At 37.4% G+C, this 144,179-nt stretch overlaps 1 protein-coding gene across 4 annotated transcripts; it reads right to left on the bottom strand.

Moving 5' to 3' along the window:
• Positions 1 to 29,632: 29,632 nt before the first annotated feature.
• NRIP1 (nuclear receptor interacting protein 1) lies at positions 29,633 to 133,931 on the bottom strand. 4 transcript variants are annotated; one of them, XM_025380318.1, is made up of 4 exons: positions 132,849 to 132,980; positions 112,018 to 112,099; positions 83,049 to 83,171; positions 29,633 to 36,936 (listed from the first exon to the last, which is right to left on the bottom strand). In XM_025380318.1, exon 4 carries the CDS (start codon positions 36,604 to 36,606, stop codon positions 33,139 to 33,141), a length of 3,468 nt encoding a protein of 1,155 aa, XP_025236103.1. In that variant the 5' UTR covers positions 36,607 to 36,936; positions 83,049 to 83,171; positions 112,018 to 112,099; positions 132,849 to 132,980; the 3' UTR covers positions 29,633 to 33,138. The 4 variants fall into 4 exon arrangements, with proteins under 4 accessions (XP_025236103.1, XP_025236105.1, XP_025236104.1 ...); XM_025380320.1 differs by lacking the exons at positions 83,049 to 83,171; positions 132,849 to 132,980 and adding an exon at positions 133,841 to 133,931; XM_025380319.1 differs by lacking the exon at positions 83,049 to 83,171 and having other exon boundaries at positions 132,849 to 133,038.
• Positions 133,932 to 144,179: the final 10,248 nt, after the last annotated feature.

Here is a 144,179-nt window from a genome sequence, read left to right as displayed (position 1 = left end):
AACAAAACCCTCCTTCCTCACCATTTTCCCTCCTCTGTAGTTGAGAATCACTTCTCTAGAGTACCATTTCAAGATTTAGCGTAAGTTTCTGACAGTGCTGTGATAGACGGCCATTTTCATCATTGTTATTTATTATTTCATGTTAGTTTAGTGGTTTACTACAATTAGCCTAGGGTCAAGGAAATACATCCAATTCATTTAATATGATTCTTAATCAACTATATTCCTAAGTTCTTAGGTTTCTTTTAATCTATGAACCTATGTTCCTACTGTTGCCTGAAATAGTCACAAGAGGAAAAATGTACTGAGTATAGACAATAAAAATTTTAATGTGGCCAAATATAGCATATATTTAACATTGTAAAGCATATCTCAAATATTTGCAGCATTTCATGGCAACAAAAGCGGCTATAGAATAAGTGGGTCAGAATTACCATCAGGGAAGTAGTACCCAAAATACCTTCGGATTATTATAGGCCAGGCCAAGGCAAAAAAAAAAGCTCAATTAGATTTGTGAGGCATTCCTTCCAGGCTGCTAAAGTATCGCCAGTCAAACAGCATTTACAAGAAACCCAGGTCTGAGATAACCAAGTGAGTGCCCTAAATAAGACTTCAAATGTTCTGAGAACAAGCTTCACTGTATTTATGCTCGCAGAAATTTCATATCTGTTCTTGCTCAGGCCTAGAATTTTAGTCAACTAGCAGCAAAAGAAGATGAACTTGAAATTTCACTTCGAGAAGTATTAGGCTTTATGGAATATAAAAGTAATTTAGGAGCATAGAAAACCATGAATAATAAACAAACTCTGATAGAAAATAAATAAAGGAACTCAAGGAATTGCCTTCCAATATCCTTGACAACCAGATAAGCAATCAATGAGTTTTAAAACTCCCATATACACATTTGGTGCTCACAGATACCTGAATAATAAAGAAGACAATCATGCAGAGTGACAAAGTACAGATAAACACACTTCAGCTTTGCAAGCACAAAACAAGTTAAAACCAGTTAAAACCAGTTATTCTACTCCGGAGGTTTCATGAGTAGAACTTTACACATGTACTAGAAGCCACAGTGAACTGCGTGAAATTTTGTTGGGCCCGGGGAGTGGGAAACTGGCTTAATAACACCAGAGTCATCTCAGCTTGTGACCCCTGGCAAACCATGCTCCTGAGAAGACAGCAGACGGAAAAGGTTGGAAAATGTTGCTTTACCAAAGGTTAGAAATACAGGCATATAGAGCGTGTGCATGCAAGCTATGTGACTTATGTTGGCTTTTACATACCAAAGCTGCTTCCAAAGTCGGTGGGAGAGGCTGGTCCCATCAGCTGGATGAGCATAGCAAAAATTAAGATGGTTTGATATCCACGTCTCCAGTTGCTTAAGTTGTTTACTCTGTTCCATCTGAATCACATCGCATCTTATTTTCAACTGAAACATGGAAACCTTTCTGACCTAATGCTTCTTTTCCAAATGATATTTATTTTCTTGTGGCATTCATCTTTTTGTACTAATTATTCTTGGGTGCAGCATATTTTGTAACCACCTAAGCACACACTTATCCAAAGCTGAACATTATAAATAGTTGTAATCACATACATCAAAAAGTTCAAAGTGAGAGTGGGCTACAAAATAAGTAGGAGTTAGAAAGAGAGAGTAGGAGATCGGGTAAAATGATAAAATAATGAGGAAAAGAAAGAATTTCTATGTATCGGGTAGGAGAGGGAAGCTATTTCCTAGGGCTGTGGGGGAAGTAAATTTCCCACACTGAAGATGGAGTAGATTGAAAAACCGATCCAGATCGCTCTTCACTCCTTCACTGAGCTTCTGAAACTGTAGGCATTGAATGCTGTGTTAAAGATACATGTGCATCTTATTCCTCATAAGTAAATTACATTGTTTTACTACTACAGTGTGTGCCCAAAAGGCAAGCAATAATTTTTAGTGGCTGAGAAGAAATTAGTTTCACAAACAAGGGGCACTTTGAAAAAACAAATGTAATCTAAAAGACAGTGTTGCTGTGGGCTTTACTTAGATTTAAATTCCAGAACACGCTCAAAACTGCAGAACCAGTACTCAAATTTGGTACCCCTTCTGCTCATCCTTACTAAAGTCACCCTTCACACACAAATCTTTCCACCCTCCTTCTCCAGGCATTTTAAATAGCTGCAGGATTAGAAATTGCAAAACAGATGCCTCTGGCCAAAAGCACCAAGTTTTGCTGATAAATTTTCCTGAAATCACACAAATGGAAAAAACGGAAGACAGAAGTGTACATTTCATATTCAGCCGCTAAAGTCTCAAATCTCAGGTTACAAGTAAATTATTTTGTGACTAAATCCTAATCTCGTCAATTGAAAGAACCAAAAACCTGGCTCAATAATCCACCACAATCTTACCTTGAAAATGTAATTCTCTTATTTGAATGTCTTCTTCCAGTACTAATTCGATTTCTTTTCCTGAAAATTCTGCCACATGGTGCTACTTTCAGACATTTAATAGATTTCATTTCTAATTGCTCTCACGTGTAAATGGTATCTTTAAATAATATGTGCAGGAGTTAATACGTTTTCACAACTCTCCTTATGAAGCGAAGCTATTCATTTTTAGACAGTTTGAATGTTTTGGTGTTAATTTGATAAATAACAGCTATTGGACAACGGAAGAGAATAACCACTCACAGGCAATCTTCTCTTTGTACTTGATTTAAAAATATTAATATTTCATTCATGGTGTCTTCTCATATTAAATTTCTCGGGGTCACTGGACCTCAGATACTAAAAGGACAAAGAAAAGGGACAGATGAGAACAGCTCCGAAGCGATAGTGAAAACATATGGTGTCCATCTTGCAAGCATAAGGCTCCCTGGTATTGCTGCCACTCTCCCTGTGTTCGGGAAAGCTGGAAGAAGCCAGTAGGCAATCTGGTGTCTCGTCAGAAGAGTGCCAGAAACAGGTGTTGCTGACCTAACCCCTTTCCTTCTACCACAGATTCTCTCGGTAAATCCTACACTTGTTACCATAGCATTGCTTTCAAACACGCTTATCAGATCAAAACCAAGTGTTCCAAAATAACAGTTTATATGGAGTCAAAATGCGGGAAATTGCTGTGATTTTTTTTTCTTTTTTTCTTTTTTTTCAGTTTTTACAATCGGGTAATTTTAACATTACAATAAAATGCACACATTTTAAGTGTTCCCTGCGTGAGTGTTGATGGTTGTATACGCCGATGTAGCACCACCCAAAATCAAGATATAAAACGTTTTGGTCACTCCAGAAGTTTTCCTCCTTCTCCTTTCCAGTCAAACCACACTGTACTGATTTCCTTTGCCATAGACAATTTTGTCTGTCTTTGAACATAACATATTGTATATATTCTTTACATCTGGCTTTTTTGGTCAATATATATTTTTAAGACTCATTCTTATTGTTGCATGTATCACTAGCTCATTCCTTTTCATTACCGAGTAATATTTAATTGTATAAATATACCACAATTTGTTTACTCATTTTCCAGGAAATGGATATTTAGGTGTTTCCAGATGTTCTTGGAACAGTCTTATATAAGACTTTGTGTAGACATATGTTATCATATCACCTGGATAAATACCTAGGAGTGGAATTCCTGAGACATAATATGTTCAACGTTTAAGAACATGGCAAACCATTCCCCACAACCGTTGTAACATTTTACTCTACTGACTTGTTAGTATTTACCTTTCTCCATATCCTCGTCAATATTTGGTGCTGTCAGTCTTAGCCATTCCGGTGAGTGTGAAATGCTATCTCATTTTGATTCTAAATTGCATCTCTCTGATGACTTACGATGTTGAATATCTTTTCACGTGTTCATTAGCCTCATCCTATATAGGATGTCTTATTCCCAAATTTTCTTTTGCTAAGTATCTGTTCCAGACTTTGGCCCATTTTTTACTGAGCTGCTTATCTTTTTATTGTTGGCTCGTACAAGTTATTTATATATTCTGGATATGAGTTATTCATGAAAAATAAGTGATGAGAATTTTCACAGTCTGTCAATTGCCTTAATGAGCAGAAATATTAAATTTTGATGAAAATCAAATATTCTTTGACAGGTGAAATGTTTTTAATTCTAATACATTTTTGCATATCCCAGGATTACAAAGATATTATCTGTTTTCTTCAAAAAGCTTTTTGATTATAATGTTTATATTTAAGTTTATAAACTATCTCTACATAATTTTTGTGTTTTGGGTGAGGTAGGATCAGAGATCATTTTTTGTTTTCTACTGGATATCCAATCTTTCTTGCATCATTTTTTTTGTTTGTTTGTTTGCTTGTTTGTTTTGTTTTTCTGAGACGGAATCTCACTCTATCGCCCAGGCTGGAGTGCAGTGGCGAGATCACTTCTCACTGCAAAATCCCTGCCTCTCAGGTTTAAGCGATTCTCCAGCCTCAGCCTCCCAAGTAGCTGGGACTACAGGCCTATGCCACTGCATCCGGCTAACTTTTGTATTTTTAGTAGAGATGAGGTTTCACCATGTTAGCCAGGCTGGCCTTGAACTCCTGACCTCAGGTGATCTGCCCGCCTCAGCCTCCCAAAGTGCTGGAATTATAGGCGTGAGCCACCGTGCCCGGCCACATCATTTGTTTTAAAAAAATATTTTCTTTAGTAATCTAATTTGCCACTCTGGTCAGATATCAATGTATGTTTGTATGTATGTATCATATACGTGTGTATATACACATATATCTGTATATATATGTGTATATATCTGTATATATGCCAATTTCTGGATTTTGTATTCGACTCCATCAATCTGTTATTATGCCAACATCACATTCACTTGATTACTGTGACATCGTATTAAGTCCTGAAATCAAATACTGTAAATCCATCAACTTTGTTCTTCTTTATCAATATTCTTTTGGTTAGTCTAGGTTATTTGCATTTTCTAACTCACTTCAAAAGAACCTGTTTCTAGGTATTTAGGGGTTTTGATGCTATTGTAGACAATGTTTGAAATAGCATTTTATAGTAGTTTATTGTTAGTAATTAGAAATACAATTGATATTTGAATATTTGCCCTGTGTCCAGAGACTTTGCTAAATTCACTTATTAGTTCTAGTAGGTATTTGTTTGTATGTGGATTACATGGAGTTTTCTTTTTCTTTTTCTTTTTTCTTTTCTTTTTTTTTTTTTTTTTGAGACGGAGTCTCTCTCTGTCGCCCAGGTTGGGGTGCAGTGGCGCGATCTCGGCTCACTGCAAGTTCCGCCTCCCGGGTTCCCGCCATTCTCCTGCCTCAGCCTCCCGAGTAGCTGGGACTACAGGCGCCGCCACCACGCCTGGCTAATCTTTTGTATTTTGTTTAGTAGAGACGGGGTTTCACTGTGTTAGCCCAGATGGTCTCGATCTCCTGACCTCGTGATCCACCCGCCTCGGCCTCCCAAAGTGCTGGGATTACAGGTGTCATCTACCGCGCTTGGCCCGCATGGAATTTTTACACACAAGTATGTCATCTGTGAATAATGATGGTTTCACTTCTTTTTAATTTTAGTGTTTCATTTCTTTTTCTGGCCTCATTGCACTAACTAGAAGTCACAGTACAATGTTGAATACAAGCAACGACAGCTATTCAAATATTTATCCTTATCCATATATTTCCCTTTCTGGTGCTTTAATCACTTTCCTGTAGATCCTGGCTTCCACATGGTATAGCTCCTTCTTAGTCCAAAGAACTTCTTTTAGTATTTGCTGTAGTATAAATCTGCCACAGACAAATTTAATCATTTTTCTTTTAGAAACAATTTTATCTTCATATTTGTAGGATGTCTTTATAGGATATAGAATTGTAGACTGACAATATTTTCTTTTAGCACTTTAAAGATATTGTTCTATTATTTTCTAGCCTTCACTGTTTCTGATACTAAGACAGCCATTATTCTTATCATTGTTCACTTACATGTAGTTATCGCTTTTATTTGTCTATTTATAAGATACTATTTTTTATTTTGGGTTTACAGTAGTTTGACTACGATGTACGTAGGTGAAGATTTTTTTATATACTACACCACTTGGGGTTGATTGCACTTCTTTGGTGTCTTTCACTTATTTTGAAAATTTTCATCTATTATCTCTTCAAATATTTCTTCTACCTCATTCTTTCTCTCCTTTCATGGGACTCCAACAACGCATATGGTAGATCATTTGATTTGGGCCCATAGGTCTTGGATACGCTCTTCCATTGTTTTCATTGTTTTAAAACATCTCTCTCTGTGTTTCCTTTTGGACAATTTCTACTTAAAGTCTTTAAGTTTACCAGTTTCTTTCTCGCTCAGTTCGGTTGTCAATAAGCCCATTGAATGAATTCTTCATTTCCCATGTTATGTATTTCATTTCTAGCATTTCCATCTAACTTTTAAAACACGTCCATTTCATTGATAAAATTGCCAATCTACTTACATATATTATCTACCCTTTCCACATGCTGATCACAATTATTTTAAAATTCCTGTCTGATAATTCCAACACCTGGAACATCTCTGCATTTGTTTCTATTGACGGTGTGCTCTCTTTAACACGGATTATATTTTCTTCTTTCATCACTTGTCATAACTTTTTATTTTATGGTGCATAAAGGAATAGTAATGACAAAAGAAAAACCATATTTTCTCATAGAAAAGTTAGGCCCTTTCTTCTGTCTGGTTGTAAGTTTGTTGAACTGAATCAATCTAACCTATAGTAAAGCTGCGTTTGGACATTTTCACAGGTTTAGTTAGATTTAATTTATTACTGGCTTTACATTATGTGACAATAAGATCAGGAATTTCTCTTCAGTGGTGCTTTGGAATTCTAGCGCCAGTGATACTCTGGAGATTTCTTTGTTCTTTTCATCCAGCCTCCAGATTTCTGAACCATGGGGCATCTCTTTAGTTTTTATTTATAGCCTTGCTACTAGATTTTTGGTCACTGGAGAGTTTTCTTTGCCTTCATGCCAGATTTTCTGAATTTTAACCTTGGACCTATTAATGACTGATGGTCTAACTTGAGTGAACTCACTGAACTTTTTCATCTCATTACTAAAGTAGAATAAGAATCACTACTTCCATGTGTATTAAGGAGTGACCTGACATTCAACAGCCAACATGCATATAGGAGAAGCATGTGTGTTCTAGTTGAACTGAATGTGAAAGTCAAATTTGTTAAGAAAATAAAATATTCTTTTTAGCCCAATCTCTCTCTATCATTAATATTTTGAATTCAGTACTGTTGAACCAAATGCCAAGTCAGCAACTAATTATATTTTTCTTCTATAGGTCTAACATTTTAAAAATAAGACAGTATTAAATCAGCCTGAGTTATTAGAAAGGATAGTGGGAACATGTGATCAGATTAAAAATTATATAGATTCCTGAAATAATTTTATTATTTGCAATTTTCTAGTGACCTCCAGAACTTCATAACCTGTGATATTTTAATGCAGAAACATACTGAAAGACAGACAGCATGTAAATTCACAACCTCTGTGTTATAGGCTGCACAAAAGGTAGATGAGAAAAGAAAGAAAAAGAAGAGAGAATACCATAAAGTTAATATTCAGCATTACTTTATCAGTCATCTGCAATGGATTAACATTCATTAATCCAGTATTGTAGCTAAGCAGAGTAGCACAGAGTTTCTGTACTCTCTCTGTAACAGTGTTTTAAAAAAAGAAGTTTGCATTGTTGAAATTAACCCATATCCACTGCCAAAAGTACATGATCCAGTGGCTAACATGTAATGATGCTATTTCTAAAAAATGTGTTGCAATTAAATGTCACAGTCTTGCATATATTTCAGACAACTCAGCGCTGAAGTCAAGTCAGGTCACTGATAGAAAGTTATTGGTCAATGATCCCATTAAGCATGTGAAGGGATGCTCTATATTCAAAATGACTTCATCTTCTCTAAGGATAAAACCACCACCTGATCCCAAAGGGTGTATCCTTGTCCTCATGAGAACTCCATTAAAAATTAATATCTCCACCAATTACAGTAAGCTGGAAGGAGATTCTACTTTTATTGTGGTGAAACTTTTTATAATGAGAACATTGCTAGGAAAAAATATCTCAACAAAGAAGAGTATAAGGTCAAAGAAAGAATTGAAAGCACTTTCCCTTCACCTTATCGTCTCACAATAAGACCTAAGAAAATATTTGTGGGCCAAGATTGCTTGTGATATACACTTTACTCTGACCATATTTGTAAAGCCTCATACTGAAGGCTAAATAAATTCGTGAATTGAAATGTTTCTCCTTAACTTGGAGCAAATATTTTTCAGTTTTGTAAGTTCTTCTCATAAGGATGATTTTTGAAAATTAATAGACTACACATACATTTATATCTTCCCTCTCACTCCAAATCACACAAAGTAAAATATTCTATGCCTATTAAAAGTAGAATCAATGAACCACAAATTTTGTGAATTTCAGAGAGACAGACAGCGTATACAATCATGCCTTTGGCAAAATAAAACTGAATGAAACTATAGGCTAGAATACACCTAGAAGAAGCCTGTTGTTGAAGTGGGAGGTTTGAAAGTAACCAAGTCCAGTATTAGCAGTTTTAAAAATTAAAAGTAAAACCCTCAAACGTTTAAAGAGTAATTACTTGGAAGGCTCCTTTTGGAATAGCAGACTAGTTGATTTCTTTCTTTTCTGTCTTTTGTGCTATGTGGGCTTTAACAACTGGCTAGAGAAGAATATTGAGGTTGGAAAAGACTTACAGTGCTAGGTAGCTACTCACTTCCAGGAGTGATGAGAACTTCCACATTTGAAAGATAAGGCTTCCATTCCAAATGTTTCCCCCATTTGTTGGGGATAGATTCTGGTAATGCAAAGAACAAGTAAGTGGTGACTCTCAAATGCAAAGCTATAGGCAGCCAAGATGTGCTAAACATTTCAAGAAAGTCAGTAATACAGAAGCTAGGCATTAACAAAAAGAGGAATGACCACCCCATCCTTAGAAAGAGTTAATAAAGTTAACAAAACGACTTAGAATAAATATGAACAATTGAAAGACTTGAAAGAACATTTCCATAATGTAGAAGTATCTCCTACAAAATTTAATTTTAAGATTCTATCTTCTTAGAATTAAAAAAAAAGAAAATGTCAATAGGTAGGCAATAATAGCAGCAATACATACTTTATGGTGAATTAGTGAGTTGAAAGATTGAGCTGAAACATTTTCACATGGAAGAGAACACATGGACAAAAGAAAGGCAATTATAGGTATAGAGTTAAATGACATGAAGTGTATTATCATGATATTCCCAACGCTAGATTATAGGAATTCCAGACTGAAAGAAATGAGAAAATGCAAGGATATATATAATCAAATAAATATCAACCCCCCAAAAATCCTCAGGTCTGAAGAAAGCATAGATCTTCAAATTAAAAGTGCTAAGCCAGATTTTAAAAGAGCCAAAGCTACATGCATCATTGTGAAATTTCAGAATTTCAAGGATAAATAAACTCAGAGAAAAACAACTTGAAAAAAAAATCGAACTCTGAAAAGTCAGCCTACCATCAGCATAACTTCTCATAGAGACAACTCAATACTAGAAGAGACAATATCTTCCAAATTAAAGGGGGTGATGATTTTAAACCTACAATCCCATACCCAGCCAAACTAGCATTTGAGTGAAAGAGAATCTAAATACATATTCAGACAAGAAAAGCCTCCAGCTAAGCAATCTCTGAAAGAATTACTTGAGGATACGCACCAAAAAATAAGTAATGAATCCAGAAAAGGACATCACGTAGTCCTAAATATACAAAAGTGTAATAAGCAAATTCAAACCAAAACGTAAATAATTGTTGATGTGCATCACAAAACCAAAACATAATAAACACTTGGAACAAAAATTCCAGATAAACTCAGTATGAAATATGGTAGAATTAATGAAGAAAAAAATCAAAGGTGAGATAAGATTTTTACTTTTTGGGAAATAGAAGCAGATAATTATTAATCCTAAATATCAACAGAAAAATACAAGTTTTTAAAAATGTGTTAACAATGTAGGAGTAAGTATTAGAAGTGTAAGATCTATAGCTTCTAAACCACAGTATTAAAAAATGGATCTTAGAAAAACATCCAAATTTTAAAGGATCATGCTTCCAGACTTTTGTGCCTTCGTGGTGGTTGCCAAATGCATTTATTTTCTGCCAAGAATGCACTACCTTTGCTGAAGTGTTTTCTAGCTATTTGCCTATTAGTATATTATTTTACAATATGTGCTATATCTTGCCACAATGCCAAGAATTCTCCGACAATCTACAATTCTCTGAAGTTAAAGAAGATTATTAGATTTATCCATTACAGGCTGTCACATGTCTTCAACTTTCTTCAAGCTAAATTCAATCACTGGCTCCACTGCAGTGCACAAAAAGCTCTAAAAAGCTCAAATTCAAATTCAAGCCATAACTGGAAGTTTGGGCCCTAGCACAGTTGTCCAGATTTTCCGAATGTCCAGCTTGTGCATTCTGGTATAAATTCCAGACTAAAAACATTCCACTGGATGAGGACTGTGTCATAATATGCAGAAACTAGTTTTCTCTTAAGTCCATTTAGACACAAAAACAACAAGTTCAGAAGAGGAAAATCACAAGTGGTTTCATTAGCATCAAATCATAAAACACAGCCATTTACAAAACTAGCTTCTGTCTCTTCCATTGGTCTTAAGAAGTATCCTGGGACAAGAGTGGTCTTGAAAAAAAAAACTAACCCTCTGGGGTACCCAGAGATATTGTTCATTTAAGTACATTGTGTCTGGAGTTGTTTTTTTTTAACTCATTGACATAATTTAAATTAATTTTTTAAAGCTCTATGCTACTTCCCAGATATATGCTGTTGAAGTTATCATCACACCATTATTGATATTTTAATCAATTTAACTGTTAGCTAACTGAATATTCACAGGCATTATTAATACATACAACATGAGTGGCAAAACTTGTTTTTCCAGTGTTGCCTCATTTGTCACCAAATCCATGTGGAGTGTAAAACAAAAGCTCCCCTGTTGATTTAATGTAATAAAGTTAAGAAATAGGTGGTGTCTTCCTGGGACTTGTTGACGAAATTGACCCAACACTCAGTTCTAGCATTTCCTCTCCGAGAAGAACTTTACTTCATAAAACAGAGAAACAGAGCTTGCATGAACGAACAAATACTCAGTTAGATCCAACAGTATGGAGAAACCTCCTGGAATAGAAGGTTCTTTATATATGGAATCCAGGCCTTGAGAAAAAGGAGGTAAGGTTGGAAACTGAGTTGTTGATACTTCTAGCAAGACCCTTTTAATGTGCCCGAATATTTACTAACAACAGTAAACGAGAACAAGAGCATATAGGTAGTGGTGCTGCCTAATATAATGGGGTGACATGAGGACTTGGGTGTGGGCCTTCTCTCAGAGAACCCCAGGGACTAGGAGGTTCAGCATTGTATCTCAGACAATAGCAATCTTTGAGACTCCTTGCTGTACAGAGAAGGAAAGCAGAAACTCTAGAGTAAGGCCTACTAATTTGTGGTGTAAGCCAACAGTACGCAATAAATGTATCCTTTATCAGAGCCCTCTGATGGAAAGATGAGAGTGTTTGAGGGAAAAAAAAAATGAATACATTTGGGAATTTATATTTGGTAGGGTCTTGTTTTGTCTCAAACACTGGATCTATCATGTGCACAGGGACACACGTGCTTACTCACACACATACAGACACAAGAATGCCTCATTAATGACTACCTGCATGCAAATCTATATTGCACAAATCCTGGTAATTACTTAAAAATAGCAATTACTTAGATTTCACTATGTGCCAGATACCATTCTAAGTGATGTAGGTATATTAACTCAATCTTTACAACCACCTTATCATGATCCTCATTTGTTTTTTGTTTTTTTTTTGTTTTTGGTTTTTTTTTTTGAGACAGAGTCTCGCTCTGTTGCCCAGGCTGCAGGGCAGTGGCGGGATCTCCACTCCCTGCAACCTCTGCCTCCCAGGTTGAAGCAATTTTCCTGACTCAGCCTCCCAAATAGCTGGGACTACAGGTGCATGCTGCCACACCTGGCTAATTTTGTTTGTATTTTAGGAGAGACAGGGTTTCACCGTGTTGCCCAGTCTGATCTTGAACTCCTGAGCTCAGGCAATCCGCTCGCCTTGGCCTCCCAGAGTGCTAGAATTACAGGCCTGAGCCACCACTCCTGGCCCATGATTCCCATTTTTCAGGCCACAAAACTAAGATTTAAAGTGGTTAAGTCACTTATTCAAGTTCATACAACCAGTAAGTAGAAAATCAAGCTTTATACTCAGAAGGCAGCCTCCAGGGTCTATACTCATGCCCACTATACTCTAAAAATCTCTCAGTATGAGAAACTTCTTCTAACCTAGATTGTGAAGTGACAGAAACATACTTCATAGTTTTTTCCTCTTGGTCGTGGACCAGAATTAAGACAGGGCTTTTCCCATAATGGGCACCATTTCAGTGCCACAGTAACAGCCAGAGTGTGGATTTCTACCTTCCTTCTTAGAATGAGGACACTTCTGCAATAATGGGACATGTCTGGATGAGATGCATATTAGTTTTGCTAGGTTGCACCATTGAAACAGGTTCTGAAAACAAGGAGAGTCAGAGCCAAGATCTGTTTAAATTTCTATATATCCATCTGATTTAATCTTTAAAACTGTATCTGTCCTGATGGAAAATTAGCTAATTAACTTAAGAGACTCCTCCCATCCCCTCTTCTCTTCTCAACCAACTGTAACACTGTGGTTAAGTATGAAGCACAGAAGGTTAAAAAATCCTGGATTCCTTCCCCAGCTCTGCTACTGCATGACCCAGGTCAAATCATTTAACCATTCGTGCCTTGACTTCATCATCTGTACATTACAGACTTCTTCCAGATCAAAAACTCTGATACTCTAGCTCACTGCATTCTGTGTGGACATTTCTATAAATTCCATGAATATTCTAACAGAATAAGAAAAACTTCACGAGAATAGGGACCATAATCATCTTAAACACCATTACACATAGAAAACTTAGCATTTAATATGTGATCTTTAAATATTTGTTGAAATTCAGAAATGTAAAAATATTCCACAAATGTAAACACACAAAAACAAAAACTAAATGTCTTAGAAAGAAGCCCTACATTTGGATCAGTAAATGGGGGAATAGCCAGACATATTTAATGTATAATTTAGACATTTTTTATAATGAGCCCCTTCTTTCAGAGATTTAACTTTTAAAAGCTTGCAAAAACCATTTCTCCTCCTGCAGTTTTAAATGTAATTCATTATAAGCTGAAGGTTGCCAAAAAATGTATCTAATGCACATAAGAAAAGTGCTATTACAGCATCATTGTCCTCACTCGTACTGCCCAACCTGCCATAATATAATGGAAAACCAAAATGCTATCTAGACTTATGCATTATCCTGTCAGTAAGCACCTTTGTCTCACTGGTACCTGTACTTCGTAGCACCTCACCCAATTTGATAGGCCGGCATTAAACTTGGGCACACACATACATATCCACATTTAATAGTATCTTTATCTTGGGAATTCAAAATAACCAATTATGGAATGCTGTGGAATCTTGAAAGTTGTTCTGCAAAATGTCTAGGTCAAATCTAAACGACTACAACCTACTTTTTGGCAAATTTTTAATTTTCTATTTCATTTTATTTTTTAATTTGGAAAGGAGAGCTTTATTTCCTATAAAGTGTTGCAGCCTACAGGGTGGCCATCCTTGGCAGATATTTTGAAACTGAAATTATTAACTTGAGTTTATTATTAGCTTGGCCATAATGGCCAGGGTCTCCATTAAGTTGTACCTAAGGGGAAAAGATAGTGAAGAGGCAAAATTAAGAGGTTGCTATCGTCATGGTCTCATGAAACTTGCAATCTACTCTTTGAGCCAAAAATAATACAGAGAGAGGTAGAACAAGAGAAAAGTGGTTATGCAGTGCTTGTTTCATTGAAGCTCAAGGAAAAGAAATAATTTAAATGAGCTGGATAGGTTAAAAAAAAGGTATCATAAAGAGGTGGTTCTTGAGTTTTTCCTTGGATAGGACAAGCCAAATAAGAAAGACATAAGGTTGAGAGTGGGAGTGGTATTGGGGTAGGTGAAAGGCAGAACCTCAACTCCACCATAAATGGATAAATGGTGATAGAATGTAAATCCATCAGTTACACAGTAAAGAAAAATTATGGTAAAGTTTTATACCAGCCCTTAAGGAAACTAAGCTACAGAAAAGATACAGAGAAGACAAATCATATGTCACCTAATATGTCCTAAAACACTCTACAGCTTTTACGGGCACAGTTGAAGACCATCGATCTAATCCAATGTTTTCATTTTAATCATGAGAAAACTGAGTCCCAAAGATGTTAGCTGATTCCTCTAAGGTCACATGGTAGCTTTAATGGCCAAGACAGGACTGGAATCTAGATCATTCTATTATATCACTGCATTTCCTGAGTTTCATTTTAGCATGAATATCTCCATTGCCACATACTTATCACAAAATAACAAGATCCCATTATTCTCATCCTGACCGTACTGTGTCCATGTCTGGCTGAGTTGCTAATAAATAACAAAAATTGTTTCAAGATTTGAATAGGCCCTAGTAGAGAATAGTGCTTAGAGATGTAACAGCAAACTCACAGGGGGTAGGGGTAGGGGACTGGACAAGAAAAAGTCAGTGTTTACACAATTGAGTATAGCTTTCACTGTTGACTGGACAGCTGTTCAGTCTAGAGCTTCTTAACCCAGAAAATTACTCAATTATCAAAAGGGCACATTGATTCACCAGCAGTACATTGCTAAGACTTTCTAATATTTAAAAGTCATAAAGGTTACCATACTTCAAAAGATATTATTGAATGGTACTGTTGCTTCACAGAAATTGATCTTTCACTATTTATTCAACTGTTCATTCAGTTGAACTCAGTGAAGAGAACTTCACTGCACTGTAAATATTTAAATGGCTCTTGTCGGAGACAAAGTGAATCAGCCTAAGTAGGCTGGGAGCAACATTGGCTCAATCTGAGAACAAATATTCTGAATAAAGAGCCCAACTTTGCTTTCAGGATGCCAGTCTCAAGCAACTCTATTCTCAAGAACACCTTCCAAGTTCACATTGTCTGTGCTTGAGACACGTGGATGTCCCATTTTAGACTTAAATAAAAGTGCTAAGAAAGTGGTGAGAGGAGTGTAGAGGAAAATAATAAACTCCTAATTCTTCCTAAATCTGAAGCATTAGGAAATAAAGTGACGAACCAGTTTCCCTTTCTGACCTCAAGCAAATGATTGACTTTGGAGCCCACAATGACCTGCTTAGAGCTATTTAGAGTGTCAAGGGCCACCTAGTTTCATGTCATTGAACAGGTAACAAAGCGCAGGAAAGGAGAGGCTTGGGTACTGGGGGATAAAGTTTATATCAAATTACATCCTGAAATCTCAGCCTTTTCCAAACAAATGTAAATACTTAGCTGCATCTGAATCATTCATTTTGAAAACCCAACAGACCTTTTCCTGGGCAAGCAGGACAGATTAAAGCAACAATACCAGATGCTTTGCTCAACTGATTTTCTAGATCGAGCTGACAAAACTGTTCTTGTAGAAATCTAGTCTTGCCTCCTTTCCTTACAGGACTGAAATGCCTCTGTAGGTTACGGAGCAAAACAAACCCAGCGGAAGGGCCAGAGAAATCCTACTAGAGGTGACATACCTAGAGCTGAAAGGTCTGAGTTAGGACCACATATGGATTGGTTTTATTGATGGTACGATAATTTCAGGTTTAGTTTAGCTCATCATCTGCCCATGACCAACTTTACCTGTGACTGGCTCATCACCATGCTGCCACCAACCCACCTGGCCTTCGTGTGTTACACAAATGGAGCGGAAGGTCCTAGGTTTTCTTTAGCTGTATTCACTTACTCATTTATCAAATCATTGAATCTCTTACTCTTGCATCCCCCATTTATTCACCCAACAAGCCTTAATGAGTAGAACAGGCAGGCATGACGCTATAATGGAGATGAGAAAGACAAAACACTATGCACAGCTAGGTGGTACCTGCCTCGCCAGAGATGGAGAAGGAGACTGGGGGCAGACTGGACTAACTGTAACTTTGCTTAGGAGAGCTGGAAGCCTCCACTGGATCACTGCCCTTGAGAAGTGGTAGAGGAACAAGACAGGAATTAATCCGGAGGAAGGGGCATTCCATACAGAAGGAATGGTAGCTATAAAAGCAAGTGAGCACTGAAGGTCTTGCTATGCTTGGGGAAGGGTAGAAAGTTCTGTATGCCTGGAGAGTAGGCCGAGATGAAAGGAAAGGCACAAGGAGTGGCCAGGGGGTTGAAAGAATTAAGACTAGTGAGATAAGTCACCGTCTAAGGGTGATATGTTTTCACCCCCATCACTCCTCTGAAACTGCTTTCGCCAAGATTACCAATAAACCTTATTACAACAGAATACATGGGTAATATTCAGCCCTCATTTTACTTATCATCTAGGCTAGTATTGTACCAAAGGATGGGAGATGAGAGTAGTTCATGTCAGGGGCAGGCAATAGGGAGTACATTGTCCCCAAACGATTTAAAGACAATAATAAAAACTGACAAAAATTGATCGGCTTTCTATTATCACAGTGCACCCGCAATTCCAAAAAATGTTAGTATAAAAAACTCCTCCTGAAACTCTCGGGTTGATCTTAGTTCTAACCAATTGCTATGCTTACTGTTACATTTTAGTAATATTGTTATATGCACATATTATGTCACATTGTATAGGTATGTATGCCAACTTCAAATAAGCACACTTGTATTACTTATCCTTTAATAAATATCACATATACCTGAAAGCTATTCTCAGGAGTTTGCAGTTACATAGTCTACTCCGGACACACATGGACTTAGCACGCGTCATTTCAAAAGCACACTTCATTTCAAAAGTAAATTCATAACGATTCAGAGTCATTCAAGCTTGCTTTGAGCACAGTTAGTGTTTCCATCTCTGTACTACACGCCCTGCTGTAAACATGCTATGTTTAATCAGAGGATTCAGAATAAACAATGACAGCACAGAGATTGTAAAGACAAAGAAACAACAAGTGAGTTATTTTAATTCTGTCACTGTGTTACCACTAGGAGTTTTTATTCGTGTTTAAAATTGAAAACAGTGAAAGAGTGCAAACTGTGAGATGTTCATTATTGAGTTGGTTGCTAGGCACAAATTTTAATTCATATGTGAAATAATGTACTGAATCTGAATAATATCCTTAAAATTGAAATTCATTCTTCTTAAGTTGTACTCGTTTTAAAATTAAAGAACAAATTAAGAAAACAAAGATGGTTGCATGATGATAGTTGAAAACAGTTTCACCATAAGGTGGAGGGAGTCCCTCTGAGTGTCAGCCACACCAGGTGCACCACAGATCAAGGCTGCGTACCAGTCTTGTGCTCACTCCATCCTTCTCCGAACACTCTTTTCCTTTGGTTTTCATGAAACATGCTCTCTCAACTTTTTTCCTAGCTAGTAGTCTCTCCAGCAGTGTCCGCATCTCCTCATCCCTGAAAACATCATATTTCTCAGTGTTCTGTGCTAGCTGGGTCGTCATCTCTTCTTAACCTATAAGGCTTCTGAACGATCTCTTTGGCTCCATGGTTTCAATAACCAACTGTGTGCTGACAACTCTCAAATCTATTCCTCAGCTCAAGTCTCTCTCCTGAAATAAGCTGTTTGTCTAACTCTCCACTGAGCATCTTCTTTTGAACATAACTTAGACATCTCCAATCCAATTGTCTGAAGCTGAGTTCATTAACTTCACCTCCTCCTTGATCAGTCTGGAAAACCAGGAGCCATCCTTTCCTTTCTCACCCCTTGCCCTCTCAATCACCCAGGCTGACAAATATCTCTCCTAAATATCCCTTATCATCCACTTATCGGCTTCTTTGTTGTCACAGCCATTACACTAGCTGCACCACCGCTGTTCTGCATAGCTCCAATAGCCAAGTTCTACGTTGTAGACAGAGCTCTTTCTGAAGAGTGAATTGGATCACATCACCAGCCTGCTTAGCACCGTTTAACAACTTCCATAGTCTTTATTTACAAGACAGAGGTAAAGAGGTCTCCTTTTACCTTTACAGCCTTATCTCTGAGCCACTCTAACCTTACTTCAGTTACTTTAATGTGTTTCAGGTGGCTGGGCGCAGTGGCTCATGCTTGTAATCCCAGCACTTTGGAAGACCAAGGCGGGCAGATTACCTGAAGTCAGGAGTTCAAGACCAGCCTGGCCAACATGGCAAAATCCCGTCTCTCCTAAAAATGCAAAAATTAGCTGGGCATGGTGGTGCTCACCTGTAGTCCAAGCCACTCAGGAGGCTGAGGCCAAAGAATCGCTTGAATCCAGGAGGTGGAAGTTGCAGTGAGCCAAGATCGCACCACTGCACTCCAGCCTGGGCGACAGAGCGAGACTCCGTCTCAAAAATAAATAAATAAATAGTATGTTTCAGATTCTCTCTTGTCTCCAAACCATTGCTTATGCTATTTCCATGTCTGATGTTCCAGGGAAAATATTATTTCCTCTAGAAAGCCCGACTGCCTCTCAGGTTTGAGTTGGGTGCTTTCCTACTGCACCCTGTCGGAGCACAAATTGGTAATCACAGTTTTCTGTCCCCCTTATGAGTCTTTAAACGAATTACACTTTAAATTCTAAAAGCAGCTATCAGATCTGTCTTGGTCCTCATCGTATTCCTAGGACCTTGCTGTAGAGTGGGTGCTAATAAATATTTTCGTTAAGTGAATGAATGTATGTATGAATTGCCTTGGCTCTAACTAGAATTTGTCTACATCATGGATCACGGATGCTTTGTCTATGGTTTATAATATCAATTGTTCCATTTTGACTTATTTCATTCCTAGAAAACTTGTCCCATGCTTTGTTATTTACAATCACATCAATGATTTATTTCAGAATATATTGTAATACAAAAAATGATACATGCTAAATAAACTCTGGCAGGTATGTGTTTTTCCCCACCATTAGGAAGGAAATGGAGGTGTAAATACATTTAAAATTCACCATGTGGTGATGGAATGCAGGACTTTTGGCCAACCTTAAAACTGTCCTTTCAATTTTTAATCCACACACCAACAGAGGGGTTAATTTTAAGTCTCTCTTTGTTCAGAGCTTCAGGGGAGAGAGTGTAGAGTGAATGAAGAGATACATGAAAACCACCAAAGTCAGGGCACTTCATAAAGAAAAATATGATGCTGTCATTGCTGAAGAGACCCAACTGAAGTCTAATGAGGAGGATGAGAAAGAAAGGGGGCTTGTCCTATTCTTCAGCCAGCACAACCTTCCCTTCATGTTTACATCAACAGCAGTGGCGCCTCCTGGTCTGATGTTTACATAAAGCTGAGAGTCAACTGGATACTCTGGCTCCATGCTGGCCCAAGGCAGAGCTGACCACAGCAGGTAACAGGCACCTGGATGGGGCTCCCCATGGGCCATCAGGGGTTCTCATCAGCTTCTCTTAGCCGGCAGATTTTGAACAGTGGGTATGTTCCAAATGTGTCAGGGCATATTTTTCAGACATCACTGCAGATTCATTCGTTATGTCTTGCCTGTTTTTAGACCTTGACAATAAAGGGACAGTTTAAACCAAGGAAGGGAAAGAGAAGCTCGTGCACACTGATATTTTATGACATGCTAGGATCCACAGTGAGATTAACCTATTTCTTTGAGATCTTTGGGGTCCTCTTATCTGTGACTCCTCATTATTTTCCTTTCCACGACGGCAATTACATCTTCAAAGGGGGAAGATTCACACCACACCTTCGTGTTTATGTGCTCCGAATTCCTATGTATTTCAAAGTGTATACCTCAAGGTAAACTTTGAAAAAACACAGGCCTCTGTACTCTGCTCCAGTTGTTTGTGTGTGCGTGTATGTGTGTGTGCATGTGTGTGTGTGTGTCTCAACTTAGAATATGAACACCTCAAGCACAAGAGTCTTCTCTTTGCTTTATTATTCTCCACAGGAAACACTCGATACTAAAATTTTCACACGCACATAAAAAAGACAAAGATCTGTAACATATTTTGTGCACATTTAGTGAAGTCTGTACTTGCCCTAGGAAGATATTTAGATATGTGAGGAACAGAATTTAGAGAATTAAAATGGACTTTTTCGTATTTCATTATTTTCTATATAGTAGCAAGTGATGTATTACATTCCTAGGGCTTCTATAACAAATCACCACAAACTTGGTGGCTTAAAACAACAGAAATTTATTCTCTCACTGTTCTGGAGACCAGAAGTACAAAATCAGTTACATGGGACCAAAATCAAGATGTCTGCAGGGACACATTCCTTCCAGATGCTCTCAGAGAGAATCTGTTCCCTGCTTCTTCCAGCTTCTGGTGGCTGACAACATGTCTTGGCTTGTGGCCCCATCACTCCAATGTCTGCCTTTGTGGTCACATTGCTTTTTTCTCTGCTGTCTGTGTCAAGTCTCCCTGCTGCCTCTCTGTCATAAAGACTTGTAATTGCATTTGGTACCTGTCTGAATAATCCATGGTAATCTTCCCATTTGAAAATCTTAACCTTAATCATATCTACAAACTATATTTTACTATCTAAGGTAACAGTCACAAGTTCCAGGTATTAAGAGAGGGACATCCATTTAAGGACTATATTCAGCCTACCACAGGTGGTGAAGGCATTGTCTTAATAAAAACAAATTTCCTCTGGGGTGCAAGCAAGCCAAGAGAAATGGAAGATAAGAGGAAAAGGCTGTGATGGAAAGAACGGCCCTCAGTAAATATTTCATGCCGACCCTATAATTCAGAAATCAATGCAAAAGTAAGTTCCTGACTCTGGAAGAGGATTGTGTTTCAAAATTTTGTGAGTCGGTTGTTTAAAGTTGGGATCTTACATCACTTTTCTACAGAAATAATAATACTTAAGACAATTTTGATTCTAGTGAGCCACTAAAGCTAATTAAACGTAACTGAGGTATAGAAATCGTTTACTTTTGTCTTCTAAGAATCTATTCTATGGAAATAATCAGAATGCAAAAACTCAAAATGTGTTGCGAAGATGTTTTTAGCCACATTATGTACCATAGCATAAAAAAAGATAGAAGGGAGAACTTAAATATGCAACAACATGGAAAGGTTTATGCAAATTATAGAATATCCACATGATGGAATGTTATGCAACCATATTAAGTTGATGTAACATTGTTAAAGACATGAGAAAGTGTGCATACAACATTGGAGTGAAATATTGACAATATTTTTTGCTCGTGAATCTGTAATTTGGACAGAGCTCAGTAGGGACAGCTTTTCTCTTCTCCACTTGGCATCAACTGCAGCAGCTCAGGGGCTGGAATCATGGGAAGGCTCACTCACTCACACGTCCAGCAGTGGATGCTGCTGGTCAAAACACCCACACACAGGCTCTCAGTGTGACCTTGTCTTCCTCACAACATAGTGGCTGGGTTCCAAGAATGAAAGCCAGACAAAAACCGTATCACCTTTCATGACCTGACCATTAAAGTCAGGCAATGCCACTTTTGTCACCTTCCATTCACCAAGGCAGTCCCAAGGCCTGGCCAGTTCTAGATGGAGGTAAAATATGACTCCACCCCTTATACAGAGGCAAGGTTCTGACACTAGAAATATTGTCTGGTCATTTTTTTGGAAAACAGAGGCTGTCACACAAGGACACAAGCTGCATACAAAGCAAAATCCTGATAATGTTAAACACCAATTCATAATTACCAGCACATTAGAAGGAAGTAGTAATATTACTTTATGTAAATAGAAATAACTAATTTTCTTTCTATCTTGGTGGTAGAACTATAGGTCATTTTTATTCTCCATGTGCTTTTTTGAATTCATCATAAATTTTAGGATCAAATATATTTGCTGTGAGTGAAAATACAAACAGACTTATTAGAACAGAGAGCATGTGAACAGCACTTAATACAACACCCCTCCAGGTCATATATCATGTAATCCTAGCAATAATCTGGTGGGCAAAGGGGACAAATCTCATTTTTAGGCCAAGAATCTGAGACTCACAAGCTTACAGCTAGTTTGTGGTGGATCTGGACCTCGAATACCAGGCTTTTGACTCCAAAGTCTTACTTCCGAGTGTATTCTCATTCCATGGTTTCTCCTTTAAATGGGCTGGAAATTGCAGCTAATGTGTGTCATCCTTCAGGGGAGAATCTCTGCCACCTCCATGCTCTTCATTGCCATAGTTGTAAATGATCCCTCTTCCCTCTCCATAGCATCTGTTTGCCCTAGAGGTAGGTCTTGGGAAAAGGGAGAATGAAAACCTTGGAGAAGCTTCTGAAAAGGTTCAGGAAACAGAGAATGGGGAAAGGCAGAAGTTTGAGATGAGGGCTTAGGAGAATTCTCTTGCAGTGAGAAACGTAAGCAGGAGTATAGGGACAATTTTGGCTCCTGTGCAGTGTGGGCTCAAATAGCCCAGGGAGGGATTGAAGCACGCCTTGATCCTTGACCACACTGATGCTGAGATAAGATAGATGAGAAAAAAGAAAGCAGGGACAACTTTCCGAAGGACGGCCGTTTCTACAAGGAAGAGGAGAAGTTTCATAGGATAGAGTAGTAAAGGAGTGACTATCCAGTGCTAGGAGCTGTTCATAAATAAATGAAAGATTTTCATAATGTGAGTGCTGGTAAATCAGAAATTGCCACTAAATCTGGGGGGGAAAAAGGCTATTTAGCTGAAGAATTCGATGGAAATTGAATGAATTGAAACAACCTCAAATTTTCTTTTGAGTTGAAATTTGCTTTAGAATGTATTTAGGTTTAAATGGAATATCTCATTTTTTTAAAAGAAAAAACTTAGTCATATAAACAAGCTGAAATAAGAAAAATCAGTAAATGTATATGGGTATAGAGTTATCTGATACTCTAAGCAAGCATCCTTCTGTTGTTATACTGAGCCTAGATGAAAGAACTCATCCTCATTCATTTTGAGTGCTACAGAGTCAGCAGTACCAAACTCCATCAATCCCTTATTAGACCTCGTCTTCAGACTGCTGCTATCTTCCTTCCAGTATGCAGATAGAGCTTATTTTACAAACTAAGCCTTTTTCTTTAGATTGGTAAATATTGTTAGAGCCCTTAAGCCCTTAATTTTCACTTCTAGCCTATTGTCCATAGTCTGAAGAGGGAAAGCAAACATTAAGATATAATCAAATTTAATTTAGTGATCGAAAGATCAGCATTCTATGCCCCAGAAAATCAAGGATTAAAAGAAGACATTTACTGAATGCTCATCAACGTTTCTGATTCTTGAAACGTTGATGGGTGGGTATAGGAAATGAGGTTTTTGAGGGGGGCAAATACAATGTAATAGTTAAAAAATAAAATGTTGATTACATTAATTTCTGGCATCAGAATAAAAGCAAATCATAACTATCCGCACAACTTCCCAGCTACTGGGGAGGCTGACGCAGGAGAAGTGCTTGAACCCAGGAGGCAGAGGTTGCAGTGAGCTGAGATCGCACCACTGCACTCCAGCCTGGGGGACAGAGCAAGACTCTGTCTCAAAAAAAAAAAAAAAAAAAAAAAAAAAAGGCATGTACTAGGCACTCACTGAATGTAAGATTAAGAGGATACACTTTCTTGCCTTCAGAAGGAATACAAAATTACAAAGTATGGTGTTAACCATTGTAATAAGTACAATAAGCATTTGGTATTGCAAAGGGCTGAGAAACACACTCTATCCTACAATAGTGAATTAGGAGGGCAGGGCTTCTTTGAGGAAGTAAATGTGTTAGGTTTCAAAGATGAATAGGAGTTTACCAGGTTCAAAATGAGCAAAGGAAGGAGGTATTTTAGGCAGAGAATGTTACGTGACTGAAGGCACTGATGCCAAGAAAGCAGGAGCACTCAGGAAATAGTGATACAAAGTAGATACACAAGAGATAAGCTTTTGCTTTCACATCAATTTAATAGACCTTTATTAAGCACCTACTGAATCACCAAAAACCTGGTGGTTTGGTCTTCATAGATAAGTTGCCACCCTCAAAGCCCTCTAATAAAGGAACACTCATGCTACGTGCCAAGTTCACAAGTGACACCGGTTTCTTGCATTTCCATACCCCCACAGACCCAGATTTCCTTGGGGATCTGAAATAGCTTAATGCTAATTCCAGCTTCTATGCTGGTGAGGGTCTTATCATCAAGGAATTAGTTGAACCATACTCGGCAGGAGAGTATATGGTCTGCTATGATTGATTCTGGATAGTTCAGGAGAATGCAATCCTATGAAACATGATATATTCATTGGCTGATTTTCAGGACAGAGCATGAATTCTGATCCCGGGCTTACCACAGTACTATCTTCAGCTTCCCTGCTAAAAGCAAAGCTTCTGAGATACTCTTGCTATTGTTTGAGGAAGGTATGGTTCAGCAGATAATTAGGGTTTTACTGGCAAAATCTGCAAAGTTCCCATTCTCGTTTCAAGAACCAGTTTCTCTTATCACGACTTTCCCAGTAGAGATCATATTTCTGCAGGAGATTTGAGAAGGCAGAAGGGAGAATGTCTGACCTGGCCCAGATAGATCATGAGCCCTAGGCTAGAGGTGACTAGGGAGGCTGGGACTTGCCTCAGGGACGTGGTTGCACCCCTACGTTATACATTACTTAGTTTCCTTCCAGACAGGGAGGGGAGCCTTTCATTTTTTTGTTTGAGATCACCTTTCATTCACTCCCTCATTCGGCATACATTTGTTGAGTAACTGCTATGTATCAAGATATGAACCAGGTGGCTCATGCCTGTAATTCTAGCACTTTGGGAGGCCAAGATGGGCAGACCACTTGAGGTCAGAGCCCGGCACGGTGGCGCAGGCCTGTAATCCCAGCTACTGGAGGGGCTGAGGCAGGAGAAGTGCTTGAAGCCAGGAGGCAGAGGTTGCAGTGAGCTGAGATCGCACCACTGCACTCCAGCCTGGGGACAGAGCAAGACTCTATCTCAAAACAAAACAAAACAAAACAAAAAACAAAAAAGATATGCACTAGGTACTCGCTGAATGTCAGATTAAGAAGATACACTTTATTGTCTTCAGAAGGAATACACAGTTACAAAGTATGATGTTAACCATTGTAACAAGTGCAATAAGCATTTGGTATTGCAAAGGGCTGAGAAACACACTCTGTCATACAATAGTGAATTAGGGAGGGAGGGCTTCTTTGAGGAAGTAAATGTGTTAAGTTTGAAAGATGAATAGGAGTTTACCAGGTTCAGAATGAGCAAAGGAAGGAAGTATTTTAGGCAGAGAATGTTACGTGACTGAAGGCACTGATGCCAAGAAAGCAGGAGCACTCAGGAAATAGTGAGTTCTTATTTGGGAATGTTTGAATATGGAATGATTGGTGATGATGCACAGAATGGTGTTAGAGGGTAGGAGAACGAGTTGAAAAGGTGAAAATGCAGGCAGAGCCAGAAGTCAAAGGAACCTGGAGGATACAGAATTAATCCCATGGACCCACACTGGACATCAGTAGTCATATCACTTTTGTTTGGCTAACACATGGATTTTGCTCATTTTAAAAATATTTGAATTAGAATAGCTTTACCTCCTCCATTTAAAGTAGATGCACCCCTTCCTACAGTATTCCACCAGAAGCCTTACATTCTTTACTACTCCCCCAGGCCCCTAAAGTCGCATGAGTGTGCAATTTCATGAGCAATATAAAGAATTCAGAGGATTTTAGGCAGATTTAACAGATTTGTATTTTAGAATGATTGCTCTAGCAATAGTGGCTATTACAGTTGGGAAGGGGAGGCAGGCAGGCCAAGTAGATGCTAGAGCAATAACCGAGGTGAGGTACGATAACACTCTGGGTTAAGGTAAAAGATATGGGTTGTAAGCTACAGATTAGGAAAGTCTTCAAAAAGTGGCTACCATAAGAAGAGTCTGCTGAGGACCAACATTTTTAGAAATAGGCAACTTTCCAACAAAGGGATAGAAGAACAAATTGGGGAGAATGGCTGTATACTGAATTCAAGATTGGGGCATGTTGAAGTTTAGCTAATAGGTTGACAAGCTGGATATCCATGAGTGGTAAGAAACAGAAGACAACTAGATAATTAGAAGGAACTTGGAATAACGTGTGAGGTGTTTGAAGACATAGGGATGGCTGTTTCTGCTGAAGATGCAATGAAGGAAGAGACAGCTGTAAGGCAGAATATGGGCAGTTATGGGAAAACGAATCTGTTATGAGACCAGATGAAATTAGCATTAAGAAGAGAACTAGGAGACACTGGGTTGTGAAAACCAAAGAGAAAAAATGGGTCAATGGCTTGCCCAGGCCAGAAATGCAAGTAGCAGGAGTTGCTGCTTCTGACCCAGGCCTGCCTGTTTTCTGAGTAATCTTTGATTGCTACCCTCCTGGTATGTATCATCCGTAATAGTCAAAGTGGGCCAGACCTTCACCCTTAAGCATCTCAGTCTCCCCAGAACAGGCCTTTCCAGAGTGAACTACAAGCAGGAAATCTCCCCTTCAGAGGGCTGTCTATTCTTTGGCAGGTAGGCCTGGCTTTAGTATTAAGGCCACAAAATTCTCTGGGATGCAAGCAATTCCAAAGGGATCTAAAATGCCATCCCTGCTGCTCACTTTGGAAAGATTATCATGATTATCTTTATTAGCACAGAACTATGTAAAGTGAGATAGATTTTATTCTGGAGGTGAAAGTGTAAGAGCGGGTAGTCATGCTTTACCCCACCAAGCTCTAAATTCATCTACCCTCTGGTCATGTGTAAGTCCCCAGAGTTTAGCCATGTGTAAGTCTCCATTTTTGACTTCACTTAGGAGATAAAAATCTCTGTCGATGTTGTTGGGGGTGCGGAATGGAAGAAGTTGTTTCCGCCCCCCCCCCCCCCCATATTGCCAACTGCCCTTAGAAAAGCAGGAAAAGAGCAAAGAGCTCTATGGATAAAAGCCCAGATTTTTATGCACACAGGGAAAGGCCACCGCAGCTTTAAAGAAACACTTTCTATGTTGAAGTGGGGTTGGAAATGTAATGGAAGTAGGCAGCAAACCCAAAGGCATGGTCTTATGAGAAAAAGTATTTATTTGTCATAGGAAAGCAATCAGGGAAAAGGGAGAGAAAGGCCTTCACCAGAGATCTAAAGCTTATTGATCAGTGTGTGTTACGGTATTGAACCCAATGGTATTATTCCAGTACTTCAGTCTCTCCCACAGACTGGATTGAGCCCTTACTTTTATCCACATTAGGGTATCAGCACTCTAAGTGCCTTTTTAATGGATATTTTTCCCCCAAAAGTAAGGTAATTGAAAGGAGAAAGCCATGATTTAGAAGTTGGGGAAGTGGTTAAGGTTTGTATTACAAGTTTGGTTTTTGCAAGTGACTACAAACTCATGAAGGGGAGAGACACGGGATCTCTCCCAGTATTCTCTCAAGTTTTACCTAAGCATTTCTATATATTCAAAGACGCCACTGTGAATCAAACAAGAACATAACAAAACTCAGAAGACACGGGCAGAGAGGCAAAAGGGCTACGTACGATGTAAAATGTAACGAGGCTAGCTGGTACATCCAACCCGGTGCTAAAAGTCTTTTAAGGACTTGAAGCTTGCTTGTGGAAAGATTAGCTATTAATTGTTTGCCAGAGGCAACCCTTCGGCCTTTAGAGAAAATTGCACTTTTCCAATTATAAGAAAATTACCCCATGGTTCTATCCTTGAATTATTTTATCAATTAGCTAAGGGAAAATACAATCTCAGACAACGCACTGTACTGCACTGCGGCTGTTGTGTGGCATAGTTCACGTAGCTTTCCAAAAATGCGGGCTATGACAACTATAAAATGTTGGGTCATTTTCTTCTCCAGATGTGATCTCAGAGGTGAATGTTTATCAGCTAAAGCGAGGAAAATGAGTATTTTAAAAGGATTGCAGCTTTTCTTAAGGTTTGGAACACATACCAGTGAAGTTTGGTAAAGACAACAGAGGGAAAGCAGAAGGTTGTCTAGGACTTTGTGTCAACATGAAGGCTGTACGAAGACTTTTGAATGTCTCAAAAATTTTCTTCTGACTGCAAAGGTATACTGTTTCAAAATTTGGTTTACTGATTAAAAGCTTTATATGCTTACTTTTAGACACTCGTAAGAGGGCATCAAAAGTGCAACAGCACCTCCAAAGGACTGGAATTTATGGGACTTTATTTCCTACTCTTCTGCCTCCAACTCAAGTACATAAATTTTGGTTTTTAGAGTGAGAGTCAGTATTTATGAAGATGGAATCTGAAAAATGTTGTAAATATTGTTGTACCAACCACTTACAGAGAATTGGAGTATTAAATGATGCTAAATGACGCCATAGCTTCCTCTACCAACCCTTATAAGGTGAGGTGGTACTAGATACAAGTTTTATGGAATAAACAAAACAATTACCAGTATGCTTAATAATGAACATTTAAAACCTATTTCCTACAGCCAAACAGGTCATAGTTTAGTGAGACCAGTGGCAGGAAAATAAATTTCAAAATTACTTTTGTTGATGATTTTCCACACTAACAAGCTTGAAATAGAACCTTGCATAGTATGAGTGATTTTAATCTGAATTGAGTTTTAAAGACCCTCCATATTGAAGTCACGGGCACTATTTTATAATCAAGAATAGGAATAGCTAACTGGTGCTTCTCTTCATAAAAATCCCTCCTGGGTCACTGAGGCACTTGTCAGAGTTTTTTTGCCATATAAATAAAAGACATGGTTGTGCATCTCTCATTCTGGTATCAGCATCTATACAAATAGCAAGATGCAATTTTTTCAACATGTTAATGATGTACAACAGCAGGAAGTATTTTTACTTGAACGTTTTTAGACATTTATAAACTTATTAAGAGAGAAGCTGCATGGATTATAATAGACCTATCTGGGTCCCAGGAAACAGAACTCCTCTTTGGGAAAATGTCTTTCTCATAAATTATCATTATTTGTAAAAATAAAAATTCCTAAGCTGTAAGTTTACCGAAGTTTTTTTTTTTTTTTTTCCTTTGGAATCCACTGGTCTCTAATACTTATTACATATGTATGTTGCTTATCAATTACTTATTACCTATACACATATAGCATTTATTTAAACATGTATATACGTGTACATACATAAATTTCTGGAAAATTATTAAACTTTTGCTTTTATTTAAAATAAACCACACCCATTGAAAACTGTATAAAAGCCTTCTGATAAAGTCTTATCCTAAAATGAAGTGTGTATGTATATACACAGTCAACATTAATTTTGAATACTGTGCAAACTATTTTCTAGTTTAAAAATTTACAGTGATCAACTAGTTACACACTGAATCATGGCAGGGAGCGTATAGGCTGATTGTCACTTTGAGTTCTGCCTTAATTACCCTGTTTCTAGTGCACTAACTTGCTAGCCACCTTCTTTTTTGTCCCCTTTATTTTTCTGAGAAGGGCAAAACATCCTTGAAGATCACTGTTATATTCATAGCAATCTGTTCTACGTTTATGGAAAACCTAAAAACCAGAGAAAGTCCACAAAATAACAGTCATTTCAAACTGGAGACAATGCATTTTTTTCTCATTTATTCAAATTCACTGCAGGAAGTAAACACTAAAAGATTAAAAAACAAAACAAAAAAATTCACACTGCAGTATGTACAGTTTCATGACATCATATGAAGAAATTAAATTTCTAATAAAAATGACAAATTATATTACTGAGCAGATCGCATCAAACTTGGTTGTGTAAACACCAGAATTCTTACTATGAATGGATTAATGTGCCTGTATTCCGGTACTGCTAATACCGGGATACTCTTGGAATAATGTTTGCAATGGGATTAAAAAATTCATGAAAGTAGTTGTGTGAATTCTTTATGTTTAAAAGTGGTTGACGATTAAAAAAACTGTTTAAGACCCTTGGATTCAAAGCACATTCTTTCACAAAGCTTAAACCACAGACGTCATGTCCAGAAATGGAATACTGTCATGTTGGGATGAACATCTGATCTGATTTGTTAAGACATTTTGCCAAATGCACAGATGCACAGGGTCCCCCATGCACTTTTCATGCAGCAGGTAATCACAACTTAAATAAAAGGTTTATTCTATACATTTGTCCAGACTTGCAACTGTATACATACATGCACAACTTTTAAACCTGTCTGATTATATTTACACTTATACATGGAATATACAGGAACCAAAGAGATTAAAAGGCTTTTCTGTTGCATTAGAACAATACAAAATATGTATTTTTCATTAAGGAAATCACTATTTACATCACCTTTAAAAACCGATTTTAACATCTTCATGTAACAAGTCAATATATATATATACATATTTTATATATATATATATAAAATATATACTCTCACCAGTTTACTCTTCTGTAAGATGCAGCAGAGAATAAACAGGTAATGAATGCTACCTTACTGATGTCAATGAGAGCTGTAGTACCCTTTCACAAATGACTTTATTAGAAGAAATTGTCTAGATATCTAAAATAGTCCTTGAAAATGTGTGTATGTGCATCCTTGTATCTATATATGCATAAACAAAGTGAATCTGTGGATGTATACCCTTTCTCACTGTTCTTTAAAATCACCCTAAATTCAAATTGGGGACATTCTCTAGTAAATCAGAACAGCATTCTTTGTGGTCATGTTTAAGTATTACATATTCTCATTCCTTTGTTAACAACAACGAAAACAACCAACCAACCAAAAAGCAAAACAAAACCCATAAGAAAAAAAAAAAAAAAAAAAAAGCAATGCTGGCCCTTGACAGTCTTTTCCCTGACCTAAATTTCACTCTCTTGTAAAAAGGCCATTTCCCCCTACCCAAGGGAGAATACCAACATATTTTTTCTGACATACCTCTAAGGCTCCAAATCTTTCACAACAATCAAGCAAAACGACTTGTTTAAAAGCTTATTTATATAGTGTTGACAATAAGATTGTCATAGTATGGACATGGAGTAGAATATATTCAACTGGCCAGTGGAATTTTATGTCAGAATAAGCCTATGCCTTCACTTCTCCATATGTTGCATAATACCCACTCCTATTACTGTATAATATTTCCAGTAGCTATTTACAAATCATTCTGAGGAAAAATAACCATTTAGGGTTTTAGATCATATTAGGAAATCACACCTATTTTTAAGATAAAAATCTTAGAAACCACTTCAAGAAGAACAACTTTAAATCAATATCCTTCTAACTAGTAGTGATCATAGAATAATTTTTGATAGGTCATTTGCTAACCAGGTTCACAATTAAAAACAAAATGTCTGGTGAATGAATTGTGGATTGTACAAACTGAACATAAAAACAGACCTGTTTCACAATTGAAACCCCATGTGGCTTCAAGAATATATTAAGTTCTTCTAAGACTGTATCAACATTTATTTTTCATCACTATTTTAAAATAAAAGATCCAATGGAGTGATTGTGTACAATTCTGTCATGTATATGTGCCCGTTGTACTTTTTATTTAGCCAATCTGAATTTAGTGCCTTTCTTGGGTTTAAACTAAATGTTGTAGCCTTTGTTGGCATTGTTCTTAGGACAATGGTTTTAATAAAGGTTAAGGATGTATTCGGGAGAAGTTTCCAAACCATCCTGGAATCACCTGAGTTTGGTAAGTGGCCCTGTTTTTCCATCCCTAAGGCTAACTAAGTAGATGTTACTCATTAGAACACATAAATAATCACAGATTTTCCTGAGATGTTGAGCCAGATATGAAAGTTATCCCCTCTACCCAATTTTTTTTGTCATAAAAAGTGTTCTGAACCCGATTTCCAAAGACATAACGGTAATATATGAACTACAATATTGCAAATTTTGAGCTGATGTGTGACTGTATTGGGGAAAATAGAGGCATCAAATAGTTTTTTTGTTTTGTTTTGTTTTGTTTTACAGTCTCATGTTCTGAGGAAAGTCATAAGCCATGGTTCTCAAACACAAGAAACACCTAGGGAACGTGTTAAGATGCAGATGGAAGATTCCAGGTCCACTTAGCAGAGATTCTTGTTCTGTAGATCTGAGATGCTGCCTATGAATCTGCATTTAAAACAAGTGCTCCAGATGGAGATGGTTCTAACGCAAGTGGTCACAGTTCAGCTTTAAGGAATCCTGGTCATAAGACTCGCAGGTACCACAGGAATGGTGAGAATTAGCTTTTATAAGAGATGGTGAAAACGGTCCAAAGAAAAGCCATTTTGCTTCTGTTAAAAACAATTTCTTAAATATTCAACTTTTCAGGAAACCACCTAAAGATAAATGTTAACTTTTCTAATTCTGTAAAAGGAGGAGTATTAATTTAGTAAAGTAGTTAAAATACAAAAAATGGAAATCTGCCTTTTTTTTAAAGGATCTATCAAACTTCCCTCAATTGTAATCAATTTTTACTAAGTAGTACAAGGTTTAAAGAAATCTATATTGAAAAGGATCAGCGTGGGACAGACACACTGGGAACCACAAAACCTCTTCCAAGAGTTAAAAATACACACTTTTTTTTTCTTTTTTAGCAAAAGTGAAAAAATGTAAGCATATATTTTTCTAATTTATTTTTGAATTGGATAATAAGCTGTGAATCAGCACTAGGTTTTTTCTTAATTGGATAATTATCCTTTAAAGAGTTGTTTAACAGTTTGGACTTTAAAAAATGTGTTATGTAGGCTGACTTCTGAAGAGCAAAATAAAAGTACCCTAATAAAGGCAGCAAAATGCATTAATCCACTATGAATGGAGTTTTACATTTTAATTTATGCCTATTATTTATGTTTATAAAAGAATTTCATTCATAGGCTACTCACGGTTGTTATCTGATGCATACAGAAGTGTTAAACAACCAATTGCTAGTTCAGTAGTTTCCTCATGACATCTAATGTTAAGCAAAAATTAGTATGCATATTTAAACATCACCAGTAACCAATACTTTTCAAAATGAAAAAAGTTTCAATTATACCATGCTTTTCTCAAATCATGCTCTTATTTATACAGATCTCAAGTTCATACTCATTATGTTTTAAAAAGATCCCAAACTGGATGGCAGGTACATTTTATTCTGATTCTTTTTTTATTGTTAGCACGTTTCCCAGAAGTCCATAAACTTCTCCGTTTGCACTGTGTGGGCGAGAAGCATTATTTCCCATATGGCTATTGTAAGGGCTTCTTAAATTAAAGAAAGAAGCTCTCGTTTCTGCAGTAGGAAGTAACTCTTCTTTGATTGTGACCTGTGAGACACTTTCAGCAGATGAAGGCTCCCTCCAAATGTCCTTGTCTTGTGTTTCTCGACTGGTAACAGAATTGCCTCCTTTCTGCAGCATATAATATAGTATTGGGTTGGTTTTGGTCAGTCTTGGAGAGTCTTTTTCGTACTCATTCTTCTCCACATCAGTGATGACCCACTTAATGGGTCCTTTCTCACTGGGCATGGAACACCCATTCAAAAGCCCAGATTCTGGTCTAGACCCTGCACAGCCCAAGTGCTCAGGGAAAGTAGGACTCACAGGAGTTTTTACTACTCCTGGGTATGAAAATGTCCTGTTATCCATGCAACTGCTGGGCTGAGTGGGACTGTACATCAGTCCATTTAAAGGAGAAATGCTAAATTCAGGTTTGCTGTTGGTCACATTATTTTTGTGTCCTTTCTTTTTACTGTCAGCAACAGAGTTACTTCTGTGCGGGGACAAATCTCGCACACAGTTTTCTGAGAGAAGCAGCTGTTTCAGAACATTGAAGCTTTTGCTCTCTCTGGCCCAACTCCTGTGTTCACTTTCGCTGGCTGAGCCATGACCAGCAGGATATTTAAACTCAAGATCATTTCTGCTAAATTTCAGCTCTTCCTGGTTAAGCAAGGACCCATACAGTATTTCTGGGGCACTGTGATTGTTTGCAGCATCGACCACGTTGTTTTTCATCTTTTTAAATGGATTTTCTAATGGCTCAGTATAAAGCTTCCTTTTCTTAGGGACCATGCACGGATTCTTTGATTCTAGAAGTGCCATTTCATTACTTCTGTGACTCTTGTCTGAATCATCTGCCAGGTAACTATCTGGATTTTGTCTTAGCAATCGACTTAAGAGACCATTCTTTGAGAAAGAAAAATCCTGAGGTGAAACAGGCTCCGATTTAAAGTCTTCGGACACTGGTAAGGCAGGTGCGCTTCTCTGCACAGCAGGAGCCATACCCAAGAATGGAGCACTCTTGGCATCATGGCTCAAGTGCACATTTGTATTAGGAATTTGTAAGTCATCACAAGGCTCAGATTTTATTTTCACCATCAATATTTGTTCACTTAAAGCTCTCTCTGAGTGTTCCTGAGTACTTTCATCTCTTAAGGGAGTTTTCTCTTTCTTTTCATTTTTGCCTTTGTTGGGGTTTCCCAGGAGCAACTGGAGGACGGTACGTCTTTCAAGCAGATTTTCTATTTCAGAACCGGAAAGCCCCGGTTCAGGACCTGTTGGTTGACTACTAAATGCTTGACTTTCTTCAGCTGCATTCGTTTTATTTGAGAGCAAAGGGCTATTTAATCTATCAATCACACCTATCGGTTTATCTGTGTTTACAGTTAATAGCTGTTTGCTGGGTCTCTGCTCTTCCACTGACATGGAAGACTGCAGTCCACATTGTGCTAAATTTTGTAACAGCTTACTGGCACTGAAAGTTGCAGAGTTTTGTGCACCTTCGTTTTGGGCTGGTTTCTCTCCTGGCGTGTCTTTGCTTTTTGTAAGGTCCACTGAGTGGTTAGATGCAGTCTTTTCAGACTGAGTACTGCAGGCATACGGTGGGGAATTCCATTTGATGACCAGAGAGTGTTGAGAGAGATTGATGGGAGACTCTGCTTTGGCTGACGTAAGTAATGGTGGAGTGCTCACTGGCGTAGTCCGATTTGTACTGGGGCTTTCTATCACAGAAGTCCTTGCATAATTTTGTGTACTGAACTTGGTCACATCATTGTGTACTCCCTGAGGGCTGGTGTTTTTTTCTACATTTTCTTCATTCTTATGGCCAAGTAGCAATTGAAGAAGTGTTACTTTCTGGTGTGAGTTTAGCTTAGAATTCTTTGAGGTATCTTGATCTTCTTTGATATCTACGTCTGGGACTTTTGGATCCCAAGTGTTTAGCAAGGATTGAGTAAAGTTATCCAGGGAAACAGGTTGGTCAGATTCTGATTTTTCAGTTCGGTGTTTGCAAGACAAGTCTATGGGAACACAGTTGGAGTAAGAACTTTCATCACCACTGCTGTCATCTGTAAAACTAGGATTGTTATCTGAATATTCATCAATAGTTGTAGGTGTACTACTTTCCTCAAAAATGCTTCCTCTCTCACTGTGACTGTGTCCATTCATTGGCTTAGGTATAGTCTGGCTTTTAAGAAGATGTAAAAGCAAACTATTGTTAGCAGCTTGTTTGATATTGTTTCTTTCCAGTGAGTTCTTATAACCTGCATTTTTAGGGGAAGAAGGAATGATACCCATTGGATTTTGAAATGTTGTAGCACTACTTTTGCTAGCCATCAGTTTGCTTGATGATGTTCTAGCCTGACCATTAAGATGGCTTGACATGGCTTTTGAGAGCTGGAAACTGCCAACATCCTTCTGGCCATTTTCTTGCAATCTGGCCATAGCAGCAAGTCTTTCACTTGCTGCTTGATTTGCATTTTGTGTTTTTAAAGCATGTTCTCGAGAATACTGCTGCAAATGGGCTTCGCTTGACAGAAGTAATGCTAACTGGCTACAAGCAACACTAGGTTTCGGTGAGGTGGCAGGACTAGCCCTTTTTTCTACCATGCTTGCAACAGCCTGTAATCTTGCAGCACATGACAACGGTTCACTCATGACCTTTGTTCCACTTTGTCCAACGTGATGAGGAGATTCTGCAAACCTATCTCTGATGAGGTTTTTAGTCACATCAGGAAGATTTGTATCAGGCTTTTGATCTTTAACTTTACTTTTCTTCAACAAAGTTTTTAAGTGACTTGATGCAACACCATAGCACCTTAAATCCTTCTCCACTTTTAAAGAATCGTGACTGAGGGCATATCCTTGCTCCTTGAGGCTCTGCCTAATTTGTTGTGACAGAGCAACAGTCTGCAGCCTAGAGCTGAATGACTGAAGCAAAGAGGCCAGTAATGTGCTATCCTGTTTGCCTTTAGGCACACTGTCAACCATGCCAGCTAGCAAAGCTTCCTTCTTTACGTTTAAATTTACGATAGAATCAGACAGCCTCTTCCGCTTTGCTGCATTCCAGTCCTCAGAAGACTGCAACAGTCTGGCTTTTTTGAGGTGCAGCATGCCAGATCCCTGATATGTATGTGTATTGAGAACTGGACCATTACTTTGACAGGTGGGAAATGCACTGCCAGAAATGTTAAAGTTCTGATCCTCTTCATTATTCCCAGCAGACTTTTTGTCGACGGCAGTACCTGATCCCCCTGCTGCCTGATGCATTAGTAATCCTTCTAGGTAAGTTAAAACAATAGAATCCTGGTGCACATCAGAGCCAAGCTCTTCTCCATGAGTCATGTTCAATAGAAGTGTTCACAAGGGCTTGGTTTCTATTCACTTTAAAGAATGGTTTTCTGTGGTGAGTGAGACGTAACTTTAATAAGTGAGTATCAGTTTTTCACCTTCCATAGCAATCAGAGAGAGACGTACTGTTACATTCTGTCCAGGATTTCTTCTGGCAATGACAAGATAAATGAGTCTGACCACAGAGCTGATCAACTTCTATGCAAGAAGGAGGAGAATTCCTTAAAACACAGGTCTGTAGCAGTACGCAGATAGAATCCTTAGTGAATATATTCCTTTTCCTTCTTCATCGTTTGTTCCCCATTGAATGCAAATATCAGTGTTCTAAAAAAAATAAAAATAAGAATAGTTAAGGAGGCAGAACTAGAATCATGTTATACCTACAAGCAAAATAATATAGCATTTCTAAGTGTATATGTATATTACATATAAATAATAGACATATATATGGACTACAGTCACGTTAGTAATTTGTTTTACTGCCATTCCTATTCCATTGAAAATGTCTACTGGAAATCCTGTGGGTTAATCCATACTGTTAAAATGATCAAATCATTAGAGAAGAGAACATACTTTAATGTTATATAACCATCTTCCAAAGCCCGCCAAGTCTCTGAATTTTCATAAGCACCTTTCTGCAAAGTAATGTGAATGTTAAGTGTCCTGTATAGCTTTATAGCTCTATAGGGGAACTAGAACCTGCTTCCTTACATTACCGGGCACTTAGGAAGAAACAAAAGTAGATGTGCAGAAAAAGGAAAAGAGATGCAGACTCTGATGAGTCTGATGTGGGGCTGAGGCCAACAGAACAGATTCATTTCTGACATCATCCCCCAAACACCAGACATTCCATAAGTAATTTTTAGAATTTCTGTTTTCAAAAAAATGAAACCACTAACAAGTTGAAGATTATTTTGTGAGTCTGTTCAAAGTGTGACCATCTTAGTCATATTCATAAACATTAAAATACAGTCATATGGAGGAGAGTGATTCTTTAGATGCTTGTTTGGGGCTATCAAGGGTTTCATGTAGTTTGTTAGTAAATCCTTCCTCATGTGCTCTATGGAGAAGTCTTAATGTCAGGTCCATTCCTTACAGATACAGAGGACAGGGAAGGCATAAACATATTAAGAAGTACAATGGAAAATGCCAAAGACATTTTAGTCACAGTTTGAAAACATTCCAATGGTATTTATTATCTAAGAAGATACCAAACGATTTCCTATCACTAACACATACACAACAGAAGAAGCAAGAACTCATTGCATTTCTGCAAACTTGATAGATAAGTGTCAATATTGACCTAAGGAATGGGGCCAGTACACCTTTGGAAGAGAAGCTAGAATAAATTCCAAGAATTTTGTTTTTCAAGATGCCAGAACATTTTGTTCAAGTTATTAGACCTGAAGCTATCAACAAATACCTTGGTCCCTATGGAACTGAAAAGATAAATTTTAATTGAAAGATTACCCTGTAGCTTTTTGAGTACAATGCTTAACTCTAAATCAAACTTTAGGAAAGAATTATCTGATTGTATCAAATTGTTGAATGTATTGATTAAAAGGATATGAAATGATAGCCAAAGAAAAAGATATAGAAAGGAGGCAGCAACAATTAATTTCAATTTGTGTAAGGAGTAGGATGAGAAGAGACCTTCTTGAGATTCCAGTGCCACCATTTTAAAAAGCTTTGCCATAATATACTTAAGATGGATATTTTAAGAGGTTAATAATGATATAGAGATGAAATGGTGATGACAACTGCCACCAAATATCCATTCTCCCGTTTTCCTTTCCTAATAAAACCCTGACTTGCTTTTCAGGGAGTAGGGAGGTATCCCAGCTAAACAGCACTTTTTTTTTCCCCATTGGTATATATCTTACAATTGATGGCATGTTGCTTAACTGGAGGCTTATTTTTCTTTCTTAGTGGTATAAAACGTAAGGACACATTTTACAACGATAACATCTTGGAGTTGAGGAAACAGTTTTCTAATTCTCTTCAAAAACTTAGTAAGGCCGGGTACAGTGGCTCATACCTGTAATCCCAGCAATTCAGGAGGCCGAGGCGGGTGGATTGCCTGAGGTCAGGAGTTTGAGACCAGCCTGACCAATGTGGTGAAACCCCGTCTCTGGAAAAATACAAAAATTAGCTGGGTATGGTGGCATGCGCCTGTAGTCCCAGCTACTCAGGAAGCTGGGGCAGGAAAATTGCTTGAACCTGGTAGGTAGATGTTGCAGTGAGCCGAGATTGCGCCACTGCACTCCAGCCTGGGTGACAGAATGATACTCCATCTCAAAACAAACAAACAAAAAACAAAAATAACAACTGCTAATATACAATTATTTCTCAGCTAGTTAAGACATTTAACAACCATTTAATGGGATATGCAAATCTACTGTATTTCTCTCCATACCACTACCAACCTTTCTGTTCTTGGGTAGAGTCAAGAAAGTCAAAATCATATCAGCCATTTGAAAACTGGTTTGTAAATAGCCATAAAATATACTTTATTTAAGAATAAGAATGAAGTAAGGAGCACCTTTGAGTTCATATTACTCCTGTTATTGCTATTCTACTTTTTACTGTGTATAATATAATTTGCAAAGTATTATTCATTGCTTTAAAAAGACTGAATTTACACATTTCTGAGTTTACAAAGCAGATTTGGAAGTTGATTTAAAAAAGAATTACCATAGTTTCTTTGCAAAGGAGCTCTAACACTGTATTTTACCATTTATTTACCTCTCTACCATTTATTTCCTATCTTCACAGAGAAGGTAGATGACAGATATTAGTAATAATCATCTCTTAATAATCCTTTTTTGGCAATCAGCTTTCTCAGGTTGAAAATAATCATTTCTTAAATATGAAAATTTTTAACTTCAAGAACAAAAATGACATACACAAATAATTTTATTAAGCTCCTTGGGTCTGAGTACTGTGCTAATCATAATTAGTACAGTGCAACACAGTCAACAGATAACTGAATCTTGGGATACATGAAGTTATTCAATGACCAAATTCCCAGTAGGAAGGAAAGATTTTGACATTCAAACACACACATTTCTCTCACTCTCAAAAAATATATAGATGAGATACTAAAATAATTCAAGCCACAAATTTGAAACCACATACTGTAGCTCATCACTTAAAGGAATGACGAGGCAAAGGTCATCCTAAATATTCAATTGTTTATTTAATTTAGATCAATACAACACATTCTTACTGAACTCCCAATCTGCTTCGAGATCTGATCTGTCTTAGGATTGGTGAATTATGTTCAGTTTTAAAAAGAGATGTGATAGATAGCATCTAGAGAACCAGGCAAGGTGAACGTCCACCTTTAGGTTTCTAGAATATCCCTAATAATAAAAATCTCTTCTCCCCATGCTATTTCTTTTCACATTTTCACATGACTGTTGTATCACCAAGCACAAAAAAATTAAAAAATTGAATGTGATTTGAAAAATCTTCTAAAGATTGTTTTAAGAGTTTTAAATGAAAATTATAAAATGAACATTTTTAGTTTAGAACATGTGGTTACCATAGTATGGATAAAAGTCACTATGTGTATGCACTAAGCCATCACACCTTCTTCTAGAAAAGTGGACCAGTAACACATTTAGAATAGATTTAAAGGGAAGATGAATAATTGCTTCCAAAATATTCTACGTCAAGGTGGTTATTTTTCATCAATTTCTTTGAAAAAAAAAATCCTATAAAACGTACCAATTACATGAAGCAGTGGAGAAAAAGGATTTTCTCATGGAGACCTGTTTTTCAAATGAGATAAACCTGCAAATCAAAGACTGTGGTCACTTGGAGAGGCTGCCTCAGGTGACACAGCAGCAACATCTACCACTTGTTCTAGCAGAAAATAAAGTGCCTATCCTAGGAAAGCAGGAATTCTTATACCCTTAAGGCCTGAATGCACTTCACTCCTTCTATTGAAAGCTCTTCAGGGACCAGAGTGAGCCAAATTTTTTTAGATATCTTCCTTTTCTATCTCTTAAACAACTAGAGAAGGAGAAATCACTAACAATCCTTCTCACCTTTCCCAAGTCTTGCCTTTTCCTTCTATAGTATAGAATGTAATTGAGAAATATAGGAAAAAAAGAAAATGAGGCACGATACTTGGAAATAGTACAGCTTGTTGGGACCTATGGATTTAGGGTATAAGGTAAAATATGACCACTACCTAATAAATGGAGGTTTTAAGGTTAAAATGTTATTTGAAGTTATTCAATATTAGCTTAACTCATTTTCTTTTAGTGGAAGACAATCACATTATTCATGAAATTCCAACACATAGTTCTCTTGCCTGGTTTTATATAAACATAACTTAAGAGTGTTGCCAGGTATATACTTGAGTATATTTAGTTACAAATACCTAAATGTCAACACACATTTAATAATTAGGTTTCCTTAAAGCAGTGGCCCCCAACCTTTTTGGCACCAGGGACTGGTTTCGTGGAAGATAATTTTTCCATGAACTAGTGGGGTGGAGGTGGTTTCGAGATGAAACTGTTCCACCTGAGATCATCAGGCATTAGATTCTCATCAACGGTGGGCAATCCAGATCCCTCGCATGTGCAGTTCACAACGGGGTTCGCACCTCTATGAGAACCTAATGCTGCCACCGATGTGACAGGAGGCGGAGCTCAGGCGGTAATGCTTGCTGGCCTGCTGGCCGCCTGCTGTGTGGCCCAGTTCCTAACAGGCTTGGCCTGGGGGTTGGGAACCCCTGCTTCAGAGAATTGCAATTAATGTATATTTCTGAAACTGGAATAGTTTATAAAATATTGAATCCACTGGTTTGTCATTTTCCTAATTTCGATGGTAATTTCATTAGCACTTGTGCATGTGTCTATTTAAAGATATTAAACATTTTCATCACAGTAAGGGAGACTTGCCTTGTATGGTATATACTTGTTAAATAACTTCTAAGTAAAGAAAACAGAACTTTTCTAGAATTTGGCTTATGGTGGATGAGAAGAACCAAAGGAATTAAAAATACTAAAGGGACAGAAAAAGAAAAAAATGGGAAAAAATACTAAGAACAAATAAAGGCATCATAAATTCTGCAACTCTCATGAGGTTTCAGGAGGAAAAACTTAGTTTAGAAACTAAGTAGATTATATTACTAGCCTGTCTTTAAACATTAGGTTAGTAGATATGACAGGCAAGGTGAAGAAAGATTTCTTTTATGAACACTAAAAATGCATATATACAATGACAAAAAAGGAAAACCTATATAATAATAAAATAAAAGCTAACTGAGTGATGTTTGTTTCAACTTGGCTGTCATTTTTATAGAGTGGTTCCATAAAATTTTGGGGAAAAAATGGTTAATTTTAACAAAAAATTTAGTACAACATTTAGGATACCAAGAAGTGCTAAATTTTGATTTCAGTATTATCATCTTAAGTGAAAATCAGCTCACATAATTTTTTTTTGAGACAAGGTCTTGCTCTATTGCCCAGGCTGGAGTGCGGTGGTGAGATTACAGCTCACTGCAGCCGCAGCCTCCTGGACTCAAGTGATTCTCCTACCTCAGTCTCCCAAGCAGCTGGGACTACAGGTGTGTGCCACCATGCAGAGTTGATTATTTTTCCCCCCGGTGGAGATGGGGGTTTCACTATGTTGCCAAGGCTCATCTGGAAGTCTTAGCCTCAAGTGATCCTCCTGCCTTGGCCTCTCAAAGTGTTGGGATTACAGGTGTGAACCACCACAGCTGGTTCTTTTACAATTTTAGTGAATTCATTTTAACCCTCAGTATACCAAGAAAAAGTCATCATCATTTATCATCTGGGTCCAACAGATATTTTATTAATATTTAAGTTAATTCATGAATAATTTACACAATAAGAATAAAGAAATGACATAAAACAACTTCATTAGATTTTTTTTTTATAAGAATTTAAACGTACACTGTAACTCAATTCTTCATTCCCTGTTTTCCTGGTTTTGAAGGAATATACACCTGAAAAAGGCAAGATGCTTTGAAACTGACAGCTCATCAACTGTCACGGACGAACCTGGAAATATTTACAAATATTGATTCCAGATTTCAAGTATGTGTTTAAAAGGACTCTTGGGTCTTCTTTTTGTACTTGAAGAATTCAAAAGGTGTTACTTTTGATAACTTTAATAGCTCATAATGATGTTGAAAAGATGACAGAAATTTCTGCTTCGTAATTGCCCAACATATTTCATTTTTAGAGTAACAGCAATTACAATGATCGATCCAATGAATTACTTCATTTCTATATCATCTCTTTCTTTACAATCTCCTTTATCAAACACCTGTCTTAAGTATTTGTCCACTTATGAACAGTTTCAAATAAATTTGAGTGTTTCAAAAATCATAAAAGATGAAAGAATACTATCACACACCCTTTGAGGAAAACAGAGCCATTGAAGTTTTTGTCACAAAACAGAGTGTTGAGAATAGTGAGCAATGAAATCTTTCCAAATGAATAACTAACTGGATGAAAATACTATACTTACTTTTTGTCCTGAGAACTATTTTTTTGAACTATACTGTTACTCATTGATCCCTGTGTTTGAGAAAATTCACCTAGGGGCTAGGCGCAGCGGCTCATGCCTGTAATTTCAGCACTTTCAGAGGCTGAGGCAGGATGAATGCTTAAGCCTAGGAGTTCGAGACCAGCCTGGACAACATGGCGAGACTCCATCTTTACAAAAACATTAAAAAAAAAATAGCTAAGTGTGATATTATGAAACTGTAATTTCAGCTGCTTGGGAGGCTGAGGTGGGAGGATCACCTGAGTCTGGGGAAGTCGAGGCTGCAGTAAGCCATGATAGCACCAGTGCACTTTAGCCTAGGTGACAGAGTGAGACCCTGTGGAAAGAAAGAACAGGAAGGACGGATGGACGGAAGGAAGGAAACATTCATCTAGGATGTAGCTAAAGACAACAGTCAGTGGAATTGCTTATATAATCAATAGCACCATAATGATTCACGTGTAAAGTATTACCATCAGTTTTGTTCCATTCATCTTCTGGTTTATCTAAGTGAAATATCTTCGTATGTCAACTTTCTTCTCTTTGACATTATAGACAGAAAAATACTGAATCATCAATTTTTAATAAAACCTTAAAAGGGAAAGATAGTGTCTCCAGATTTTTTATTTTTTATTTTTTACATTCTTGAAAGATAATGTAGCATAATGGGCTCTAAGAAAACTGAAGATGGGGCTGAGTATAGTGGCTAGCCTGTAATTTTAGCACTTTGGAAGGCTGAAGGGGGAGGATCACTTGAGCCCAGGAGTTTGAGGCTACAGTGAGCTATGACTGAGTTACTGTACACCGCACTCTAGCCTGCATGACAGAACAAGACACTGCTTCTTAAAAAAATAAAAAATAAAAAAAAAATCAACAAGAAAGAGAAAGAAAGAAAGAGAGAGAGAGAAAGAAAGAAAGGAAGGAGGGAGGGAGAGAGGGAGATGGGGATGGGGAGGGGGGAGGGAGGGGGAGGGGGGAGGGAGGGAGAGGGGAGGGGGAAGAGGATAGAATGATGGTATAACAGTGATGACTTGTTTTAGCATTGCATCATCCTTCTAGGCACTTTCATTATTTTTACTTTTTATTATTTTAGCATTTTTTTCTTTTTTTAAAGGACAGTTGGGAATAAAAAATGAATTAATTGCCAAAATGGTAAAATGCCAGAATACTTAAAGATACAGAAAAAATAAGATCACTAAGATCCATATGTACTTTTGGCTTCTAAAAGGTTCCAATGGACACGTATGGTAATAGCAAGATACTACGCTTGAGTCATTAAGGACACATTCACTAAAACTTAAAAATATATGATATCGTCCTTCCTACCAGTTACAAATACATTTTTTAAAAAAGCATTTGAAAACTAAAATTGAGTTCAAAGAACCCTGATAGTATACCAAAGGTTAATGTAGTCTTTTACAACAATAAAATTCATGTCCAACTACTTAACAATGTTAAAATTATAAACAGAATCTTCCTTTTATTAATTTAAAATTGTTTCTAAGCATAAAAATCCTTTAAAGTTTATAAAGTTAAAATTTTACTGGTCTACATCATGTGGTGGAAAAAATTATTATGGTGAAAATTATTTTAAAAGTAATAAAATCAAACTAAACTAAGAAAAAATTCCATGGAATCTTGACCATATGCATAGATTAATTTGAGGAAAGTTTCAACACAGACTAGTTTAATGAAATATCTAATAAAATGCTTGAATTACACAATATACTTTAAAAAGAGCTACATTTACTTTTTTATAAGTAGCTGAAAAGTACAGAACTAAGTTGACAGGTAATTTTTTTAGAGCTTTTTAAATAAAAGGCAGTAGTAAATAATGTGCATACTAACAGTTCACAAATGGGTGCTATATTGACTCTAAAATAGTTAAACTATTTTCATTGCAATATGTTTTACATTTTCTATTAGGGAAACTTTGTTGAAATTCTAAACACGTTAAAATGATGAAATCCAAGTGATAAGATTTTACTTAGATAAATGAAGAATGCATCTAGCAGAATTCTTACATGTAGGACTATTTTTGGTTGAGAATAGAGAAATAATGACAACGGTCTTTCTCCAGCTGTTTTTAAGGATTCAGTATCTTCCTTGCAATTAAATACTCCATCAAAAACACATTTAAATGATTAAACATCTATAAGCTCACTTGGTATGCCATTTAAAGTATATCTAAGGACTACCTCATGACTTTCAATTGTTTCCATGAGATCTCCCCCAGTTTGTTCTGCAATATCAAGTAATACCTATTTGAGTACTGAATTTAAAGGGATTTCTAACATGCAGCTTTGACAATTAGGACACTTGGCTTTGCCTGGTTCCTCAAAATGCATAAGTAATCAAAGGGCTACTTAATTATGTCATTCAAGAATAACTCCTAATGGACAATAATATTATCTATATTCCACTGTGGATAATTTCAGGGGTATTTTTTATACAAATGGTAAGAAAAACATTAATATGTTTCATTAAATATTAGAAGAAAAATATCTAAGTACATACTAAGAAGATTCCAAAGTCCTAAGTATTGCCCCTTTTATTTAAAAAAAATACAGATCCAGGTATTCAGAGAACTTTTGTTGTTCTCCAAAGCGGGGCTTTGAAAGGAAGTTTTAAGAGCTGAATGAGAAACAATATGCCAAAAGCAATTTACCAACGGGCTGTAACTGCAAACATTTCATCCGAAGGGATGAAAGCAGCTTTCCAAATCAAGGACCAATGAAAAGTTAAAATACGTAAAACCCAACACTTAATTTCATATAAAAAGAAAGGAAAAGTAACATTTTCGGCATGGCTCCTGAAATTTCATTTAAGAAGACAACAGTGAATCCTCTCTTATAAACTAAAAGCTAAAAAGTCGTTGGAAGAAAACATTTAAAAGGGAATACAGGAAACATTCAAGTGTTGACATTTCACAGCAAGGAATAATAAGACAACAAAAGAATATGCCTGAAGTTTCATTTCTTAAAATATATTTCTAATTACTTGAAAAACTTGAATCAAAATTAATATATGTCTTTTAAGGGAAGTTGAATTCCAAGATGATAACTTTCTTTGAAGTATTATCTTTATGAAAAGGTAGCTGTGTGGTCGTACAGTTTAACAGGTGCCAAAAATAATTATCTAAATACACTTTGCTCAACTGACGGCCTCAACATCTGAAATGAGAACTGAGGAGTTTCTTACTCTCTCCCGGGGGTTCCCATTTTAGGTGCAGATACTCCTCAGAGACAGGTGGCATGGAAGCCAGAGACACTGGCAAGGAAAACAGCTGCCCAGGCTGCTCTCCACTGCAACCTGAAGGACTTCATGTTTTGGCCCAAGGCCAAATTTGCTAACTTCTAGGTCCATCGGCTTTAACTCGCTGGTCAGCTGCTTCCATAGGAGCAAAAGAGTGTCATTCACATTCTCAACTAAAAAAGACTCATTAGGAGACACTCCTGCTTGACTAACTCAAGCATTCAATGCAAGGACACATGTATCCGAGGACCTCCCTAAATCTCACATTTTATTCCTATGATTCCAAGTAATTCGTCAAATTATAGCTGATGAAAATAACAAGCACTTTAACGAGAAAGATGATATGCTGTTATAAAGTTGTGGAAATAGCCCTGACCAATATGTTTTATTGTCTCTTTAATAAATTCTGGGGGAAGGAAATGGTTTTGAAATAGCCGTACACCCAACCCACCCAATGCCCCAAGTTATCTATGTTCATAGCTTTCTTCTGTAGGGTCACAGAATTGCAAACAGATGTTTATTTAAAAGCCAAATATGAGCTCATATTCAAACTGGAACTTTTGCTTATCTCATAACGGCTATATACTGCATAAAATGCAGGATAATCACAAAGATTTAGGATCTTTGATGACACAGACACATACCCCATAATTGATACAGCAAAATAAAGAAGGGCTTCATCGTTCTGAATTCTCCTCAGAAGGCCTAGGTATACAAATCGGATTCAATAAATTTGCTATTCATTTTACATTGCCTCTACAGTTATTCTGAAAAACATTTAATTTTTAAACAAAATTAAGTTAAGATGAAAAAGTTGGAGATTTTAAGTTAAAAATCAAAGATCTAGACAAAGGAGCTAGAGAAAGAGCTAAACTGCCAAAAAATTTCTATTTCAAAAATGCAATACATTTCTGGATGCTGTGCTGCAGTCTGTCTTGAAAATACTGAAACTGGAAAATCGTTAGATAAAGTTAATTTTACCTACAATTTTTAAAGCTCCAGAAAATTATTATATGACAGACAGTACATACCTATTTATGATTAGTACTAATGTCTATTCACTACCTTCTACTGTTATCAAAGAAACAATAGTTTCTCTTAATGAACACAAAATAATCATTAACAAATTACTTTGGCAGCACATAAGTATAAGAAAAGAGTGTAAATACAAAATTAACAGAGTGTTTGCTTCTCCTCACTTTTCTCAATCGCTCTTTGGAGTAACTGGTGCTTTCTATCAGTTTTCAAGAGCATAATATTTTCCAATCTCTATCAAAATAAGAAATGTAATGGAAAATGGATCTTTCTTCTTCTGGAATTGCTTGAGTGTTTATAGTATATATACAGGGATATCCTTTGAGATGGAAGCATCAATCCTATTAAACTCAACTATGGCTTCCCCATCCCTAAAATAGATTTGACATACAGACACAAGCACAAGGTCAAGGTCACAGATCAGCAAGAAAGATTACCAACAGAACTGATGTAACCAGCTGGCTTTTGATCAAAGCTCCTAGGGTTTTTAGTACATTTAGACACACTGCGCTTACTCACAGGGTACACTCTGTTTTAAAAATGTTCCCCATCTTTGAAGTCAAGATCTTCATGCACTTCTTATTATAAAGTATGTTCTGTTAAATATATTGTATTGGATCAAGAATAAGAGAAGAAATCAGTACGTGTGTTACAGAATTGTGAATTTTTTTAGTAGAGACAGGGTTTCACCATCTTGGCCGGGCTTGTCTTGAACTCCTGACCTCGTGATTCACCCACCTTGGCCTCCCAAAGTGCTGGGATTACAGGTGTGAGCCACTCCACCCGGCCCAGAACTGTGAATTTTTATGTGCTTGTATGCATGTATATATATGCTTGCATTTTTATTTGTTTGCTTGTTATAACTGATTTTAAAATTTTAAAATTAACTTAACTTGCAGTTCCCTGAATGGATAATGCTCTCTCACAATTCCAAGCTTTTGACCCATCTGAAACTGAAATCAGTAGTATGTTCTGCAACGTCTTGGGTCACTTGTTCCCAAAAACACAGATTTAACTTCTAAGTCACTGCTTCAACAGGAGAAGTTTTATAACGTATCCATAGTGTTCCACAACAATTTTCAAATCACAGGGATCAAAAGAAACTTTAGTTATCAATAGTGACAAAAAAGTGATTCTTAAAGGAATATATTATTAAATATATTAGTGCAGGCCAGATGTGGTGGCTCAACCTGTAATCCCAGCACTCTGGGAGGCCGAGGTGGGAGGATCACCCGCGGTCAGGAGTTCGAGGCCAGCCTGGCAAACATAGTGAAATCCTGTCTCTACTAAAAACACAAAAATTAGCTGGACACAGTGGCATGCGCCTGTAATCCCAGCTACTTGGGAGGCTGAGGCACGAGAATCTCTTGAACCTGGGAGGCGGAGCTTGCAGTGAGCCAAGATCGCACAATTACACTCCAGTTGGGTGACAGAGCAAGAGTCCGTCTCAAATTAAAATGAAATAAAATGAAAATAAATAAAATAAATAAATATGTTATTATCTTAACAAAATCATGCCTTTTATTTTGGCTGTTTAAACAAGATGTTAAATTTATTTTAAGTTACATTTATGAAACCAAGAGTTATGCGATCAGTGTTCTTACTGAAGCATGCTGGTCAAGAAATCATTTTGAAGGATGCATAAAGCTGTTGGGGTAAATTTACACTACAAAAGCTTTCCTTGTTAAATCAAGTACCACCTGCTGTAGCTTTATACAATTTGCAAATTACTTACGACATATGTATATGTAAATGTTCTCAATTAGTGTTTTTTCATATTTTTGATGAGTTAAATACCTTTGAATGAAAATAACCCAAAATTTACTATCCTAGACAGATTGCTAGTTTTTCAAAAACAAAGTAAAAAAGAAAAATTATGTCAAATGATCAAATTAAATACTATTGAAATGACATATATGGCATCACTGTGGTCATTACAGGCCCAAAACACAAAGATATCTAGACTGAAGTTTCCAGTCAAGCTGTGGAAGAGAAATATCACTACAGACACAATCCATGAACGCCCAGACATGGAGGCGATACCTGTAAAGAGGAGTCAATAAACCTGACTAGGTCTCATCCTACAGGATGAAGGAATCAAAACCAAAAATACTACACGCACAATGTACCTGGAGAACTTCTATGTCTTGAAATTCTCACAGGTATCATTCACGTATGCCTGTCAACTCGGAAAATGAAGCTACCAGCACACCAGCAGCAGGCTACTCACTTTAAATGGTTTTACTTTTATTGAAGAAACTGCGGTGCGTGCTTTTCCCTGATCTCTTCTATCCATACAACCAAGTGTTTGAAGTAGCAATCTCAGGAACAACAGCCAGTAAATGCTAATCTGAGACTCAGTTCTGCTGTTGTCCAGGTTTAGGGCACGTTCAGTCTGTGCAGCAGGGACAGTGACACATGCTCCTTGGCATGGCACCTGCCGCTCGTAGTCAGATATAAACCCAGGTCGGGGAAGAGTCAGGAGGCTTTAGAGGACGACTCCGGTGTGCTGAGGAGACAGAGGCAGATTAGCGGTCTAGGGACCATGGGTCGGGGCTTTTCTGATTTCAACTGTTGGACCAAAAATATTTCAGAACAACTTTTCTCTTAACAATAAAGATCATTAAAAACAACTACTTACTTCCTACTATTAGCATCATTTACTAAAATTAAATCATCTGAACAATGAAAACTAAAATCTTTAATGAAAATCTCTCATCATTTTTCTGTTGTTTTTTGTCTTGAGATAGAATGATGATGTGTGGAAGGGCACATATATACTATATTGTTCTCTTCACTATTTAGTTGTTCATTTGACTCTTTTTTTTTTTTTTTTTTTGAGACAGAGTCTTGCTCTGTCACCCCGGTTGGAGTGCAGCGGTGCAATCTCAGCTCACTGCAACCTCCACCTCCCCAGGATCAAGTGATCCTCCTACCTCAGCATCCTGAGCAGCTGGGACCACAGGCACACACCACCATGCCTGACTAATTTTTGATTTTTGTAGGGACGGGGTTTTACCATGTTGCCCAGGGTGGTCTCAAGCTCCTGGGCTCAAGAGATCCTCCTGCCTTGGCCTCCCAAAGTGCTGAGATTACAGGCAGGAGCCACAGTACCCAGTCCTAGTTCATTCAACTCCTAAATTACTTAAATCTTTACATAAGAATTAATGTTTATATTTTGCTTTGTGTTTTGGTCTTTAACTTGCTTTCAATTATCGCATTTATATAAAATATATAATTTGTTCTATAGAAATTCTTGTCATTAAACAAGAGGTTGTAAATAAGACAGCAGGGGAAAAACAGGGCGGTAAGAAGAACAAAGAACCTTCTGTTAGTGCCCTTCCCCCCATACCATCCTTACCATCCTCATCTTTTGAGGAAAAATACATCAGACTTAAAAATGCATAGAGAATCCTGTAATAAGCCCCATTTGTTTACAGTCAAGCTAAACAACTAGGACATCTCTTTCGTTCCGTAAGTCTCAGCTGACAACTCATCCTCTCTTTAGGCAGCCTTCACTGAACTCCACAGCCTGAGGGTGGCTGTTCCTCTCTGTGACTCCACAGCACTCAGTAGATCTTTCAATCATCTTGCTTACAAAACTGTAAGGTCACACGTCATTTTATTGTGCTTTGCTTCATTGTACTTTGCAGTTATTGTGGGTTTTTTTTGTTTGTTTTTTTTTTTACAATCTAAGGATTTGTGGCAATCCTGTTGAGGAGTCTATTGGTACCATTTTTCCAACAGCTTGTGCCCACTTTGTAGCTCTATGTCTCATTTAGGTATTTCTCCCAATATTTCAAGCTTTTTCATTATTATTGTATCTGTTATGGTGATGTGTGATCTTTGGTGTTACTATTATAATTGTCGTGGGGTGCCATGAACTACGCCCATATGACAGCATACTTAATAAATACGTGTGTTCTGACTGCTCCATGACTTGGCTGTTCCCATCTCTCTCCCTCTCCTCAGTCCTTTTTATTGCCTGAGACACAACAATATTGAAATGAGATCAATTAATAACCCTACAATGGCCTCTGTGTGTTTTGCATGTCTCGCACTTTAAATCAAAAGCTAGAAATGTTTAAGCTTAGTGAGGAAGGCATGCTGAAAGCCAAGATGGGCCAGAAGTTCAGCCTTTTGCACCAGTTAACCAAATTGCAAATGCAAAAAAACAATTATTGTAGGAAATTAAAAATGTCACTCCAGTGAACACATGAATGATAATGAAAACAAAACAGCCCTATTGCTGATATACAGAAAGGTTTTGTGGTCTGGATTTAAGATCAAACCAGCTATAACATTCCCTTAAACCAAAGCCTCATCCAGAGCAAGGCCCTAACTCTCTTCAATTCTATGAAAGCTGAGAGAGGTGAGGAAGCGGCAGAGGTGGTTCATACAATTTAAGGGAGAAAATAATAAAACTGTGCAAAGGGAAGCAGCAAATATGCTGACAGAAAAGCTCAGCAAGTTATCCAGAAGATCTAGCTAAGATAAATGATGAAGGTGGTTATACTAAACAACAGATTTTCAATGGAGACAAAACAGCCTTAAATTGGAAGAAGATGCCATCTAGAAATTTCACAGCTAGAGAGAGGTCAATGTCTGGCTTCAAAGCTTCAAAGACAAGACTGACTCTCTTGATCAAGGCTAATGAAGCTGGAAGTTTAGGTTGAAGCCAATGCTCATATACCATTCCAAAAATCCTAAACCCTTAAAAATGATGATAAATCTACTCTGCCTTTGCTACATAAATGGAACAACAAAGCCTGGGGAAAGCACATCTGCTTACACTATGATTTGCTGAATATTTTAAGCCTACTGTTGGGACCTACTGGACAAAAACGAAAATTCCTTTCAAAATATTACTGCTCACTGGCCATGTACCTGGTACACTAAGAGCTCTAATGCAGTTGTACAAGGAGATTAATGTTGTTTTTACACCTGCTAACACAACACCCATTGTGCAGCTCATGGATCAAAGAGTAATTTTGACTTCATATCCTATTGGAAAAACAAATTTTCTAAGGCTTTAGCTGTTATCAAAAGTGATTTCTCTAATTGGATCTGGGCAGAGTCAATTGAAAAGCTTCTGAAAAGGATTCACCATTCTAGATGTCATTAAGAACATTCATGATTCATGAGGGGAGGTCAAATATCAACATTTGCAACTTCATGGATGACTTTGAGGAGTTCAAGACTTCAGTGGAAGAAGCAACTGCAGATGTGGTAGAAAAAGCAAAAGAACTAGAAGTGAGCCTAAAGATGTGGGTAAATTTCTGCAACCTCATAATAAAACATAAATGAATGAGGAGTTGCTGCTTTTTTTTTTTTTTTAACTCCTGAGCTCAAGTGATCCTCCCACATCGACCTCCCCAAAGTGCAGGGAATACAGGCATGAGCCACCACACCCAGTCTGCGGAGTTGCTTCCTAAAGATGAGTAAAGAAAGCAGTTTCTTGAGATGGAATCTACTCCTGGTGAAGATGCTATGAACACTGTCGAACAAACAACAAAGGATTTAGAATATTATGTAAATGTAAACTTAGTCGATAAAGCAGTGGCAGGTGTGAGAGGACTGACTCCCTTTTTGAAAGAAGTTCTCCTGTGGGTAAAATGCTATCAAACAGCAACAGATGCTACAGAGAAATCTTCCATGAAAGGACGTCAGTCAATGTGGCAAATTTCATTGTTGTCTTATTTTAAGAAATCATTACAGAGACCGCACCCAACCTTCAGTAACCACCACCCTGATCAGTCGGCAGCCATGAACATGGAGGCAAGGCATCTACCAGCAGAAAGATCACAGCTCTCTGACGGTTCAGAGGGTCGTTAGTATTGTTTTAGCAATAGGTATTTTTAAGTTAAGGTATGCATATTATTTTTAGGCATAATGCCTATGGCACACTTAATAGTCTACAGTACAGTGTAAACGTAACTTTTATACAGATGGAAAAACCAAAAAATGTGCTTGCTCTACTGAGGTATTCACTTCACCGCAGTATCTGGAACTGAACTTGCAGTATCTCTGAGGTATGCCTGTGTTTTGGTTTGTTAAGGCCTGGCTCCCCACAAGAGTATAAACTCCTTATGGGCGAGAATTACGTATTTTTATCTTTACATGTTAGCACCTAGCAGAGGCAGCATTCCGAGTAGATCATGTTGTAAATGGCAAATAAACCTTTTGGAGCCTTAGTCTGCAAAATGACGAGTGGGCTGTCATAATTCTATGGGACCAGGAGAATTAAAATGGTACGACAATGTTAATTAAAACGATGGTTTCGGATCCAAACTATCTTTCTCACTGGAATATAAATGAACAAAAAAGGCACAAAATTAAAGAATAAAAAAATATTTTATCCCACAGAGAGTTCTATGGGTTTAGAAAACATGCATGACTAATATTATGGTGGAAAACCCACAAGATTTAAGCTATCTACCTATCAATCAATCAATCAATCAATCAATCAGACAGAGTGTCGCCTCTGCCACCCAGGCTGGAGGGCAGTGTTGTGATCTCGGCTCACTGTAACCTCTGCCTCCCGGGTTCAAGCAATTCTCCTGCCTCAGCTTCCCAAGCAGCTGGGACTACAGGCCTGCACCACCATGCTTGGCTAATTTTTGTATTTTTAGTAGACATGGGGTTTCGCTATGTTGCCCAGGCTGGTTTTTGAACTCCTGACCTCAAGTGAGCCACCCGCCTCGGCCCCCCAAAGTGCTGGAATTACCTGCGTGAGCCACCAGGCCTGGCAAAGCATTTTAAAAATATACATACTTTTAGAGTATTTTCAAGTTTTTGTACGATGATCTTTATTTTACCACTTGTTTATAAAGAAATGATCATACTAATTTGGTTTCCTTTAGTTGCTGTTTCCCAAGTCGAGGTTAGTAAGATCTGGTATGGATTTAGGTTATATCAAGAATTAGTATATGCTTCAAAATACCAGTTCCATCAAGCTTTTCATCATTTTTCTTTTCAAATTACCTCGCCTAGATAAAGATGAAAACCCAGTTAACATTAAAATACTACTTTGTTACATTTTCTTTTGATGGAGATATTAAGAAATGAAGTATCACATCAAAAGATTTAGTCTCTAAAACCAGACATTCCTTCTAAAAAAATAGTTACAATGAAATGGGCAAAGTAAGCCTTTATGCAAGAAAGGCTTTTTAATGTATTTATTTTTTTACAGTATCAACCACAATTAAGAAACTATTTCTCTGTGCCCATTTTACACATCAATCATTGAAGCAGATAATAATTGTATGCCAAAGAATTTCAGCCCTTTAAATGTGTGACAAAGATTAAATCAAACTGGTCAAAGCTATTCTTGGAATGATCTTTTAAACTTGAATCTGTGTTTGTTGAAGAGCTTCAAGTATGAACGTTCAATGAATATGGCTAAATAGAAACAGTATCTTAACATAAAGTGATTAATTACAATACATAAAAGTGAAATTCCCTTTTAAATAATTTAAACCTAAAAAACCAAAAACCAATTCAACAAAAACAGCCATTACCCAAGTAGGTCTTGAATACTGATGCAAGATGACTCCACATGTCATTGCCATGGCTTTCGACTTTTTACCATATTAGCATGTTGCCATTAGTAGAAACATAACATTAAGAAACACCACTCCCTTGACCTAAGAGCTTCAGATCCACTCTTGCTTTGTGGCACAGGATTAAACCTTAATAACATTTCTCAGGTCTGAGAAGGCGAAAAAGTCATGCGGGTCCAGAAAAGATCTCACTTTGCTGTGAATGGGTAAGACTTAGAAACCCAGTGTTCCAAAATGCATAGTAAGACACTCTTTTATTTAGGCATTTGTTTAGGTATTTGTTTTAAATATATGATGCATCAAATCAAATTTCCTTGTCTATAATTAGAAAATGGCAGATTTTTGGCATATATTTTATTCATTTGAACTAATGACTTAAACTAAACTTACAAACATCTTATCCTTCATCATACCAGATTACACAAATTTAAAGAACTTGTATCCAATTGGAAAAGCAGCTAAATTTTTATGAGCTGAAATCTATTTTCCTCTAATAATTTTGCCACTGGCTATTGTTTTCATAATAGTATGGCATGTAAAGTAATTTTCCAAACATGACAGAATTATAATTTAAAGGTTAGGAGGCAGTCGAAAAGCCATCTGCCTAATCAATCATCCTATCTGATGCTTAATCCCCTTTATAGCCCATTTGCTATCTCTGGTTATCTAGTTCATTTCTAAAAACCTCTAGTGACCACCAACTATCTTCCAAGATGGTCTTTTGGAGACAGATGGCTCTGGCTTCAAGTTCTTCCGGCTCTACCATTTACCAACTGTTTGATCTTGGGGAAGTTGGCTCCTCTGGAAAGTTTGATCATTATTAAATGTGCAAAAGCACTAATACCTATTTCATAGAGCCCCTGTGCTGAATAAATGCGGTAATGCTCACATAGCCTAGCCACAGAGTAGCTGCTCAGTAAGAGTGCCTCGCATAACTGCAACAGTATGAAATTCTGCCTTGCACTGAGCTATAATCTGTTGAGGTTTAGTCTGCCTATTGGTCTTTTCGGGGACACAGAAAAGAAGGCTGATCCATCAGTTATCTTTCAAACATTAGAAAACTGCTGCCATGTTCTACTGACCAGGTCTATCACCTTGTTAAGGTCAAGATAAGATAGTTAAAACCCATTGTTGACAGGGGCTTAGCAAAGGGCAAACAAAGGAAGACAAATGTTCCTGGGGCCAGCCTGTGGTGGGTGCTGTGGAGATGCAATTCTTTACAAATTCTTGACTGGGCAAAACAGTGTATAAAACCTCCTGGGAGCTCTTGTCACTGACCGTTGATTCCTACAAAGTGTATTATACATTTTAAAAGCCCTGCTTTGTCACAGGTGCTTTAAGCCATACTCACCCTTCCTCAAATGAAATACTAGGATAGAGTTGTCTTTGATTCTCCTCATGGGGTTGGTTAATACATTATTTATCCTCATTCCCATTTTACCAGGGCACTAAAGCTCAGAACAATTGAGTGGTTGGTTAATTGTCCAGTAAGTGGCTGATCCAAAACCACGTCAAGGTCTTCTGGAACATAGTCTTTCCTATCATATTCAATTGCCACAGACTGTAACAAATGTGGATTTGAAAACTTTTGGGAAAGCACACATTTATGCAGCACTCTGAGAATTCTGGATTACTTTTCCCATTCTAAAATTTTGTCTCTGCCAGTGTCAGTCTCTTGCTTTTATCAGGAAAGCCACAAAGCACTGTGGTTAAAAGAACAGTCTCTGGATTCCTGACTCTGCTATTCAGTAGTGGGTCACTTTGGTCGATTTACTTAACCGTTCCAAGGCTCAGTTTTTTCAGCTGTAAAAGAGGAATAATAATAGTAACTACCTTATAAAACTGTTGTATTAAATAAAAGGTATATGTAAAACACTTAGTATAAAATCTCACATTTTCTAAGCACTCAATGAATGTTAATTGTTTCATTATTCACAGACGAAGCTTCAGCCCAAAGAACTTTCTCAGACAAAATTTTTTCTGACTTACTAGTCAACCTATATAAAGCTCTTTGAGGGTTAGGATTGTCTTTTGTCTATATATATACATGTGTAGATATATACAGACATATATATGTCTATATATATATATATATCCTGAAAAACTAAAAAAAAAAAAGCATTTGGATCTGTAAAATAATTTAATAATCTAGGTAATTAATTATTTCCCTTATAATTTTGTGTGACAGGTTTACTTAAAGCAAAAAGTAATTTCACATACAAAAGATGCCTATAATTTCTTCTTCCTTCCCTAAACCTTTTTCTTAAATAACCTGTTCCCAAACCACAGACCTGAGGAGAATGGATCAACACCGGGAACCTAACTAAAATGGACCAATCATTTCCTCTCTTGACATCTGGAATTCAGAGGGAGACAGAAAGCTTCATTTTAGAATGGACTTCATGAGGCCACGTTTCAGATTAGTGCCTAGAGGAGTCAGTATTCTGAGAGAAAACATTGGAGTAGGCAAATAGAGAGAAGCAGAGATGAGGGAGGCAAAACAAGGAGAGGGAAGGGACAGCAGCGAGGTGCTGAATGAATAGCTTTCCAGTTTCAGGAGGGGCAAAGCACTCCTATCACCGGGTTCCTGAAGAGTTTGCTGCATGTCTCTAACAAGTCCTCCTGTACCTGAGCTTTGTTGAGGGGGCACCACCGCTAAGACACTGCGGTGACATTATGTAAGACAAACTGCACATTTTAATCCATGGTCCTGAAGAACTCTGCAAACGTTCTTCTTTCTCCCTTTTCCTGTGGTGCCTTTACCTCACGTATGGTCAAAGAGCAACACGTGGCTCTGAATCTCAAACGGGGAAAGCTAACAGCACAAAGAGGTAAATAAGATGTCCAAGGTCATACTTACAGTTTGTAGGGGCAGAATCAACAACGGAATTTCGTATTTCTTATTCCGAGGGGCCTGCACTAACCAATAAACCAACTGCCTCCCTCGATGAAACTAAAGTATGCCAATTATCCAAACTGTGTAGGAAACGTTGACCAAAACAGGGGTTAATTGGACATTGGTTGTTTTAATTCCATAATCAGCTCTTTCCCTGAGCTACCCTGGGAGTGAGTAACATATCTTTCGCAGGAATGGGAAGGAGGCCAGCACGGGCCATCTGGCTGAACATGTCCTTTCCTCAAGTTATCCCTGCAGCTGTGTGAAACTTACTGATGTTGAAGAACTTTACAGTTTAATTTGTTTTATCATGTTCCCTCTATTCTGTTAAAATTAAAAGTAGACAAATCTTTATGTTCATATTAGCCACGCAGTTTCCCTGACTCCAGAGTTATGGAATATACAGGAACATATATAGTCTGTGTGTGTGTGGAGGTGAGGAGGAGGGGAGCCTGAAATTTTTGGATGTCAAGAAAGATGTTTCATGTTCAAAAAGAACAATTCATTTAGACTAGAGCCACTAGAAAAGAAACAAAAACTTGTTACTCTCTTCATACGAAAATGAAACTAAAATACTGGTCTTATTAATCATGAAAAAAAAAATACAAGAAACATGAAGGAGAACAGGTAGTTTATTTCCTTGCCCATTTTCTCCACTTCTCCTACTTTGTAAATTTGTAAATATGACAATAAACCTAGACTATTAAGTTGAAGAGTATTTCCCAATACTCTAGAATACTCTAGAGTCAGATGTGCATCCATCAAGCGGGTTCGAGTCACCATTCTAGTGCCACAAGCGTAAGAGCTGCTCCAGAAATTGAGCATGTATTTTCTCCCGCTCAATTCTCTCTTCCTGCCTCCCTCCACCCCTCCTCTTACACGGTTTACTTTCTTCTTTTCTCCACCTTTCAATTCTCAAGTTTGAATGTATTTCTACCTGTCTTACTCATGAACATTGCTGGCATTCAGATACTGACATAACGCGACCATATTCCTTATGCTGGGAACTGTGTACCGGGGAGGGATGGGATGGGTTACTTTTAAGCAATGCAAATACTAATGCCCAAGTCTGGGTCAGACTAGGGCTGTCCAAGCCCTAGATGATGAGCCTTGAGCAAGGCTGAAGAGACTTGAGTAAGGATGAGAATGAATGAACATAAAAAGGCAGTGTAGAGGGCATGTCTTCGTCCAACACTACGACTACTGATTAGAAGAAGGTAAGAGCCAGAGGGCAACAGTAAGAAACAGCCAAGAGGTAATGAAATCTTAAAAGAGATGCTGGTGTTCGAGCTGTATGTGTGAACAGACACGGAAAACGAATTCCTAAAGTGAAACTCTAACGCAAAGACTGGGTGGATGGTTATGTTGAAGCTGGCCAGCAAACAAAGACCAGATGGTTCCTCCTCAGAGGGCTAGATGGCAAAACATTAGATAAAGGGACCCTGATGCAGCTAACTTCTATCATTTCTAGCACCATATGCCCGTATTTATAATAATAAATGGACATAGCATCTAACAAGTAGCCATCACACTGCCTGCAAAGTTCATTAGTGAAGTTGAGTGGGAAGAAGGATTACCCTAGGTCAGGTAAGGCCAGTTGTACTTAAGAGCTCTATGTGCTTCTCTTGTTTCATTTGCTGCTGTCAACTATTAGGTTTCCACATGTCTCTGATTCTTCTTAAATAAACTCTGATGGCTCCTGGTCCTAGATTACAGCCCTGGCCCAAAATGTCTTGACAACAATTGCCTAAAGGAAGGAGTCAGGAACAACAATTATTCCACGGTGTGATGGCTAAGAAAAAGTGGCAAAAGATTGCACTGCTGTAGTTCTAACTACTTCTCACTTCATTTCTTTGTGCATATCATGTAACGTGCCTCTTCTTATTAACAGAACCTGGGCTCTGAGGGACTACTCTGAATCTGTCCATGCAAACCAATTTCTGGAACTCTGGGGCTATGAGATAATGAAGAAAGAAAACATGTTCTACGTGCTATTTTATCTTTGTTCCTCACTCTATTCATTTAAAAACAGAAAGCTCGACAAGATCCTCTTTGAGATTCTACTGCATTTTCCTGGGCTTTAGTTATTTTACCTCCTTATATTAAAGGCCTTTTTGAGAATGTTCTTAGTTCAGCTAAACATGATGACTCTGCCTTTCTTCCTCCGCTCTATCTTGTAGGACTGATGTTCCTTTCAGGCAGAAGCATGTATTTCCACTCCTGACAGAGTAAGATGCCTTATTTCACCTCCCCATTACCCACAAAAAGGGAGACTTAAGTGTCACTCCAGAGTTTCTGCCATTGAGTTTCAGAGATTATCGTGGCCATAAAAAGGAAATAAAATTATTTGCATAAATAATACCAAATTTGCAAAAAGCAAATGGAATAAAATACTCTTCTATAGAAAGGAAGAAATAAAAGGAAACAAGGTCACTGTTCCATTCATTTTTCCCCACAATATTATTAACACCCAGGCATATGACAAAGATTTGTCAAAAGACTTCCTAATATTAAACTGGAAGGTGTCTAAGAATATTGTCTATTTACATCTGAGATCGCAAGAAACCTCATCCAGAATTAAAAAGCTGCTTTTCCTTTAATCTTTTTTTCTTTTTCCCCTTTCCCTGACCAATGTTTTCTCCTCTATTCTAAACATTATATGCAGCCTAAAGAAAGTCAGTCTTGTTTTGTTTTGTATGGTTTCAGACAAGTCTCACTCTGTTGCCCAGGCCAGAGTGCGGTGGTGTGACCATGACTCACTGCAGCCTGAAACTCCTGGGCTCAAGCGATCCTCCCACCTCAGCCTCCGGAATGGATGGGACTACAGTCACGTGCCACCATGCTTGGCTAATTTTACCTATTTATTTATTTATTGTAGAGACGGGGTCTCGAAATGTTGCCCAGGTTGGTCTTGAACTCCTGGGCTCAGGTGATCCCCCCACCAGGCCTCCCAAAGTGCTGGGATTATCGGTGTGAGCCACCAACCCCAGCACAGTCTACATTTGAAATAAACCACAGAAGCAAGGCTATCACTTAAACAATGTAACTACCAATTCAGTGTGAGTGAATTTTGTAGTTTATAACATATTGATGAAAACCGTTAAGTGTCTACGTTCTGTTTACATAAGAGAATACTATTCAAGCTTTTAAAATAAAAAACTTAAACTATTCCCCTCACCCCCCAAAAAGTCTAACTATAAAGATGGGTTTGCTACAAAATAATTAGCAAAACTGATTTACCAAGTAAGATGTCCTCCCTCTCACTGCCCGCCCCCCAAAATATGTATACTGTAGAATTACTCCTAGGAAGTGACACAAGTGGAAGAAAAAATACTCTTTCAATATGCTAAAAACATCTACAGTGCACTAAAAAACAGTCCCTAAATTTGGCAATACATTTCTTCCAAATATGTTATTCAATAACATAAACATTAGGAAGTAGAACTGGCTGTCCCATATGTTCAGAATAAAAGGGTTAAGCGGAGACCTGCCTAACTAGCAAAGTGGAAGAACAAATGGTAAGATTAAGACATACACATACAAACATTAAAATCTACATATCAGAACTGAATAAAAATTTACCTTGCATCTCTACTTTTAACTATATAATAAAAAATGGTCATTGGATAGCTGATACATATCCAATCTCAGCAAAATGATGACTGAGAAGGGATAAAAATGGTTAAACCTTAAAATATCTGTTCAATAATCCGTTTTTAGTTATCAAAAAAATGTTGACATGAAAGGCACTTCTACAATTGCAAAGGGAAACCTTGTATTTTGCATGGCTATGTAGTTATACCTTTGTGTTATCAGTGGTGAGTCTGGAGATAAAAGATGATCACACATAACCAACTAAAATTGAGATCAGTAATGACAAAAAAAAAATCAAGGCTGAGAAGCTTCCTATACTTGACTTCATAAACTATTTTACTGTATTGGTTACTCAGAGGACTAGATACCACTCCAATCCACAAATTGTCAACCTCAACAACTTAAATGTACGAGTCAGATTTTCCACAGTTCACTTCTGAAAGATCTTCATTGATACAAAAATCCCTTCCATATTCGTATGTAAAAGATACCATGAGCCTTAAAAACAGTAACACTGGGCCTCATCCATTTGCTATATAACCTCGGGTTAAATGTGTCTGAGTCTCAATTTAACATGTATAACAACGTATTTAATGGAGCAGTTGTGAAAATTAAAGATGACAATGTCAGCCTGGGCAACACAGCAAGACCCCATCTCTATAAAAATAAAAAAATAAAAAAATAAAAAAATAGCTGGGCATGGTGGCATGTGCCTGTGGTCCCTGCTTCTCGGGAGGCTGACACGGGAGGATCGCTTGATCCCAGGAAGTTGAGGCTGCAGTGAGATGTGATCACGCCACTGTACTCCAGCCTGGGCAACAGAGAGAGATATGTCTCAAAAAAAAAAAAAATGACAATGTATATACAACATTCAATCCAACAAAGGAGGTCCTTAAGAAATGTTAAGTCACCTTTTTCTTTCTCTGTATTACTTATATCTACAGTAGATATAGATCATGATTTATATAATTATTTTAATATAATCTTATATTAGGCAAAATCTGTCCTTCCAAAATCAAGCACTACAGTGGAAACTAAAGTAAGTAGTACTACTTTGAAAATGTTTTGATACTCAAGTATCTTAAACAATTTTCTGTATAATACCACGTACCAAGTATCTGGTATTTCTAATTCCTGACAGATTCTGACATCTAGAGTTGGATCATGTATTTATGCACTTTACTATGCCTTGGTACTTTCAATCATATGACACTGCTTAGTCACAATAAGCCTACTGATTCCTCTAACCTATTGTTTATAAAACCATCCATTAAAGGCAAATTGCAAGATTTTTTTGGGGGGGAGCGTGGGGGCATGGACTGAGTCTTACTCTGTCACCCAGGCTGGAGTGCAGTGGCACAATCTCAGCTTACTGCAACCTCCACCTCCCGAGTTCAAGTGATTCTCGTGCCTCAGCCTCTCGAGTAGCTGGGATTACAGGGGTGCACCACCGCACCTGGCTAATTTTTGTATTTTTAGTAGAGACAAGGTTTCACCATGTTGGCCAGGCTGGTCTTGAATGCCTGACCTCAAGTGATCCGCCTGCCTCAGCCTCCCAGAGTGCTGGGATTACACGCAAATTGCAAGATTTTTATGCTATACAGAGAGCTTTCTTGAGCACAATCTAAACTTTTTATTATTTTCATTTAAGTAGAGAAAATAAAACTATTAGCTTACTGAAAAGGATCAGCCTTCTGAGTGGTATGACATGGATCAACTTTAATTTCACTCAAGAAACGTAATTTTTAAAAATAAAAATTTTCATTGGAATTTCAAATCAACTTTGCTTTTTACAGTGAAAACCATTGTTGTCAACTGCAAACAATACACAACAGGCATTTTGTGAAGCTATTTCATTTCAAAGATACCTAAAAAAGTGGATAGCACACTGAAGCTAAGAGTACCAGCCTTTAAGTCAGGTGGCCAGGCTTTGAATCTTAGGTTCAGGCAGCAACATTTCTGAGATTCTAGGGATAATATTAACTATTTAACAGGGCTGTAAAAAAAAAATTAAAGCACTTAACATTGTGTCTGCTGTCCTCTAAGTACTCAACAAATTCAAGTATTCTATAGCAAACAAACTTTATTTTTCCCTCTGAAGTAAAAGCAAAATCCTATACTCACCTGCCTTGTATTTTACCAGTACTACAAAATAAATCCAAAACCTTTTACCATCACTCGATAGCATAAGTAAAAATAAAAACCCCAAAGAGTAATAATTATTCCAATTTCATACACATTAAATGATGGTATTGCAAATATAGCTTCTGATCCAAATAAAACAAATGGAAAATGGAACTCACATTCACACAGACAGACAATCAGATACATACTAAATAAAAGGAGGAACTAGATAAGCAGAAATCACAAGACATATGTCAAAGATCTGAGTTTTAGTCTAGAGACTGTCATTTGCTACCAGTATTAACCTTGGCAACTTGCATTTAATTACTTTAAGTCTCAGTTTCTTCATTTACAAAAGAGGGAGAAAGTGTCCTACTGCAGAGAATAGTTGGGAAGATTACAGGCTGGACTGTATGAGGAGGCTTCTTAAATCTGGGATACAAGGCCTCCTGAGAAATGTTCATGTAGGCCTATGGGATCTGAGATTGTCAGTAGCTTCCCATAAATCATCAATTACTTGAACCACAAAATATTATGAAATGTAGGTTTGTCAAAATGCTTCAAAATCTTTAAAGCTACAAATGATTTTAAAGTCGTGTTAAACTTCCACGAATTACAGTGTTCTGGGAGAATGAGAGATTTAATTTTGTAAGAATTTTAATATTTCATAAATATGGAAGAAAGAGAATTCTTATATATGTAAAACTAAACCACTGTCTATACCTACAGCCTAGGAAATTCTGTCAAACAAGACCGAGAAACTCACTGGTGATTAGAGAGACTATTTTTAATGTAAATTTGTCTGACAACTGTTGTGATAACTGGTTTAGCGCGCTCTCTCTCGCTCTCTCTCTCTCTCTCTCTGTGTGTGTGTGTGTGTGTGTGTGTGTGTGTGTGTGTGTATTACTGTACTCACTTCCTAACTGGCCCTCCTCCAACACATTTTCCACACTGCAGCCAATGCTCTTTGTAAAAGGTAAATCTCTTGGCTAAAAACTTATAATAGTTTTCTATTTCATTTAAGAATAAAGTCTGAATTCCTTTCTATGGTTTGGAAGACTGCATCAACTGGCTCCAGTGCATCTGACCAATGTTATCTCACATCATTTAGTCCTTTGCTCATTCATTACGCTCCAGCCAGGCGATGTCCAACAGAAATGTAATGGGAGCTACCAATATAACTTTAAATTTTCTAGTAGCCACACTTTTACAAAGTTGAAAAAAGGTAAAATTAATTTGAGTATATTTTATTCAACTCAACATACCATGGTACCAATATGAAATCACTATAAAATTCTTAAGATACTTTACATTCTTTTTGTAGTACTAAGTCCTTCTTCCAAGTTGGGGTGTATTTTACACTTACAAACTACCTCCATTCAGAAAAGCTACAGGTGACTTGTGGCTTGTAGCTTCTTCACTGGACAGTACAGCTCTAGCTACACAGACTTCCCCGGATCCCAGAACACCAACATTGCTCTCCGGTCTCTGGCATCTCTGTGTGTGGTTCTCTTTTTTGAGAAAGTTCTTTCTCGCTTTCTTACGGCTGGCTCCTTTGCCTCCTTCCCCAAACTCAGCTTAAATATCACCCGCTAAGATAAGTCTTTCCCAATGACTTCAGGCAAACCGTCTCCGCACTTCTTCCCTCGCAGAACACCTCGGAGATCACAGTTGTCTTAGGACTTCTCTCATTCTGTCATTTTTTGTGCTTGCTTTCCTTGCTTTTTAAATATTTGTTTATCTCCTGTTTTCCACCACTAGACTGTAACTATTGCTCCATGAGAACAAGGACGACTTTTATTCTGTTCACCATGGGCACATCTGAGATACTGAATTTTTGCTACATATAATAATTGCATGCCATTACTCTTAGTTGCTCTCTGACCACTTCTATACATAATATTCAGAAACAACTGGGAGCATAATATACACACAAGAAAACAACAAATATATATACAGTTATTTAAGTTATAAGCCAAATAAAGACACTTACAAGATATAATTGTTTGAAAAATTCTTCTTATTTTCAAGTAAGATGCTTTTATAAAGATAAAAAAATCACTTTATTAAAAATTACAAGTACTATCCAATAAAAAATAAAACTTTACTTAAACTCAAATCAAATCATAAGGCATTTCGAATTTCTCCCTTTCCTGCCTTCCTGAGAAAGGTACTGTGTTAATTGCTATTCATTTGGCATTCACACTTATAAAGTCAGATCACCCCAGTCTCCTACAGATCTACAAAAAATCTTTAATTGCCAAGAAATTTTTACAATTAAAGGGAGAAAAAAGTCAGGAAACTATGAGTGATACTTGAAGGAAGATAAAGTTTGGTTAAGATTTAAACAAATTAAATTTTACCTTATCTGCTCTTAACTCTCATTTTCCAAATCATTTATTATAATTCTAAACTGAGATTCACAGTTCCTTCAGACACACGATACTTTCAAGAGGAAAGGTGATCACTGACAATTATGCAGTTTTTGATACATATTTTAATAAATTCAGTACAAATAAAAGTCACATAACCAATCATGACAAAGAATATACACTTTGGGAGAGGAAAAAATATGACTAAAGTCACAGACCATTATCTACGTTAAAATTTGAGAATAAATTAATAGGTAAAAAATAGAAATAAATAGTTGGATACAGCTCCCATATTATGGTTACCTAGTCAAGTCATCTGTTATTAACAGCAGGATAAAAAAATATATCAGTAGAGGACATGGCACACTTACACGTAGACACACAAACCCACAAAAATAATCATTGTATATATTATTTATATTATCCTTGAATATATATAAAAATATATTTTTATATTTATACGTACACATTTATATATATATATATACACACACACACACACACACAATTTATCTATAATTTGTATATACTCCAGGTATTATACATTTGTCTTCTCATTTAATCCTCATAACCTAAAGAGGAAGACACTAAAATATTCCCCATTTTGCAGATGGGGAAACTGTGGTATAAAGAGGTGAAATAATTTGCTTGCAAACTTTGCCCAACTGTTGAACTAAAGAATCAGGCCTGGAGATTTATTTTCCAGTAATTGCAGGGAAAGGGTTAGGAACAGTTTAACCACCATCCCTATGACTTGTAAGCTTATAAACTTAATTTTGAGCATGAGACAGCCATGGCTCCAAACCACACCGCTACTGTCTAGTAGTTTCTCCAGTATCTCTGTGTTTGGTCAATTTGGCTTTCTGATCGTGTCTTTAGTTCCTTGTTCATTTCTCTACTGGAAATAAGACCAAGTCATGAACGTAGCCCATGTGGATGAAGACCTGACCCACCTATAGCTAAGTCTGTCAGCACCCTGAACTAGGTATGTGATTTTTGGATGGACCTTCTCAGTCTTTAACTTGAATATTTACCTGACATGTACTGCTGGGACCTATCTGCAAACCCCAGCTCCAACCCCACGAGTCTAATCTCTCCATGAACAATCTGAATTAGAATATTTCTTGAATTTCTTGAAAAGTCAGCATTTAATTATCACTGAAGGAGGCAAGCATTGCCCTTTGGTGGTCTCCACATAGCAAGAACCTCAACTGGCTGCCCTCCTCTGCAAAGTCATGACTATATTATTAAAGAAAACACTGCCACAGATATCAAATATCAACAGACTATATAATGTGGTTGTGACTGTGCTACGGTTGACCCTTGAACAACACAGGCTTGCACTGTGTGGGTCCACTTACAAGCAAATTTTCTTCCATCTCTGCCAATCCTGAGACAGCAAGACCAACTCCTTCGCCTACTTAATGTGAAGATGATGAGGATAAAGCCTTTATTATGATCTACTTCCACTTGGCAAAGAGTAAATATATTTTCTTTTCCTTATGGTTTTCTTCATGACATCTTCTTTCCTCTAGCTAACTTTATTATAAGAATACAGTATATAATACATATAACATATAAAATACATGTTAATCAACTGTTTTAATGTTTTTGGTGAGGCTTCTGGTCAACAGTAGGCTATTAGTAGTTAAGTTTTGAGGAAGTCAAAAGTTAGATGCAAATGTTTTAACTGCACAGCGGCTGGAGACTCCTAATCCCCACATTGTTCAAGGGTCAACTGTATTCACAAGTTTATTTCAATATGAAACGAGAGAGAGAGAAAGAGAGAGAGAGAAAGAGAGGCAGGTTCTTGCTCTGTTGTCCAGGCTGGAGCGCAGTGATTCAATCACAGCTCACCCACAACCTTGAACTCTTGGGCTCAAGCAATCCTCTCGCCTCAACCTGCCAAGTAGCTAGGTAATTTTTAAATTTTTAGTAGTGATACGGTCTTACTAAGGTTGCCCAGACTGATCTTGAACTCCTGGGCTCAAGCAATCCTCCTACCTCAGCCTCCCAAACTGCTGGGCTTACAGGGGCCTTGAGCCACTGTGCCTGGCCACTAATTTTACAGAAAGTTTTCTTCTCAATTTTTGACACTTTACTGTGGCTACGGGAATAAAATGTGACTAATATAAACCTAACAATTACTATTTCAGAAGCATAAAACTGAACAAAGAGTTGATACCATGTTAAAAAAATAATCACTTTTTTAAAAGCTAGATGATTTGTGTTTTAGCCCTGGCTCAGGTCCTAAGCAGTTTTACAACAGTGGCTGAGTAGGAACTTGCCTAAAGCCCAGTGTTCTCATCAGGTAAATAAACTCTTTATAATAATTCCTAAGGTTCCTACTGCTCAAGAACTCCAGTCCAAGCCTAGCTAACACTGGATACCAAATACCACTGCACGCTCATTTACTGAACTTACGGATGTGTCACCCACATAGAGTTGTTCTCATGAATGTCTTCCATCTCGTGGCTTAAATTAATAGTCATAATAACATATCAAATGTTTTTCTCTGTAATGTAATGGACCTAGATATATCTGACTAAAATTAACAGATAACTTTGCTGGATGTTTAAAACAATTTGTTGATATTGGTTAAGAAGCATAATGTACCTAAACTGACAAGATGAAACTCTTAAGAATTAGATTTCACAGCTGAACAAAATTCAACAACACAGTAGATCTGCATATGAGGGAAAAGAACAGAGGCAACTTGAGGTGAAGAAGAACTCGAAGCACACATTTGGAAGAAGTACACTTTAAGACTCAGTCACTTGAATTACTCCGACTGAAAAACAATTCCATAAACACCATTCAGAGGTTGATTCTAAAACACTGAATTCCTGTTCCTTCAATACCTAGAGTACTTTCAAAAGAGCAACTGATGTAAAACCTCACCACAATGAGCACTGCACAAATTGAAACCATAAATAGCCAAGAGAGAAGAAAACAATCTAACAGGGTGGGTGAGAAGGGAGGGCGGTTGAGTATTCCTTATTCATGTGTTCAACAAATATTTATTAAGCAGTTATTATATGCCAAGTACAGTGTTAAGCATTGTGGATACTCTGATAAACAAAATATAGTCCTTTCCCGTTAAAACAATCTTCCACTCCATCAAAAAATAAATAAGAAAAGGGGAAAAAAAAGGAAAATATCAATTTTCTCGACTTGGTATCCTCTTTTAACTTCCCCATCTTACTTGGCTAATTATTAACCATGTGTATGCCATGTATTTCTTTTGAGAAAGTGAAAGATTCTAAAATCTTCAAAATTTGTAAAGTAATTACAAAATCAAAAACCATAAGTAAAAAGAGTTTAAGAGCATGTTTTATTCTGAAAAATAAAATATTCTGATTTTTAGTTCTATAGTTTACTTTTCCTCTACAATTTCTGATATGTTTTTTCAATAAGAAAAAAACTCACAAAACTAGGTGTACGAAAATACAGTACAATAATTTTGATGCCTATATCCAATTGAAACAAAATGTAATAGTCTGAATTGTGTGAGGCAGTTCAAAAGTTCTTTGAAAACATCCCCTTTATAGATAATATGACCTCAAATAGTTCATTTTAATCAATGTTTTATGTCACAGAGTGACATATTTATTATTGACAGGTGCTTAAAAATGCTTCTTCACTTGGTCATTTTCTATAAAAGTATCTGCAAGCCAGTCTAGACCAATGTCTATAGCTTGTGATTATACAGATCTGTACCGGAATGTCTTCAGGACATACAATTACTGTACACAGCACACTTATTCACACATTTAAATGGAAGTGAAATGTAATCTAAAAAATGTAAAGCTATATACTAGTTTCAAGAATACAAAAGTAAACAATAGGAAACAACTTTCATTTCATCAATGTATTAGTATGAGGTACTTTGCTTCCTCTCTCTCCTAAATCAAGTGTTCTGATTGTAATCGAGGATCAGAATGGGGACAGAAGAGGGAAAAGGGCACCTGCCATTCACATGTGGCAAGAGGCTTGGACAAGAGGAATTTCTTTTCTCCCCTCGCAGTACAGATTTATACACAACTGAAAAAGTGCAGCTATGACCACATTTTAAGAATGCCTAAAAATGCCCAGGGGTCCAACTCCAATCACAGATATTTTAATCACTTGATAAAATATTAAAGCATTTATTCTTTTCAAATGAAGTAATTCCAAATATTCCAAGCTGTACACCACAAGTCTCTATCTGAATAACATTCACAGAAAAAAAAAAAAAAAAAACTGTAAGAAATGTGCAATTTCCTTTTCTACAACAGAATAAACCATACAATGTTTATGTAAATCAAGCTAGCAAAAGAATAAGGTAAACAACACATTTTTTAATTTCCTTAATACAGCTTAAGGTGGTGTAGTGGCCACTCCACCTCTTTTCTTTTTTGAATGAAAATCTCTTTCCTCTCCTCTGCAACATGTTATGGAGGACCTTTAAGAATATAATGTACTGAAGCACAATTTAAAATAATTTACAATAATTTTCCAAACTATGTCCATAACCACCTCCACAACTGCTCCCACCTGATGGTTAAAATCTTACAGTATTAGCTTGAATTTCATCTCTGCCTCACATGTTTCAAGCAGGGAAGCAGATTTAGTGCCTCAGAACACTTTACAGGGTTTCATTATCAATCAGGTTATGTTCCCAGTGACGCTTTCAGTAAAATTATCTTATTCGAATGAACTCTCTCAGACTGAAGTAAACACAGCTGTAGCCCACTGCTCTCACATACTCTCCATTCATTTATTTCCTTTTTCTTTACTTAGACTTACAGCACGTGCCATAGAAAGAGTACATGTTAAATATTCCTGGAGTGTCACAATATGTAATACAATAAAACAGATTACAGCCCTACCTTTCTTTCACAGCAGTAGTGCCAAGCACAGGTACACCGGAGCAATCAATTTGTTCTGCAGACAGTAAGGCTTTCATAGAATACTAATGTAAAATCTCTTTTCTTTCTCCTTTGCCTTGACTCCCCAATGCCCAGGTCCCGACCAATACAAGGAGGAGGGCGGTATGTCTTCTGCTGAGATAACCACAACTACTAATCAAGTATACGTGTACAAGGGCACAGGATTAAACCTCCACCAAGCTTGAGTCAGGGTTTGAGAGCAGCTAAACACATGCACAGCATGGTCAAAATGAAACACACACGCGCCCGCACACACACACGTGCCATGAAAATATAGATGTGTCTACTTCGGTGAACTAATTCATCACACTTTACCATGCCTCGTTTTTTTTTAATCTCAGGGGCATAAAATTACCTCCTGTTGAACTGAGGACTTAGATTCAAGTGCCCAATGATTGTTTTTCCAGAAATGAGAACCATGATCTTTGTATTCAACTGTTAACCATTTTTAAAACTAGGCATTTTTCTTAATTGTACTATCCAGTGCCGTTTTACATGAATTCATCATTTCAGGTATTAACATAGGGTTAATAGACTCGGCATGGATTCTGAAGATTTTACACTTAAAAATGTATTGTAATAGCTCAAGTCGACTTTCTCAAGAAAAGCATGTGCATTACCAGTAACAACACATACAACAGATTTTCATGTATCTTGAAGTATTTACATTATGAATAATCTCAAGCTATTTGAAAAATATTTTCAGGTCTCAAAAATTATTTAAAAAGTACCTTTAACACTTCATAATTATGGCCTCACGGTGGTATGGCTGATCTTATAAATCTAGAGTTCTGGGGTTCTTTTCAATTACACATTTTCACTTGGCTTATTTTTCTTTTATTCAGAATATGAAAAGCTATGCCAATCATTGAGTAGGGGAATGACAGACGTTGTTAAATGTTTTTTAACAACATACATTGCCACATTTTAATTTGCCTGCCTTAATTTTCAAACAACTCTTGAAAAGTATTGATAGTTAAGGGGCTGCAAACTAAGCAAAAATTAAGAACAAAATACTCATAATACTCAAAATACTGAAGAAACTTACTAGGAGGCATCCTACACCAATTGTTTTCATGTAAACAATTGTTCTAACACTGCTAAAATATATGTGTCTCCTTTTGCACTTTTTCTATTTCTTAAAAATAAATCAGTAGGAACAATTAAGAAATACTAGGGACTCAATGAAAAGTATTGCAAAAACGTTTAATCGATACTGATGCATTTGTCCTTGACACACTGACCATGTCATCAGGCTACTGTCATGTGATATCATGTCATTTCTCCACCTGGCTCATGACCTTGTCCTCTAAATGACCTAACGCTTCCCTCACGTAGCAGGAGGCCCCTCCCCGCTGTCTCAGCAAGGTCGAACGGGTCAGCGTGTCCTCATCTATAATCCACCACCATTTGTCAGCAGGGAGGCTGGAGGAGGCAGGCTTGCTACAAGGGGAGAATGCCCAATTAGGCAGCTGTCACACAAAGCAGAGGCTGCAAAATTATCCCCTGTCAAAAGAAAGAGCAGCTGCGGGTGCCAATTACAGCAACCTTTCAACCCTTTAGGTACTGGAAACTACACAGAAGTAAATGAAGAACAATTAGTGATAACAAATCGATGAATTAGGACAGTAAATTAGAAATTACTAGCAGGTGAGCTTGGGTCATACATGACATTTAGGGCACACCAGACTCCAGGCAAGGGCAGGATGCTATGAATCACACTAACCATTTCCTTGCATATAGATTTCCCCTCCAATACTTTCTTTTTGCAAATCTGAAATCTTTAAAATACCCTTATCTAAAACTATGGATTTTCATGGACCCCAAAAATTGTTTCTCAATAGGAGAAAAATCCTTCAGAATAAGAAGTCTAGTTCATTCTAACTTGTTCTTACACAGTCCATCATGTTATCCCCTCAAACAAATTTCTTCAGTGCGGCCCACAAATCCAAAATATCAATTTAAATCATCACACTTAAAATATTGTACTTGTCTTGATTCTACTTCAGTCAAAAAGCAACTGGGTATAAATTCTGAGAAAATTGTTTTGCTAATATCATAATGTTGAAGGTAACTTTCTCTACACAATGTCATTTGGTGGACAAAAAAATAACTGCCACGTGTGCTTCTATACACAATATACATAAAGAAAATATCAACCACAAAATTACTCTTAGATTGTTCTGCTCCAATCCTGCAGAGGTGATACACATTCAGTCTCAAGCACAGAAAGCCAACGCACTTGGACTTTGTCCAACTAATGTATTTGGTAGTTAACATTCGCAGGCAGCGAAGGAGGAACATGGGGAAACAAGCCGCAAGAACGGGAGCAGATCCAATATGGCTACTGAGTGTTCATGGACATGGTCTCATTGTGCCTTAAAATGTCATGCGTGTTCAGAAACAACTTTCTTAAAGTTCATTTTTCACTAAGATTACTTTTTTTTTCCATAGAAAAAAGATGGTCTTCCTACACCAACTCTTTGAAAGCTGAAAAACCTGAATGATATGTGCTGTTATTTCTAAAGAGGCAGGAGAAAATTGCTCAACTAGACTTCCAAATCACAAATGGATAAAAGTGAGGAAGAGAGAAGGTGAGGCAATAAAGAAGCACTTTACTCACCCACCTCCAACACATTATAAATAAATCACAGTTGCCAGAGGGAAGAGTGTGTAATTCCTAGTTCCTAAGTCAAGCCATTTGATAATGCTTCTAGGAGATAGATGTCATGGGGAGAAAACATCTCCATTAAAAGTTTATCTGAGAATTTGATTTATAAATTATATTTCATCATTTTAAAACTGGGCATTTATAAATTCTCTGAAGTTTAGAATGCAACCCTCTAAAGTCAGACATACGGAATTCAAAGCAATGACAAGTAGATAGGAATGAAGGAGTTAATGCCTTTAGAATTCAGCTTCCATCATACATGGGTGACTATCTCTTTAAATAATTTAAATCCTCTCCATCAACTACAAAGCTGTTTTGAAGCCATTTAGCTTTGTTCTTTACATGTGTTCTAATTAAGAAATGACCTTGTCATCACACACACCAGAAATCCGGGATTATTTCCTACAGCAAAAATTCACAGAACCCCCCCAAAAGAGAAAAAGGGGGGTAAAAAAGACTTCTTCCTCAGTTCCTCACTAAAGGAAGTTGTTGGTTGGTTGAACGCTGAGGCAGTTTCACCGCATAATTTTTTTTGTTGTTGTTGAATGTCACAGGGCGGGTTAGTGTGACCTTGAGCTGCATCAGCAGCACAGCAAGGGTCGAGATGCCTGCAGGCGCCCTTGTACTGGATTTGCAAGACAAAAACCTTCAAACTGGCTGAAGGACATCTTAAATCTCTTCAAAGGTTTTCCGAACTAATCTGGGCTGCTCTTAGCAGGATCTGTGCCAGTGTGAGAAGCAAAATTAAAAACAAGGTCTTTGACAGGATGTTGTCTCCTCTTAACCCTTCCCAAGCAGAAGAGAACAAACCACCAGCATTCTGGAGAGAGGGTTTACCTAGAAGCATTCTTTCATAACAAATTATGTAAGCAGACAATCACAAAGAATGGGGCAGCTATTAGTTCCCAAAAGTAAACAACCCTTCCATTGTGCTTATTAAAGAATTCAGGTCGAATTCTTTCTGGACTATATTTCAGTGTAGCGAATGTAAAACTTAAAGCTCTATTTGTATCTTTCAGATTTGTAGCACAGTGATAAGTTAAGACTAAAAAATATTTCCATCAATATTTATCTCTAGAATTTTCATTTTTTAAAAAATATATGGTTTTAGTTGGTTAAGTCATAAACTTCATGCATACTGCATACAGCTTACTAAGATTACAGGGAAGGAAAATTACATTATTGCATGTTTACTAAATTTCTTATTCCCAACGTGATGAATTCATTCTTAAGACAGGAAAAAAAATCATTAGAACAGTGAAAGTGACACAAGTAAAACAAGGTAAGGTAATCTCGGTCTTGTTATAAAATCATCAGCATGACATTTGATGTTTTAGCATTACCAGGGCATGGGCCAAAAGAGAAAGTATTAATGCCAGTAGAGGGTGTTTGATTCCTCCCTGGCAATGCTCTCGAAATTCAATTTAGTAGCTAAAGTAGGCAAATTTTTAAATCACTACTCTAGAGCAACAAAAGGAAAAAGATGGATAAAATAGTCCTGGCTCTCAAGAAATAAATAGTCTGGTGGAACAAAGAGCTGTAATGTTTAAATCGCAATATATCCTAAAATCAGTGTGTCTCCATCTATAACATGCTGGTTTGTCACCATCAGATATAAGGTATGTCATGATTAGTTCTAAAGAGTATTTAGTGTAAGTATTCCGTGTCAGTACAGAATTTAATAAGGTCTAAGAGGTTGCAAATTATTCCCTTTTAAAAAAACAGACTAAATAAATTCAAGATAACCTGGGTAATAACCACACTTTCACTCACTTGGATTCAGGTATGTTTTCCTAAACAGGACAGGAAAAGGACAGAGTAATAATACCTCATGAGTAAATAAGACCCGAGAGGGCACAGCGCTGGTGATTTTCTTCCTTAGTCTCTGTGCCAAAGGAGAGAAAGTATACACTGTGCTAAATGCAATGACCGAAATATCTAAAAAGTGCTCTGGGAACACAGATAGGCTGTAACTAGGTTTTTTGGTTCATACGTGCACGTGCAGGTGGTGGTCAGTGATGGTTAAAAAATGAGTAAGGGCTAGCCAGGCAGAAGAGAACGGCAGCCATTCTAGGGTCCAGAAATAGCACTCAAAGGCAAGGAAGAGCCGAGTGTGACACAGGAAGCGTGGCAGTCCAATGGGAGTGGAGATTAGGCTGGAAATGCAACTGGGACCAAGGACTTTGAATCAAGGCCATGCCAAGAAGCTGGCCTTTATCTGGTGGGTTTCCTTACAAGCAATGGTATTATGAAAAGCATATTAGAAAAACAAAACCAGAAGCTATGGAGTTGTTGACAGCTTGGAGGGAAGAAGAAACTGTAGATCAGTCAGTGCACTACCATGGCCAAAATAAGGTAAAGGCAGGAGAATTGAAGAAAGAGACAGTTCTGGAAACAATGAAAGCTGCTTTGACTATTTAGAAAGCAATTTGTTTAACATAAACAGTGCTATAACATAGGGTGTTATTTCATAGCAACTTTATTAAATCAAAGATAAAAATGATAAAAATAATTACTATATCTCAAGCCTAGGTTTGATAAACACTGTGCTAAAAAATGATTTCTATAAAGTTTCAAAAAAGTAGTAATTCTTACAGGGGTGCTTTAAAGAGTCAGAATCAGATCCTGTTTGAAATCTGAATTCTGTACCTTTCAACTATCAAGTATTAGGTAAGGGTTTTGCTTACTAAGACAGTAACATGTACCTTTTCAGAACAGTGTGAGAGCGTATTTCCCTTGGCTATAAAACAGAGATGTCTGACTTAAATTATAGTGTGGTTCTTGGAGCTAAGAGTTCTATCCAACACTAATGGGAAAAAAAATTAACTCAGCAAACATTTATTGAGTCTCGACTATGTTTAAGACACAGAATTAAAAAATAAAAACTACCCAACATTCTATCAGCTTCATGTTTTTAGATGATCACTCATAATGATATCAAGTCCCCAAATTCCAGCTTGCATGACATCATCACACAATAAAAAGACTATGAGTAAAAAGAATATGAAGCTGTCAGTAAATCAAGTGTCGGAACTAGCAGCCATCTTGGTATTCCCATCCAGCTGAAAGGTACACAACGCATTCCCAGAACTCTCAGGGAAGACCCAGTACCAATGTAATTTGAAGAGAGTCGTCAAATACTGTAGAGACTGACTGTCCCGCTAAAACCTCAGAAAGAATTTAACAGAGTATCAGCCAAGGTAAGAGGGCAGGGAGTAAAACAGAACAGGAGTCACCAGGGCCAAGTAAATATCTGCCAGAGAGCAGACTGTACTCTCAGAAAAGGACCGCCAGCATCAGGGATCAGGTTGAGGCAAGTGGAGGGGAAGGTCACACAAAGGAGAGAAGGAAAGACTTGAGGGGAAGCCTAGTCAATCCTGCAAAATAACACATCAACTTCATTTTGTGAAATTATTTTTTTAAATGACCAAACCTCTGAAACCTCTGGAGTTGGGTGAATCACCACAGAAGTATTAGAAGGTACACAAATCATAAAAAGGACTTGACAGTCAGGGTTATTGACAGGGCACAACTAGGAATGACCTTACCGAGTATCCACAAATAAAATGACTTCTCCTTGAGTAAGCATCTCTGTCTTACAGCTGCCAAGCCAACGCTGGCAATAAGTTCCAGCACATTCTAGGTCTAGACATTAATAGAAAAGTGGGTAATATGATATGCCGTGCAGTTATTAAAAAAAAAAAACTTATTAATCTACAAACACAAAAGCAAGGTTAACATTATTGGAATAGAAAAACAGAAGATTCTTTTCGCAATTAGACAAGTGAATTGCCATAACACAGCAGTTCTCAAAGGGTGGTCCAAGGATGCCAGGGGTCCCCATGACCCATTCAGGAGGCACACGAGGTAAAGACTACTTTCATAATACTAAATGTTATCTGGTTTTTGGTATCATTACTTCATAAGTATACAGTAGAGTTGTCTAGAGGCTATATATATGGAATGCATCCTTGTGTAACTCTTGTCTCAAATTTTTTCTCAGTTTAAATTTCTAATATGATAAACATCAGTTGATATGAATCTCATAAATAAATCTCTCTTGGGTCCCTGATAATTTAAGAACATAAAGGTGTCCTGAGGCCAGGTGCGCTGGCTCACGCCTACAATCCCAGCACTTTGGGAGGCTGAGGTGGGCGGATCATGAGGTCAGGAGACTAAGACCATCCTGGCTAACATGGAGAAACTCCGTCTCTACTAAAAATATAAAAAATTAGCCAGGTGTGGTGGTGGGCGCCTGTAGTCCCAGCTACTCGGAAGGCTGAGGCAGGAGAATGGTGTGAACCCGGGAGGCAGAGCTTGCAGTGAGCCGAGACTCCACCACTGCACTCCGGCCTGGGCAAGACAGCAAGACTTCGTATGGGGGGGGAAAAGAAAAGTGTCCTGAAAGCAAAAAGTTTGAGAGCTACTGCTAGTAATAGTTAAAAAATGCAATGCTGCTTTTCTTCAAACATAATCTCTTCTTTCTAATTTCAGGAATTTCCACTATAATTATGGTAGATAAATATGGTTCTCTGTGCAGAATGTCCCTAAGACCAAGATGAGGAAAGAAAAGAAAGAACTTTCTAAAAAGATGAGTAGACTAAGGAGGATATGAAAAATCTCCCATCTCTGTAGTCTCTATTATTCTGAATTTACCATACAAGAAGTAACGAATGTACAAATATTTATAAAGAAGCTGCTATGTTGTTAAGAGCTGAAGTTACAAGGATAATGAAGTGATAAACCAGCCCTTAGTGGGCTCACGATCTCATCAGGAAAAAACAGAATCAACAACATAGTGAGATACTACTGAAAAGAAGGCATGGACAAAGTGGAAAAAGCACTGAAAGACATGATTTTTGGGAGAAGACTGAGTTATAAGGCAGGGAACACCGTTTTTAGTGAAGGTGCTCTACAGAGGCTGCATATGAACTGACTCTAGGGACAATCAAGGCTTTCCCAACAGGAAAAGAAGCTTCAGTATTCTTTAGAAAGTAGGAGGACCATCAGCCCAGTCCAGGAAGCACAATGGCACAGAGTATGTTCTAGAAACTTTAAGTAATCCCCTCCAAGAATAAACATTGCCAGTAATGACAAACGTTTATAGAACATGACAAAATAATTTGATGGCATGTTCTATAAAAGTTACAGATAATTAAATTTAATGATGAAAGGTGTGGACTTAGATTTTGTAGTCTTTTTAAAAACTTCTAATCTGTCATAGAAGCTTTTTAAAAAGACAATAAAAGTGGGTTACTAAAGAAAATAAAATGGAAACAGACAAATTATTGGCCTTTACTGCAGATATTTTGAGAAGCACTAGCTTGGAGGATGGTCTACAAGATGGCAGGTGGGGAGGGGGTGCAGAGAGGGGCAGCAACATCAGGAGACAAAGTTTCAAGCTAGAAGCTTACATAGACTTTACTGTGAACAATTTTTTAATAAATAAATGCAAAAAGGAAGCAAACAAGGTTTGAAAATTACTCATATACCTCTAATCCAGAATGAAGAAGATCTAAATAAAATGCATAAGCTCTGATGTTAGAATCAAACAATTTTCAGATATGCAAACCGCAGGCCACACTGTTGAAGGGCAAATGTAGCAGAGAATCAAGGAGACTACCAGGTTCACAACAGTTAATTTCAGTGAAAAAAGACCTGAAGAAGAGAAAGTAAGAAAAGAAAGTGTATTGACAGTTTGATCAACACTTTTAAAATTATTTTGATTACTTCACTTGAAACCTTGCATGGAAGAGAAAAAAAATTCTGAGTTGATATGGAGGCTTAGAATACAGGAATTTTGTAAAATCTAAGTTGATATGGAGGCTTCGCATAGAGCGACTTTATAAAATCCGAGTTGATATGGAGGCTTGGTCTAGTAGGGATCTTCCTCCCCAAACAACGTAAGTTATATCAATTAAGATACTGAGTAAAAGACTTAAAGAAAAGTCAATTCTTTAAAGATATCAAATTTTTAAAAAAAAAGTTAATTGTATTAATGTTTCCCATAGTAACAGTAAGCTAGGATTAAGGAAGGTCTATTACTTTTCCGTGTTTGTTATGCTATTGCAGTTGCTACATGATGTTTGATCAGACAAGTAACACAAGCAAGCTGGAGTTTCAGGAAGACCTGGTGGCCGTGAAAGACTGGAGCAAGGACGTCAGTGAAGAGGCCAGCACAAGAGCTCCAGATGAGAAATGGTAAGACTCTGAAGTAAGATGGTTGGCTGTAAGAAAGGGAATTAAGAGTGGATGGAAGCAATGCTGGAAACTAACAATGATTCATTTGAGCCAAGCATACAGATTTTCTTACCAGGGTTATCCACAAGGCCAGGAAAACACTAGTGAGAAGGACAAATTGGTTTACGGCAATTAATTCTAACTAAGACAACTTACCCACACTATAAATTGATCTTTGTTTCACCAGTATCATGTTCCTACTAAAAATCTGGTGTGAAAGTTTAAACACATTTTACAAAGATTTATTTCTTAAACAAATTTTAAAAAATGACTTTGAGGAATATTTTATGAAGTTGGAAAGGCATTTCATGTACACAATTAGCCTACTTTACCAACCTTGTAACCCAACTCATCAGTACTGGCCCTTTTTTAAAAACAATTTTATATACATACTTTATGTCTGACGTGAAAGTTTTAAACTCAAGACATCTATTCTACTAAAATAGTTGTCAAAAATTTAATCAAACTAGAAAAAAAGTACAGTAGAGAACTCTTCCTAGTGGAAAATCGTGACATATGACAATAAAAATTCCGTTAGAGAAAACAGTATATTCAAGTGTTTAAGCTAAACTGATTTACAGTCATTCAGTTAACACTACCCAAGATATTCCCTGTTTTGGTATCAGCAATTTCTATCAAAATTAGCTAATAAATACTAGACACTGAGATAAACAGCACAGAAAGTACATAAAGTCCTACAAAATATAATAAAGGGTGAATTAATTTTGTTAGTTACTCCATATGCTGATTGTATCTCTTTCAAAAGAAGGAGCTAACAAAAGGGCAAGAGAAACATGGCCTAAGACACTAAAAGGTTTTTGAAACACTTCATTCTTTATTTAGTTTGCAATATTCAATTAATTACATCCTTTTTCCTCCCAACCATTATCTTTGAGCTTTCAGTCAAAAAAAATTACTATACTTACAAATATAACATGAGTGTTTTGCAGGGTATGACAAACTATAGTAAAAACCTCATAAAACATTAGTTTAGAATCCTCAACTTGTCAAATACTCATCTCCTGAGATATACCAGATCCTCCTTTTGGAGAGACAGTCCACTGGGTTAATGAAAGGCTTATTGAAAAGACATTCTATACTTTGACTCAACATCTCCCAAGCTTATTTGACCATGGTCTGTTCGTTCAAAAGGAAAACCTATTTAAAATAACACATTTTAGAAAAAACACATTTGACATAATCATCTTTAAAATCTAAAAACATTTAAAAATATGTGAAAGGAATATAGAAAATCACTACTAGCAATTTGTTTTTATAAATTTTTAGTTTTCAAAGTTGTTCACCATACATTATAACGTCTTTTTTTTTTTTTTTTTTTTTTTTGAGACAGAGTCTTTCTCTGTCGCCCAGGCTGGAGTACAGTGGCACAATCTTGGCTCACTGCAACCCCAACTGCTGAGTTAAGCGATTCTCCTGCCTCAGCCTCCTGAGTAACTGGGACTACAGGTGCGCGCCACCATGCCTGGCTAATATTTGTATTTTTAGTAGAGTCAGGGTTTCACCATATTGGTCAGGCTGGTCTTGAACTCCTGACCTCATGATCTGCCCACCTCAGCCTCCCAAAGTGCGGGGATTACAGGCATGAGTCACCATGCCTGGTCGTCTTTATTTTTTAATTTGGAAGAGAAACCTAAATTTGACAACTTTCTAAGAACTCATTGGCTGTGCATATTTACCAGACGGCTACCTATAATTTACTCATCCAACTCTTAGTTGGATCCAGTGAGCACTGCTTATCCTTCTGGTTACGTGGTAAAACAAAGGTGTTGAAAATTAAGAACAACAACAAACCAATTATATCTTGGGGGGGAGGTGGTCACAGGAATATGTATGATTATAATGTTAATTTTAACAAAATTAGAAGTTCGGAAGTGGGGTTCAATATCAACTGTTTCATCAAATGCAAAAGCAGATTTCAGACTACCAACCAGTGATTAACACATAATTATATCTGAGTAACAATTTTAGTATTTACAAATAATTGCCCCGTTGATTTTAAATTCCAATTTAGAGGTGAAACAATATATGAATATATGAAAAGTGACTTGCAACCAAATAATTATTAGTAATTTTATGCAGTCTTTTAAAAAATAATGTTTTAAAGATTTTCTTGATGAAATTACAAGAAAAGCTAAGCATTTAAGTGGGTGATTAAAATAACTTCATTACTAGGTTTTCTGAACATTATCAGAATAGTGAAGACAAAGCAGTTAGGATTATCCTTGTGACAACCATATGAGGCCTACAGGTAAAGAGCAAATTTGGCTCAAAGTTGCCGTTCCATTTTGGAAACACTGTGGTCAGCTAAAACATGGTGAATTTTAGCACACTGTATCTGCTCTCTCTCTCTGACTAGTTTTTCAGTTAGCTAGATGAAACTGAACTACTCACAACTGATTATGAGCACAATAATCAATCATTATGCCTTCATCTAGTTCACTTGGATTTCTCCTTCCCAGAAATAAGCAGCATAAGGTCCAAGAGCTTAAGACATGACAAATTCATTTAGGTTGTAGCTATACTAGAAAACAGGAGTGTTAATCCAAGTAGAATTAACCACTCACTCATCATCTTTTTTGTTGCTCTGCCCACCTACTTGTGTTAATTTAATCCAATTACTTTATCATTTCTCAGAAATGCTAATAATGCTCTTTCTTTTGTAAGAGGAATTTTACATAATTCCAAAAGTAATCACTGGCCTCTACTATAATAAACACACAATAATCAAACATGCTTTCTATCTTTCCTCGAAACAGTAATTAACTTTTTATCTGAAATCAGGGATTGCTGTTTTAGGATTTGTATTAACTGTCCATTTTCTCTGGTTTTTGATCAATCAAATTAAGTATTATCAACAAAAACACTATTTCTTCTTTCAAGCTTCCCAGTTCCTCTCTCTAGAAGTAATCTACACACTGAATTCTCAAGAATATTTTTCTCCATTTCTCTTACGGCATTTAACCTCTTTTACTGTTTGATTACATTATTTATCTACATTTATTCTTTCCATATAAGTTCCTTAAAGGAAGGACTGTACCTCATTCATTTTTTAAACCACATTGCCTGATGAAATAACTTGCACAGATGAAGCACATAATACACATTTTGAATTAGAAGCTAATTTATAACTGAGAAAGAATTGTCTGAAATATATTAAAGTCATAATGATTAAGCCTTAAGAACTCAGGAAAAAAATATTCTCACCGTCTGTCTCCAAGCTCTGAGCCTCTGCTTTCTGAGAAAGAAAACTGAGAAGGCTGTTGAAAAGTAGCCCTGATGTCATCCGGAGTCTTCAGATTCCCCATCCTCCTTCAGTCAAGTATGCATCTTAACAAGAGGGAAAAGATAGTTTGGCATCTATTCCAAACCAGATTCTGGAACACCTTTTGATGAAGTTCAAGTTAGCCCATTACCTTTTATTGTTCAAGTTCGATGCAAAAGTAGTCATTTGACAGAAAATATCAATTGTTTATGAATGCTGATTCATTAACAGAAAGCAACAGATCTTTGCTTTCCAGATAATAATTGATAAAAGTAACTGCTTCAACAAAATAAGCTGTGAAAAAGGTTTATAGTTGCTAGGATGTGTTTATTACCCTTGGTTAATTTCAAATTTCTTAGCGTGCTGTGCTAAATTAATTTACGTACAAAAAATTATAAATCCTCCTAAAGATGCATTTCTTAAAAAAAAAAAGAAAGAAAGAAAAGAGTAGCTATAGTTTTTCTTTTTTTTTTTTTTCTTTTTTTTTTTTTTGAGACGGAGTCTTGCTCTGTCTCCCAGGCTGGAGTGCAATGGCCAGATCTCAGCTCACTGCAAGCTCCGCCTCCGGGGTTTACGCCATTCTCCTGCCTCAGCCTCCCCAGTAGCTAGGACTGCAGGCGCCCGCCACCTCACCCGGCTAGTTTTTTGTATTTTTTAGTAGAGATGGGGTTTCACCAGGTTAGCCTATAGTTGGATAGGATGGTCTATAGTTTTTCTTATATGGAACTTTTTCAGTTTCGAAACACCAAGTATGTAATCTTTGCAGCAAAAAAATTGGCAATAAATATCAAATGCCCTATATCCATAAAAAGATTTACACAACATGTCTACAGCAGATTGATTTTTAATAGTCAAAAACTGGGAACAACTGGAATGCCCATCATCAACAGGTGAATGATCATATGGTATATCCATACAATATAATTTTACTGCTCAGTATCAAAACAGAATACACACACACATATGGAAAATAAACATGGATGAATCTCAAAATAATTACCCTGAGTGCAAGAAGCCAGACAAAAAGAAACATATTTTGTGTGATTCCATTTGGGTGAAATTCCAGAAAATGCAAATTCATCTATTGTGAAAGAAAATAGATCAGTGGGGTTGCCTGGGGATGAAGGATGCCAAAGGGAGGGATTACAAAGAAATGTTATCTTAATTGTGATGATGGTTTCACAGGTGTACACATATGTCAAAACTTGTCAAATTATATCTTAAATATGTGCAGTTTATTATTCATCAACTATACCTCGATAAAACTGTAACAAAAATTAAATGCCTTAACATGTTACATGTCCCTCGATGCAGCAATCCCATGTCTAAGATTTCTCCTAAATTTAAAAAATCATGGAGGATAGGTGTAAATATTTAGCCGTAAGGATGTTCAAAATACATACTATTATATTTGTGCAGTGCATTGTATACAGCCATAAAATGTCAAAATGAAAAAATTAGAAATAGTTAAATAAACTACAGTATATTATATCACGGAATATTATGTAGTCATTAAAGTATTATACAAGAAAATTAAATTATATGAAATTATATACTATATTAACTGAAAAAAACAGGAAACAACATTATTTCAGCATAACTGAATTTTTGTTTTAAACAAAAGTAAATGCAGTTATTATTTCTGCATTTAGAGGTAATTATTATTTTTCTTTCTGATTTGTATTTTCTAATTTCTCTACAGTAAATATGTACATATTACTTTTCTAACAAACACCACAAATAAAATGATGCAAATAGGAAAAAACTAAAAGTGTCCACTCCCTAACACAAGTACAAAACTCCTGAGAGGCAGTACACATTACAGATGTAGTTCTGAGCTATCGCACGGCCACCAGCGGCACCCTACCAAACAGCTGTGGGAAAGAGACAGGTCTGACACATAAAAGGGAGCATCACTAAGTGAGGAATGCTTTACCAGTTACAAAATGCTATCATGGACATGACTGTATTTGATCTTCACAACTCAGTGAAATCAGCAGAGATTCCATTTTACAGAGGAGCAATGGATGGTGAGCGGGGCTGGTTAAGTCATATGCCCCGAATTATAGACCTTGGACTCAATCAAACTTTGACTATAAATTCAGATAGGAATTGTACGAAGAGTTGGAAACAATCACTTGCCCTGATTATATATACCTAGAAGGATGTGATCACACATTAACTTAACAATAGCCATATTTGCAATTACATGAGTACTCTTATTAGAACGTGGTAGGGACCTTGGGAATTTCTTAAGTCTCCCATCCCCAATCTCTGAAGCAATACTCAAGACACGCCCATCTTCCCGTTATCAACATTATCTACCAATTCACTGAAATTCCAGTAGAATTTAATTGTTCAGTTTTCAATTACCTTTTTTCCTTCTTGACAAAAAGATTATAATCTTTTATTTTACAGTTGGAACAATAAAGTAACCATAACTATATTTAAGAAAGCTGGCCGGGCATGGTGGCTCACGCCTATAATCCCAGCACTTTGGGAGGCTGAGGCGGGCGGATCACGAGGTCAGGAGATCGAGACCATCCTGGCTAACATGGTGAAACCCCCATCTCTACTAAAAATACAAAAAATTAGCTGGGCATAGTGGCAGACGCCTGTAGTACCAGCTACTTGGGAGGCTGAGGCAGGAGAACGGCGTGAATCCGGGAGGTGGAGCTTGCAGTGAGTCAAGATTGCGCCACTGCACTCCAGCGTGGGTAACAGAGTGAGACTCTGACTCGGGGGGGGAAAAATAAAGAAAGAAAGGAAAGAAAGAAAGGAAAGGAGAGAGAGAGAGAAGGAAGGAAGGAAGGAAGGAAGGAAGGGAGGGAGGGAGGGAGGGAGGGAGGGAAAGAGGAAAGGAAAGAAAGGAAAGAAAGGAGAAAGGAAAGGAAAGGAAAGGAAAGGAAAGGAAAGGAAAGGAAAGGAAAGGAAAGGAAAGGAAAGGAAGGGAAAGAAAGGAAGAAAGAAAGAGAAAGACAGAAAGACAGAAAGACAGAAAGACAGAAAGAAAGAAAGAAAGAAAGAAAGAAAGAAAGAAAGAAAGAAAGAAAGAAAGAAAGAAAGAAAGAGAAAGAAAGAAAGAATAAAAAAGAATGCTGCAAATAGTAATCTCCAAATTGATTACTGGATCTTTATTAAAATATGAACTTGTGAGCTAAATCTTTTTTTGGTCTAGGTTCATAGATATGAAACCCTACAAACTGGCATATTATATAAAGAAAACTACCAACTCCTGAGAAGAGTAAAAGAAAATACCTTTAGAGGAACATTATTATTATTATTATTATTATTTTTATTTTTAGAGATGAGGATCTCGCTATGTTGCCCAGGCTGGTCTCAAACTCCTGGGTTCAAATGATCCTCCCAACTGAGCCTCCCAAGTAGCTAAGTGCACCACAGTGCCCACTTAGAGGAACATTATTAATGAACTGGTCATTATCTGTTGATGACACCATAAGGCATCCTTACAGCTCCTACTCTTACCAACACTCCCAGAACTAAAAGACTTAACAGGTAATGTTAACTATAGTTTACTGAGCAATTACTATGTCTCAAACATAACAATCAGCCTTTTACAGACATATCTTTAAAAAACACTATAGGCCGGGCGCGGTGGCTCAAGCCTGTAATCCCAGCACTTTGGGAGGCCGAGACGGGCGGATCACGAGGTCAGGAGATCGACACCATCCTGGCTAACACGGTGAAACCCCGTCTCTACTAAAAAATACAAAAAATTAGCCGGGCGAGGTGGCAGGCGCCTGTAGTCCCAGCTACTCGGGAGGCTGAGGCAGGAGAATGGCGTAAACCCGGGAGGCAGAGCTTGCAGTGAGCTGAGATCCGGCCACTGCACTCCAGCCTGGGCCACAGAGCGAGACTCCGTCTCAAAAAAAAAAAAAAAAAAACAAAAAAACACTATAAGGTGATTATTATTATCCCCAGTTTGTAGATGAGGAAGCTGGGTTTAAGTTACCCCAAGTCAGAAAGCCAATAAGGGGCTGAGGTGGAATGCAAATCCTAGTATTTTGGAAAAAGACAGGGCCTTGGCAGTTCTCTGGAACATGAATTCTGATTTTTCTCTACTACTGTTCATCTACAATGGTCTCAATTCAGGTACTGCAAAACACTTGGCACTAGCATATCAACTTAATGAGCCTACATTTTCCATGTAAAAAGTTAAAAGTATTCCAAGCCCACAATTTGTATGTGATATTTTGTCACATTCTAGAATTGTTTATGTTAATGGTTGGTCTCTACTAAAACATTATTATACTCCTCCTTTTGAAACAAATATATGACCACACAAAAGATAAATTAAAAGAATATTTAAATAAAACCAACAAAAGTTAACACAAAATAAACTACTCTAACATTAATACTTAAAGTTTTCCTATATTAATAAGTGGGTAAACTAGCCTTCAGTTCAAGTCAGTGAAACTGAATATGCCAGATGTGTTTTGAATCATGACAAAAGAAGCATGTCTAATTAATAAGAAAATTTTAAATAACTTCATCATATTATGAAATATTATACAATCTTTAAAATGCATGTTTTCAAACACATCTATTTTTTTCAATAATGTGGTAAAATTATCAGAATACAATGCTAAGAAAGCAAGATACTATTCATCTGAGTTGAACAAACTGCCAAACAAATTAGAAAGGCAGACACTATGCTAGGTGCTGGAATTACAACATGAATAAGACAAACACAGTTCCCATGGGAAAGAGACAAGAAGGAAACAGAAAATAAAATAATTGAAGATTTCAAACAAAGCAAGAGGTAGAGAGGAAGCTACTTTACATAAAGTGATAAGGAAAAGCAAAAGCTTCTCTGAGAAAATGACATTTAAGCTGAGAAGGTCCTAGTCATACAAAGAATAAAGTGAAGAGAATTTCCAATAAAAGCAATAGCATATGCAAAGGATGTGCCTGCTCAAGGAACTGAGAGACGACCACAGTAGGTAGTAATGAGCAAGGAGAAAAATGGTAACAAATTAGGTCAGAGATATGAGCATAAAGTACGATCTCAAATTTGTTTTTTAATGTGTTACCCCACACACATATACACACACCATACTGAAGGGACAGAGAACACAATGTTAACAGTGATAATTCTAGATGGTAGGAAAAGGAGTTGGGGTTATTTTCCCTTAATATTTCCACATGCTCCAAAATAGGCTGCATAAACATTACAATGAGAAAAAATATGGCTAGAACTTCCAGTCCAGTGTTGAATAGAAGCGATGATGGCAAACATTCATGCTTTGTCCCCATTTTACGGAGAAAAAAAATCCATCTTCCACGATTAATTATTATACCGCTATAGTATAATACAGCGGTTATTCCCTCCTCCCTGTGTGTAGTTTTTGAGTTTTGTTTGTTTGCTTTTATCACTGATGTGTTGGATCCTGTCAAATGATTTTTCTGTATCTATCGAGATAATCATGTGAGTTTTTACTCTTTTATGTGGGTTTTTGGTCCTTTATTCTATTAATAACATACATTTTATTAACTGTTTCAGTGTTAAAACAATCTTTCCTTTCTAAGATAATTGCCTACAACTAATCTATCATACTAATGGTGAAAGACTGAATGCTTTCCCCACCTAAGATCTGAAGAAGACAAGGATATCTGATGTCTACTCAGTGCAACAAATATAAAGACAGATAGATTGAAAAAGAAGTTAAAATTATCCTTATATGCAGGTAACATGATCTTGCTTGTCAAAATTCTAAGGACTCTACAAGAAGCCCACAATAATTAATAAAAAAAGGTTTAGAAAGGTTTATGATAAGATCCACAATCAACTGCATTTCTTTTTTCTTTTTTTTTTTTGAGACAGAATCTTGCTCTGTCGCCCTGCCTCAGCCTCCCAAGTAGCTGGGATTACAGGCATGTACCATCATGCCTGGCTAATTTTGTATTTTTAGTAGAGATGGGATTGCACTATGTTGGTTAGGCTGATCTCGAACTCCTGACCTCAGGTGACCACCCACGTTGACCTCCCAAAGTGCTGGGATGACAGGCATAAGCCACCACACCTGGCCATTAAATTTATTCTTAAGCTTTATTCTTTTTGTTACTCTTTTGACTGAATGGAATTTGTTTTTGGATGGTTTGTTGCCAGTATATAAGAAATGCAGCCGGGCACGGGGGCTCACGCCTGTAATCCCAGCACTTTGGGAAGCAGAGGCAGGAGTAAAACATATGCACTCAAAACTACAAAACACTGTTGAGGGAAATTAAAGAAGACTTGTTTATTGGTACGAAGATTCAGTTGATTGAAAGATTCAATATTACTAAGACGTCAATTCTCCCTACATTGATCTACCTAAATGCCATAATAATCTTTTTCTAGAAATTGGTCCTAAAATATATATGAAAGTATAAAATACCAATAAAATTGAAACAACTATGAAAAAGTATGAAGCTGCAGGACTTAAACTTATCTAATCTCAAAGCATGCTATAAAGCTATATGGTAACCAATAGTGTTGATCCTGGCATAAAGATACACATAGAGGTAATGAAACAGAATAGAATCCAGAATAAACTCCCATTCATAGTAATTTAATTTTCGACAAATATGCCACTGCAATTAAAATAATAGTCTTTTTAATACATGGTGCTGGTACAGCTAGATGTCCATATGTGAAAACAAATAAATAAGGGTAAACTTGTATCTCTCAACATACAAAAATAACAACTCAAAATGGATTAGAGCCTGAATTGTAAAAATTAAAACAGAACTTCTAGAAGAAGGAATAGGATAAATTCTTATGAACTTAAGTTACCGAAAGATTCCTTAAATAGGACAACAAAAGCACAATCCATTTCAAACAATGAAAAACGGAATGTCATCAAATTGAAAGACCATCCACAGAATGGAAGAAAATATTTGCAAATCATATAATTGATGAAGTACAGTATACAGCATATACTAAAACCCTTTGAAGTCAGCAATAAGATAAACTGGCCAAATTTTTTTTAATGGACTAAAGATTTAAAGGTACTTCACCCAAGAAGACATGAATGTTTAGTAAACACATAAAAAGATGCTCATTGTTATCTGTCAAAGACATGAAATATTAGTAAAATCACAATGAGATCACATGTCACACTCACTAGAATAGTTACATTTAAAAAAAAAAAAAGACTGAAAAAACTCGAAGGTTGCGGAGGACAGGAAGAAACTGAAACCCTCCTCCATTGCTGGTGAGAATGTAAAAACGGCATAACCACTTGAAAAACAGTTTGGTGGTTTTTCACAAGTTAAACATACATGAATGTATACCCTTGCAATGACTGACTAATTTTACACTGGAGTACCTAACCAAGAGAAATGAAAATATATGTACACAAAAAATCTGTCTACAAATGGCGATATCAGCATCAATCATAATAGCCAAAAACTGTAAACAAACCAAATACCCACCCACTGGTAAAGGCAAGCATAAAGCGGGAACCAACAAAAAAGGGAATGAACTAATGATTCATGGAACCAAGGATGAACCTCAGAAACTTAATAGTGAAAGAAGCTAAATACAAAAGATATCTATATTGTATGATTCCAAAAAGATATCTATATTGTATGATTCCGTTTATATACGAAATGTCTTAAAAAGCTGAATTGTATGTAGAGAAAGCAGATCACCTCCTGGGGCAGGAGAAGACGCAGAGATTGGAAGTGGGAGTGAAGGACTCTGTGGACACATGAAAATGTCCTAGCGCCGGACTGTGGTGATGGTTGCAACATCTGAGTGCATTGACTCAAAACCTTCAAACTGAACATTTACAGTGGATGAATTGCTTGATACATGTAAATTGTACCGAAATAAAGTCATGAAAAATAAAAACAACATATTATATACAAAATCATAAATTGATTTAAAATGAGTCTAATGTACTGACAAAGGTCTAATATCCAGAGTTTACAAAGAGTTTAAACAAATTTACAAGAAAAAAAAACATTAAAAGATGGGCAAAGATATGAACACACAGTTCTAAAAAGAAGACATTCATGCGGCCAGCAAATATATATATATATTTATATAAAATTTTTATATATATTTATATACATATATATAAAAGCGCAACATCACTGATCATTAGAGAAATGCAAATCAAAACCATAATGAGATACCATCTCATGCCTGTCAGAATGGTGATTATTAAAGAGTCAGAAAACAACAGATGATGACAAGGCTGTGGAGAAAAAAGAATACTTTACATTGCTGGTGGAATGTGAATTAGTTTAACCACTGTGGAAGACAGTGTGGCAACTCCTCAAAGACCTAGAGGCAGAAATACCATTTGACCCAGCAATCCCATTACTGGGTATACACCCAAAGGATTACAAATCATTCTATTATCAAGACACATGCACGTGTATGTTCACTGCAGCACTATTCACGACAGCCACGACATGGAATCAACCCAAATGCCCATCAGTGATAGACTGGATAAAGAAAATGAGGTACATATATACCATGGAATACTATGCAGCTATAAAAAGGAATGAGATCATGTCCTTTGCAGGGACATGGATAGAAGCCATTGTCCTCAGCAAGCTAATGCAGGAACAGAAAACCAAGTACTGCATGTTGTCACTTAAAAGTGGGAGCTGAATGATGAGAATACAGGGATACACTTCTGGGGAACATTACACACTGGGCCTGCTGGGTGGGAGCTGCGAGGGGAGGGAGAGCCTCAGGAATAATAGCTAATGGATGCTGGGCTTAACATCTAAGTGACGGGTTGATCTGTGCAGCAAACCACATGGCACACGTTTACCTATGTAAAAAAACTAGCGCATCCTGCACATGTGCCCAGAACTTACAAGTTGAAGAAAAAAATGAGTCTGATGTAAAATATGTTGCCACTTCTCTCATTAAATAACAATCATACTTTAAGATAAACCTAATGTATTACAATTACTCTTTGGAGAAAACAAAAGTAGAATTAAGATGACTATTCACCTTCTTCATACACTTCTGGTGGGAATGTAAAATGCAGTGTAGCCATTCAGGGGAACAGATAGTTCCCCAAAAAGCAACATCAAGTTACTACATGACCCAGGAATACCACTCCTATGTATATACAGAAGGGAAACAACCTAATGTCCATCAACTGATAAGCAGATAAAATGTGATAAATCCATACTAGGAAATACTATTTAGTCACAAAAAGGAAGTAAGTGCTGACACATGCTAAAACACAGACAAACTTTATTATGCTGAGTGAAAGAAGCCAATCACTAAAAATCACATGTGATCCCATTTCTGTGGAATGTACAGAAGAGGCAAATTAATCTAGACAGAAAGATCAGCAGTTATCCAGGGCTGGGGTGGGAAAGGATGGAAATGGAGAGTGACAGCTAACAGGGATGGGGCTCCTCTTAAGATCATGAAACTGTGAAAAAAGACTGTGGTGTTGGTTACACACCTATATGAACATAAAAACTGCGGAACTGAACACTTTAAACAGGTGAATTTGTGGTATGTAAATTATATCTCAATAAAGCTGTAAAAATGACTATTCACCTGATATTTATTAAAACATCAAAAGTAATTTCAGGGTAAAAACCTAGATCTCTAATCTTGTTTGTTTTTGAAGTTATGTCACATTTATCAGAAGTTTGCTAATATTCAATTAATTCTGGCTAAATATAAGAATACTTTTTTAAAAAAACTGTATTTTTATACACCAGCCACAAACAGAAAACAACATTTAGAAAATATCCAGCAGCAAAGCATACCTAAGAATAAAAGTAACTTGTAAATACTGCATGTTCAATATAAATACAATATATTGGAAGGCATTAACAATGAAACCTGAATAATCCAAATAAATGGAATGACATACCATGTTCATTATATAAATACTCAGTATCATAACATGACAATTCTTCCCAAATTAAACAAATGCTTTTAATGCAATGCCTATCGAAATGTAAATGGCTTAATAAGTTAATTCTAAAATTTGCATGGAGCAGCAAAAGCCCATGAAAGAGAAAAAAATCCTACCACCAAAAGAAAATAGTAGGAAACCTGCCTTGTTGGATACCAAAACGTATCATAAAGTTCTAACAATTAAGCTAGTGTGCACCTGGAAAAGAGACAAATAAATTGATTGCTGGAGAACAAGAACATCGCACGGAGAAAATATTTGACAAAAGTTACACTTTAGATGCCCAGTGAAGGGAGACATCATTCAGTAGTGCTGAAACAACGGGTTATCCACTGTGTTATCCACTGAGGCAAAAGTGGACTCCTGCGGTCTAACATATAAACAATTCCAGAGAGATTAACGTTTCAAATAGAGAACGCACGTCTTCAGTATTTTTAATATAAAATATAAGAGGATATCTTTATGATCTCATAGTAGGAAACATTTCCTTAAGACACAAAAAGGGTTAACTATACATAAAGTATTAAGATTAATAAATTCAAATGCATTCAAATTGAAAACTTCATTCATCAAAAATACAACAGCAGAAGATCTGCCAAAAAAATTGGGGGTTGGTGTGATGGCTCACGCCTATAATCCCAGCACTTTGGGAGGCCAAGGTGGGTGGATCATTTGAAGTCAGGAGTTCAAGACCAGCCTGGCCAACATGGTGAAACCCTGTCTCTACTAAAATACAAAAATGAGCTGGGTGTGGTGGCAGGCACCTGTAATCCCAGCTACTAGCGAGGCTGAAGCAGGGGAATTGCTTGAACCCAGGACGCAGAGGTTGCAGTGAGCTGAGATCGCATCACTGCACTCCAGCCTGGGCAACAGACAGAGACTGTCTCTCACACACACATACACACACAAAACTCTGGTATCCAGAATATGTGTGTGTGTGTGTGTGTCCTATAATATTTTAATTAAAAATGGGCAGAACAGAGGGGGGGTAGCCCTAATAAGAGGTATAAGAGAGCTCAAGCAGGAGGAGGTGAGTGTCACTGTGGAGTGGGAGAAATTATGTAGTACGGGGAATTCAAGCCTAAGCTCCAGATCTGTATTGCACTTGTTATTGGATGTGTTATTTTAAAATTTTTAAAAATTTACAACATAAAAGTATTTAATGTAAAGTTTTAAGTATACAATGGACAAAAGGTATGAACTTGCATTTCACGAAAGAATACACTAATGGTGAATAATCACATGAAAAGATGTCTAACCTTATTAGCAATCACAGAAAAATCAAAACCAATAAGATGCCATTTTGCATTCAATAAATTAAGAAAAGGGTGGTATGCGGTGAGCAGGATGACAGAGAAGTCCTTGCACAGGAGTGGTCCAGCACTGGGTATCAATGCCCAAGCTGGAGCAGAAGGGCGTCCACAAAAAGATGCACTGTGGTATGCAATGTAGAAATCAATGTGGGCTGAGAAGGGCTTCCACAGGAACGGGCTTTGAGGCTCAAGTAAAACTAGGGGGCAGGGTGAGGGACAAGAGAAATGGCAGATCGACTACCTACAGGGAGAATGATCAAATAAAGTAACACTAAGGATCACGGTAGTCAGGTTTCTCACTGTAAGAGGAGGTACAAAAAGGGAAGGAAATATAATTGAAGCCTATAGGATTGGAATGAAATTAGAGACATCAGTATGATCAAGCGATGAAATGTCAAAAAGACACTGAAGGGGGTTCCACTGGCAAAATCAGGCACAAGATTAGCACCAAAATAAGTAACTATAAAAATGGATTACAGCTCACTGAATAAAATACAGGCTCATGAGCACATACTGAAAAAAATAAATTCACTAAAACTGTGATCAGGAAAGGGATTTTACACAGTTTCAAAGAACCTGCATGCAAAATAATTATTAATTACAGAGGGAAAATGAGTAATTTCACAGTAGATAAACTTAGCAGACACCATCTTAATCAAGTAATCCCAGTAAAAATCAACAGTAATGGGTCAAAATGAAACTGTATGCCACCGCATAGGATGCAAACAGAAGACAGAGTATCACTTCTGTGATATTCCTGCTCAATATTCATAACAGGGATCTAATCATGAGGAAACAGAAGACAACCCTAAAGGAAAAGATATTCTCCAAAATTACAGGCCGATATGGTCTTCTGAAATGCCAGCGTCTTTAAAGTCAAAGACTGAAGAACTGTTCCAGACTGAGGGAGACTAAAGAGATGAGACTAGTAAAAAGCAAAGTGTGCTTTAGAAAGGATTCTAAACTGAATCCTTTGCTAAAAAGGACATTATTGGGACAGCTTGGAAACTGGAATGAGCTCTGAGGATTAGATAGTAGTGATGATCAATGACTCTGATGGTTTTGTTGTGGTTTCCAGGACAAGGTATTGTTTCTTCCTGGGAAACACATACTTGTTTATTCATGGGTAATATGTCAACAGAGGAAAAAAGTTCCACTGTATTGTACGTGTAACTTTTCTGTATGTGTTACTTTAAAACTAAAAATACGTAAAATACAAATGTATAAAATAACAGTTGTGAGTACATAACGGGCATAGGACATAAGAATTTCATAAAATAATATACCAATGATGAGAAAAACACATGAAAAGATGTTCAGCCTCATTCGCTATCACAGAAAAGTAAATCAAGATCATAATATGATGCCACTTTGTATCTACTAATTTGGAAAAAGTTAAAAAGTCGGACAGTTCTTAGACTTGGCAATGGTGTAGCTCAACAGAAGCTCCTGACTTATTACTAATGAAATGTAAACTGGTCTGATAACACTGGAAACAATTTCATATTCTTTCATAACTGAGCATTCTCTGCATATCTAATCTTGGGTATATACCCCAAAGTCTTGCACATCTTCTCCAGAACACATATAAAAGAATGCTGACATCAGCAATGCTTATAACAGTTATACATGTGTGTGACTGTAAGTACATCTATATATGTATGTAAGTATATCAACACAGGTATATCAAAAAAAAACAAAAACAAAAACAAGCAAACAAAAGGACCAGCAACCATCCAAATGTCCACACACAGGAGAAGAAATAAACACACACAATGGAATATTGGCCAGGAGTGGAAATAAATGAACTATAGCTACATACAGCAGTATAAATAAATTTCAAAAAATCATAATGAGTTGGAAAAGCAAGTCTCAAAACTGTACATATTAAATAACTTAAAGAGTGTAAGCGGATTGTTTGCAACTCAATGGATAAATGCTTGAGGGGATGGACACCTCATTCTTCATGATGTGCTTACTTCACATTGCATGCCTGTATCAAATCATCCCTGTACCCCATGAATATATACACCTGTGTACCCACAAAAACCAAATTTAAAAAAATTTGAAACAGCAAGTATCCGAAAACTTCACACAGAATGCTACCATTTTCAGAAAACAAAACCATAAAGTGACATATTATTTAAAGATTAATGTAAAAACCAGTATTATTTAAAAGACAATAAATGATTAACACCAAATGGAAGACAGTGGTTGCAAGGCACCAGGGGCAAGGAGAGCAACATACCGACAGATGCAGCTGTGGTAGTTAAGTCTGATTCGAGGCTCGATGGTAGGTTCTTGGGAGATCACTTTCATATTGGGCCTCATAATTCAAATACATTCCTGTTTACACCAAGTGTTACTTACATAATACAAAATAAGTGGCTATATTGTGGTAAATCAGAGCTCTGACAAGTATCTTGTTTAGGTAAGCATCTTAATAATTTTCACACGTGAACAAATGTTAACTGTTAGGCAACAGATTTTCTTTATTCTCCTTGTTAGAAACAAAACCAAAGGAGTATATAGAGAGAGACACTCAAAAGAATTGAAAAACTGACTGGCAGATAAAAACTTAGAGCTTGGTCAATCAAAGAATGAGGCTAATTCCTATCTCCCACCACTTTGGTCTCTAATAAAGCTAACATAAATGCTCGCTTACTTAATTACTGCAAACTTCACAACTGTCTGATGAAAGAGGGTCATTTTGCAAAAATTACTTAACATGAGAAATAGGTAAACTGGAGTAATTCAATACACTTTAGGTTCTTAACAAAATGCATTTTCCCTTTAAATCTAAACAGGCCGTTTTCTCTCTAGTTGGTCACATAGACTGGCAATCATATATTCACCATGACAGCCAAAACTGTGATGAGAAAGACTTAATCCATCTTAAAGAGCAAAGTTTATTTGCACAATAAATAACTCTTTATATTTAGTATATGGTACTTCCATCTCAAAAAAAACTTCCAATTCAATTTTCTCAACAACCTTGCATTACAGATAGAGCACACATTATTAAGCAATAACCACTGCATGCAGCATAATATTTAAAAATCTTTTAAATAAGTTAGAAATGTGAAGGATATTCTAAATCAGATTTGCTACCCAAATACTTCTTGAGTATCTAGCATGTGAAAGGTACTTTATAAGGTGCTTTTTGGCATTCTATGTAATGCACACGGATTGAAAATCTTAGCTACGTGCTGCATTCTTGTTAAATGCAAATGAGTACAATAATCTGGTTAAAAGATATCTTACACTAATTCCTCTTCAACAGAAAGGGAGCAAGAAGCCATTCATCCTGATAAACTCACATAAGATATACTGTACTGATTCTTTCTCTGGTCTTGGATTTCTTTTTAATGATGTGCTTGCACATTAACTACAGGCTACACAATACTGAGGAAGTTGGAGTGGGGTAAGATCACCTATTTAATAACACATTTCCTTTAGAAGGATCATTGCTTCATGTTACAGAGGAAACAGACATAAAACTAAATCCATACCATTAGTCCTTGTGGTGTATTCCTTTTTGTATGTATATTTTTACAAGGTTTGGGGCTGAAAAATGAGCACTGATTCAAAGAATAAATATATTTAATGTGCAATTTTTAACACTAAAGTAGGCACTAAATAAAAGTACAGTGTACAAATGTTTCTTTGAATACTCTATTTTAAAATTGCTTCCAGTGTTTCCCTGTGTTGTTCAATGGAAATAAAATATCCACTCCATATAACACTTAATTTTTCTATTTCCTATTCTTTATTGTTACTAGTGAAATTATATTCTTTTAAAAGCCATTTCCCATTATTAATGGTCAACATTATTCTTTTAAAAAATATACATTGGTCCAAAAAATATTTATATAAACAAGTGTTTATCTGACATCCCCATTTGGAGGTCTCCAAGCATTTCAAGTTTAATATGTCAATAACTGAGTCCCTGTTACTCCTAATCTCAGATCAGCTCCATTCTTCCAATTGTTCAGGCTGCCATCCGAGATGCCTCTCTTCCTCTCACACCCACATACAATCTTTTAGTAAATTCTGTGGGCTTTACCTTGGAAGCCAGAATCCAGAATTCAGTTACTTCTTACTGTCCCCATTCAAGTCATCTCCTTCTCTCCTGAATTATAATAATGGCCTCCTCACTGGTTTCCTTGTTTCTGTTTTTGATACCTCTTTGGTATACATAACACAACTGCTGAAGTGATTCCGCTAAAACATGATATTGGGCCACTCTTCTGCTCAAAATTTTCTAGGGGCTTCCCCCTCTGACCTCATATCATGTGATTCTCCCTCACTCACCCTACTCCAGCCACAGGAACTTTGACTGGAATACTCTCCTCCCTAGAGGGCTACATCACTAGCTCCCATGCTGACTCAGCCCTTACTCAAGTCCATCCTCTGGGTAAGGCCTTTCCTGGTGTCATCTAAAACTTCATGGACATCTCCCCTGCCCCTGCCCTCAAGACCCTCCATTCTCCTCTCTTTGCTTCAATTTTTATTTAGCACTTAATAAGATACCATAAATTGAATTGCTTTATCTTATTTGTGTATATCACCAATAAAATGTAAGCTCCAGGAGGGTAGCAATTTATTTTCCTCTTTTGTTCACTGTTCTATCTCCAGGACTTAGAAGAATAACCAAAATACAGTAAGCACTCAATAAGTATGACTGGGTGGGGTGCACAGTTCACACCCATAATCCCAGTGCTTTGAGAGGCTGAGGCAGGAGATCGCTTGAGCCCAGGAGTTAGAGGCTGTGGTGAGCTACGATAACCCCACTGCACTCCAGCCCGGGCAACAGAGTGACTCCCTGTCTCCAATAAAGTAAAACAAATAAACAAATAGTACACGTCTGTATTTTGTGATCTCACAAGAGAGTCCGCAGAGATGAACAAAACTCATATCCTCACCAGCTGTGACAAACGCTGCAGTGACCTCCTCACACACACAGTGTCCTCTTCCTTATCTGCCTGTAGAAACTCACTCTCTTCCCCTCAGGAGGTCAATCCCAATTAGGTAAAGCCACTTGTGGCACATCATGTCTATTCTGATAATACGAGGCAGGGCCTAGGCATGGGTATATGATGTCATTCTGACCAATGAAGGTGACCAGGAAATGTGGGAAAATGGCCATCTTTCAACCGTGAAGAGTGACATCACCAAGTCACTCAAGACGGCAGAGGAGAAAACAGAAAATACCATGTGGGACACTGGTAAGATCATTATGACAATTCATTAACTGCCAAGACTCCAAATTTTTTGTTGGGTGAGAAGATATACCCTTACTGTTTGTTACTTCTAGTAGCCTTCTATTAGTTACATTTTTATTAACACAGAAAAATTTTTCAAATATTCACACAGTTTCGCACAATGGGTTAAGTCAAACTAACACCAAGTTGGATTCATTCACCTGGTGGAAGTCAGGTGGTTTCCCTTTCATCATGCTGCATGCCCAGAGAACGGGTTACATGATAATGAAACAAGATCTTTCAATGGAAATCGTATTTTCTCATAGGAATAATATGTTATAAACAGGGTTTTCTCTTAATTAAGAATTGAAAATAAACATATTACCAAAACAAAGGCAGTCCAAATACAGAGCTTTAATAAATTAAATGGTAAAATTGTGCTCCCAATGACTACATATATAACAACGTTCTGCAGAATGGTAAGTGTTCATTCAGAGGGAGGAAAACACGGAAGGAGGGAGAGAGAAGGTTGGGAGGTAAGGAGGGAGGAGGGGAGGTCCCAAGTCCAAATAAATTTAGGAGATGATGATTTAAGTTAAAATAGATCACTACATTCCCTTTCTACGTGTATACACTCTGGAAGGCGAATGGAGGATCACCACATTTCCTTTCTACGTGTATACACTCTGGAAGGCGGTTGGAGGATCACCACCTTCCCTTTCTATGTTTGTACAGTCTGGCAGGCAGTGGGAGGATCACCAAATTCCCTTTCTATGTGTATACACTCTGGCAGGCGATTGGAGGAAAACGTCATTAATCTGAGATGCTCCCATTCATCTCTGAAATAATCCTAGGTTCAAATGGAGGAAGGAAGTAGGTCAGTGATAGTTTGACCCAAAGGGGTAATTTTGAGTCAAAGGGTTTTGATTTTTAACTCAAAGCCAAGCCGTTAGTAACAAAGCCAGAACTATGACTATCCAAAATGAGAACTCTTCAAATTCTCACTACAACCACCTAACAAACCACACACTGCCTCATTACAAAAGTCTTAAAAACTTTGAAAATTCTAATAAACTCCTTGTACTATCAAGTAACTTACTATAGACATAATGGGAGCAAAATAGAAGATATTTTAAAAAGATTTTCTATAGAATAAACCTAACTCTACACTTAACATAGTATCTGTAACATATAGTAATTGTTTAGTTATCAGTAGTTTTATTAGCTGTCATTTTTGAAAAAATATTTGAATGATGGCTCTGAAAAAAAAAAAAAAAACTTTCGAAGTCACTGAAAAAAGGTAGGAATGTCCTTCAAAACCTTCTCACCATATTCGCTAATAGTAAACAAAGGTATAGAAGTTATTCTGTTGGTAAAACTTCAAAAAGCAGTAACTGAATCAATTTAACTTAGGACTTTAGTCCAGAGAGGATGTCTGATCATTGTAAGGTTAACTACAGAGGTCTGCTGATCTCAGATCCAATCCTTGCTTCCTTCTGCTCTCCCTTGCTTCATCTCTGAGTCACTCTACATTCAGCAAATGAAGCAGGAGAGGCAGCAGAAGGGTGAGTTAAGACTGGAATTAAAAGTGTGAAGCCACAGAATGACCAAAAGATGTGTGTGATGTAAAAAATGTTTTTACAAAAATATAAACTAGTCTGTTTGATTTCAAATATGGTTCCTTTAAATAATGGGCCACTGAGAAAGCTGAAAAATTAAAATGATCATCTCTGAAGTACCTTATCTCAATGTAAGTTAACTGGATAAGCATTAGTCAAATAAAAATTAAAATGTATCTAATCCCAAAATTCAAACATTAATCATTACGTAAAAAAAATTCAGAATTATATTTCCCACAGGTAGTCAAGGTCATTTCTAAAGAGGTATCTAAGGAATAATACAAAAAACTAAAAAATACTGCATACCGGCCAGGCACAGTGGCTGACGCCTGTAATCCCAGCACTTTGGGAGGCCAAGGCGGGCGGATCACGAGGTCAGGAGATCGAGACCATCCTGGCTAACACGGTGAAACATCATTTCTACTAAAAATACAAAAAATTAGCCGGGCGTGGTGGCGGGCGCCTGTAGTCCCAGCTACTCAGGAGGCTGAGGCAGGAGAATGGTGTGAACCCAGAAGATGGGGTTTGCAGTGAGCCCCGATCGCGCCACTGCGCTCCCATCTGGGCAACAGAGCGAGACTCTGTCTCAAAAAAAAAAAAAATACTCCATACTATGTCAGAACTGCATTAAATGCTTTATGCAGGCTTAATTTCTATACAGTAATTCTCAAATAACTCTATGAAGTTATCCCCATTTTACAGATGAGAACACTGAGCCTTAGAGAGGTAAGGTGATTTGCCCATAGTCAGCAATAGTAAGTAAGTGGCAGAGTTGGGGTTCATACCTAGGTTATCTGGTCTTGTTCAAAACCACCACATCACAAGCCTTTATCAACTTCAATCCATTTACCCATAAACACTACTTTGGCTGAAATGCAGTTTATTAAAGATTTTAAGTAGCCTCAAGCATAATTCTATACCCTAATGGTGACTTTCAACAAGAAATGCAGTTTTAAAACAATTATCTAGTGAGTTATTGTCAGTTATCACGATTAACTTTTATTCATTAGACACAAGTAAATACCTGTTACTGACAATAGGGCTAAGACATACATTATCTCACTCAATCATTATTTATAAAATAGATAGTATCCAATTTCACAGATGAGGCTCAGAGAAGTTGAGTGACTTGCCCAGTTAAGGGGTAAATCTGGGATTCAAACTCAAGTCAGTGTGTTTCACAGTAAGGCATTCCACAATCAATCCCCAATAAACGTCAGCAGTGTCAGATCAGTTGCCTTGGTCAGCTCGTCTCCTGATCATTTCATGAAAAATTAACCATCTGTTTATAAATCATTCATCAAATGTTTTGTTCCTAGAGCTATGCGAAAGACACACATATCATTACAAGCCTTTGCTGGACCCCACTAGACTCTTTAAATAAAAATATGTTCCTGGGGTAATCTAGATTCTGGCAATTTCTATTGCAAATTCACCAAATCCATTGCTTTTGTTACTACCACAGCATAAACACCCTGAATTTTCCTTGCTGGAATAAAGCCTGTTAAAACTTTGTGCAGGAAAATCTCCAGGACTTTTTAAGTATCAAAAAGCTGAGGAAATGTTGGTACTTTAAAATAAATCCTGACCCAGTAAGAACTGGCACTGGGCCTTTTATTTTCTTGCAGTCAGCAAAACTACAAACCTACAAAAATTCAAATAGTAGTTAAGGGGCATGCGTTTTGAAGTAGTTCCATATGTGGTGAGTCACTTCCCAACTCATGCTTTATACTGAAAACTTTTTTTAACCTGGATATGTAGGCAGAAATCCCTTTTAAACCCTATCACAGCCACACTATGAAAGGAAAAGCAAGTCCCCGTGGGAGTTGACTAATTGTTTCCCCTGAAAACTGTTTTCCTGGGGGGAAAAAATGAATATTATTATTGACTCCTATGTACCACCTTGCTTTATAGTTCAAACAAATTCAGAAACTGTTTTTCCTAACCCTGTATTGATCTAGATCTTTGCAAAAATGAAATGAAAGACAGGTTAATCATCCAACAAACATAATACGCAAGTGTGTATGAGGAGAGGAGAGCAGGAGGAAGTGGAAAGAACTAGGTCAGTAGGTGGCAGATGTTAAGTGGTTCAAACTTGAAAGGAATCCTAAAAGCATGGACCGAGGTTTGTGGAAACTCTTAAAAGTAACTCAAAAGTAAATGAAAAATAAAAATAAAATAAAAATGTGTGGAAGAAAGGTCCTAATTTAGAAGGACGTGCTACTAAGTAAAAGAGTGATCATCTAAAGACCTATTTTCTTTCTTTTGAAAAATACATTATAATTAACAATATTATCCATAACACATTATCTTTCTATAGCATTACACTGATATCAATGCACTTTATATATTTCCTCATTTATCCTGCATAATATTCTTATGATGTAAGATGTATCCTCATTTTATAGATTGAAAACCTGATGCTCAGGTTAAATGATTAACTAAGAGTATATGTGAAGATGTGAAGAGTATACGTAAAGATGCAGAAGATACAGTATATGTGAAGAATATAACTCTTAGGATTCTAAAGCCATCATTTTCCATACCATTGTATTTAACTGTGGCTGTGACAGTAGCAGCTCTTAATGCCTACTCAAGAGGTAAAAGAGAAATAAACCCTTTGTTTTAAAATTTAAAAAAAAAACAATTACCTCTGCCTTTTCTCAAGAGAAAACAGGAATCCTTATATCTCAAATAAATGTTTTCTTTTAAAATACAAGTTTACAAGGTAATGAGTATTCACGTGATAAGCCTATCAGAAACAAGTCTAAATGCCTGAGCCAATTTTAAATAGTTCACATTTATTCATTTCATACAATGTTGCTATAAAAACAAATTGTGCATGATAATTCCCATTTGACATTAAAGTAACCAAGATGAAGAGAAGTTACACTAATAAAAGATTTAAAAGCTAAGAATATAGCATTCTGTGGTCACCAGATTAAGTTTAAATTGTATATGACTTTTTTTTTTTTTTTTTTTGAGACAGAGTCTCGTTCTGTCGCCCAGGCTGGAGTGCAATGGCGCGATCTCGGCTCACTGCAACCTCCATCTCCTGGGTTCAAGCATTTCTCCTACCTCAGCTTCCTGAGTAGCTGGGATTACAGTTGTGCACCACCATGGCCGGCTCATTTTTTGTATTTTTAGTAGAGACGATGTTTCACTGTGCTGGCCAGGCTGGTCTCAAACTCCTGACCTTGTGATCCACCCGCCTCGGCCTCCCAAAGTGCTGGGATTACAGGCATTGTGATGTATATGACTTTGTAACAAATACTATAATGATGCTTTTCAACCTCAACAGAAATTCATGGGAGTATTTACATAATACAATAATGTTATCGATTTCTTATTTTCTGAAATTACTGTGAAAATGGCAAATTAGCAGTAACTCAGTAGAGGAGTATCACTATTAATACAAACTGCATGCCCATGTTTTTAAAACGCTTATAAAAGTAACTTGAGTAGCATTCTTTGTGATGTTATATCCATTTCTATGGCAATAAACAGGCTTTCAGAATTTTTGTACGTGATATAAATAAAGCCAGAGGATCAATATTTTTTTAACTAACACTGGAAAAAAAGGCTGAATATTTTCTAAACTTTATGCCCTAGATAATAAAGTAAGGGCTGTGTATACTGCCCACATAATCTGGGTGGCCAAAAATGTTAACTTCCCAAACATATTTAGTTGCCAAAAGGGTATCCCAATTGCACATCATATTTTGTTACAGTAAGGAAGATTTAGAAACTATAATCATTGTTTCCTCCTCCCAAATTCAGTTTCTGCTACTACTCCCTGTCACCACCATCTCAGCATTTAAATACATAAAACCACAGTGAGCCCAAATGCTCAGGGTCTATGTATGACGACAGAATTCATCTTTGTTTATGCTGCTGATTCTATGAAACTCATTTCCTCCTTTAACCTTTTACCACTTCTTTCTGCGAACTAATTTACACCCACAACCCAGATACACATGATCTTCAGATTTGGGGTTTTTCTTGGAGGGGGCATAGATCTGAAAGTCAGAAACTTATTTCATTCCTAGATACTATTCTTAGCACCAGAACAATGCCCTAACCAAATAAAAAAATATTCATTATCCCAAATTCAGTCCCATTTAGAATCTCCACTAGCCAGGCAGACTATTTAGCAATATTTTTAAAATATTCCTAAGACATAGAATTGAAAAGGCTGGGGTTATCTTTAAGAAATTTAGGGAAATCTGTGAAATGATTCTTTTTAAAAAATATATTTTACCCCAATGTGAATTAAATATGGAAAACTAAAGATACATTTTGGGAAGTTAACAAAACTTTGATCTTCAAAATTGTTACATTCTAAGCAGGTAATTTATTACTTTCATCAAAAGCTTTTGTATTTTCTCTCTTGATGAACAGCAAAGAATATTAAGTCTATAGTAAGCTATAAGGAAATAATAAGCAAAATTTAAGCAAAATAATAAGCAAAATTTATTTAGCTAACATATTAAATAAATTTTGCTTATTCAGGTAAGGAACATTAAAAGAGCATTCTACATATCGCAGTCAGTTAAGTCAAAGAAATGTATATATTCCACAAAATAAAGTCTGGGTACTGTCATAATTACTCATATTACACTTCACAACCTGTAAATTTCTAAAACACATGCTATCATTTCATCTGCATACAAAGTATATCAAAAACCGTTGCACAAATATAAGCAACCTGCATAATGTAATAAAGATGAACTTTTATCCTTTTTTGATCATTTCTAAAGCTTTAAAATTGTATCAGGACATACTCTGGAGTCTGGTTTCACCAACGGTTTGATTTATCACCCCACATGTGTGCGGCATCAAGTTGAGTGCTTTGTAAATCACAAATTTACAAAAGATACAACCCCTTCCATTTAGAAGTTTATAATTTTGCTGCAGAGATGAATGAAACAATATGAAAAATAAAGGCAGTGTGAGTGGCATTCGTCAACCACTGTAAGAGAGTAGATGGGAGCACATGTTCCCTTCTGTCCGAGTGGTCATACAAATCACAGGATGGATGGCCTTTGGTAAAAGAAAACTAGTAGGGATCACAGGACATCTGAGCTGAAGATAGCAAAAATAATGTGGCAGAATAAGAAATGTGCAATTAACACGTTTAAGGAAGGGGCAAACCAAACAGATGATCCTGAGATATGCAGGAACCAAGCAGAAATAGGACCTGTCTTATCTTGGGAGCAAAGGTCTTTGTTCAGGGTCATAATAATTTTCTTCAGAAAGTTTTACTTTGCTGTGTAGAATGTATTGAGTAATAAAACTAAAAGGCAAAAGACCAAATAGAAAGTTACTGCAGTAACTATCTAACAACCAGAAAGTAACAAAGCCTGAATTTGGAAAATGGCAGTGGAAAGACAAACCAAAACTCATAATTCTTCCTGTTCCAATGAAAATGATTATTGACATAGTCATAATTACTGCTGACTGCAATCAAATGTTAAATACATAAAGGTATAATATAAAACTGAGAACTTGCCTATAGACTTTTAGGAAAGACTTTGATCACATTTATCATCTCACACTTATCCTAAAATGTAATAAACATTATAATGTCCCCTTTGAATGTTTTCTAGGGTACCATATACCATAACTGAATATGTCTTTAATTCAATTTTTGTACTATTTTAAAAACATTTATTGTAGTTGACCTAAAAATAAAACTTCAAGAACTACAATTAGATACCACCTGTATAAAATGAAAGCCAATCTATACTTCTCTATACAAAATTACTTTCCAAAACCTTTTGAGCTATGCCTGATCTATACTAAGATACCAAAATATAATGTGTCTCCTATATTTTACAGAAACAGAAATCTTTTATAAATGAACTTCTCAAACTGATTACCAACATAATTTTATTATCCAAATGAAAAAAAAACACATATTTATATCTATAAGAAAAATTACCTGACTATAATAATAAACCCTATTTTTTGAAAAGTTCATTATTTACATATTACCTTTCAAAAGGATGGGTATGTCAGTTTGATGAAAAAAACTATTTTTAAATTATTCAAATTATCCAAATGTATGATGATGCTTATAACTTACAATTTCTGTTTTCATTTCCTTTAAATATTCCCTGCCCCAGAAAACCTATAAAGGCAAATTTTCAGAAATAAAAAAAAATGTGTATCTTCGCCACGCATTCAATAAATAATTAGTCTATGAACAGGTATGTCCTCCTTCCAGATGCTCAGCCTTCCACTAGCTTCTTCAGATTTATTAGTAATGAACACAACAGAAATTCTTGCCTTCAGGGAGTTTCAATTTTAGAAAGATTAAACAATAAACTATAATTTAAAAAGAAACACAAATTTCATTGTATTTTTAAAGCTGTTAAGTGCTGTGGAGAAAGGGAACAGCATAAAGGTGAGAGGAAAAAGAGGAGGTTTCCGTTTTGAATCATGTGGTCACCAGGGTGGGCTCCACTAAGAAGATGCCTTTTCAGCTAATGAAAGGACTTTAGTTTTACATCAAGTGAGGTGAAGGCTTTTAAGCAGAGGAATAATTTTCTTTTCTTACTACTCAATAAGAATTGAGTGTCAAAAAGAGTATCAATTTCATTTAAGAGTGTGGCGGTAGTATTATCAAAAATGTGTTGGGGGTAAGCTATACAACAACCACTGTATCCCAGATCTGGGACCCAAGGCAAGCGCTGAAGTGTGAAGAGGCCATCTATCCCTCAAAGGGCTGTTCCCTCCACAGTACGCCTCCATATTGACTGTCTTCACACGCCAAGAGTCCCTCATCCACATTCCCAATGCTGAATACCAAGAAGCTTTAAACCCAATTTGGTGGCAAAATCAAACCCACATTCATGTGAGGCGGTTTATAGCCTTGATTTATCCCATTTGGCGAAAATAAACATGAAGAAACATTAACCCTCAAAATTTAGGTAACTTTTAAATATCCTAAGCAATGAGAAGTCGTAGGCACATCTATATGTACACACACAAACTATCTGCAAACTCCCCTATTTTATTGACTATAGTGGAGTTGTATCATATAGCAATCTATCACATTCAGTTAAAACAGCCATGCTTTTAAAAAAAGAAAAACACACTTCCCCCAAAAGTAAAATTCTACCTAGTATAACTTGGAGTAAGATGGAAAATATGAATCTACTGCTACAGATTTGGATTTTATAGTTTAAAGATACGTATCTGTCATTCGACATGTCCCCTAAACACTGGCTAATTATTTCTCTGATGTTCAAGCAAAGAAAATGCTACTTATTCCAACACAGAAGGAAAAATAGGCTGTTTGAAACTTACTTAAAGAGAGTACTTCAGCATTTGACATGGCCCCTTTCTCTGGGATTTTTAAGGGTGATTTTAACTAGTCATGAACCTGACTGAAGCACTGTCTTTTAAAAACCCAAAATGTAACTCTATAGCTGTGCTGTCTAATATAGCAACCACTAGACACATGTGGCTCCTGTGCGCTTGAAAGATGACTAGTCAGAATTCAGAGAGCCGTGAGTCAAAGCACACACCAGGTTTCAAAAACTCAGTATAGATTTACATTCTTTTTGCATGCAAAATATCTCATAATTTTTTATTGATTATTCACTGAAAGGATAACATTTTGCAGATACTGAGTTAAATCAAACATATTATTAATTTCACCAGTTACTTTTAACCACAGCTACTAGAAACTTTAACATTTAAAATGTAAAGTTACATAACGTAGCTCACATTATACTTCTAGTGAACAGCACTGCTCTATAGGAAAGACCTAGAAAAAGATTAATTTCTCAAATACTTATCTGCTAGAATGAGTAGTATCAATTTTTATCACCAGAACAATAAAAACACAAAAGTCACAAGAAACACTTGTCAGGAATGCTGAAATAAGGGTTTTGTAACTCAAAAGTATCTATTACTTTAAATATTCAGAGAGGTGTCCAAATATTCAATAATTTAAAAAAGCCTTCAATATGTGTTATGTCTGATTTGCTTCAAAATCCGCTTTCAGTATTTCAATCATACGATCACAAGTACAGAGGAGGGTTTTGTGTCCTAGTTTCCTTCACTAGGGTTAGAACGAACCCAGGTTTTGTGAGCCAAACACATATTATAATGGAATCAGAAAATAGGTAGCTTATTTTTTAACAGATGGGAAAATTTAAATAACTCCTAAGAAACAACTTTGGAGTTTACACTAGGTCAAAGAAAAATAAGTCTCTCTAATTATAAAACCTACCATTAACAAAAGACACACTGATTGACATTTCCTAAATATTCTTAAAAGCATTCTAAGTACCTATTACTCTAAACACATGCACGCCCCACCACTCAGCAGCAGTTCCATTCCCGTGCTTACACTGTACTCGTGAGAAATGAATGTTTATTTCTACCAAAAGATCCAAAAAAGTTCACAGCAGCCTTATTTGTAGCCACAAACTCGAAAGAAAATTAAACGTCCATTTACAGTGGAATGGATAAATGGTGGTATAATCATAGAATAGAACACAGACAATTTAGGGGGAAAAACAAGTAACGTGCACAACGTGGATGACTCTTACAGACATAATGTTGATTAAAAAAACACAGACACGCAAGAGTTCATATGACATGCTTCCAACTTTATACAGTTTAAAACAGGCCAAACTAATCTATTGCAGAAGATGCCAAAGACTAGTTTCTGCTGCGTACAGGCAGGATTGATTAGAAAATACACAAATATAATAAGCCTTCTGGAGTAGGGTGCTAGTTACTCAGACTATACTTATATAAAAAACAATCAAGTTAACAAATAAGGGTGTCTGTTTGATTACGTGAAGTTACACTTCAGTAGGTTTTGTATAAAAAGAAGAAACTTTTTCTTAAAAGGACCTTATGCATTACGATTCCTTTTCAAAATAATTACTTAAAAGTAATTCTTACCTTGAATATACATGAGAATTTGTCGATTTAATCCTTCAGCTAAACTTTTAATTTCTTTGCAGTTTCTTTTTAATAACTATCAACTCTATTGAAACATACATTTAATTCCGAGATATGACATTTCATGAATTGATAATTCATATTATCATTAAAATTATAACTTCCATCTTTAGAGCTAAGTGTGAATGTTTATACGAAATATTTATAATAGTTCATTCTCATCTTTAATTTGAAAAGATAACTCTAAATTCCATAAAATCCAGTTTCTGATTATATAATTTATTTTACTGGATAAAGTGTATATTAAATTTAACTTATTTTGGGGGTTCATTTACAAGTCCTTTCACAGACCTAATTTGCTTGTTTAAATTTCTTACTTGCTTTTGCCTTTCCCTCATAACTGACAAGAAGAGGAAGAATATGCTGGTTTGCCAATAAATAATAATCTTAAACACAGAGTTTCCATTTTAAAAGTTCAATGCAGCGTGCTGGGGAGACTTACTAAAAGACTATGTTCAACTAATCCTAGAAATTCACACTGCTTGATGGTGATTAAGAAAATCTGTAAAAACTGACTTTTGTGTTGTTTCATATGAATAAAAATCATGAATATTAAGCTAATAAAGTTAAATCTGTATTACAGTAAAGTTAAATCTGTATTACAGTAAAAGAAGGTGGCCAATTCACTACAATCTTAACAAATACATTATTTTATTAAATGTATTTATGCATCCTTCCTTCATCTGTTTCTATTCCAAGCAAGACAGCTGGCAAAAGTTTTCGAGAAGGAAAACACAAGATACAGAGGAGGTATGAGGTTGAACATTAAGAAGGATGCCTTGGATATAGATCAAGAAGACTATGTTCACCACTGACATTAGTCAAATTGGCTGGCATATCCATATGTGGTCTATGAAGTATGCTATGGTCTGAATGTTGTATCTCCCCAAAATTCATAAATTGAAACCATATTTGCAATGTGAGGGTGATTTGGACGTGGGGACTTTGGGGAGTGATTAGATCATGAGGAGAATGCCCTTATGAACAGGATTAGTTCATAAAAGAGGTCCCAAGAATCCTCTGGCCACCTCCACCCATGTGAGGTTACAGCAAGAAGTCAGCCGTCTATGAGGAACAGGCCCTTACTAGACATTAAATCTCCTGGCACCTTGGTCTTGGACTTCTCAGCCTCCAGAACTGTGAGAAATAAACTTCTGTGGTTTATAAGCCTCTCATCTATGGTATTTGTTACAGCAGCTCAAATGGACTAAGATAAGACAAAGCACAAAGTGAGTAAATTTCTCAAAAGATGATTTTAACATAACCTTCCTTCCTAGTAATACATCGCATGTCCTGACACTCTGGGTTTACAAGTAGATAAATTATTATGCTGTTCCAATCTATCCACAAATGATCATGCAAAGAGGGAACTTAGCAAATGGATGTTCAGAGGCAAAACCAGGTGGCCTGGCTGAGTCTGTCCATGGACCCTGATGATAGACTGATCCAAATGCAGATGGCAGCTGATCCCTACACTAGAAGGTAGAGCTGTTGCAGGCAGGAAGAATTTTAAGACTGCCTGAATGTTTCAGGTATACTTCACACTGTCTTAGGTAAAAAGGAACTTTCTGTATCTCATTTTCAAATCAAGACATTCTTTAAAATAGTTCTATACTAGTAAGGTAAAATGTAAATACCTCGTGTTTAAAATAGGTAAAACTGGTTTACTCTAAACCAGACGTTTTATTCGATTACACAACATTTTGATTTACCAAAATTGAAATATAACCTTCTTTGTGACAAATGGCAAAGTAGTTTATCAATATCTAAAAATTAAAGAAAAATAACAAAATGTGACACAACAGTCTTACTTTTCTACAATTGGAAAGGCTTGATGACATTTTAAAAAGTGGGGCAATGAGACAAAAGACAATACCTTCTGGCCGTGTTTCTCCCAAATGTTAAAATAATGAGTCCTGAGAACAGAGTTCTGAAATAGCTCACAATCCAAACACTTCCTGAAAATTAAGAGAAATAAGTGTTACTTCAAGTGCACCTTATCTCAAAGAGTTGTTTTACAATGGAATTTTAATTACTAACTAAATCATCTCAAAAAACAACAAAAAGATGTATTACAAGGTAAAAAAAGTATTCATATTCTTCATGATACATGCTTTCTTTGGACACAGTTGTAGACCACATGTAACAGAACAACATTCATTACAGAATTATTTGCCAAAATACACTACCCCTTTTTTTTTTGAGGTGGAGTCTCCCTCTGTCACCCAGGCTGGAGTGCAATGGCGTGATCTCAGCTCACTGCAACCTCCCTCCGCCTTCCAGGTCCAAGCAATTCTCCCACCTCAGTCTCCCAAGTAGCTGGGATTACAGGTACCCAGCACCACGCCCAGCTAATTTTTGTATTTTTAGTAGAGATGAGTTTCTGCCATGTTGGCCAGGACGGTCTCAAACTCCTGACCTCAGGTGATCTGCCTGCCTCAGCCTCTCAAAGTGCTGGGATTACAGGCGTGAGCCATCACACCCGGCCAACTATCCATCTGTGTTTATTTTACTGTAAAGACTGTCCCTATTGTCGATGATGTAAAAAGTTCATGTCAAAGATAAAGAGGAATTTCAGTCAAGGCTTCTGGGAGAAAAAGTATTAGAATTATTTAACAGTCACTGCACAGTTTGAAACACCTCATTTCTTTTCTGTACCACTAGGAACAGAAAATGTTAAGCTCAGAATTAGAACCATACCAGATACAGAATGACACTGACGTGGAAAAGTTCATACTACCAGGAACAAAAGAGTGGATCAAAGTTTATGGCCAGCAAGGGATGGAGCAAACAATTTAACATTTAAGAAATTGTATTTTGGTCAACAGGCCAATGGACAGTGCCTGAGTACCATGCTGGTTGGTACAGGATGTCAGACAGCGACACCAGAGTCCCAACTCATCTGGGTAGATAGGACACCTACCACCCAGCCAGGCTGATTGTCTGAGCCGGGGGGATTAGGAGAGCATTGAAATAGATACTGGAGGAGTCTTAGTGATGAAGAACTGACAGTGAATGAGTGGATGAGAGAGAGTGTGCATGTGTGTGTAGTAGTAATTAAAGGCATATTTTTTCATTGCAGTTGGTCCATCTAAAACTACCTTCTTCTCTTTTATGATATTATTTTTACTTAAGCTTGGCATGTTAATTGATTAAGGCTCTATGATTAATTGATGTCATTTATCAGACATTTACGGAGTAACAGCTGTATACCTTGCACCATGCGGGGTATTGAGGGTTCACAGACACAGGCAGAATAACAATAAGCAAGATACAGCCTAAGTGACCTACAGGTATAGTGGTGAAGAGCCTGCTTGGTTAGGATGTCGGGGAAGTATTACTCTAAGAAGTTTGTTACCTTTATGTGGTTTTAAGGAGATTGAAGGGCCCCCAGTAAAATGAAATGAAATGAAAAACAGCTATTTTGGGAGGTTAGAATTCAGGTTTACAGATTTATTTTTATTCAAAGCTATAATCCTTGAGAACTGATCACAGGTTATAGGCTAGTAATTGAGAGTTCTAGAAGTGTAAGTCAGATCTAAGTGGCGTGCCTGATAGAAATGGAATGCTGCTATGGTGGTATCAGGGAGTTTGCATGGTACCTCCCTTATCACCAGTAGCTTCACTGTCCATTGGCCTGTTAGCATTTTACCCACAGTAGAACATCTTTCAAGATGGGAGTCAATCCTCTCAAACCCTGCCACTACTTTATCAATTAAGTTTACATGATATTCTATATCCTTTGTTGTTATTTCAACAATGTTCACACAGTATCTTCAATCAGGAGTAGAACCCACCAAAGTTATCCATAAGGGGTGGAAGCAGCTTCTTTCAAACTCCTATTAATGTTAATATTTTGACCTCCTCCCATTAATCACAAATATTCTCAACGGCATCTAGAATGGTGAATCCTTTTCAGAAAGTTTACAACTGCCTTCGCCCAGATCCATCAGAGGAATCACTACTTATGGCAACTATAGCTTCACAAGATGTATTTCTTCAATGGTAAGACTTGAAAGTTGAAATTACTCCTTGACCCACAGGCTACAGAACAGATGCTGTATTAACAGCCATGAAAATGAACATTGACTTCCTTGTGCATCTCCATCAGAGCTCTTGAGTGACCAGGTACACGGTCAATAAGCAGTAATATGTTGCTAGGAATCTTTTTTTTTTTTTTCCTGAGCAGTTGGTCTCAATAGGGGGCCTAAAATATTCAGCAAACCATGCTGTAAACAGATGTTCTGTCATTCATGCTTTTTCTTCCATTTATATAGCATAGATAGAGGAGATTTAGTATAATTCTTAAGGGGCTTAGGATTTTTGGAATGGCCAAACATTGGTTTCCACTTCAAGTCACCAGCTGTATAATCCACTAACAAGAAAGTCAGTTTGTCCTTTGAGGTTTTGAGGCCAGGCATTGGTTTCTCCTCTCTAGCTATTAAAGTCCTAGGTGGCATATTCATCCAACGGAAGGCTGTTTCATTTACACTGAAAATCTGCTGTTTAATGTAGACATCTTCATCAGTGATCTTACCTAGATCTTCTGGAAGCTTGCTGTAGCTTCTACATCAGCATTAGCTACTTCATCTTGCACTTTAATGTTATCCAGGCAGCTTCTATCCTTAAACTTCATGAACAAACCTCTGCTAGCTTCCAACTTTTCTTCTGCTGTTTCTTCATTTCCCCTCAGCCTTTGTGGAATTAAAGAGAGCGAGGACCCTGCTCTGGATTAGGTTTTGGCTTAAGGGAATGTTACGGCTGCTGTGATTTTCTATGCAGACTACTAAAATATTCTCCATATTAGCAATAAGGCTGTCTATTAGTCTGTTCTCACACTGTATGAAAAAATGCTCCAGACAGGGTAATTTATAAAGGAAACAGGTTTAATTGACTCACAGTTCCGCATTGTTGGGGAAGTCTCAGGAAACTTACAATCATGGCACAAGGTGAGAGGAAAGCAAGGCACCTTCTTCACAAGGCAGCAGGAAGGAGAAACGCCAGGCAAAGGGGGAAAAGCCTCTTATAAAACCATCAGATCTCGGGCGGGCACGGTGGCTCACACCTGTAATCCCAGCACTTTGGTAGGCCAAGGCGGGCAAATCACAAGGTCAGGAGATCGAGACCATCCTGGCTAATACGGTGAAACCCCGTCTCTACTAAAAATCAAAAAATTAGCCAGGCATGGTGGCGGGCTCCTGTAGTCCCAGCTACTCAGGAGGCTGAGGCGGGAGAATGGCGTGAACCCGGGAGGCGGAGCTTGCAGTGAGCCCAGATCGCACCACTGTACTCCAGTCTGGGCAACAGAGCAAGAGGCTCCGTCTCAAAAATAAATAAATAAATAAATAAATAAATAAATAAATAAATAAAACCATCAGATCTCGTGAGAACTCACTATCACGAGAACAGCATGGGGGTAACTGCCCCTATGATTCAATTACCTCCACTGGGTCCCTCCCAGGACACATGGTGAGTATATGAACTACAATTCAAGGTGAGATTTGGGTGGGGACACAGCCAAGCTACATCAGGCTGCTTTGTGTTCTTATCATTCATGTGTTCACGGGAGTAGCACTTTTAATTTCCTTTAAGAACTTTTCCTTTTACATTCACAACTTGGTCAACTGGCACAAGAGGCCTAGCTTTCAGACAAGTTTGGCTTTTGACATGCCTTACTCACTAAGCTTAATCTTTTCTAGCTCTTGATTTAAAGTAGGAGACCTATAACTTCCCCTTGCACTTAAATACTTAGAAGCCATTATAGGGTTATTAAATGGCCTAATTTCAATACTGTTGGGTCTCAAGGAACAGGGAATCCCAAGGAAAGGGAGATGAGATGGGGGAACAGCCAGTCTGTAAAGCAGTCAGACCACACTTAACAATTAAGTTCACCAACTGATATGGGCACAGTTTTTGGTACCCCAAAACAATCACAATAGTAACATCAAAGATCACTGATTACAGATTACCATGACTTATATAATAATATGAAAACGTTTTAAATATTGTGAGAATTATCAAAATGTGACCACAAAGACACAAAGTGAAAACATGCTGTTGAGAAAATGGTACTTGCTCAACGCAGGGCTGCCACAAACCTTCAATTTGTAAAAAACAAAATTATCTTCAAAGAGCAACAAAGTGAAGCACAATGAAAGGAAGTATGCCTACACACCAGCAACACCAAAGCTATACTACATCATTAACAGGGTATGTCACCTATGTGTATAAGTCAAAGATACCTGGAATCGTAACTACGGGCAGCATGTTCCAAAATCTTAGTTGACAGAAGGCATCTCCTCAAGATAGAGTTTATAACTATCAGACAACAACAAACAGAACCTGAAGAGACCTCCAGGTGATTAAGAAAAAAAAAAAAAAGCATTATCATTTCCTATTAGGACATTACTTTTTCAGGAGCTAAATAAAAACATTACCAAATCATTTTATGTAATAAAATTTAACTTTATTTTGACCTTTCTCATAAAGCAAATAAACCTCTCTATCCAATAAGGTTTCATCTGAACTATGTAAGATGATAGGCAATACCTTAATTGCATTCATTTACATGACTTTGAAACTATTCTGGGCTGAAGTCACTGACTGCAAGGTCACAGAATACAAAAAAGTAGAATGCATGTAATTTACCAAGGAGAAATGATCCACTTAGACAGTGTGGCAGCACCTTTTCCATCCTTCATTAGGGGATACTAAATACTTAATGCAATCAACAGGTGCAGACATCTCCATTTAAAATATATCACACAAATACATACACACACGTATTCATTTTACAAATATGTAAATAAAATTAAAATATATATTTAAGTCCATCATATATTATGGTTTCTTCTTAAAATTAATCTGCCTAAATAGAGGTAAAGCACAATTCTACACCCTAATAGCATTTAGAATCAAAATACAATATAGGGCCACTATTTTTCCATTGTCTTGTAAAATTTCTAACACCTAATATTCAGGTTACAAATATATAGTTTTAGGACAACAATTTAAAACACAGGAGGCCAAGTATGTTGAGTTCCTGCTTTCATTTTTTATAGCCTAAACAAGAATATATTCAACTAATTTGCTTAGAGAAGCACAGTTTACATGTCTCAAATCCAATAATACCATATTAATAAAAGACAAGAGGTACAATAGATTGAAAGATTAACTAGCATAGATTACAGGGGATAATGTGTATTCTCCAAAACCTCAAGAGTATATCAAAACACACACTCAAAAAAGTTAACCCTACAAAATATTTCCCTTTAGCTTTGTAAAAAGGAATTGTAACACAAACTAGGCACTACTGGCACTTGAAGTTACTGGAGAAAAGGGAAGGAACTCAAAAGAATAGGATTTAGGGTACCTTTTAAATATTTATAATAGTAGTACATATGCAGAATGTGAAGTATTTGTCTCAGGTTTAATACATCACCACAAGATTCATTTAAGCAGTTTCCACCCATTACATCAGGTAAATCTCTCACATTTAATTTACTATCCAAGCACTTTTACACTACTCAAGCCAATCTTTTGCAACTTACAAATGATTTAATGAAAGAGAAGCAATGATATTATAAAATTTATGCTTCTTCACCTTCTCTCCCTACAGAGAAGGGCAAAACTTTTTTCACGTAAATCTATATTAGATCCAAATCATTTCAAGTGATGCTACTCCACAAAGAACACAAGGATGGACACATATTTAATTAAGATATTCCTAAATAAATTTCAATACATGATGTCACTTTGTCCTTTGTAAATGAGAAATACATTTCTCAATCTTTTTTTAAGTTAAGCCAATTCACTTTGGATTAGCTTAGTTTTAAAATAAATGCATACACATATATAATAAAATACTAACTACTATTACTGTCTACATACAACTTTCAGTGACCACATCTGGGTATTTTAATTTTCTTTCTGTAAGAAACAATTCAGGGCCAGACATGAAATATATAATCTGTGTAACTAGGTAACAGGCAGTTAATGGTTCACATTCTTTGACAAGAATAAGCTATTGACCCCAATCAGAACCTTCCAATGTATCTCCAATGTTCTTGGCTACATTTCTATTTGAACTCAAACCTCAGGAAGAATATCATCTTCTGTTAAGATAACTTGTTTTCCTCAAACATTCTCTCTGTGCCTATCCCAAAAGAATGAATCAACACTATATGTTCCTAAGTTCATTGATTATGAGGACAATATCTGAAGATTTCATACAAATAATATTGGGATCTTTCCTTTCCTTGAATATCAGAATATGTTGGAGCCAATTTCTATAACCACAACCTAGTATTTGTGTATCTTTAAATGAGCTACAATCCAGAACTGAAAATGAACTACATTAATGGCATCGCACTTAACAGCTTTCAATGAATAGGTCAGAGTCTAAGTTCAAACATACTGTTATTTTTCCTTCCATTTACTTCATACAATTAGAAAAAAATGTTCTTACCACTCTCACTGTGGACTCACGTGACCACAGTACATCCTACCCTTAAAGCAAGTTACACATGTGTGTATTGTTTACGTTTCTTGTTTTCCGTATATTCTGATGGCTTTGACTCCTTTCTGGCTGGGAAGAGACTGCCCCTCTAGGGACCAGCCAATGCTTAGAAAAGGCAAAGGACTCAGCGCAGCGTGCCTTTCACATGCAGACTGACCAATCCACAGCCTACCTCCTCCACCTGGCCCAGACACCCAGGAGGCAATATTCCCCTGCCTGGTATCTACCAGGCAAACTAGGGACCACTCTTACAGTTCAGAGCTTGTATACCTACAGCTTATTCAAAGCTATTATATTATACACCTATAGCTTCTTAGTAGTAGTAGCAGTAGCATTTACCTACAGCAAACGCAAACCAGCTAATCTTAAACTTGGTTACCTGCCCCGCCTTGCCTTTCGCACAAATACTCCAGAAACGGCTGCAGCCTGTTCTCTCTCCTAGCTCCTGCCCCTTTGGCCCCTGGACCAACGCTGGGGCTTTCTCATGTGGCCCTGAATGTCATGCTGTGCCTCCAAGAACTCATGAGTACAATAAACTTTGTCTTCCCGAGCCTTTCCTGTGTCTCCTTTTCACATGCACCTGACTGACCACATAAAAGAACACAGAACTCTGCGTGTGTGCGCGCGTGTGTGTGCGTGCGTGTGTGTGTGCGTGTGTGTGTTATTTTCATTTTATTTTCCCTTGTTCAGGAGGTCAATAAAAAATTATTACACCTTTAAAAAGAGGTACCTAAATAAACAAACCTACCAATTCTGTATGCAAAATGAAATCCTGGACTGGCAGTGGGGCTCAGATAACACTCAGAAAAGAACCATGTGTCTGAAACTGTAAGGAACAGGTCAAAAACACTCCATTTAAAATGTGAACACCTGCTACAGACTATGTTAATTCACAAGTCTATCTAGGAAATGTTTTTCTTCCTCCCTCACCTGTTCCCCCACCTATCTTGCATTCAACTCCATAAACAGCAGTTCTCCCCCATTATAAAACAGTTGACGGTTAAAACAATGAGCCAACCAAGAAAGGATAATATTCTATAACTGACATTTACTGCATTGGCCTTGGACTTCTAATCTTTACCAGACGGGCACACAAATCAATCCATCAGCTCATAAAGGTGTGCTTTTTTAACCTCTAAAACACATGGGATTGGCCAGAAGTGTCTGGCATGTCAAACTGCTAATCACTGCTGCCCTTTGCACAAAATAACCCACTTAAGTTGAGGCATGGTTGCACTGTCACCGACATTAGTCTGTGGGAAACCCATTTAACTGTCACACACTCCTGCCACTCCTGCTCTCCCTTAATTAAGCCTAATGCCTTATGCTTTGACCTTTTGTTCTAGCCTATTAACCCTATCTAGTACAAGTTCAATTATGTTAAGCTAAAAACTTTGCTGTAAAATATTAAATGCCAAGCTCAAAAAATCATAAGGGACATCCTCCCAGCCCTAAGTTCTATTCACCCTGATACTCAATACATTCGAAAGTAAAACCTCACTTTCAAAGTAACACTGATACTGAAGCAAGGAGACGTTAAATGACTCACCCATTTCATAGCTTTTCCATGGCAAAGCCTCACTAAAACCTATCTAATCCCTAGTTCCAATTCTTTAATCTCCATGGTGTTTCTGATTAATGGTTAAACCACCCGGAAGTGTGTTAAGGACACTAACATTTTCACAACAAATTATTATCCTTCAACATCCTCTAGAATATGCTATGCAAAGAGGTCTAAAACAAAATAAACTGTGACTTCAGTAGTTGAGAAGTAATGATTCTTTTCCCCTCCCACACATCGAAACTTCCTGTCCTATCCCCTCACTATTTTTCTTTTTTCCTCTTTAAAAGTAACAATGGTCACTGAGAACTACTAAACCCTGCAACACTCACAAGGTAGTATGTACAACCACTATTTTTCCCCTTGATACTTCACTGAAGTATTAATACAGCCAATGGCTTAAACTACAGAAAGCAATTACAACTTGCTACTTATCCTCACCGGACAAATTCACGCAGCATATCTTTTCAAATATGTCTTTTTTACACCTATATGCATATGAATTGCTGTTCACATCTACCAGAATTCCAAAAAACAGAACCAAAACACTTTCTATTTCACTGTAAAATAAAACAAAATGTAGTCCAAACTAACATGCTATCATTAACGATATTTTAGTTTTACCACAGTGATGTATACTGTTATTTTTCCTTTCATTAACTTCACACAATTAGAAAAAAATGTTCTTACCGCCCTCGCTGTGACACATAAACAACTTAAAGATCAGTAACATACAACAAAATTTGAATTTCTGATTGGTGTGAAGAAATCCATATTAATTTTAGATTTTCAAAAGATTTAAAATCAGATTTTAATTTTACTTTTGCTGACTGCCCAAAGGTCCATTTTTACCTATTCTCAATATTCACAAATATTGTCAGCTTTTGCCTTTAGCAACCCTAAACTTTACAGGTTTAAAGTAACATGCCATTAAATAGAACATACAATGATTTTGCAAAAGCAAGATCATTTAGAGTGCTGCCAAAACAATGAATAATTTCAATGAGATAATTTATTAAAGGAGGAAAAAAAGAGAAAAAGAGTTTAAAATTCAAAGTGAATGTGTTTGTGTTATTAGAATGATGCCTGCAAAGGAAAGCATTCCTTGGCATTATCGGGAAGAATACCCATGGATGTGTAAAACGTAAAATAAACAGATTGATGTATGGTCAAAGGTAAGCAAACACTTGTATCGGGGCAACTACCAGCAACTTTAGTTTTATTCACCCTTTTCATTGCAAAGGATAATAGTGTTAATTTCAATCAGACGTTATGCCTTACCTACAACTTTTAGTTCATGAAACAGAAATTAAGTTTGGGTGTCTGCTGAGGAAACCAACGGTGGGAAATTCACACTCACAATTAATGTAGAGAAATTCACGCATTTCTATAACATACTGACTGACACTAATGAACAATGAAGGAAAAGTTGTTCAGGAACTCAGGATAAGTAAGCACTGGTGGAAAGCACACAGTAGAACACAGTGCATAAATAGCAAATGTGCTCATTTTTCTGCCCTTTTACTTCATACATTAGTCCACTAAGCTTGTTCCTTTTTGCTATGATTTACAAGCAGGTGAATACACAGACATGTAAGCCAAAAGAAATACAGTGTCAAACACTCATAAAGTTACCTTTGCTTTAAAAAAAAAAAAAAAAAAAAAAAAAAAAAACTTTGCCTTCACAAAGCAAGAAACTGAAGTTATTTTAAGAGCATCTGTTAAAAATCAATGTTATAAATATATATCCACATAATTCATTTATTTTTATTAGCATTTTAAAATAAATTTCTTATCTAGAAATCTCTGAGCTGCATTTCAAAATAATTTTATTTTCTGTCTCTTACCAGTAGTTATTAATAAAGTTGAATATGATGGTGTTCTAACAGTCAGGAAATTCACCTTTAGTGAAGAGCAAATCCTAATTTTTAAAATACAAAAGGGCTTCATATACTGCTTAATCCTGTAACTTACCAAGTTCTGAATCATTAATTGTTCTTGACACCCTCTTAACTTTTAAGGTTACTGCACACCAAAATTAACTCTAGATGTGAAATGTTAAGATTTCCACCTTCCCAAGCCATCAAATCCAATGCAGTTAAGTGTGCCCAGCTGGCGGGGGTCCTTCTGACTACTGGAAGTGATGCTAAGGAAACTACGTAGAAGGCTCTAGAAATATTATTATTCATTTTCTTACAAAAAAAAATGTTGCCCCCAAAGATTTTGCTAAACATGTTTTCTAATATATTATAATTTGTGTATTACTGCAGAAATGTAGTATTACAAAACAAATTGTTTCAAGTACCAATTAATCATAATGTCACTAACAGTCAGTTTCACTTTTTCCCTCATAATTAGTATGCCTGGAAAGAAGATAATAAATTTTAAGGAAAAAACTATCATTCCTTTTAGAAGTCCTAATTTAAATGGACTAAAGAAAAAACGTGGAAGAGCTTCCATTATTCATAAGTTATACATAATAATTAACAGCTGCTATGCATAAATACATAAAGGTCCTATTGCTGACCCAAGTGAGCCAAATTTTGCCAATGGTTGGGACTGGTACAGTTCAATTCAACAAATGCTTACAGACACCCTTCTGTGTGCCAGACACTTACAGGACCAACAGTACACTGATGAATAAGCTCCTATTCATGGAGTTCTACCAAGGAGAACAGCTATAACACAAGTTTAACTTTTACAATCAGGGTGTACACAAAACCGTGAAAGAAGATCTGATCTTGTTAGAGGCTTGGGGACAGAAGTAAGCCTACAAACTCCCTTGCCCACTGTCCCATAAGGGAGAATATTCCTTTCCAATTTGTTTCACCAAGGTCAGGAGCATGGCCAGTATGTGGTCCATGAAAAGGTCTACATATAGATTTCTTCTCTCTTGCTCTCTTTTCTAAGGGTGTAGACCAATGTGCACTTCGTTCATGGCACATTATCACCACTGGTCCACACAGTGCCCCCTTATTTGTTACCTTTCTCAAGAGAATAGAGGAATGGGGTCCATAACCTTTGAAATACGTTTCCAGTTGAACCAACAGACCCAATCACCTCTGTTAATGGTGTCAGAAGACCACTCATCATTAAAAAGTAGAGATGGCCTGTGAGTGCTCTGGTCAACTAAAGGTCTCTGGCTTTGTTCATCTACAAATAAATAACAACTCTCCCTATTTCTTTTTAAATAGAATTCCAAATGTATGTAACATGTAAAACAATGCCACTGTATTAACATGTACATAACTGTACTCTGTTTTTTTTAATTCTCAGCCTGGAAATTACATTTCAAGTACTAGAATATTCAACAAATCCTAAGACTTCTATGAAGACCATGAGAAGAAAATAAGGTACTAGAACAAAAGTGAGGCACCCAGCCATTTCTCATTCCACGTCTCAAGACCTTGTTCTTATTATTATAGATCCCTTCTTGGGGTTAGCTTGGATTTTACTGCAGGATCCATCACCAAAGGTTATTAACTATTTCTTACCACCTGGGACACGAACCCCTCTTTCTGAGACTGCTTTGACAAAAATAAACAAAAAAGTGTGAAATAAATCAAGATTTGACTGGTCATCCTAGGTCCACCCAACTGCTAACTGAATGACTTTCAAAATGTCTTTAAATTCTTAAGGACTCAATGTCTTCCTCCATAAATGCAGACAGTAACTGTTTTGGACATTTTAACTTAATGGCAATAACAAAAACTACAGGAAGGTAAGTAATTGTTTACCCCATTGTATCACATGGATCCCCTGGCAATTAAAAAAAAAAAAGATGAATGAGATATTAAGAAATAAAAAGGAAAACAGAGTAAAGACGAAACAAAAATAGAGAAAGAAGGAAACCCAAGAGAAAAGAAAATGGCACATAAGCACTAAATGGTAGCATTTTATCATTATTTTATTTATAGTCTACACTAGCTGGGTGCTCTTCCATACACAAGATGCATCTAAAACCCAACTTGTTTGATAAATGGGGGGAGGACAAGGTGCCTCTAAGATAGGTGTGCTTAAATCCAGAGCAGCCATAGCTTTTATCAAATTCTCTTCCAACCTGAAGAATCTAACGATTCTATGAAATCACTTCAGTTTGTGAAAGCCCAAGCAAAAGAAATTCAAAGTTATTTCAAAAAAAAAAAAAGAAAATGTAACTTTGACTCAGGTCAGTCAAGTATTACCAGGATAGATAAAAGCAGATTTTTAGCAACAGTTAACAATTCATTGCCTTAGGTGTTGCCACAATAATAGCAAACATCCAGATATTGGAAAGGAATCAAATGGTAAATTAAAAAAAGACTGTTTTCAATCCTTATATTTGGCATCACATAGATTCACTGTATTTTAATTCTTTTTTTTTTTTTTTAAGAAAAGCATGGATCAGTTAAGGAAACAATATAAGTTCATTCTGATCTTTAGGAAGACATTCTTCTCCCCATATTGTTGACTTTGACAATTCCTCTTTTTTCTTATTTGGCCAAAATACAATGTATTCTCTAAACAAAAGATAGATGCAAAATGTTTCCTTTGCAGCTTTTATACAAATCTCTTGCTTTTCCAACATGATTTGGCAACTCAAAATCTAAAGCACCATAGAAAATATTATGTTTACGAGTCTTATTATTCATCCTTGTGTCTCCAATATAGTTTCAATTTGACTATACCTTTCAGTGTATAGGGAACCACTCAGCTTGTATCTTTTAGGTTCAAAATTCCATAAATTTTAAATGAGGCAAGTAAAAGGAGGTGGAGAAGCTCATAACTCCATTTCTTATGGCTTTAACAATAAAAGCACGTACCTGGTATGTACTTAAAAATGTACTATGTGCCACAAAGCTCCCCAACTCAACAATCTCCCTCCTGACCAGTCTACTCTCAAAATAAAGTCAGCTACTCCTCACCTCTCTACTTCCACTTCCTTCCATTTCACAAATGCATTGTCAATTTCCTCTGTATTTCAGAGCCCAGTTTATCAGCACAGCATAATCTTGAACAAAATTATTGTGAGTGAAGATAGGGTAATTAAAATTTAAAAAAAAAAATCATGTTAAGGACTGTAATAGTCAAGAGTTGTAACTTTTCAACCAGGAAGAGCTAGGGTTCTGAATTTGCTACAACTGCTCCTTGAAGTGGACAAACAATTAGCCTTGGGAACACTCAGATTAAGACCATGACAAGCTATTTTAATGAATTATATCAAGAAACATAGCTGCTTTCACTGCCTCAAATAACACTGCAGTGTAAGTACAACAGCTAGCATTGGAGGGAAAAGAGCCTGTGCGGCAGCCCTTGGTGACTACACTTCCCTCCAGTGCAATGCAGGCAGCAGGACATCAGCGCTTTGAGTACTAGCATAAACTGCTGCAGAATCATCGACTGGCAACAATGTGCCTTCCCAGAGAGCCTGGTCTTGCAGAATCCAGGCTATGAGGCTTGGAAATGCTGCATGAATTTTGTGGCTACCAGGTTGGGAGCAAGGTTTTTTTAACGGCTTCCTGAAAATCAGATGGCAACCGGTTTTCTCTTCAAACAATGGTATATTCTTAAAGAAAATCAAATTATCAATGAAATTAACCATGTGCCCGCAGGCAAGTTAACTACTCTTGCATTTCTCAGACTAGGTTTCCTTATCTCTAAACTACAGAAAATGATACCTAGATGTCACAGGGGAATTGGAAGGATTAAAAGACAAAATGTGTGTAAAGCTACAAAACGGTTGACCCAAAAAGTTCAATACTCTTCCTTTCCCTGCTCCCCCTCCCAATAAAACAGGAAAAGGCAAGAGGCAAGTAACTAAACAACTTCTTAATATTCCAAGTTTCTACCCAATCATCTCTTCTTCTTTTAAAACCACGGGCTTGAAATCTTTACTGTTCACTGTCAACAACAGCATATACTGCTGTATAGTCAGAATTTTAGAATTTAGAAATTAAATCTAACCCCTTATTCAACAGATGCTGCCGGGGAAAGAAAAGGGCTTTCCTTTTATCTTATCATCTTGATTTAGTAGCAGAACTTAAAGTCGAAAAATAAACGTGGAAGAACAAAACAGGAATACTATTTTTTAATATGTTTTTCAAAAATCAAACCTGAGCCTACATGACCCATTGTGCAAACAGTCCCTTTAGGAGAAAAACTGCAACTGTGATTAATTTCTCTTGAGAATATTTCTTACTTCCCATTTGGAGAGTTTCACATGTTTCCAAACATATTTTCTTGATGTCCTCCATGTTATTGTGTACTCTCTCCTTCCCTTAATTTGTTTCTTTTCCAGTGTATAAATCTATTGCTCTATTATAGATTATTATAATATAAACTCATAAATTCAGGAATTAAAAAAAAATCTTGAAAAGCATGCTTTTCAGAAACCATTACAATCTGTTAAACAGTTGCTCTCTCTCAACTTCTAGAAAGATCCCTCAAGAGAGAAGTCCCTTTTTCATTCCGAACTTCTAATTCTCAAATTTTGATTATGTCCTGCTACTTACCAAAAACTCCGTTATACTACTACTTTCATTTCAATATTGTACATAAACAATTTCCCATCCTACTGATGAAATGCTTTATGAATGCAGTAACATTTGTAACATGTGCACGTTATGAAGAGTATCGGCAAACTCAAACTATTAAAAACATGTAACTATTAGGAAAGCCATCTTAGTCACTATATGTGACTACAGCTAAGCTTTTCTCTTAAGTATCTAAAGCAGATCGCCAGACTTTTACCTAGTACCCTCATAGAGCTAGATAAGAAAGTAAAAGTAAAATAATCAAAGCAGACGACTTCTACAAGCAGAAGCTCCAGACTCCTTAGTTTCTCTGTTGTGCTCAATCCTTGAGCAAATTACAGGCTTGAAAACAAGGAGTAGCTCTATCACTTAACAAGTGACTAAGAAATGACTTTGTTAATTAGAAGTCCAAGGGTGAGAGGCTCCTTTCCACCAAAGCTCTGAATAAACACCAACATCAGGTCAACCAGAGCTGTCTTGGTCCCAGGAGTAGCTTAAGCTGATGACTCAAATTCCCAGCAGGATTCCAGTTTAATATTTATTGAAACTCTGAGCTTAGTCACACAGTGACTTGGAATTTAAGGCACATGGGGTCTCTTCTTTCCATCCTTAAAGATATTTTTGCTAAGTGACACAAAGTTAAAGAGGCAAGATGGGTTTTAATTTAAGAGCTTTTATTCCCTGAGGTGTAAAAAGTTAAAATTTTATTTTCTGGGGAGAGTGAACCATACTAGCTCTGAATTTCAAACACAACTATTAACCCTGTCAAATAATTCTATTATCAAGTTTTACAAAACTGTTTATTTTTATTTTTATTTTTTTTTCTACCCCAGCCCTATGTATTGAAAGTAGACAGAAGGAAGGGAGGGAAGGAGGGAAGGAGAGGGGGAGAATGGATGAATGGATGGATGTCACAATCACCTTTCTAGCCAAAGTTGCAACATATGCTGGAGTTCTTGAAATTATTTCAACCAAAAAAAGGATCATATGACTCATAATTTGTTTAGCAGGTAATTATTCACCCCATTATCTTCAATAAAAATCTATCTTAAAATTGTGTATAGCTTTTTTAAAAATCTTAATACTAAGAGGATCCTTTTTTTCATAACCCCAAAGAGTGGTTTTTTTCCTCTATTTTCGAGTTGCCAGCCTTCTCAATTCTTTAAATCTGATTCACATTATACTACTTTTAGAGTTCTAGGCTAAATGTTTATCCCTAGCATGATTCAAAGTATTAATTTCAACAAAATCCTAATATAATGATAAAATGTATCACATTTATTTTTAACTCTTTCCTATTCTTCTAAGAACTTAAGGAAAACTATTTTATGTTTCGGGTGCATTTTGATAAGCTAAAATACCACAAATTTTGTAATGCTTCATTTGTAATATTTGCAAGATAGTGTAGGGATCAATTTGAATTTCAAGGTGCATGATATAGAGTATATACCAGAACAGTGAGAAAAGTTAGTATAAATTCCTACTCATCTCAGTTTGTATATTTATTGCAACAAATTAAAACTGCATTTCACAACTCGTAGTAAAACAAAAGGAAAGTTCTGATCTAAATAAACTCCAATCTTCAGAATCCTATACATTCAGTATCCATCAACCTGAACACTAAATTTCAAGAAAAAACAACAGATGGGCATCCATATGACAGTTTGTAAAGAAACCCTGATAAGACTTCAGGAATTTCTGTGGTCTCTATTTTCCCCCTACCATGAATCATAGGTAATGTGGTTAAATAAAGCATTCCTTCTGCAGCTATTTACATTGTTTATCTTTATCAAAGATCCTATAAAAGAAGTATCCAGTTCACCACGCAAACGTTAGCACTCAGAACACTGTTTTCCCTGTTGATGAAGACCCTCGGAAAATTCCAGATGTTAAAAGATTAAAGAAAATGTGATCTAACATTAATTCATTTTCCTCCAAACAAAGTGTAACTCCTGATTCCATGCTGGTACCCAGTTTTGATCCTCTACTTTAGAGATAGCTCAGGGGCATTCAAAACAAAGTGGGAACATGCACAAATGGGGAACTTGTCATTTTTCACCCTCAAACAACCACTATTTATATAATATTACTGGCCTCATAAAAGGGAATAGAGAATCCATTACCATCAGCAATTCATGCCTCTGCTTCAGCATCAGATGCAAACGGGATACAGAAACTAGATGTCTCTCCTCCATTTACTTTTTGTTCATTCCAACCTTTCGACATAATCTTTAGTTCCATTCCAATGGCCTGTTTCATCATCTGACACTCCTGGTTTTTTACCTTCTCAAGTCTCAGCAACCATACTGGTGTTACATTTCTCTAATTGTTGCGTTATCTAAATATTACAGGAGGAGCTTGCTCATTCCCCCTCCCCCAAAAGTCCCTGAAAAAACTACAACTTAAGGAAATGCAACTTGAATCTTTTTAGTTCACAGATTCAGACTCATACATCCTGCGAGCCCCCTAGCATATCTTGCTGAAATTTTTCTTTTGACTTTTCAGTAATTGTCAAGATTATTTTAATGAAAATATTTCTCCATTTGGAAGACATGGGTATACAGGACTTTGCTAGAACGACAAATGCTTTTTCCCAGTCTTCATCCGCGTAACAGTAAATCATTATTAAACAAACACACAAAATAAAACTCACTCTGAATGTGTATCAGTCACCTGAAGGGGCAGAAAAGCACAAGAGTGAAGAAACTTCACCCCAACCACAGCCAAGAAGGAAAGTTGCAACCAAGGCACTTTTCACAGAAGAAAATATCCAAAGATGTAGACGCTGTTTATTTTAGAAAAGGGGAAGAAAGCAAGGGAGGGAGGGAAAGGGTAGGGAAGAGACTAGACCTCCTCTTCTCTTACTAACCTACATTAAAAATTAATTGTATCAAGCAATCTCAATGCAAAACTGACCCTATCACAATTTAAAGTGAATAATGCTTTCCTTGACAAAAATTCGGTATTTTAAACTCATTCTGAGCAAAATTATCTTTTAACCTGATACACCAAACTATTAGTTTTTCCCAAACAACAGTTAGAACATGAGCTTTTAAGTTTCTTACACTCTCTATGTTTTAAAATTAAAAGCCAAATTCCTTTAACTTCATATATCCTAAGTCACTCTGATTTAAAATTACTTCTATGTCATTGTCTTCTAGCACTGGTCTGCAATAGAATCTGTGCAATTAACAATAATCATCTTCCCTCTGATCTTTCTAGAGTCAAGGATGGCATATCTCCTTATCTTATTTGTTCCATTAGATTGGCATATTTTGCCTCATCTGTCACCTTCTATCAAACTCTGCTTTCAGATATGCGTTAATTCATTTTTAGTTGTCCTCAATGTTCTAAAATAGTGATGTTTGACAGAATTAATACAGTGCTCTAGTTCTTTCTGTTCAACCGGTATTTAATTAAAGATCTTGGAGGCTATCTTTCTCTCAGGCTATACCACTTAAGGGAGGAACATTACTTCCTCCATGGACAATGTGATAAGCCACATGGCAACAAAGCTGCCTCCCTAACGTCTCTCATTTAATACACTGCTTTACCACATATAAACTACCAGCAAAACAGATTATCACTTTAATTCACATTGATTTTACTTTTCATATCTCTGACCCACAACTCTGCCATGGGCTGCGTTCTCTGAACTTCTGAATTTCCCGAATTTCTGTAGTTGTAATGCTCTCCTATCTTTTTGCTTTTGTTTCATCTGGACTTCAAAAAGTTCTAATGGCATCTGATTTGGAAGAGTTCTTGAATCTCTGAAAACAACGAAGGAGTCTTTAAGCAATCAGAACTGCCTTGGCACACACACTGAAAACTCCGTTTCAAAATCTTTTGAATTAATATCTTTTGGAGAATAGCCCACTCAACTTGATATGTCATAATTTTCCATTCTAAAGGTGGCATGGATAATTTAAATTGGCACTTGCTATTTATTACTTAAATAATTGTTCTCTTGGATGGCCTTTCGAAAGCTAGTACTTCTTAATCATTTTCGACTGTATCAGAACTATAACAGGCATGTCAATTTAAGCAAACTTCATCAGCAATAAACTAACAAACAGACTCTAGGTGGTGGTATAGGTTATTTTTTATCATGATGTTTTGCACTTACAACTGCAAGAGTCAGAAAAGCCTTTAGTCTCTTCACACATTTCTTTAGTGCAAAGTTAACAACATTTTAGGCTGTTAAAATTAGCAAAATCCAAGTTCTACAGAGTTTGCAAATGAATGTAAAACAGGCATTAAACCTGGTTTTCAACTAACTTCCCACAGGCATTAAACCTGCCTTTTCACCTAACTCATTTGAATAAAATCAACAACGAACAGTCCTTTTTTTTTTTTTTTTTTGGATGTGTATTTTGCTCACACTCCTAGGGCACTTCCTAGGGTAAGTTTGGAAAGAGGTCTTTCTCCACTAGAGTATGACACAGACTAGAGCAACCAATCCTGTAACCTGCAGGGCAGTAGCTGTTCCACTAATTGATTCTCCTTCTTTGTCTCTAGGAACTATGCCCAGGCAGAAAAAAAGTTACTATAGGTGATGAAGCCAGCGCTCCCCTGAACCAAATAAACCCTATCGACATTACCAAACTGCTGGGCAAAAGCAGAGCAATTCACTCACTTCGAAGGTGAAAACACTTCAACATACACCAGGCGGCAACCGACACTTAGGGGCTAAGCAGATGAAACACCATTTGTTTAAAAAGTCTATTATCTCACTGTCTCTTCCACAAAGGTGGAAAACTGATGATTAAACATTGAATAATGCCACCCACTTACTAAACCTATGATTCACTAATAAGCATTCAATGCAATTCATAACTTTAAAGAATGAATTACCGAAGCCCCTTGCTTCACAAATTCTCCCAAGAAACAGAAAGAGCATTCATCACCTATAACCCGACAACCATTTTTACTACGGACACCTACAGATGGCTTCTCTTCCTCTAACGACACAATTTCCTTCACAATCCCACATGTAATCATTTACAATACCAGAGACAAACTCCACCTCAGTTCCACCAGCCGAGTTTTTAAAAATCCTTGTGCCTAAGAACGTCTTTTTTCCCCAAAGTAAAATGTGCCATTAAAAAATATTTTTAAAAAGCAAAAGTGCTTATCATTCCGTACTTCTTTTACTACCTTCAGCAGCCAATTACTGACGTGATAAAAGGCAGAAACTCCTGGAATGCTTCAGAGATCAACATGTGTCACAGACTCCCAGCCTGTCCGCCTCTAAGACACAGTTGTTTCCTTTGTTCCTTCAGACTGAACACCAACTCCTGATTAAAATTGGGAAACTACTTTGGAAGGGATGTGAGGGTCTGCAGAATACGTCCACGGAAACCTTCATAAAACAATATGCAATAGTAGTAAGGTGGACACAGCAGAAGGGAGAAAGGGCAGCCTCCTGGACTTCCACGGGGCTCACCCTAAATGGGGGCCGGCCCCTGGCTCCTGGTAAAATGATGGCTGAGGCCTCGGGTCCGTGAGCCACGCTATCCGGGGGGGACGGCGAGTGCGGGCAGAGCGGGCCTGGGGTCCGCTGGGGGCCAGGCGAGCTGTCCGTTTTCCTATTCACTTTCCCAGCCGGGTATCCAGCGAGCACGGAGCAGGCAGGCACCCAGGCGAAAGGCGCCGCCCAGGATCCGGCTGGACAGCAGGATCCAGAGCGGCGCGGCGAGCGGTGCCCGAGGTTCGCGACCGAGAGGGCAGGCGAGCGAGGGGCAACCCCGACCCGGCCCCCCGAGCTCCAGTGTCCGACCCCGCGCAGGGGCCACGCGACGGCCGCCCCCTTGCCCAGAACTGGCACGGACGGGCGGGCCGACCCGGGGCCACTCCACAACTTGCCGGCCCGCCGCCCCGGCCCCCCGCGAGAACCCGGGGAGACTCGAACCAGGCAGCAGAGGCAGGATTTCCCCGGAAACGCGCCCTCCCCGCCGCCCCGTGCGCGCCCGCGGCCGGCCGCGCTGCCCCCGCCGCCCCGACGCCCCCGCGGCCCTGCCCGCCAAGCCAGCGCCGACGCGGGCCGCGCTCCGGGGCCGTTTCCGGCGGCGCCGGCGGCCGCTACTCTGGGCGCCCTGGCCGCGGCCGTCACTCACCCCAGGCCGCCGCGGCTCCCAGCCTCCGGCTCTGTCAGGCTCGGTCCGCGAAGGCGCCTGCCGCCCCGTCCTGGCCCGGCACCCCGGCGAGCTCTTCCCTCCGACCAGCGGCGCTCCCGGCGCAGCGGCGGACGCGAGGCCACGGGCGGACGGGCGCGCGCGGGTGGCGGGCGGGCGTGGGGCCGGATCGTCCCTGCGCCTCGCCGCCGCCTCCTCCGCCGCCGCCTCCCGAGTTCGGGGCTCTGCTGCAATGTCTGCGAGGCTGACTTTGAGCGCCTCGCTCGCCGCCCGCCCGCCCGCAGCCGCGCTCCTCCCTCCGCCGCCGAGTCCGCCGCGGCCCAGTCCCTCCCCTCGCCGCCCCACGCCATTCAGCTCTTCAGCCAAGTTTCTTAACCCTTTTCTCCCCCTCCCTCCCATTGTCAGCCGGTCAGGAGGAAGCCGTGCGGGTCCGGGCCGCTCGCGGGAGCTGCGGAGCCCCCTATGGTTCGTGGATTTCCTCCTCGCCTGCTCTCCGGGTGGCTCAGACGGGGCTGCAGGGCCCGGAGGCAGCGAAAGGACCGCGTCCCCAAGAGAGGGGCTGCTCGGCGCGCCCGGGCCGTCCTCCGGGCTCCCAGCTCTGTCCAGCCGCCCGCGACCGCTGCAGGCGCCTGGACAGCTCCTCCTGGGAACCCGGGGAAGCGCTCTCGGGACCCAGGCCGAATGCTCCCGTTTGGGCAGAGCCTGGGGACCGCGGCACCCCAGACGCCCCAGGGTCCCCGCCTGGGTGCTGGCGCCTTAAAAGTCTACCTCCTCCCCTTCACCCCACAACACGCGCTCCCTGGGCCCCCTTTCACCCCCCCACCCAATTTCTATCTCCTTGTAATCTGTGTGTCCTGCTTTAATCTTGGGGGGCGCGGGCGCGAACTCTGGGTCACTTTGACCCCACGCCCAGCACGTAGTAGGCACCCAGCCCTCATGTGGAGCGACTCCGGGAGGAAAACTAGGAAGGAGACCTGAGGAGCGCCCTGCTCAGCTCCCTGGACAGACGTAGGACCCAGGAGCAGGGTTAATCCTCGGCTGCTTTGTCACTGCGAAGTCTCCAGCGGAGTCTGTCAGCCAATCTACATCATCCCCGGGAAGGATCTGACCCAACCAGACAAGGCAAAAGGAGCAGGGCTGCTACTTCTTCAGCAGCTCTCCTCGGTTCAGTCTCCGAATAAGAAATAACAATTACATCACGAGGCCGGGGCGGCAGCGCGGTGGAGCCTCTTGGTTTCCTGCAGCCTAATCTCGCTGAACCCGCCTCTAAATTGGGGGGGCTACAGACTGGTGAAACGAGAAAGTGGAGGGAGGAGAGAGTCATACGAAACCATAATTTCCCCTTATCCGTGTATTTGCTGTTTTAAAAATCGTATCCTCAGCGCTCCCCAAACATCTCCCTAGAACTATTAACACCCCCTCAACACCTCCCCAGATGTCAGGTTTCTTTTTGACTTGAGCATCCAGCATTTAGTAATTCGCCATGAAAAAAATTACCAGGGGAAACCAATGTTGTTGCTGAAATTGTTTTTGCTTGACACAAAAAAAGCTAAAGTATAGCTTAGTCTCACCCGAAATTCTGAAATGGCATGCCTGTGTTAAAACACTTATTACATAAGACAAATGAGCCGATGAGGCACTCCATTCTTACATGTAGGTTTTTATATCCTGAAGAATTTGATAGCATTTGAAAATGGAGTTGCTAATGCGCTTAAAAAACAACAACTATCCAAGTCATGAAACTGTATTCTATGCCTGTTATGTAATGGCTGTATTGTGTACTGCAAATTTCACTTAACCTTTAAAAATATGAATGAGAGTTTTAGAATACTGTCACAGTCTTGAAAGTGAAAGCAATTTTTCACATTAATGCTTAATAAATTCAGCACCTAGCACAGTGCCGGGCACATGGTACCGATGTTTTCCTTAGTGACAATGGCACTTTTAAAAACAATTATTTTACATCACCCTACTGATTGAACTATGCAATCTGTTGCCATTTTAAAAAGTTAAACCTCATATAATACCATATTATTTGCATATACCACAATTCAAAATCTGCTGTAGGCAAATTAGTAAAGGCTGCTGTTTTTTAGTGCATCATTTATTCAGAATTGATACAAAGCAAACCGTTTCAATTCAATGATGACCAGCGTAATTGGAGCTTGGCCCCTTAGTGGGGGTCAAACTTTTTTTACGAAAATTATTTTTAACCATAATACAAAGATTTTTCTACAATGTATTGCAAATGTTTCTCTTAAGCGGTTTATTGAACATCATTTAGCATTTTCTTGACAATTCAGTGTCAATTTTATTAAAAGTAATTGTTGTAGTAGGTTGTAGTGGATTCAGGAAATATATCCAGTTCCTATTCTATATTCTTCCTAGGTGTTAGGGATTCTCCCAGGAGGTACAAAAGCTATCAGTCGCTACACCGAAGGACTGTAGGATGCTATGACTTAATGATTATCTCTGCCTTTTGTAATTTCTCTCTCTCCCCCTTCACTAACTGACAATCTGTTTTGCTTACTGTTACTAGCACAGCTGTCACTAACATTCTCCTCATCTTCTGATTGGTAACTTCAAGTCTAGTGTGGACTGGGAATCCAGATAGCCTCACTTGTCACAATTCTGTCTAAAGTAAACTTAATAGGTTCTGGGTAAGGGACTAATGGCTCACCAAGGAGTAGGGCGCACACACACCTTAGTGCATAGACTATGGAAAGATATTTGGACTACTCAAATCTATCTTTTAAATGCATTCCTCTTCTTAACCAGGTTTTGAACCACGGAGGTTGCCCAACAAGCCAAGAATTTTCCAGCCCTCCAACATTGGTGTTAAAAAGTCCACTGCTATATGCTAGATGACTTCCCAAAGCTGTTCACTTATTATTATTCTGTTTTCTCAACCCCACAAAAATCCAGTCACTGAAATCCTGAACTCTTTTGATAGTGGCATGAGTGTTAAGTAAATTGCACACCTCTTGTGGAATTCATTTTCACTTAATCTTGCTAATTATGTGGAGACTATTTTGTTTGTTGTTGTTCTTTGTTTTTTAAAATAAATCAATACCTAAATTTCCTGGCTAACAGAGTCATTGCAAGGATACTAGGGCATTATATGTAATATAAGAATGCCTGTTTGGTAATTTGTACTTTGAAGTCAATTCTCATTTGAATCATTTGTGATGTGAAAACAATGCTGTTCGGTTTATATACTTAAACACCTAATTATTGTTTTACGTCCAGGGTTCCTGTGGGACCACATGCTTATAGTTCAGTCTCAGTATACCTATCTGCCACAAAGATGTAGTCTGGGAGGGGTGTGCCTTTGGTGTATTCTCTAAATCTCTCCTGTATAGCATTTTTCAAAACCATTTTGTGAGTGGGTATTTGCTTGTCTGTATCCCACTGTAGAATGCAAGCAGTACAGGCACAGGGTCCATATCCCTCTCATTCACATTTGGGGACTTCTAGCTACCTATCCCTGTGCCCAGCAAGCAATAGACATTCAGTAGATATTGGCCAACATACTGTCATACTCCAGAGGACAGAATGTATCTTTCTCTTGGGGTCCTGGCTGTGAGGTAAGGATTTCAGAGAACATTTTGCAGAGAAAATAATGCTTCCAGTGGCCATTAAAAGGTTAAAAGGATTAGCCATGTAGGCAGAGTGGGAAAAGGGGTTCTCAGGAGAGGACGTAGACTGTTCAACAGTAGAGAGATATGAGAAAACAAAAATATGCATTGAGAAGTATTGAGCCTGCATTTATACTGTGGAGTGAACTATGACACTTGAGGGGGGAAATATGTGTAACGTCCTAGATCACAGACAAATAGAACCCCAGTGCAGTTACCTTATTAGCCACAGTCCCTTAGCCTCTGGAGCAGCACTGACCAATAAAAACAAAGTGAACCACAAATGTGAGCCACATATGGAATATTAAGTTTTCTGGTAGATACATTCAAAAAGTACAGAGGAACAGGTAAAATTAGTTATAATAATCCACTTTAACCCAATACATCAAAAATTACCATTTCAATGTCTATACAACATACAAAATCATTAATTAGATATTTTACAATATTTTATAGTCTTCAAAATCCAGTGTGTCTTTTACATTTATAGCACATCTCCATTTGGATTAGTCATATTCCAGGCTCAACAGCCACATGTGGCTAACAACTACCATATCGGGTAGTGCAGCTCCAGAGAATGTAGGAAATATTTAATAATATCGTTTAAGAAAATTTTCCTTAAGAGGAAAATCTAAATCGTGTTCACTCTAAGAGTTTATTTATGCCGATTATTAGTGTTGAATTATGTTAGGTTATAAAGACCACCTTCTTGTGTTTAGACATTTACACCCATTAGATAATCAGCAAAGTTTGCGTTTTATGTACTGTGTCTTCATTAATGATGCTGTAGTTACAACTGTTTCTATCTCTATTAACTGTGGTGGTGGACTGTAAATGTAAACTGTTTTTATGGCACAAATAAAATGCTATAGATTTGGGGTTGACTAAGCTTTAAAAAAATTCTCTCTACAATATGAAGCCACCTCTTCTATGCAGTTACCGCCAAGCGTCTTCCTAGCTGTAGAAGTCCAGGGTTTTGCTGTCTAATTATTTTATGCCCAGTTACTTGTGGATGACAAAAACCACCCCGACCTTTGTTTGAGGCAGTCGCCTACCTGAAGCTGCAGTAAGGGTTTGCTGCAGCTCCCTGAGTACCAAGAAAGGTCCAAAGAGCTAACGTGAAGACACTTAGATACCCTGTCTGCAGGTGACTGTGCAGCTTTCCCCAGTGAGATTGGAGCCCTTTTGGTTTCATTGGAATTCGAGTGCCAAAGATTGGCAAATCCACAGCGCTCATTGTCTACACTAAAATGAATCTTGAAAACGGTATCTTTTTTAAAAAACAGTCTGAGAATGGTTGTGTACAAGTAGCCAAACGTGTGAAAGAGAAAGGCAGATACTTTAATGAAATGCATATGTGGTTGATGCCGTCTCATTCCTTCTCAAAACAAGAAAATGTCTAGTATAGTTAAGGGGTTAGAAAAGCCAAGAAGTCTCAACGAAGCAAGGAAAACCTGTGAGTTTTAATGATGTGTCATTTGGATATGTCTAAGTGATTGAGAGTAAATATTACATGAAACCTATCCTTTTATGTGGAAATGGCGTAGCAGCTCTCCTTAGGCAGTCCTGTCATAAATGCATGTGAAAGTTTCCTTTAAGGGATTTCACAAACATAGGACCATATTATGAATCAATTCAGTAAAAACATGATCCTATTATTTTTAGAGATATATTTAGACAGACTTCAACTAAAGAAAAGTGCAATACACATATATTTTTCCAAATTATTCAGGGTTCTGAAGGGAAGAAAGATGTAAAGAAAGCATGATGTAAACTTACTATTTGTATAATTGCTTGACTCTCAAAAGAAGACATAGACACTGACCTGTCTGTTTTAGAGAAGTTTAAGAAACATAAAAATCTCATGTAGTGTTTCTTTTCACAAAGAATTTGAGCACGCGCACACACACAAGATTTCACTCAATTCAATGGTGGAAAGAATCATCTTTTCAACAAATGGTGCTAGGGTATCTACATGCAGAAGAATGAAATTGAGCTCCTTCACATCATATACAAAAATTGACTCAAAATGAAACATAGACTTAAAGTAAGAACTAAACTGTTAAACTCTTAGAAGAATATATTGCAGTAAATCCTCGTGACCTCTGTTAGGCAAAACCTTCTTAGTTATGACACTGAAAGCATGAGTAACGAAATAGATATATTGGACTGAAGTCAAACTTAAAATCTTGTGTGTTTCAATGGATACCATCAAGAAAATGAAAAGATAACCCATAGAATAGGAGAAAATATTTGCAAATCATATATCTATCAGGTAAGGACCCATAGGTAGACTACATAAAAAACTCTTACAACTCAATAATAAAAAGGCAAAAACCCGGTTTTTAAAATGAGCAAAGTATCTGAGTAGACATTTCTCCAAAGAAGATGTACATCAAGCACATGAAAAGATACTCCGTAGGATTAGCCATCAGGGAAGTGCAAATCAAAACCACAGTGTGATGCTACTTCACACTCAAGACAAATGGCTACAAAAGGAAAAAAAGAGGAAACCAGTGTTGGTGAGTATGTAGAGTCATTGGAACACTCATCTGTTATTCCTTGTTGATGCATAGCAAATCACTTCAAAATTTAATGGCTTAAAACGAGAAACACTTCTTATCTCACAGTTTCTGGGGGTAAAGAATGCAGGAACAGCCTAGCTGGATGGTTCTGACACAAGGTCTCTCCTGTGGCTGCAGTCAGGGTATTGGCAGGGCCTGCGGTCATGCGAACGGCTTGCCTAGGTCTGAAGGATCAAATTGCACGAAGGCACCCTCACATGGTTGTTGGCAGGAGGCCTCGGATACCTGCCACATGGGCCTCTCCTCAGGCTGCTTGAGTATCCTCATGATGTGGCAGCTAACTTCCACTGGAGCAAGCTGTCCAAGAAAGGGCGACAGTGGAGCCAGAGTGTCCTTTCTGACCCGGTCTCCTAATTTACACATGGTTACTTCCATTTTATTCTGTTAATTAGAAGTGAGTCACTAAGTCCATTCCACACTCAAGAGGAAAGTCATCTTGAAGGGAGGAGTAGCAAATAATTTGTGAACAGGTTTTAAAAACACCACAGCAGGCAATTCACATTTTTGCCTGTGGTCTGCCTCTTCGATTTCCTAAACCAACTTGCATATCCTTGTTTCCACACACTGAACAGGCTCACTGCCTCCCTCAAGGGAACAAGACTTAAGCGTCTTCTGGTTACTGCATCAAATCTGTTGCTTAAGAATTCTGGGTGACATGCAGCACTCCCCAGGAAGGCCCGATGAGGCCCCTTGAAGGCTGGTAAACAGACGTGCTTTCAGCCACAGCACGTTTACATTTTCAACCATGAAGAAGGATCAGGATTAGTGCAATAAATCTGTCCATTTGGAAAAGGAAGAATGAGGAACTCGCATTGGTCACCATTCCATAGTAATTATCAAAACCTACTAAGCAGGAATAGCCAGGACTCCTTTTCTTGGCAATACAGGAAGTTCCTTGATTGACCAACCTGGTAGCCTCTGATTCGTTCTCCTGAATGTTCTCTCTAGTGCCTTGCCCTCTGCTGTGCCTGGATCTGCCTTTGGAAGGTTCACATTTGACAGTTTTCCTCAACAAATGTATCTGAGACAGATACAGGGGAGGCTGTCCTTCCTAGAGACCTCTTAGGTTTTGAAATATTTCAGCACAGGGGTTATTTTAAAGTTTTAACAATGAGATTATTGCAGACCAAGTTGGGGGTTTCTTTGGGATGTTAACTTCTTCAGACACTTAGAAGGCTTGATTTGTTTCCATTCCCTTCCATGTACAGGTTACTATAGCCAAAAGTCTTGCCCAGACATGGTTTTCAAGGCTGCAGATTCTCAGTTTTTATTTACTGGGCTCTGTACTCTGCCCATCCCTCTGGCCCTTAAATTAATGGTGTCTACCTTGAGATCATCTGAAATAATAGGCTTAGGTGGGGAGGCAATACAATTTATCACCTCTTCTAACAATATCACTGCTGCTTTATGACAAAGCACAAGTCTTACCTCCTGCTAAGCCTGCAGTTTCATGGCCACAGCTTAAAACTTCCTCAATTTCAAGTACAGAGTAGATGACTTTTTCAACATTGCAAGGCCCGCATCACTGGACTCTTCATCAGAGTTGTTAGCAAGTATCGGCAGAGAATGTCTCCCTTAGCAAATCTTTGCTTCCTTCCACCTCTGTTTTCAGAATGTTTGATTCTAGTCTGAGTTCACCTAACTCAGAAGACTTTGCTGAAAATAGCAAAACTATACCAACACCTACAAACAGTATGAATGTATCTTTTATTTCCCTTAACACTATGGCCTCAGTCAGCAAAGAGTCTGCTTTTCAAGGTAAGCAGTTGGCAGCTTAACCAAATAGTTTGCTACCACATTAAAAACAGAGTCCTATCACACACAGCCCAAATCTTTCTGCTAAATCAGTGGTACTTGTACCACGCAGCATACCATTTCTGGTACCAATTGGCCATGGTTCCTGGTTACAGAAACATTTACTCTTGCTAGTTTAGGCAGAAATGTCTTTTTTTTTTAAATAGCAAAATAGTTCACAACATTTCTTCAAGGACCCAGAAACCAGGCTTGATAATACATGAGAGAAATATTCAGTTGCATAAAGCGACTGCCGTATGGAAATTCCAGTCACCTACCATCTGCCACTTTGAACCAATAAGGATACAGACTAAATACTAGAACCTTCATGAAAACTGTACCGAAGAACCACACACTTCAACCAACCACTTTACTTGCCAAACAGCCCTATAGATTCTGCCTTACAATGTTCCTATCTGGTTTCCATGTCTTATGTAGGTGCATTTGGTTGGTGAAGACCAGGTCACATGTGAAACCTTAGCTTCACCTGAGTCTGAGAAATGTCACATTCAGTCTTCCAGTAACCTGGAAAGTATACTAGGAAGAGATTAGAGTAGTATTTAGGGTGTGTCATTCTGCAGTATCTGGCACAGTGGCCAAAGGTTTATTTCTGGGTTTTCATCGTATTTTAACTGACATACTAATATTTGAGGAAAATCATGATAACATATATAGTAAAATTAATAAATAGCATGAATTACATTGACTTACTATGTTTCCTTTTCTCTGTAGGATTCTTCTTGGGTTTAGTGTTTGTATTAGTCGGTTTTGTGTTGCTATAACAGAATACCTGAGGCTGGGTAATTTATTAAAAAGAAAAAAAGGTGTTTATTTAGCTCACAGCTCTGTAGGCTGGGAAGTTTAAGGGCATGGCCCTGGCTTCTGGAGAGGGCTTTCATGCTGCATTATTACATGGCAGAAGTCAAAGGAAAAGCAAAAACGTGTGATGAGACAAAACCTGAGGAACTTCTAATATTTATAACAAAGAGCTCTTCTGGGGACTAATTCATTCCCAGGAGGACTAATCCAGTCCTACCAGAGGGAAATCTCACTGCCAAAATGATGGCACCAAGCCATTCAAGAGGGACCTGCCGCCATGAGCCAAACATCTCCTATTAGGCCCCACTTCCCAGCACCACTACACTGGGGATCAAATTTCTCCTTTCTCTCTCCCTCTTTTCTTTCTTTCTTTCTTTCTCTCCCTCCCTTCCTTCCTTCCTTCCTTTCTTTCCCTTTCTTTCTTTCTTTCTTTCTTTCTTTCTTTCTTTCTTTCTTTCTTTCTTTCTTTCTTTCTTTCTTTTTCTTTCTTTCTTTCTTTCTTTTCTTTCTTTCTCTCTCTCTCTTTCTTTCTTTCCTCTCTCTCTCTGTTTCTCTCCTTCCTTCCTTCCTTCCTTCCGTCTTTTTTTTATTGAGACAGGGTCTCACTTTGTCACCCAGGATGGAGTGCAATGGCACATGGTTCACTAAAGCCTCAACTTCTGGGGCTCAGGCAATCCTCTCACCTCAGCCCCACAACTAGCTAAAATACAGGCACGTGCCACCACACCCAGCTAATTTTTTTGTATTTTTTGTAGAGATGAGGTTTTGCTACATTGCCCAGGCTGGTCTTGAACTCCTGGGCTCAAGTGATCTGCCCACCTTAGCCTCCCAAAGTGCTGGGATTATAAGTATGAACCACCTTGCCCAGCCTAGAGATCAAATTTCAACATGAGTTTTGATAGGGACAAACTTAAACCATACCTAAGCCATAGCAGTATTATTGCTGCTGTAGTTTGTTTGGCCTACCTGTCTATTTTAAAGACACTAATAGGATTCCAGAAATGTTTGATATATATCTCCACATGCAGATAAATCAATAACTGCTCAGTTCATCTCCACAATTTTTCATAGTAAGGTGCACGTCTTTGTTCCAAGTCCTTCCCTGGTGAAGACACAGGAGTGGAACATGGTTGTGGGGCAATAGTGAACAGTGAAGTGTGGCAGTAATTATGCCTGAGGATCATAACTGTTCAGTGGTGAGAGAAAAATATCAGTTGGAGCTAAAAGTGGCATGAAATTAAGGGAGCAGGAAAGGTCAAATATCCAGTAGAGAGCAAAACCCAAGTTTTTAAAGCACAGGAAGTATTGTAGATTGTAAAATGAACAATAACTCACCCAAGGATCATTAAATTTGGGTAAATTTTGCATTAATTTTATTTCACTGTATTCTAGTTCTTGGAAAGTTGGCTAACACTGTTAACCAGTATATCATATATTGATTTTGTTGGGATACAAAAAGTGTGCTTACTCTTAGATAAGTGGATAAGACACTTTTGGTTGTAAGGAAGGGTGACTTATGCCAAATAACTTGAGAGAAAAGGAACTTCTAATTCATAAAATCCAAGGAAGTACTGTCACATCAATCCTCAAGAGACCAATAGCTCTTCATCCTGGCGCTCCACCAATAATATGCCTTTTTACTCCACTTACTCAGACCCTATTGGTCCAATTCTCCAAAGAGAAAATTTGATTGGCTTTTGGCCAGCCAATGGACTACTTCTTTTATGGTTAGATGTCCAGGCCTTGTCAGTTATACTGAGTGGAGTTGAGGGCAAGTTCACTTAATTCAAAGGATTGACATTCCCAAGGCTGTGAATAGGGCTGGTAAAACTAGCAGGGTAAGACGAGTGTGGTAGATCAATAAACTAATGACTCTAGTACAGTTATTGTCTTTTACAGTACATAAATTAAGACGTAATATTGTAACGGCATCATTAATCTTATTTACAAATTGTCTGCTTGCAGATTAATGCTTGTGATTCTTATATACAAAATACATTAAACATATTCATTCTTTCACTAATTATGTGCTCGTGCCTACAAGTACCCTGTGGCACAGTGTATCAAGTTCTTATGATGCCAAATGGACAAACCATGGATACATTCTTTGAGGCACCACAGGAGGAGACAGCTAATATTTACTGTGATGTACTTTTTAATGCAGGCATAAAGATGAGTATTATAGAGAAAGGAGGCATTGGTTCATACGTGGGGGATTGAAGGGAAGGTTCCTTCCTTCAAAGAAATGATTTTTGAACTAGATCATGAATGCTGAATTTATTAGTGTGCTTTTTTCTTATGTTCATCACTGATTCGCATTTATATACTTACTATAACATCTTACTATCAAATCATATTTTACAGGTATTATTTCCCTTTTAGGAAGTTTCGTTGATTCTCAACATGTCAATATATAGAACTAGAACTGTATTTTGTCAATTGAAAGCAAATTCAGATCCCCTCACATGGGGTGAAAT

The sequence above is a fragment of the Theropithecus gelada genome, chromosome 3 (genome assembly GCF_003255815.1).
Source record: "Theropithecus gelada isolate Dixy chromosome 3, Tgel_1.0, whole genome shotgun sequence".
Lineage (NCBI taxonomy): Eukaryota > Metazoa > Chordata > Mammalia > Primates > Cercopithecidae > Theropithecus > Theropithecus gelada.
Note: the sequence above shows the minus strand (reverse complement) of the source record. Positions and strands in the feature narration are given on the sequence as shown.

Excerpts from the sequence above, each read along its gene's own strand:
- NRIP1 (XM_025380320.1), bottom strand. The coding sequence starts at position 36,606 with ATGACTCATGGAGAAGAGCTTGGCTCTGATGTGCACCAGGATTCTATT.